General features: G+C 40.7%; 4 protein-coding genes across 8 annotated transcripts; 2 read left to right on the forward strand and 2 right to left on the reverse strand.

Annotated features, from left to right (window-relative positions):
* The first annotated feature begins 283 nt into the window (after positions 1-283).
* Positions 284-5,919, forward strand: LOC309707528 (heme transporter hrg1-B-like). The gene is made up of 3 exons (XM_082534899.1): positions 284-676; positions 4,223-4,390; positions 4,763-5,919. The coding sequence occupies exons 1-3, from the start codon at positions 547-549 to the stop codon at positions 4,897-4,899; spliced, it is 435 nt and encodes a 144-aa protein (XP_082391025.1). The 5' UTR covers positions 284-546; the 3' UTR covers positions 4,900-5,919.
* Positions 5,920-15,168: 9,249 nt separating this feature from the next.
* LOC309707203 (twist-related protein 2-like) lies at positions 15,169-21,850 on the forward strand. The gene is made up of 2 exons (XM_082534377.1): positions 15,169-16,310; positions 20,776-21,850. The coding sequence occupies exon 1, from the start codon at positions 15,430-15,432 to the stop codon at positions 16,000-16,002; it is 573 nt and encodes a 190-aa protein (XP_082390503.1). The 5' UTR covers positions 15,169-15,429; the 3' UTR covers positions 16,003-16,310; positions 20,776-21,850.
* A 697-nt stretch (positions 21,851-22,547) lies between these two features.
* Positions 22,548-64,914, reverse strand: LOC309707190 (histone deacetylase 7-like). 4 transcript variants are annotated; one of them, XM_082534355.1, is made up of 25 exons: positions 64,536-64,914; positions 44,853-45,037; positions 44,182-44,269; positions 43,623-43,737; positions 43,424-43,494; positions 42,438-42,551; positions 42,130-42,227; positions 41,582-41,680; positions 40,962-41,115; positions 39,478-39,704; positions 39,064-39,270; positions 38,350-38,548; positions 38,069-38,202; positions 37,858-37,978; positions 37,709-37,758; positions 35,043-35,150; positions 34,781-34,836; positions 33,579-33,666; positions 32,608-32,727; positions 30,101-30,198; positions 27,155-27,273; positions 25,918-26,051; positions 25,740-25,824; positions 24,174-24,321; positions 22,548-24,078 (listed from the first exon to the last, which is right to left on the reverse strand). In XM_082534355.1, exons 1-25 carry the CDS (start codon positions 64,552-64,554, stop codon positions 24,060-24,062), a joined length of 2,856 nt encoding a protein of 951 aa, XP_082390481.1. In that variant the 5' UTR covers positions 64,555-64,914; the 3' UTR covers positions 22,548-24,059. The 4 variants fall into 4 exon arrangements, with proteins under 4 accessions (XP_082390481.1, XP_082390483.1, XP_082390484.1 ...); XM_082534357.1 differs by lacking the exon at positions 64,536-64,914 and adding an exon at positions 54,704-54,769; XM_082534358.1 differs by lacking the exon at positions 64,536-64,914 and adding an exon at positions 54,362-54,445.
* Positions 64,915-86,759: 21,845 nt separating this feature from the next.
* LOC309707200 (vitamin D3 receptor B) lies at positions 86,760-119,549 on the reverse strand. Of its 2 annotated transcripts, XM_082534374.1 has the most exons (11): positions 118,854-119,549; positions 118,491-118,564; positions 117,371-117,484; positions 102,897-103,044; positions 98,868-98,998; positions 97,198-97,394; positions 96,874-96,973; positions 96,023-96,203; positions 93,437-93,588; positions 92,950-93,066; positions 86,760-92,633 (listed from the first exon to the last, which is right to left on the reverse strand). In XM_082534374.1, the coding sequence occupies exons 4-11, from the start codon at positions 103,040-103,042 to the stop codon at positions 92,380-92,382; spliced, it is 1,278 nt and encodes a 425-aa protein (XP_082390500.1). In that variant the 5' UTR covers positions 103,043-103,044; positions 117,371-117,484; positions 118,491-118,564; positions 118,854-119,549; the 3' UTR covers positions 86,760-92,379. The 2 variants fall into 2 exon arrangements, with proteins under 2 accessions (XP_082390500.1, XP_082390499.1); XM_082534373.1 differs by lacking the exon at positions 117,371-117,484 and having other exon boundaries at positions 118,854-119,547.
* Positions 119,550-124,596: the final 5,047 nt, after the last annotated feature.

Below are 124,596 nucleotides of genomic sequence, written 5' to 3' on the forward strand. Positions count from 1 at the left end.
TCAAAACCTCCATGTAAATCATGCCGGATCATTTTCTTATTTTTTTCACTTATGATCTGCCCAGATAAAATAAAAACACATTTGCCATTCATCACCTATGAATCCAACATGCAAATTAAAAAGGGTTTTAATCCGTCCAGCTGTTATTTTACACACACACACACACACACAGAGCTCTGAGGTAGATAATTTCCTCTGTGGTCCTGTAGGGGTTGCTGTGTCCACCCACCATGATCAGATTTCTTGATGACGTAACGCAAGGCTGTGTGTTTTTGCAGCTGGATAGGACATCCCTCATCAGAAACGCGCTGTCATGTTTCACAGTAACCACATTAACCATTAGCCAGCAGAGCACACGCGTTGTTTTAGTCACACTGTGTCCTCGTGGACCTTTTTTTTGTCAGGTAGATATTTTATTATTACCAGCTCTTACCTCCTGCTGCTGCAGCTCACAGACACTCGGCTCTCCTCCAGCCCAGCCCGCGACTGCTTCTCCCCACACAGCCTTATTTTATTTTTTTTATTATTAACTTTAAATTTGCAATCATGGGTATCAATAAGACGTACATGAGGATCGCCTATGCTTCGTTTGGTACGATCGTGGGCTTTTCAGCCTTTCTGGTGTGGAACTTCGTGTACAATCAGCCTTGGACTGGAGCCATGGGGGGACTGTCAGGTGAAGTAAACACTCTCTGCAGCGATACATGTGATGAGTGTGAGGAGCGGTGAATGAGAGATTTATTGGCATTTATGGGAGCGTAGAGTTAGAGATGTGTCACAGGTATAACTTCTATTTCAAGGCCAGGTCATCTAACTTTATGACACATGCGGCAACCAAATGTGTGCGTAAATATTGCACTTTTAAAAAAAAAATGTTTTTGTTAAATTTACTGTTTGTCTTGAAGACCTTAAAATAATCAGATGTCACTTTATGTTCATAAACTTCTACACAAGTGTCTTTTTTAAATAGAAAGTTTAAATATGTTCAAGACCCAAATCCTATAAATCTAAGTAAAATAAGTCGCTCTGTGTTCATCTGAATTATGAATTAATTCTCAGAACATTTAGACAAATAACACTATCCACAGTAGAAGAGTCTTTTTCAGCATCATTTATTAACAAGTATAATAGCATTCCTGTTGTTTATACTTTAATCTGTTCCCACTGGTGAACACCTACTAGATCAACCATTAGAGTCTCCGTTCTCCAATGTCAGTTTTTAAAGGACATTTTTAAAACCTTTCCAATCCTGAATCACCAGTACTTTGTATGACTTACTGTGGACATTGATGGTGAATAAGGGAGCGTGATGTATAATCCATGTCCGAGTATAATCCGAGTACAGATTTACACCTGGTTAAAGGGCATGTCTGTGCAAACTCACAATAAAAGGAAAATATGTCAACATTGCAAAAGAAAGGCTGTTGTTTTAGAGCAGTAGCATTTCCTTTACGACTGTGCTGCTTTGAGTTCAGATATTATCATGCAGTGTGAACATATGGACAATGGACTTGACAGGATGTCACAAATCGCAATGTTAGATCCTGTTAGGTTTGCCAAAAAGATAAAAATGCTTCCGCCCATGCACAACCGTGCAACGGTGATAAAAGAGTTGCATCTGGAAATTTGACCTTTGAAACTCTATCGAGGTTTACAGATGAGCATCTGAAACCTCTGCGCTCATCTGCTGATAGGGTGTAGTGTACTCAGTGTTAGCGGTTGTTAAATGTGCATTTTTACCAAGGATCAAACTAGTTAAAGTACAACAGTGGTGTCATCTTTTTGTGCAGTTAGTCAGTAACCATTCCTAATTACATTGGTAGTAACACATTAATCGGACTGAAAATGAAGAGCTGCAATTTCTTTGTCCATCAGGCTGGGGCGTAATTGACGTGCCTGATTTATTTCACAGTCAGTCAGCGTTGAAAAGAATTGGGCTATTGATTTTAATCAAAGCTGTTATTTTATTAACACAATATCAGAAATAATCCAGCACATGAAGTAGAGTCATGGTTGTTGTTGTATGCTTGCATACAGACTGTCCATCCCAACTTCTTCTTTTTTTTAAATATATAAAAAACTTAGCACACAGTAAACAGTTAAAGGTTCATTTGCACCATACCATGTTTTCCTCATTCTTTTAAAAATACATATTGATATAATATCAAGATTTTGAATTCTTTTACCCACAAGTAAATCTGAATCTGATCCTGTGAGACCACAAACATGTTTACATGATGATGAGTCATCCCACAGGAAAGAGCAAAAGTGTATCCTGTGCATCTTCACTGATCTTCAACTAATATAAAAGTTGTTGCACTTCCTTCTGTTGCAATGACAAAAAGAGAAGTGTGATTTGTTGACTCAGCATTTGGCAGCATGCTGTGTCATGATCCAGCATTTATTGATTATACAAACAAAAGTTCATGACCAGTCAAATTTATTTCAATGACTGGTATATGCAGTCATGTGAAAAAGACAGTTTTCACTGTGAAAGCTAAGTACACTCTTACTTCTTCCATATGAATTAAGAGGGTAAATAGTGCACCTGATTAAATGATTCAGCAAGTGTGAGCACCTGTATAAAAGCAGATGTTTTGTTAATTTTCTAGGATCGAGCTTTCAAGTCTTTCCGGAAGTGACACCCCAGCAAATTTACAATAAGGTTAGACTCAAACTCAAAGGAGTTTCTGAACAAGTATGGCTCATTTGGAAGGGATACAAAGAGAAAGCCTCTTTTCACTAAAAAGCACATGCAGATGTTTGGCTATAATGCACTGCACAAACACCTCGTACCGACTGTTGAGCATGGCAGTTGGAAGGTTGATGATTAGGGTTTTTTCCGCCATAGGAGCTGAGCTCCTGAAGTAGCATCTTGTAGTCACTATATCAACCATGAACTGCTCTGTATACCCAGGTATTCTAGAGTCAAATATGAAGGCTCGTGTGTTACTTAGCTAAAAGTGGGTTATGCAGTACAACAAAGTTCCCAAGCACTCTAGCAAATCTATAACGCAATGACTAAAAGAGAAAAGAATTAAGGTGTTGCAATGGTCCAGTCAAAGTCCAGACCTCAGCTTGATTAAAATACTGTAGCAGGACCTTAAGAAAGCTGCGCATAAACAAATACCCCAAAACCTCAATGAACTCAGCAAACAAAGAAAAGTGGGCCAGAATTCCTCCCAAATAATGTTAGCAACTAACAACTTCATAATGAAAACCATTACTTTAAATTATCTCTGCTGTGGGTGGTGCTACAAGCGTCTGAATCATGAGGTGTACTTAGTTTTTCACAGGCTCTTTCACATGGCTGTATGTTCAGTTCAGCTGTAAGTGTGTTGTTTACTACACATTTTTAATGTTAGTGTTAATTGTCAGGGACAGTCTGCATTAATGAAGGTTACCATAAATGTGCCAGCGTTAGCCAAATGGCTGAGGCAGAATCTGCCTCCTAGCTACTTTTTGAAAACAGAAAAGTCATTAAAGGATAAAGTGAGCAAAAACTAGGCAAACAGTTGATGTTAGACAGAACATACAGTTAGCTTGTATGAATTACAAATCAATCAAACAAAAAGAAAATGTGAGCATACCGGTATAAGGAAAACAGCTAGGTATGATGGCTTTAAGGTTACATTCAAAGTTAGAATAATGTTCCAGAAGTGAGGAGCTGTTATTGTAAAGGATGTTTTCCTCTTTGGGACACAAATTGGTCCCTCAGAGTATTTTCCAAATTTCCAAGCTGCCATCAACTCAAAGGGGGTTTAAAACGTACTTGACACAAGTTTAATCTTTAATCTTTTCCCCACTGATGAACTCAAGTAAACTGAAATCAAACACTTGAGAATCAGAACTCTTATAGATACCACCAAATACAGATTCTCAGCCAGTCTCACTGTAATATTCAGACTTCCTCCTCCAGTCAGACTTAGTTTTCAGCACCAGTCCTGACGTAAGGCTTAAAGGTTAGTAAAACAAGAGCTTTAGCATTAAATCTGAATCAGAGAGGAGTTGAATATGTGCACAACAACTGCAGCTCTGTTACAGTGCAACAATAAAATTAAAAAAGTGTAATAATGTGGAAATGTGTTGATGCATTTACATATTATTAGAAAATGGCAAGAAGGTGGATCATATCATGTAAAACCTGTAGTACTCTGCCTTTTAAACAGACTCATGAAGCTGAAAGCTAACTTTGCTGTCTGTACCTGGTCTCTTCCTTCAGGTGTGTTGGCACTCTGGACCCTGATCACTCACATCATGTACCTGCAGGACTACTGGCGGACCTGGCTGAAAGGCCTCAGGTTTTTCATGCTCATTGGGATTTTCTTCTCTCTGCTGGCACTCGCAAGCTTCGTTGTTTTCCTGGGCATTGGCGCCCTATACAAAGACAGTGAGTTGTTCGGCATCACTTTCTGGTCTCACTTCATTTTTTTTTTATGTATATTGTTCATTGCCAAACAGCTCTGTGGTGTACATACTCAGACTTGTTGCTATGTGAAATCATTGTTTATCAATTACTTATTTCAAATAGTTTTATTATTTGACCCAGTACTTTGCAGCCAGCATCTTTTACTTTACAGAAGAAAGGGTTCAGTTAAAAGATGGTTGTAGAGTGGGACATTTAATGTGTTTAGGTCCTAATAACCCCAAGTGCTTGCTCACAAGGGGTTATTTGATTGTCAAAGTGCCCTGAGGGAGCTGTTGTGTGGATTGGTTCTATATAAATAAAATTGAATTGAATTGTGTGTCTCTGTTTTCGCAGCCTTCACTGACCCTCAGAGCTTCTACCTGTCCTGTGTGTGGAGCGTCATGACCCTGAAATGGTCCTTCATGCTCACCCACACTGCTAAACAATACCGCACTGAGTTTGAGGACATCGGTATCCTCAGTGACTTCTGAGGGAAAGTCCTGCATCTTACAGAAGATGCACAGACTTGCTCTCACAGTGTGGAGCTGATGGAGGAGTAAAAAAATAAACCAGCAGTGCTTTTTTTCTTTTCTTTATGCAGAGCATCATGACCTTGAACAGGGTCTCCACGTCACCACGTACTGGTTCATTTTTAATTCTGAGCAGGATTTTTCGCTGACTTCTAAACTTTTCTGATAAATCCAGCTCCGTTTTATACTAGCCCAGATAGATTTTATTTTCTTACTTTTTCGTTCACCCCCGAATCTACACAGTGTCCTCTTGGTAAAACATTCCTAGAATATGATCAATTTTTTAACCACATCGCAGTTAAAGAACTTGTTGCAAATTTACCGACTCTTCTGTGAAAACCTTCAGTTCAACGCTGCAGCCACTAGGGGGTATCCCTCTTCCAGATATAAATGTACAGTTCATGGGCGTTTCTTATCGTTCTATCTGTGTGATATTTCTATTTAAGGTGGGTTTTTTTTACTAGCTTACAGGTTGTACATTGAGTAATCAAATGACAAAATCAGATCACAAAGCACCGGTCCCTTGATGTACAGTGATTTAAAGCTGATATACATTCACACACTGCTTTAAAAGTGCGTCGAGGCCTTATTGAAGGCAGGTAAGCCTGAAATCCTTCATCATTTAGGCTTTCCTGTGAAATTCCAAATAAGCACCAATGTATTGGTACTGTATGTTTCTGAACTTTGAACCAGCATTTTTATTGTATGAGTGATTTTTTAAAATTTTATTTTATTTTTTGTCTGTGTGACAAAAAGGCGAAACGGGCATTCATTGGGCTGTGATGACACTGTTATGCACACTTAAGTAATCAAGTTACTTTGTTTTATATCATCCATGTGAAACCCGATTATGGACATTTATATTGTAAGGTGAGTCTGGAAACTTTGTGCATCCGCATGTATCATTTGACTGAATGTAGGTGTGTGTGTGTTTGTGCAGGAGTGTCTCTAAGAGTGCTGTTAATAAAGTCTGAAAATGTGCATGGCTGTGACCAAGAGCTCTTCCTCTTTTCTGACCAGGAATTTCTTTGTTTCTTTTGCACTTTCTGTTCCTCTAAAATTTTTAATGTCTGCTGTTCTTTAAAAAGTACAACACCCCCCCCCCCCCCCCATCAAAAAAATAAATAAAATAAAATAAAAAAATCACAAAGCTTATAATGTGAGTATTAGAAACTATTATGGAATCAGTTTGAAAGTGTCATGCACTCCTCTTCTGACTAAGCCCGGGGCAGAAGGGTCAGTGTTTTTAGGCATTAAAATGTGATTTGCACCCTGACAGGAATGAAGCACTTCTCCCACCAAGCCGAGCCACCCTTCTGAAGAGAAAACATCCCCACTGCATTGCAATCGCAACAGTAAACGCAGGCAATAACCTGCACTTTGAAGTTGGGCAATTATTCCATTTATCCAGATTTTTATTTTGTCCCTCAAAGGAAAGGTGGGGGGTGGGGGAGGCTGGTTCAGGGTGTTTTTTTTTTTTTGCTATATGATTTTGTTAAAGCAGCTGCCTGATAGAAGCACTTTGAAGTTGATGTGAAAAATATGTTAGCGAATTTTTACAGTGCTATCATTTTTTGGTGTTCTTTCGCTCATTAAGTTATTTGTTAGGAGAAAAATATCTGGCGGAAGAAAAAAAAGTGTCCCCTTAATTCCATCCTGCAGTGCTCATTAAGGAAAGAACTCCTGCTATGCTGAGGATTAAAAGAAGTGAATTTTGGCATGGTGCTTGGTTATTTACTATATTTATCAATAACTTTGATCCTGGAAAAGCCACCATGATTATTTCACTTTGTTGCTGTCCTACATCCTTCCTCTGCGTTTTACCAACATTTTTGTGGTGCTTATATCTTAATTGCATTATACTGGTTTGTTTGTAAGCCCGGAGAGTCTCGCAGCATCAAGGTAATTGCGATGTTGTGGTTAAATCACCATGGTAACGTTGTTTTTATCTGGCTGTTATAAACTTCGACATTAAGAAACTGAAAAACAATCCAGCTCACTTTCCATCAAGCGGGCTGGGGGCTTTGGAACCAAATGCACCCTATTAAGTTTATACACCAGCCTGTAAAATGTGCATGTGTGTGTTTGTGTGTGTGTAGTATGTAAAGAGAGGGAGGGGTCTCTTTTTATTCAATTACAGGACTCTACCCAAATCAAGGGAGGAAGTTGTCTTGACTGGCAGTCTGGCAGAGTGTGGAGAGACTGGAAACAATAGTTTAGACATTCAAATAACCCAAATATCCTAAACAATATCCTAATTACACACTGCAGAGCAAACACAAGATGACTGTTTAAATCTATAGCAAGCAACCGGCAAGAAGTAAAGATGTTCCTTTGCATTCAGCATACACTTACAGTCAGAATTTGAGTGTCTGACTTCAGTTATAGAACAGCAAATTTGGACCTGTTCATGTGTTCACACTGGCACATGAAAGTGAACAGTTAGAGCACATTTAGCTTTTGTAGATGTGTCAACAGTCTGTTCACACTTATATTTATTATAACACCATTAGCATCAAAATGCATAGAGAGAAAGAAAAACTTGGTCCTCATTTTAAAATGTTTTATTGCAAAGTGAAAGTATTAGTAGATTATTGGATATTTACTTTTAATTACATTGCTTTTTCATTTCAGTTTGCTCCACTGTTGTTATTTGGCTGCAAAATATAAGGTGACTTCACAAAGTGTGATGTATTCTTTTGTATTTAACTAACCATGTTTAAAAAAAAGTTAAAACTGCTCCCTGAGCAGTGATATTAATCCAGTTTAAGCCATATTATGCATTATGATTCTACAGCTCAAAAAATATTGCGAAACATGTCAGATGTGGCTGATTTAAATATTTGAATTGAAAAATATGCAAACCATTGCATAATTTATTGAGAACAAGATGGCACTGCCAGTTGGTGAAATGCAAAATTGTCAACCCTGGGAGAAAATTGGCATCAAAAATCAAAGTTACCATTTTTCAAGTGGTGCAAGAAATTATGTAGGTGCAGAAATTACTTGTACTAGCCTTTAAATATGTGTACAGCACTGTTTCATCTTATATATCGTCTGCTTCTGAGCATTTATTTAAAGCATTAAACCAGTGGTTTTTGAAAGTTTTGATGACTGAGTACATTTTTGGGGAAACTGAAGGGCTCACAAGAAAATTGCACATATCAAGTGTAGTCAATACTCTTACGCCTGCTCCGAGGATAGCACTTCATATTGATAATCTGTACTGTTTTAGAGGTTTTTTTTTAAAATCATATACCTGATTTAACATAAAATGGTAAGCAAATACAGGTGTTTGTAATGGCATTAAAGTTTCTGTTCCATTTTAGCATGGAGCCCTAATTTATTTTAATGAGAAACACCTTTGTCTAAATACTATCTTCTATCAAACTGTGGCTCCTGTGGCTGCAACATTTCCTTAATACCAGGTGTACTTATCAGTGTTAGGAAAGTTTAGTCTGCTCTAACAGAAAGAGAAGAAACTCTGGTCTCATTCTGCACAGCTGTTTCATAGAATGACTTGACCTGCAGATAAATCAAATGTACAGTAGTGCATTCTTGTCCTGCTGCGCTCATAGACCACATAAAATGTTATCAAGGGCTGCGACTGCCTCCATGGACTGCACCTTGAGAACCCTGGTATTAAAATTGTTAGGGGGCAGAATGAGTGTTTAAATATATTGCTGGAATTTCACATTTTGATACCTCCTGGACCTTTACATACCTTGACATTTGCAATGTATGTAAAATATAAACAGCCAGGTGACTGTAGGAAAGGAAACAAAACAAAACAAAACAGGGTGGGCAAAAATTTTTTTCCCAATGGGCCAAATGAGAAACTGGGACTGTTGTCCACAACAGTCCCACCAATAATCTTTTTTTTTGTGGCCATCCACAATAGTCCTACCAACAAGCTTATTCGCCACACCAATAGGCTTATTGGTGGGACTGTTATGGAGGGTAGCACCAGTAAGCTTATTGACGTGGCCCTTGGGACAACAGTCCCAGTTTCTCATGTGGCTCCTTGGGAAAATTAGTTGCCTAGGCTTGGCCTTTAACATAATAGAAGAAGCAGTACAACTGTAAAAGTGTTGAAGATGTATACTGTACTGGTATTGTAGTGTTCAATTTCTTGAATGAAGTAAAAGTACTTTTACTTTAGAGTGCCAGATAGAAGGTGAACGGGGATTTACGGGTTTGCTGGCTTTTCCACTGCGATTGACGAAAAGCGGAATTAATCATACAAAAATGAAGTATTTGATCTAAAAAAAGAAGCATCAGGAAGAAAAAAAAAAACGAAATGAAAAGAAAACATCTTGAATTGGTCGAGAACCAGATGGCCGCTTTGACATTAAGAAGTCGCTTTGGCATTTTAAGAAGGCAGTCCCAGAATGATTTCCGAGGAACTTCCGCAAAGCATGGTACAAAGCCCACAGATATTTAAGCAATATCCATAGCAATTTACTGTTTTATTTACAAACTGAAACATATGTTTCTAGACCTTTTGCAGCCCCCCCCCCTCCGTCCAATCCCTTCCTTTTAACACACTGATTTACTGATGCAGGATTTCTCCCTGTTTTTCCGCTTTTCTCTTTCTATTTTTGACCTTTTTCCTCCTCATCTGTCTGTCTTCATCTGCACCGACCATCACTCATCAGTCAATTGAATCGGCTGTTGACAGCACGCTAGATGGCTTACCTTTACACTCATCTATTGTTCATTGCTCCTCTGATGTGTTTGTGTGTGCGATGCTCTCTCCGCCTCTGGGACCACTGCGAGCTTGCATCTGAAACATTTTAGAGAGACACATATTTGCTGTTTTAGAGCACAAAGGGATATGCCATGGCAGAGGCTGTTTGAAGTGGCTTCACAGGGGGAACCAAAACCAGAGCGAGGGATTTGAGAAACCATAAAGAAACGTTAACGCAATGTAACTTTGGTAAGGCCATCTAATCTAATGGAAGTGGGGCCTGATTCAATGTGAAGGCAGACCCCTTTGAAGCTGGCTCTGTTGATGTTTCTAATGCAATAGCTCTGCTTCAGAAACGCAACATTTCCCTCCACCTTGCAGACAGTGCTTCACTGGAACGCCCGACAGAGCTGGATGCGTGATAGTGTCTAATCCTGGATTTTCCAGGTTCACACTGCTTCCAGGAACTAGCATTTGAAGAGTGAGTTTTTAGACACTTGACCTGACAGGGATCTTTATCTGAAGAACTATCGCTCAAACTGATTCATGGTATATGTGTATGTTTTGTTTGGGGGGTTTTTTGGTCTAAAAAGGACCATAGAAAGCCAGAAAGGTGTTTGATTGCCTTCTCATCTCATATCAAGATATTCAGACATTGTAGACTTAACGCCACAAGCTTTTGGCTTGGTGTTGAATGTACACTACATTTCACATATGGTAAAAGGTCATTATTGTGTTTCTGTTTCACATTCAGTTGAAAAAGTGCTGTAGAAAGAGTCTCTTCCTCCCAGACAATACTTGCGGCTTGATAAGCTCATTTAAGAAGTTCACACTGAAACAGGATTTTCCAAGTGAAGTGGCCACATGGTCAGCGCTGATCTGCTGACTCACTGTCAGGCTTACTTACAAGAAAAGTGAACCTAACATGGTGAAGTTGTGTGGCTGACTCAGCAGTGAAAATGACTCTCATGTGATGGTTTTCTATATATAGAGCTTGATCACATCAGCGTCTTTCTGCCTAGAGTCAGCACTAAGTTTAAATTAAAAAACATTTGGGGGACGGGGGGTCATGTTGACTACAGAGGCAGCTTTGATAGAAATCCAAAAATCCTTATTTGTGTTTACTGCCAATAAAGTTCAAATCTAAATGTACTTGCAATGTGTTGCCCTTGCAATTCATTTTCTGATTCACAGGGAGATCACAGGACGTGCTGCTCGCACATATGGAGATGATATGATGTAACAGTGAAGCAACACATATGCACACCTACCACTTGTTTATACCTGCATGTTTAACGCATGTCTTTTTGTGTCTGAAATAAATCAACACACTTAATCAAGAAAGAGAAATACCACTTTCACATAACACACCTTTAATTCAGTGGTTCACAAACTTATCTGCCACGTATCAGTCATTACTAAAAAACTAAACAAAACAAGCAGGCCCATTTATTTTCAGCAAGCTCTCATATTTAATCAGTTTAGTTCCCTCCACCTTGCACACATTGCTTCATTGGAACAACCGACGGAGCTGGATGTGTGATAATGTCACTACACATTCCCACCCCTTCTTCTGTCTTGTAGCCATCATGCACTGCTTCTTCTTCTCTGAAAGTGCCAGAATGAGTCCCATGACTCTTTTTTTCCAGTCCCAGCCTGCACCAACCCAGTGTGTGTTATCCCCAGCTCAGCTGTGAGCTCCGCTGGGACTGTTTGTAATGTGCCACGGATGGACCCCAGCACTTAAACACTGTAATCAGAGCCAGAGCAGGATATTGGCTAAATTACACATGAAAGCAGGGACATTTGAAGGAAGCCCGAGTGCTAAATATTATGATAAATTACAATCTAATACGAAGAAGGCACAGCTAAACAAGAATAATAGATGCTTGTGCGCAGCGGGGGTAAACACACACCTAGAAAAAGTGTGTCAATCAAGCTCACCTCGAGGTCTGTTCAGGAGCATATCTGGACCATCGATTGTAAGACTTCAACAGCAAATGAATTTCACCAGTTGTGAGAAGTTTTTATTTTATTTTTTTATTTATTTCTGCATTATGAAGCATGAACAAAAGTTGTATGTGGAAAATCAGTGTTTTTAAGGGCTTGTCAGTGCCGGCGGATGGATTTGGTCATTTCAAATCAGAGATGAAAGCCCGGGAGAAATATTCTCGTTTGGATTTCTGGAAACAGATGAGAAGAGTCTGTATCATAAATATCACATTTGGGTGAACAGACACCAAAGAGGCAGGAAACTATGAGAAACAAAGAGCCTGGTGAAAATTATAATTATAATAAGACTTCTATGGGCTGTTGTTGTTGTTTTTTCCTGCTTCTTCTTCTTCTTCTCCTTTTTAAAAAAAATTTTTGTCTACCTGCCCAGGGGAAATGGTTGCCCATTTTGCAGTGAGCAAGCTCTGATGTAATTACCACTAACTGCGTGTTGTCTCTGTAAAACAAAATAAAATAAAAACGTCATTAAAGCAGTGGAGTGTCTTTTTTTTTTAATGTGCTAGGTCTTGTGCAGGTATTTTTAGTGCTGAATAACCCGTTGTGCTTTTGAGATGTTGGCGGGTGGATTTTATGAGCTGTTTCCAGTCTTTATGCTAAACTATGTGTAACTCTGCAAATAAACAAATAAATAAAATGAATGAATACATTTCGAAGCCTTTCTTTAATCGAAAAGGTCCCGAACCAGGAAAGGCAGGAGGTTTGACTCTGTGTTTAGATCATCCACACCTCTCCTCCTCATTAGTAGTCTTCAGGCTCCCACCACCATCACCACCACCACCATCCCCCACCTACCATGCACCTTCACCCCACCGCACACCCCCCAGCCTACTCCTCCCGAACCCCTCTAAGTGGATACCCCACAGGAAGGGCTTCTCCACGGAGGGGAAATGGGTCCCAGATGTCTGCCTTTGTGTCACTATAAGCTCCTGGGGAGGGATGGAGCTCTTGAAGGATGGGTATGGTTGTAGTGTGCTGTGTGCAAACTTCAGTAACTGCGGGCAGGAGGGTGAGGAAATTCTCAGGGGTGAAGGTGAGGAGGAATTCAATGATTGGCTCCTTTTGTTAGGCCAGTATGGATTTCCAAACACATCACTTACGATCGGTCACGCCGCTGCGCTCCTACCAGCTGAGTTTGTCACCGCGGAGTCACATGATGGTAATTGAATTGACTGCATTACGGACATAAAGATATTTCCCCCTGAACTTCAAAGTGTAAGCGTGGCTACTCTTCAGTGCAGTATTTCAGTCAGGCTAAAACCATCTGGTGGAGAGACAGAAACAGACAACATACTGGCTTTTTGGATATCCAAACCCCCCGGTGTGTGTGTGTGTGTGTGTCTGTGTATGTAAGCCTATATAGTGTATGTTGATATATTGATATGTGTATGATCTATTTTCAGCTCTAAAAAAAGCTTAATTATGACCCCTGTGGAAACAGAACAAAGATGAGAGCAGGTCTGAGTGTTTAGTGAAACATTATGTCAGGACTTTGACAAGGAAATGAAATGTGCAACATCAATCAGCCTATGAGGATCGAGATCAAACGAGCCTCCACACTCCTGCATCTGGTTCTGTTTGGACAGCCTCACTTTTTTCCCCCCTTGTCCCTCTCCTTTCTTCTCCTTTTTCTTTTCCCCCCTTTTCTCATTCTTCTCCCATTCTCTCCTTCTTTTTTCCGCCTCTTCTATGCGCCACGACATTCTTGTAGGCCTACCCGCTTATGTTTGCTCATTTTTTCCATGATGGTGGCACAGAGCCACGGCTTCGCTAAAGGTAAGCAGCAGCTTCCGAGATTAGCCTGAGCAACGATGACTTTCCTGTCCTTCCTTTGGCTCCACCAGAGGTCCCAGCAGGCCTCAGTTTTAATACCAGTTAATCCTTAAGTTGACTTGGCCGCTTATGTAAATGCAACCTCATATAATTCCCTGTTTCTGTCCACAGCCTTTTGCTTTGATGACCAGATGAGGGTTTTTTTTGTTTTTCTCTCTGTTTCTCTCTCTCTCTTCCAAGTTGATTGAACCCAACTGGGATTGAGCTACTTTCCGCTCTCTGTGAATGAAATGTAAACCAGTGCAATCATGGGGCTCATCAAAAATCTTCTGAACCACTCTCTTCGCATTCGATCCTTCAAATACCGCGCCAATCACATCCAAATTGTTGGCTTGAGGCTGTCGGGCAGCATATAGAAACTGATACGAGGTTTTAGTTACGATCCATAAAACCAGTGTTTGTAAATAATACCAGTTTCTGAGTGTCTTTACGCAAAGTTTCTGAAGCTTCAGAAACATCAAAGATGTAACCAGCTTTATGGAGATGGAGGTGTTGAAATGTAAAGGCTGTCGCTGAGCATGCTGTCATCAAAAAGTACAACATTTCTACAGCTCAGAGCGGCAGAAAACTCCCCGCAAGACTTCTCAGCAGTGATCCACAGATGAGTCACTCCAGTCATGACGCATGAAGGTATAAATGGTTTTAGCTGTTGTTGGGAAACTGACAGAGATTCAGAGGTAGATTTGCGCAAGATTTAGTGATGTGTCCAAATTGTAGGTTGCACACAGTGTACAACCTGTTGTCATTTTCTCACGCAGGGCCTACCTGCTGTGTCACGACTGCCAACGTGTGGAAAATGCATTTTAAGTGGCTGCAGACCCAGATGGGTTCGCGCTGTGGAGGAACATGTGTCGATCCCTGCCCCGAAGCCATGGATGGCACAATTAGGTGCTCCCTCACCTCTGCAGACTGAGGTCGCTGGGCCACTCAGGTCAGGGGGTTATTTAGGGTCCTGGCAGTCCTCCCTTCCCAACCTGACAACTGATGTCGGCAGCGATATTAATAAGCTGCGCTTATTTGTTTAGAACTTTTCCATCGATGTGTCACATTTGGAGGGAAAAGGAAGTTTGCAGAGGCTGGTATGCAGATTTTAACTCGCTGGCTGACAAAAAACATCTTTCTGAAAAATACCGCTGTACCTTTTGGCCTGTCATGGCAATGGGCATGATTTATAAACATAAATTCCACATCATAAAGTACATTATTATACCGATAAATTATCTGCGGTTCTCTAATCCATTTGTTTTTTTAGCGAGCGTCTCATTGTCAGGATAATAAAGAACATGACCGACACATGCTTAGGTGAACTCTCTCACGTTTGAGTTTTAAAGGGAAATAAAGAGTTAAGCTTAAAGCGCCACTATAATCATAAAAGTATTAAAACGTTAAAGCTTACACGTGGTGACTGTCAGAGATGCAAGGTTTGTGTAGACACGAGGATGCAGGCGCTCTAACAGTCCAGCCCAAATCTGGAACCCATAAAGCCTCAGACATCTCTGCAACATTAGACACAGCACTTCTTATTGGCTAAGCGAACCACTTACCCCCTTTTCTCTATCACCCGCCCAGCTAATGCACACTTCCTGCTTTCCTGCCTGTTTCATACCCGGCCACACCCTCTGGAAAACATTCGAGCCAATAAGAGCTGCCCGCAGGCTCCGGGTTGGCGTTTGGGTATAAAAGAGGTGGAGGTGGACCTGCCTGTCAGATGGTTTGTTGTTGTTCTGTCTGGCAGGTTGAGAGGGGAATGTGAAAGTGAGAATTTTAACAAGGTAACCAGGAAACAGGACGACAAGGCGTCCAATCCGATGGAGCTTCAGCAGTCGTGACTTACACAAGCTTGTCAAGCTGAGGGTTTTTTTTGTTTTCTTTTTTGAAGCTGTAAGCTCAAGCGATAAAGAACCGCACGAAATCCAGTTTTTGTGTTGGTGGCTGGAAGGTTATTAGTGGACAGGAGAATGAGAGAAGAGGTGTCCTGCACCAACTCCCCTGAAGGAGGACTGGGGGCCAGCGAGGAAGAGCTGGAGAGAGGATCAAAAAAGACCCTTCAACCAGGAAATCGAAAACGCTCCCCTTATCCCAAAAAGGACAGCCTCAGTCAGGCAGAGGAGAGCAGCACAGGCAGCTCCAGCAGCCTGCTACCGTCTGGGCCAAAGAGGATGAAGAAAAGCCCCTCAACGGTCGTGTCATTGGCCCCGACGACTTTGGGCCCCAGGCCCGAGGCGCCCTTCGAGGAGCTCCACTCTCAGCGCGTCATCGCCAACGTGCGGGAGCGTCAGCGCACTCAATCCCTGAACGACGCTTTTGCCTCTCTGCGCAAGATCATTCCCACACTACCTTCGGACAAGCTGAGCAAGATCCAGATCCTGAAGCTGGCCTCACGCTACATCGACTTCCTCTACCAGGTGCTGCAGAGCGATGAGATGGACGCCAAGCTGGCCAGCTGCAACTACCTGGCCCATGAAAGACTCAGCTACGCCTTCTCCGTCTGGAGGATGGAGGGGGCCTGGGCCATGTCTACCAGCCACTAGGACCCCACTGAACTTCTCTTGTACACCCTCTCGTGTCCACATCTTCCCTCCCTCCCCAGCTCTGTCCGTGTCTGCACTCATTTCCTGACCTTTAAGCCTCCTTCTCCCCTCATGGTCTGATCTTAACCTTCTCATAAACCTCTGCAGTCCTTTCTCGTCTCACTCCACCTCCATAGTTGAACACGCTTTAAGTTACTGAAATCTCCAAAACCTAACCCCGTTCCCCTCCACTCTTTCCACCTCTTTCTCCCTTATCTGTCCCACAGTTTTTTCCCAGGGCTATGATTCGCTCCACTGCAGCCCTTCAGGTATGGATGAAATATGCACACACACACACACACACACACACACACACACACACACACACACACACACACACACACACACACATTCGTGCAGAGAATAGTGTCGAACATGTATGTATACACACACATGTGTACAGGCAGTTTGTGGCTCAACATTTAGACTAAGATTTCAGTGTAAGTGTGCTCTCTTCAATCGAAAAACACAAACTCGATGAAAACAAAATGAATAAAAATGGTTTGTTAATTTGATCAAAGAAGGAATAAATGATGTGGACATGATCTAAATTTTGAGAATGCGATGCACGCCACACAAAGGTGACGAAAACTCTTCTTTCGGAGTTTTATTATCGGAGAATTTAACACTTTTGCTTCATATAGTAAATGCAATCAGGAAGACAGGAATTGAATAAACAGCTTTTAATATATGAATCAAAATGTTACAGTGTAAATGTGAAGAGCTAAAATGTGTGTATGTCAAAACACGACAGAAAACGTATTTTCCGTCATGTGAAAAAATACAGTAGGACCAAAAGCGAAGAAAACTTTGCTTTACTTGTTTTAAATCGTAATTTCTATCAAAACATAGAAAAATGAATTCAAGAGCATGCTTTAAAAATGTCTGACAAAATAAGCTGCAGTGTTATTTTTCATGTAACTGTGATATCAGTCTTTGATTTCAGTGTGCATGTGTTTTCTTTAAACCTCAAATCTTAACTTAATTTTTATTAGCTAATCATCAAAACAACTTACCAGTTAGTATTTTTTCTTTGTTTGTTTCATTTTTAATTCATATTTTAAAAAGAGTAATACACTGTCAGTTATGATCTGTTGTTTTGTGTATAAATATTTGTCACACACACAAGAAATTCAAATACAACTCAATCCCACGTTGGTTTTGTGTAAACGGATCAGAAACTTTGGAGTAGGACTCTTAAAAAAAATACATTAATTTAATAATAGACAAAATATAAATTTAAAATAATGTAAAGTACAAACGTATGTAAAGGTAAAGTTATGCAAAAAGGAAAGTAGATAAAAGGAAAAAAAATTCTAAATTTAAAAATAGTTTAATTGGTTAAAAATTTATTTTCTATTTTCTTCTTCTAACACATTCAGTCACAAACAAAAATGTCTGCCCACCTCTTTATAATTTTTTTCTCTTTTCAGTGTAGTTGTCATTAACCACTCTCCATGCGTTTTCAAAATTACCATAAAAACACTTTCCAGCAGATAAGGTGAGGACGATTAGTGCACAGACTTAAATAAAACACAATCAGGGGCAGAGCGTTAATTTCAAAGAAAGAGGTCCTTTGAGCATCCTGGTTGCTTCGCTTTATAAACCAAAAATCAGCTAAAAGCACATTATCATCATCATCAACACTCCAGTGTTTGACATTCCTCTGATGAATGTAAGACAAATGTTTTCCTCTGCAGTCTCCAGGGCTTTTTTAAAAAAGACAAAAAACCCCCCAAAAAACATTTTAAACAGACACCAGATTCCTGCACAGGTACAGCAAGGGGGTGGGGGAGAAAGGGAGAGTGGGTGGGGGGGGGGGGGGGGGTGGGGGGGAGTGGAGGCACATCACTCTCTCTCTCTTTCTCTCTCTCTCTCCCTTGCAGCCTTGCCCTCTCTCCTCAGGATCTTATATCGTGCAATCAGGCCTCGCTGGGGCCCAGACAAGCAGGAACCTTTAGATTGGAAACAGTTGTGAGGTATTAGGAAGGTGTGTCTACCGGGGTTAGGGTCAGCCGCACGGGGCTGTGTATGTCAGCACATGTTTGTGTGTGCTTGCTGTGTCTGTGTGGTTGTAGTGAGTTTTAATTAGCTGTGCAGCAGTGTGTGTGTGTGTGTGTGTTTGTGTGCAAACATGTGCATATAAGTAAACAGGAATACATTTGCAGATGTTGTTTCAGTGATTTTTATCTCTCCCATCTTCTGGTTTCAGTTTGGTCAGACTTAGTTATATTTCTTCCAAAAAAAAAAAAAGGCCATGAAGGTCTTTGACAACATCAAAGGATTTATTTAAAAAAAAAAGATAGGCGGGTGAAGACATTGTGAGGAGCAAAGGCCGAGCAGAGATTAATCTGGGTTTCAGTGCAACATGCTTTTCTAACAGCTAGATCGCAGGTCAAGGTGAACACACACACTGCAAACAGGCACAGACACGGTTCTCTGATCAGGCCTTTAAATGATTACAAACATATGCAGCATTCATCCCGAATCACAAATGATACTACAGGTACTGCTGCACATGGGCTTCATACAACCCGTGCTTATACACATATATATTACACTGTCCAGACACACACATGCAGCTGCTGCTATGTGCACACCGCAGGTGTTCCACTCTGAGCTAACTCACCAGACATCATGGAGTGGAGCGGGGGGTTGGGGAGGGCTCCAATCAGCGGAAAGCCAAGGCCCCTGCTCGTGGACACGACTGTCCTTGAACGCATCGTTGTAGTTATTACCTACCACTTTGACTGCTCTGCCTGTTATCATCAGCTCTGCAGGGGCCGCCACAGAAAGTGCTGCAAACTCAAGGCCTGCGCCTGCATGACCAAAACATGCAATTTTAGGAAAGAGCTGAGGTTAGAAAGGGTCAGGACACTTCAAAGGCGGAGCGTGCACGTATGCGTGCACGGGTCCTAAAACAGTCTCTGTGTGTGTGTTGATGAGGCCATGTGTACTTGTTTTACTTGGTGTTGGACAAAATAACCCAAACAACTGACATCACATGACGTGCTTGTAATGTTCCCTTGTTTAAGGCTGTTTATGGTGTGGTATCAGATATCAGTGAATAATTGTTACATCCTTTATTTAAAGATGTTGAACAACATCAGTGCCTCTTCTTTAAGAATGACCAGTGTACAAAAATGGTTTATAGAGTTGGAGAGCAGACGGACAGTTAATACATAAACAGATAGTACATATGTAATTCATACATTATTCAGAAATTCAAAATTCCATACACGTACATTTAAGGCTTTAAAATATTCTAGAGGACTGCATAGTGTTCCTGCTTTTTTTCCTACCTCAGATTTTTTCAAAGAAATCACATAGTTGTTTATTTATTTATTTGTTCAATTGATGAGTATATTGCAACAAAAGCAAAAAAAAAAAGCAAAGAAATAAAAAAACAAAAAGTTTATAAAATTCACTGCTTTTGGTGTAAAAGAACATTTTATATTTTATTTGGAAGCCCGCAGCATGTACACACGAACACGAATCGGCGCAGACATTTTTGTGCATTTTCATGAGCACGATTTTGAAGATGTGTGGGTGTCTGGCTCAGCGTGAGATGTTCAGAATGAAGCGATTGTTCAGTCTGAGTTGGAACAAACAAGACTCTCCCCTCTGTTTATACTATAATCACAATGCCTGTCACTGCTTTCCTGTGCCGGAACCCCTGGCTCTGCTGCATCTGTGCACATATGTGTGTGTGCGTATGTGTGTGTGGTGTTTTACAATTTGGACTGACCAGCTGTTGGACGCTCTTCTGCACATATTAAATATCTGGCTTTCGCTGTTGGCTGATCTGGGACCAGATGTAAAGTCCTCTGCGGCTCATCTGCGTTTTTAAAAGCCTCATCCAGAAGTCGTGGCTTCTGAGAGTCATCTTTATTTTTAGAGATCCAAACTAAGAGCTGAGTGCAGGTGGGAGGATTGTGTGTGTGTGTGCGTGTGTGTACATTTGACTGCTCCACGCATATGCGCTCGAGCGTGCATTCGAACGTGTGCTGGTCAGACAGCTGCAGGGATAGAGGAAGGTCTTCTGGTTTGACACGTAGGCAGCAAAGAACCACATAACACAAGCCCAGAGTGTATCAGAATCTGCACGCTTACACAATATAACGAAACAGAAATCGTTCAGTCATTTAAAAACATTAATAAGGACCGACCCCCACACGAAAACCTTTACATGTGCTTTCTTTAACAAATAAAGTTGGCTTGAATCCAGTGCAGGTGTACCAATAAAAACTATTTTCCAGAGACGTTACATAAATTAATCAAATACAAAAAAAGTGTGCATTTAAATACTGACCGGGCATGAAAATGTGAGGCAGGGTGTTTAATGGCTTTCCAGCACAAAAGAGGTGGCCCCACGCTCTGTGACTTGAAAAACAAAGCACCTTTTGGATGGGAATATGCACGCGGCATGCTTTCGGGGTACGATCAAAGTCATGTGACCCTAGCCCTAACACACACATACATCCGGCTTCCGCTCGCAAGACTTCTCGTGGTATCGCGGAAGGGCACGCTATAATTAGGGAAAGCTGAAAATGATCCAGATGAAATGTTTGCCTGTTAAAAGGAGAAGCTGAAGAGCTGTGGGGATTTTTCCGTTTTTGCTTGTCTGCGCTCACATGTTGTATCCTCAACACATTCACCCGGTCTTTAATTTGTGTGAAATGCTATAAAATGCCCATAATGCTAACTTGCCTTTTATGTTTCTTCTCCCTGCAGAAAACTGACAAATGGAAACTTCACTACACTCGAAGAAATTGGTTCCTGCCTTGACAAATATCTCCACTTTAAAAAACAAAAAAACAAAACAAAACAAAAAAAGGAAAAGAAAACTTTCTCTTTCTCTGGACAAGTCTGGCCTCCGTGCCGTCGCCCGGCCTTCACCGAGTGTTCCCGAAACTCTGGTGAAGATCCCTCGACGGCCCGACGAAGAGCTGAACACTTTGAACGATGAAACTGAAATGAACTTTTTAAAAAAATTAAAAATAAACAAAGATCAACGAACAGCTGGCCTGCGGTGACAATGAAACAAAATGGCTGCTGGTTCGAGTGCCTTCGGTTACACGGCGATAACCACCACGGCGAGATCCACCCAAGTCTTCACAGTGGATGACTCACTGCCAGACAGACATTAAGATGACTAATGATAATGGCACAGTGATGGTTAGAGGGCGGTCACAGCCAATGAATGTTTACAGCTAAAATGCTAATAAGCTAATCGCTCTGGCTCTGAAGACCCCGTCTTGAGGGAAGAGGAAGAGCACGAGGAATTTGGCGCAGATCTTCGACTTTGTAATAACTGGATCGCTTTCTGTGTATTTTGTGGGTTTTAGAGTGTATGTGAATCGGTATACGCACACTGTATTACTTTAAACTCTGCTTATCCTTTGCTCTCGCCTTTAAGGGAAAAAAAAAGGAAAAAGTCTTGATACCACCACTGATCCCAGTTCAGCCCCCTCTGTTTTTCATTTTACTCTTTTCTAGTAGAAAGCTGCATTTTGTATTGCAAGAAAATCTCATTTAAGTAGTTTTTTTCTTTGTTTGTTTTAATTACAGCAGCTTTAAAATATCTTTGCAAGCTTATTTTCATTGAAAAAAACGCAAAAATAAAACAGCGGAAATTTTCGTATAAAATGTGCCAAAGTGGCGACAAAGTGATTTGAGCCACAGCAGATTCATTTGTAACCATGTGGTTTAAAAGTGTTGCTTTTGTACTGCTTTGAATTTGCTTATGATCATCTCTCTTGTGTGATATCCTGTGGAAATAAATTTTTTTCCTCATGGCTGTACATAAGTACAATATTGTATTTTTGAAGGAGAATGGAGAATGCTGGGAAAAGAAAATGACCAAACAAAGAGAAAAAAAAAGTAAAATAGGAAAAAAGAAACAACTGATCTTTCTTAAAATGTACATAATTTACCTTTATTAGGTTTTTTTGGGTGAAAATAGTAGAAAAAGGCAAAAGTAAGACAACAAAACCAATGTCGCTATGTACACTGTACAGAAAAAAAAATCAAGACAGTCAGTTATAAAGAAAACTGGACTTGACCTAAAGTAAAAATTCCAGTTTGTTAAGGCTACCTTTACACAGGTTGGTCAGAACAATCCTTCGACTGATAATTTGGTCTCCGAGTATGCACAGGGTTCATTATTTGGGCTCAAATAAAAAAATAGATCATTTACACTGATTAAGACACGTGATATATCAGGTCGCTGTCGTGAACGTTCTTAAAAAACAAACAACGACTGAAAGCTACGCTCCTCCATCAGGATGTCCTACAGGATGTCTTTCGTTTTTCACATTTTCGTAACATCAACAAATGTCGGAAAGGCCGTGAGTTACATACAGAGTGCAACGTAAAATACAAACAAACTAAAAATAAAAAACAAACAATCAGACATACTGTATTAGCACCATCACAATCATGTTAGACATGCAAAGAGCACTTCAAAGACACAGAATCTGAATATATAAATAGGAGTCATGTCGAATTGATTTGCGTATATAAATGTCCTGCGTTTTTTTTTTGGTGCTTTTTGACTGTTTGGATTGAGAAAAGAAACATTCGCAAAGTCTTCAAAGTCTTTGAAGTTCTTCAGGCCATGCCAGTCCAGGGACAACACATTGTTCTCATAAGCTTTGGTTGTACTTAACCTGTGTCCAATTGCACTGTGTGGATGTTTAACTATCTCAGTATTGCTTCATCCTAACTAAACCACTATCATGCCATTGTTTGGTCCGGGGAGCGTAACATCTCCGAGGATGACAGTAAATAGACTGGCGCTACGTAGGGGATGAACAGAAGACAGATCAGATTAAAAAAAAAAATAATAATAATAATAACAGAAAAAAAACATGTAACAAATACAGCAGGAATGCTCATCCACAGGTAGAAACATCAAAGTTCAGATTTTGAGACCCGAGTCGCTCTGACCCTCGTTTCCGAGGGCGAGATAAGTGCACTTTGTGTGAGTGAGTGTTTGGATGCGAGTCTCATCCAAAATGTTAAAAACTGATGTGCATTGTCACTTGTACAATCATTACTGAGTGGTTACACTGCATTGAGGCATCATGGGTGATTCTGTCTTATCTGACAGGCTTATTATCCCCCCTTCCCCCGAATATCAATACCACAGCGACTGGAGGTATCAGCTCTTCATTGTGACTAATGCTACCACCACTAACTACAGCATATCTACATATTTAAGATGCACTTCAGAGGAGCGATACAAATAACTGCAGCAATCCGAGGTCTTGCTACACGCGCTCGCCCTGGGTACGCCAAGAAAGAAATGATGAAAACGCTGAAAAAAAATATGTATGTCAGACCTCATTGTAGCTTCACTCATGATTCTTAAAAAACAATGTCATCCCCCCCCAAAAAAAGTGTTCCTCCGGTCAGATGAACTGATGATGAGAACAAACGTGCAGTGCAGGATGATCAGAAAAACCCGCTCGATCGCGGTCGCATGCAGACGAATGACATCGCGGCCGAGGGATACGTCTGCGCTCCATCACTCGCACGTACTTTTGGGGACGACTCCTTCTTCTCAAACTGAGTGGCTTCGATAAGCTGAGGCGACCTTTGACCCTTCCTTCTAACAGTCTTGGGGCTCTTGCTCAGAGTTGTGCTGGAGTCATTTTAATTCAGTCTGCAAATGTGCAGAGATGTGTTTTTCTCTCAAGGTGTATATGCTACATCACGTTGTTGCAAAACCCTTCATTAATCTGCACCTGGGTGTCTCTTTTAGCTTTAGCTCTCATTGCAGCGAGGGATGAGAGTGAGAACGCGGCCCAGATGATTGCCGGTCGTCGATGTGTGTGTGTGTGTGTTTGGATCAGATGGGTCAGAATTCAGCCAGTAGTAATACAGGTGGAGTTTTTGTGAAGTGACATCTGCTTCCAGTGACGATCCAAAGCGCTGCTTTGCGTGTTTGTGTGCGTGTGTGTGGAGTGTGTAGAGGCTTGAGTCTTTCTTCAGGCAGAATCACCTTTTCTCCATCATTTCTCAGACGGTTTCCTTGATGACAAAGAGAAAGATAAGGGTTAAACGTGCATAAAGTACAACATTATGGCAGTGCTAAAGCAGAAGATATGAAACAGAGCTGCCCCTACCTGTCAGATGCAAGAGACCCCATCGACAGAGAGGCGATGGCGCTGACAGCCTCGCTGTCCGAGTCTCGTCTCAGTCTTCGTCTCTGCGCCTGCAAGTAGGACATATCCACTGTGGAGGCCGAATCCTTCAAACTCTGCCAGTACTCACCTGCGGGAAGCGAAGAATGGAAAAAAGATGGAGAGGAGGGAGGAAAACAGGAGAGAGAAAAGATTAATGGCCGCATTCATTGGTATTTCAGAGCTGTTTTCATCCTGAATTGTTCCTTGAGGGAAGGCGTCTCCATTATTAAAGAGCACTGCACGGTGTTTGATCCGCTAGTTGTAGCCGTTTGATCTGAATATAAGCAATGACTGTGACATAAACAGCCCGTGGTCTAAATATCCATGTTGATAATTTCACGAATGTAAACTCAAATTCAATCTGTTCTCTCAGGGCCTCGAGTCCCGTGTCACACAGCGAAAGGAAAAAAAATTAGAGTTTGCAAATGTGCTCATCTCTGAGCGTGTGTGTTCTGGCTGCGAATGCAACTCACATATATTTCACCCCGGGCCTAAATTATGGGCTTAACATTCTTGTGGCTATTCAAATATTTTTAATTAATCTAATTTGGTTGGGATAACATTTGTGTGCAATCAGAAGGGGATGTTGCGAAGGTCGTGTGCCAGAGAAGTGTTTGAAGATAATTGGAGCCAGGGCGGCTGTGTGTGTGCGTATGTGTGTGTGTCTGTCTGTCTGTGTGTGGGACGGCTGGAGGGAAAGATGGGGAGACAGGGGTGTAAAGGAGGAGAGGTGGTCGGACAGTAGGGGCGATGTGAGAAGACTTAGTGATGGAAAAAAATAGACATGTTTTATTTTAGCTTGACGAAAACGTTTTTAATGGAGCCGAAAAATATTTTGATGAAATTCCTTTCAAATAAAAATGCTAAATTGCTCTACAGTCATTAGAATTAGTAGCGTTGATGTAATTTCACTCTTCCTCCTCTGTTGCTCATCTTGAAAGTGTTTCTTTTTATCCGCGGAGAGAGGATGCTGTAGCCGCACGGTGTGATTTTTGGGCCAATATTAAAACAATCTGACTTGACTTGAAATCCTTTCATGTATAAGGAAGTGAACATAGTGGTATAATTATTAATTTTGCAAGCAAGCCCTTTCTTTGATCTCATTTTCAAATAAAAGCACATATTTCAGCCCAAGGACCATTACTAACTTTCCCATTACAGCAACTTTCTTGAGAAACAATTCTGGAAGCGAGCACATCCAGTGACTGCTAGCCATCTCTTCCACTTCCACAAGATAATGATGGACATTTGTTTTTGATTTACTATTTCTTTTGACAGTTTAAAGGTGTTTATGACTCAAATAGCTTATGGCCAACCTTAGAGAGTAAGATACTAAAGACAACTGAGGCAAACAGTGGAGAATGAAGTTAAAAAAAAACAGCAACAAAATCTTTCAAACTAATGAAACGAAGATTATTTTTTTAGATCAATATTTTCCACAAGTTTCACAAGACTGCTCAGTGTCATGTTGGTGATGGTTTTTGATGCTGCATGTTGTATTCTCACCATGAATCTGGATGACTTTCTGCAGAGAAAGCACCGCATTTTCACAGGGCTTCTGGTCCAACACCGACTGGGACAGAGGCTCCACCTGTGGCACATGTGGTCAGAGGTTAGAGAGGGAAACATGCTGTAGGTATCTGTGAAAAGACACATGTTCTGTATGCGCAAAAACACATCCAACCTCCATGCCCAGCAAGGCGCTCACACAGGCTTCGGAGGCATCGCAGATAGCTTTGAGGTCATGCCCACCCTCCAGAGCCATGACCACCTTACCGCCGGCCAGTGACATCAGTTGACGGGTCAGGAAGCCAAAACCTGGTGGAGAACAAAGCATGCACAAAACCGAATACACAAAGGTTAAGCCAGAAATTGATTGTATGGGATTATATCAGTGCTGACAAATTACTGAGAATAATTTCACAACATCATGTTGACTGGTGACATCATTTCTTATTTTGCAAAGGTCTGAAGCCTAAAAAATGAAGCCTATGCTGAAGCACTGAAAACTGCAGTTCCACTAATGTCCACTTGAGGCTGCCTGCAAAACGAGTCAATCTCCATAGACTCTCATATTAAAATAATTGCAGCAGAAATAAATATATATGAGTATACAGCCTGCTACAAAAACGGGTTTGGTCTATACAGCTCATTTCCATCTATATGAAAGTTTTACAGATTGTTTTAGGACTGGTTAAACTACATTTTTTGAAGTGTAAAATTAATATAATTGGAGATGTGGCAGGTACACTGATGCAGCTACTGTAACAGCTGCCTGCTTCACCTCCACTAACTGGACTGCACATGTAGACAGTGGTTACATGTGGAGCATTTTAACTATTTTAACAACTTTTTAACAACTGAAGAAGATCCCAAGAAGTCTGGGTCCAAGTTATAGTTAGTTTACTAATAATTGATTCACATATTAGCACCGGATAGCGGCTATTTACAGGTTTAGCTTGCTAACAGAGCAGATGATCTGGCTTGAGAAACTACTCAAAAAAGAACTGTCCATAATACTAAAATCTTCAAATTGGGGCTTAACAAACCAAAGAATGACATCACAGTGCCTATGTGCATTTTTATATACAGTCTATTATGGTGATGAGTTTTAGTTAAACATAAAGACTGGCTCATATAAAGAAACAGGTTCTACAAACAAACTTTAACTTCTCTACAAAGCTGCACTCTGAAAACTGCGTTACACATCAGTGATAATATCTGACATCAGCACTAAGTCTGCACAGCATAAGAGTGTTTATCTGTTTGACAACAGTCTGTGAAGGATAGCCAACCTTTGTAACTGTAATAATAAGAAATCTAACAAATGCAGGACATGCAAATATTTATTATAACTCATAAGGCTCATAAGAGCACGTTGATCAGGAAGTGTGCTGAATGAGAGGCTGGGTGAACCTTACACTTGGCTGTAACCTTGTATCCTCCGAGCGATGATGGATGTCCTTCGACAGCATCAAAGCCAGCTGACACGAGGACGACATCAGGGGAAAACTCGTGAGCGATGGGCATCACCACAGCTCTGAGGACCACAAAAGGAAACGCAATGGCGTAAAGCAAACACTGCGTGTTATGTTCTATTCATCAAGCAGTGTGGCCAGGCAGAAATTAGACAGCACATTTAAGAAGTAATTTTTTTTTCAACAGGTGTTCATGATTTGAGAGAAAATGAGAACTGAGGGGTGGGGTGAGTAGAACATAATGTGTGATCAAATTAACATCAGAGCAGGCTGTAACAGATTAATTATTGTAATGAAGAGAGTTTGAACAAAAAAAAAGAGTTGAAGTGACTGATTTCACAAAGAGCATTCATATACTTCACAACTTTTATCTGGACTGTTAACTGCAAACACTTACTTAATTGTAAGTGATTGCAAATAGCTCCACTATTTGAAAATCATGAAAAGAGAAATTATCAAAGGCAGTGCTCCAAGTGCTTCATCTCTGTTCTTGATCCACTCTTGGTAAGCAGCCAACCGTGGAAGGTGGGGCACCTCCCAGGTGTGAATGTGTGCAACTGTTTAAATGTGAAGCCGTTAAAAAAGAAGAACGAGTGCTCTGCATACCTTACTTGGCTATCTATCTATCTATATAGATATGGGTCTACAAGTGGGACACAATTAAAAGTTTTTCTCTGCATGTTACAAACAGGTAAAGGGAGACCCTTGACATAAATAGGCTGAGGTGTCCACAGACTGTAAACTCCACTCATGGGAGCCCAGCTTTCTTGCTTCTTTGCTCTCCTTCTTACTTCCTCTTGTCTCTAGCTGCCAGTTTTTTAGCAAGAGCACACGGCCCATGCCGCGTTTGATTCTTTCTCACTCTCCCCCACCACCCCCCAACCCCACCCCCTCTCAGCGGCAGTTCAAAGACGTTTGTGTGCGTCTGGTTCCTATTAGGAGCTCGTCCCTCTTCTCACGTCACTGACAGCCAGCCATCTGGGATCCATTGGGCCTAATTACGCCGCCTTTGGATTCCCTAACAATGTACCCCCCACTTCTTCTCCTCTCTTCTGCTCTATTCTCCTCTCCTCCACAGTTCATCATTGGTCAGTAGCCACTTGGAAATACACAGGAAATGTATTTACATGCACATACACACTATGTACACATTGCAATACCTGCATATGCATGCTCTTCCTTTGAAACTGCAAGTTTGATTCATGGTGTGCTACTGGTGATTCGGCCGAGCTTAAATTCTGACCGTCTTAGTAATCCTCCACACAAATACGAAATGCATCATGAAGCTTAATCTCAAAGCAGCTGAGCTCTCTCTTGATTGTACTAGAGTCCCACCACCACTCCCGACCACAATATGCCTTCGATACACACCCAAAAACAGAGACACACATCATCAGTAACCGCACTCTGGCTAGTTTTCTGTTCCATCCCGAGCAGAAACACAGAGAGTCTGGAACACCCTGTCATCTAAATCAAATTGAATTACAGAGCTGGCACGAGGTTAGGTAGACTTAATTGCATAAACACAAATTCATGATGCATTAAATTTTGTCTGTAAAGCATGCTACGCATTTATTTGCACTGGTTAATTCACAGAATGGTGGCAAAGTTCACAGAAAAATGATTCAAACTTAATATAAGTTGTTCTTTGTTTCTAACCCCAAACCCAACCAATTATAACTGAGGAATTCTGGTCTCTCTGTGGTGACATATGATAAAGGTTGCCCCGGACACGGCTACACGGTATGTGCCTCCAACTGCCACGGACCACCACGACACTGCTGCGCTACAGAGCTATGATTTGATATTAGCTTTTATGTGTAACACACAATACAGTACAGTACTCTACTGCGGTTTACTAAGGAAGTTTTACACATGAAAAAGCTTGCCATTTCCCCAAACTGGATAAAAAATACCAAAACCAGACGGCTGCTCAGGAAAGGACCAGTTGTTTCTTAATTAGTATCCAGGGCTCCAGTAAACACTGGACTTAGTGTTTCTGAGGATGCCTATTGGCTGTATGGATTTTACCAGAATGGGTTAGCTCATTAGCATCTTTCCGTTGACGAGGGGCCCACCCACTGTGTCTGGTGCATGCAGCACCATGTAGAGAGCTTAATCATCTGGTGGCGAGCCAGTGTTGCTGACAGAAACATTCTGAGTTCATTACGTGTGTTTGAGAGTGTGGAGCAGAATCAAAGCATATTCATTCAAGAAAAATAGCTTGAATGAAACGAAAAGTGCTGCAAGACCAAAGGTGTGTCTGGGTAACACGCCTACGTAGGCCTCTGGAATTAGTTCAAAAATGATATCGATAATGTGTAATTACACATGTTATATAAAAAAATCATTATTGTTTAGCCCTTCCCATACAAAGTGTACTGACACTGGGTAGCAGCTGGCTCATAGTCAACATGCGTATTCGTGGTACTGTGATTTGAACAGAATGCGCTTTACCTGGGAGTGATCAGCTTGCGTATTAGAGATGTGTGTGGAGGATGCTAAATGACTAAAGTGCTTTCATAAGCGAGCTGAGCTGCATGCACAGCTGTTGTGTTGACTGCTGAAGGTTGATAGGCGCACTGACATGACGAAGGAGGAGATAAGTGTACCTTGGATTCAAAACTGAATATTCGGCAAGCAATTACGTGCTGCTTGCTGAGCTTTAAGCCAGAATGAGAGCGCAACAAGCGAGAAACACTGCTGGCAACACAATGTGTGACACTAACCGTAAGAGAAGTCAAACGTAAATATAATGTTCTAGGGGGGTGAACACCTATCTCAAGTTTTGAGGTCTATGCTACCTTCATTTTATTTTGGCAAGTATCTCAAACACCAGTATAGACCTTTAAATGCTTCATTACTACAGTATTATAGGAACTTCTTTACCTGAACGCAGCCAGGTATTCAGCATCGCCCATTGGAGGGTTTAGTCCTCCGGTCCATCCTACATTGACATTGAAGCCCTCACCTGGACCTGCACCCACCTGGATGAAGACAAACACAGAGGGGGAGAGAGAGGGGGGTGCGTGTGTCAGAGAGAAAGAGTGTCCGTCAATGTCGAGAAAGTTAATGAGTCCCAGCGAAAGTTGAGAAACTGTGTGACGTTGACAGATTTGTGTCAAACGTTCACAAAATCAGCACCGCTGTTGCAAAACTTTTGCATTGCAGCAACCGAGGCGAAGTGGCTGCATCTCTTTAAGGCAGCACGAGGGAGTGATTATGATTCCTAAATGAAAGACGGATGGCTGTTAATTCAACACCCCTGTCCCTCCATTTTGATTTTGATACAATTTGTCAAATGGCCTTATAAATCACCCGGAGCCACAACAGAGTTACACCCGTTAACGGTTCCCAAGATTTAGGCTTACAGCTATACTGGGAAGTACTTTTCATTTGGCAACTGTTGCATATTATATAAAAAAAGACAAAAAAACAACTACAAATAAGAGTCACATACCGCATGTTGCATACTGTTTTATGTACTGAAAAGCTATGTGATTGAAATGACTGCATAATGTACTTTTTTATATGGATGTTTAGAGAGTTTCATGTGTATGACATGTCAAATGAAAAGACATGACATACTGCGCTATACTGCTCATTTTACATGTTGTAAATATTTGAGTGATTTTTTTCAAGCTGTATTGGACTTGGCGTGTACTTGAAATTGCCAAGCAGAGTACACAAAGTCGAGTGGATCTCCTGTCAGTTTGACCTCAAATATTTTGGGGCAGAAAGTGAAGTGAGTCCCGGGTCTTTGGAAAGAAGGTTTAAGGATTCCTGCCTCTCTCTTTGTAGTCCTGCTAGCAGCCATTTAGCTGCTCTCTAGGCCTTTCACCATCAGTCAATGTGTCAGTTTGAAGAGAGATTGAGGCGGTTGATTGACACGCACTTGGCAAAGATGTGTGGTAATTTTCTTTGTGTGTGCGTACGTGTGTGTGTGTGCATGGGTGTGAGAGGATGCTTGAAAGAGAAAAGAATGCTGATGAGCATCGCAGAGCGTCTGTCTCCATTCTTCTCTCAGTGGACGGGATGTTCACAGGGCAAACGAAAAACACATGAGGCCTCCTGTCCTCTGCCAACTGGTAATGTACCCGCATGCACGCTCGCACGTGCTCGTGGACACACACGCACACACGCAACTCCTTCTATAGCTCCAAGTTTCTTGCACTCCCCTCTGTCCTCTTTCTCTCTTTCATGTTTCAAGAATTGCTGGACTGGATTAGGCCTGTGCTGGTTTCTGTGAGGTACTCGGCACTCTCTGTTATGCCTATGACATCACACCCCCTACCCCATGGTGCGTTATATACCTACACGGGGGACAGCGAGACTCCAGAGGTTTACCGCACTGTTCACCAGAGGTTGAGAGGCCACTTAAGGCAAAGCCACATCCAAGCCAAAAAAGCATTTTATGCCGCGTCCCCTCCTCGTGGGATTTTATGAGAAAACACTGACTATTTTATCCGCATTGTTGTTGGGGGAGATGGGCGAATATATGAGGGAATGCGAGTGACTGAGCGGGCGATGAATGCCAGCGTGGGTTCGGGTCAGTACATCTGCCTGAGGGCTGTCATCACACTTGGTTTCTGGTAAGACCACAGGCAGAATTCATAGGCATCTCAATATCCTGTATGCAAACATAGGCATGCAAAACCGTGCACATCCTGCTGGGAAGCTTCAACATCCAAAGACCTGAAGTTGCTTAAATACATTCGAAATTCGACGTAAACCACTCACAAACACAATGAGATGAGCACATGGTGAATTCAAAAGACATCTGGGCTATCCGTAATAGGTTGTCATGACGATGCCGGACTGACAGTTAACAAAAGTGAACCGTAACCTTCGTTGCTCAAATTATAGCGTCATGAATCCAGTTGTATTAGTAATGTAATGTAATGTAATTGTGATGTAATTGACTCTGACTGGTCATATATTTGACTCTCACATCCATACACTGCTGGAGAACAGATCTATAGTGCAGACTGCAATCGTGAAAAGTCAGTCACAACCAAACTGATTTTGCAGTTGGAAGTTTATATTATGCAGATAATTCCTTGACTGAATGGCCAATAATTCTTCCTGTTTTAGCAAGTAAATGTTAAACATAAGCGTTTGAGATCCCTAATATCCTAAAGGAATCACATAATTACCAAACATTTCTGTGCCAGCATATCTGTCTTCACGATGTCTTTGATTATATTGTTATAAACTGTCTCAGGCAGCCAAGTTAGTAATGAGAAATAGCCACATGAATGTCCACAATCAAAAAGAAGAACCTGTGGTCTTGTTAGGCTAATGTGTTCACTGTCATCAATCAGAAAACTGATACCAGGATTATAAGCAAAAGCAGAAAAGCACAGCATGGCTGTGGAGGAGTGTTTTGTACTTACCTCGCTGGGGTGTCCACTACCAGGAAAAAAGTTGCCATCGTCATAGCGATGTAGAGAGATGTACAGCACACTTGGGTCGCTGTAGAAGGCTTCCTGGGTGCCGTTGCCATGGTGTACATCCTGGAGAGTGATTATATGATTAGTTATGAAGCTGCCAAGGACTCGCGCTGTTATTTCACACAGAATTTTAACCTTGGAAAATTCAAAACAATTTGTATGTTTTATATTGAGCAGTGTATTTTTTTTTAAGTCAAAAGCATGTGTTAAACATATGACCCCTAACGCAGGAAGAAAAATCTGTAAAGCATTCACGCTTTTCCCTGTCAACAGGAGACGCATTTTAATTGTATTTAATAAATCAGGTATTAGTCAGTGCTGATGCAGTAACTAACAATGACAGAGCGCATGCAAGATCTTATACACACATGCTGAACAGAGGTGACCATGTGATAGTGGATCAATATCTGCAGATGTGAACTGTATAATGGGTGGAATAAAAAAATTATTAAATGTAGACTTTCATGTCTTTTTATGGAGTACCGGACAGAAGTAGTGTATAACTTGGAGATGGAGATGTGCGGCGATCAGGTCCACATCCTCCTATGTCTCTTATTAATAAAGGGATTTGTGGACATACATTGTTATGGTATAGCTATATTGTCAAATAACTGGCAGTTATATGACAAGATATATAACTGTTGTGTTATGCAAAAGATTGGTCTTTAAGACAAAGTCTAATATTTTACATTTTTTGAGTGAAGACCTCAACCCTGGTGTGAGAGCGTTCAGCTCACACATGGCTACCAGAGATAACAGTGTCTAATTCAATTAAATGATAAATAGCAGTGCTACTGCATCTGGGACCTTGTTTGTACCTACAACACATTTGTGTGCCTTTGCATCTGTGTTTTTGTGTGTTTATTCCTGTCCATGTGGAGACCAGTGATGCTGGTCATGCGGTGGGTCCTCACCCAGTCCACAATGAGGATCTTGCTGACGCTGAGTTTCTGCTGGAGCTGCTTGGCAGCGATGGCCACAGAGTTGAAGAAACAGAAGCCCCTGTGGACAAACAGACAGGAAGAGTGGCAGCCACATGTCTTTATCACGACATCTTCACTAAATTAATATCACAGAACCACCATATGGACCTTAGGAACCTCTAAGGAAAGGCTCCAGTTATCATATGGTGGCTATTTAGTCCAGGCTGCGACAGTCACAGCGCTGACTCCAGCTTGAAAGTCACAGAGGGATGATCCTGCCACGTTAATGTTTACAGCAAATATTTGAGAAATGAGGACATTTCAGTTCGAGCTGTTTCGTCTGCTGACAAACAAAAAACGTTATGCTGAGTAGAAAATCTCACACTCTTGAGAAATGCAGAACCCACAAATTCTCTGACAAATAGACAACCAAGGTTATCAAAAATAAAAAAAAAAAACAACCCACTCCTCATTCCAAATGATAGTGCAGCGAGAGCAGCGGGCAGGACGTGTGAGATCATTTTAGAGAAATGAACTCACAACTCGGTGCAGCCGATCCCTAAACACTCACTATCCGCTATAAAGGTATGCAAAAAAAAAGTGTTGATGTAGGAAAAACAATGGAGGAATGTTGGAAGTGGCAGTGTCAGCATGGGTCGTAAAGTGTGACTGTCTCTGTGAACGGTATATATTATAAGCTGTCTAAACTTTGCTCATCAAGAAAAGTCATTATCATCCCATAAATAACCAGTGACAAGCAATGCTGAGCACACACACAGATACAGACACACACGCATAGAGTCCCAGCTGAATGTGGTTACTTGGCTAATGCCTCTAATCAAAGACTGACACAAATTCATGCACGCAAGTATGCACATCCACACAAAGACCCACATTTACTGTGCACGCACATGTACACTGCTCTTCTGAGGTGCTTTGCTTTGTGCCTTGAAAGCTTAAAAGAAACTGAGTGGAGGAGGAAGTTTGCCTCGGGCGTCGAGCAGGTAACACACAGCACAGACTCAGACACACATACATTAAGGTAGAGAGAGCCGGGCACTCTGTCTCTCTCTCTTGCTCAGAAGTATAGCTGGTTTGCAATAAATCCTTTGAAACACTTTGCAGGCCTGCTGGCTCCTGGTATGTGTCCGTGTGTGTGTGTGTGGTGTGTGCGTGTACACTGCTGTACTTACAGAGGGGAGGAATGGGTTGCATGGTGTCCAGGGGGCCTCACAACTGCAAAGCCATTCTGTAAAAAAAGGCAGAAAAACCTTCAACACTTTGCTGCTTTTATAACGCCAGATCTCCACACGTGAAAAAGGTTCACGTCTTTATGTCGTTATAACCAATAGTGGGTGCTTTGCCAAGGTTTGCAGCACATTATGGTGATAGACTGCAGTTTTGAAATTCTTGACAAAGCCCATGGCATCGAGGTATTTGGTTATAAAAACACACCTTCAGCTCTCTTTGTGCCACCTTCAGTGCCAGGTCTGTGACACATCCTGCAGCAATGCGGGAGGCTGCTGATGTGTGATGTTCATTCCAGACTGTATCAATATCCACCTGACAGAAAAACGAGGAGAGATGCTTGCAGTCAGTTTAAAAGTCAGCTACAGATTTTAATCTGTTATTAGATTTTGCTCATCTGCTAAAAATAAGCTTAAACTTCTGTGTGCATTATGCCAACCATTGTTTAGAGACTTTTCTTTGTACATCGACTCTTTCTTTGTTGTTTCTGCTCTAAGTTAAAAAAAAATTTCTATGGTACTTGTTTGTCAGAAGTCATTTATTGGTGGCATGATGCTAGGAATGATGTCAGGAATGCCTCCTGTGAGATTCCTGACACCCCTCCCCCACCCATCACCTTCACTCAATACCAGGTTGAGATGCAAATGAGGAGACTTCACTCAGGCAAGTCTGCTGGACCAGACGGAGTGAGTCCCCTTGTCCTCAAGACCTGTGCCCCCCAGCTGTGTGGAGTCTTTCATAAACTGTTTATGCTGAGTCTGAGTCTGCAGAGGGTCCCGGTGATGTGGAAGACATCATGCCTCGTCCCTGTACCAAAGACGCCACGTCCCAGTGGCCCCCAGGATTACAGGCCCGTGGCACTGACCTCCCACATCATGAAGACCCTGGAAAGGCTCATCCTGGACCAGCTGCGACCCATAGTAAGACCACACCTGGATCCCCTTCAGTTCGCTTATCAGCCTCGTCTCGGAACTGAGGACGCCATCATCTACCTGCTCAATCGTGTCTACACCCATCTGGACCAGCCGGCGAGCACTGTGAGGGTCATGTTTTTTGACTTTTCCAGTGCTTTCAACACCATCAGGCCGACCCTCCTGGGTGATAAGTTAGCAGCGATGCAGGTGGATGCTTCTCTGGTGTCCTGGATTGTTGATTACCTGACAGGAAGACCACAATATGTACGTCTCCCACAGTGTGTGTCTGACAAGGTGATCAGCAACACAGGGGCACCACAGGGGACTGTCCTCTCCCCCTTCCTCTTCACCCTCTACACCACAGACTTCAGCCACTGCACAGAGACCTGCCATCTTCAGAAGTTTTCTGATGACTCTGCGGTGGTTGGATGCATCAGCAGGGATGATGAGACAGAGTACCGGGCTGTGGTCGACTCCTTTGTCACGTGGTGTGAGCAGAATCATCTGCAGCTCAACGTGGCAAAGACCAAGGAACTGATCGTGGACTTCAGGAAGACCAGGAAACACTTGACCCCTGTTTCAATCCAGGGGGTCAGTGTTGACATTGTGGAGGACTATAAATACCTTGGAGTACACATTGACAATAAACTGGACTGGGCTAAAAACACCACAGCACTTTACAGGAAGGGCCAGAGTCGTCTCTATTTTTTGAGGCGACTGAGGTCCTTCAACATCTGCCAGAAAATGCTGAGGATTTTCTATGAGTCTGTTGTGGCCAGTGCGATCCTCTATGCTGTTGCATGCTGGGGGAGCAGGCTGAGGGTCGCAGATGCCAACAGACTTAATAAACTGATCCGTAAGGCCAGCAATGTTGTGGGGATGGAGCTGGACTCCCTCAAGGTGGTGTCGGAGAGGCGGATGCTGTCCAAGATAAAGACAATGTTGGATAACACCTCCCACCCACTCCATGACATGTTGGTCAGTCACAGGAGCTCGTTCAGTGAGAGACTGAGATTACCGAAAAGCACCACTGAACGACACAGGAAATCATTCCTGCCTGTGGCCATCTCCCTGTACAACGCATCCACTTAACACACTGTTTGCTGCTACAGCTACACATGTTTCTTTTCCAACTATTTATTTATGAGTGACTTATGTATGTATGTATGTATATATATGTATATATTGTACTATTCTTAGTTAGCGTATTGTCTGTCTTGTCTTAATGTTGGTTTAAAATGGAGCACTGTAACAAAAAATAATTTCCCCCAGGGATCAATAAAGTATTCTGATTCTGATTCTGATTCTGATACTGCTGGGGAACAATGAAATCAGAGGAATTTCTTTTATCACAGACTTTGCCATCTTGTTCCAATCACCCCTCTTTACCAGAGTAGCCAAGGGCCGGAAATCCAGGCAGATCAGTTCTCTTATCAACTGACACCCAGCCCCCTTCAGCTTTTCGTCTTCTCCTCTCCTAACAACAGTTCTTATAGCATTATAATCAATGTTCCCATGTCATTCTCCGCTTTGTTCCTTTTCCCATAGTGCATTGTTCCATTTAATCTGATCTGCTCTCCTACCATTGTTTTTCTCTTAAATTTGACTTTTCTCTATCCTGATACTCTGTTTCCCCCACATCCAGCCACTTGGAAGTCTTTTTATGCAGTCTTTATGTTATCTTTTTCCTTCTCCTTTTCCTTTTTCTCACATCTCTATTGTAGATGAATATGCCATGAGCAATAAGGATGTATGCAATGTCCTACATTTATATAATTTAGATTTTAAAGTAACCAAAAACAATAGCAATTGCAATTTGTAGTCTTCTTAGCTTAACTGTGTACTGAGGCATAACCTCCCATGCAGCTTTTGTTGCTCAGCATTGCAATTAGATAAGTGAAAAGATTCCAAAATGACTTGTTTAATTTGTGTGCTTAGGTGTGTGTGTGTAACACCTACCCCAACCCCTCCACATGGTAACATCAAAAAAACATGTTGAGACAGGATTCCTGCAGAGGATAATGTATAACACGAACATATTGTTATCATTATTACTATTACAATTGCGCTATAGTCATTGTGTTCTTCACGTTTGTTATTGATCTTACCAGCGAGTTTGCGGCTGTCCAGCTTGAGGCGGTTGAGCGGGTTGGTGCCAAATAAAAGTACGTGTTTTTCTGAATGGACTGACTGCAGCTCTTCTAGGGTTGCTTTTCTACTGCGGATGCGCTAGAAATAGAAGTATACAGATATATACATTTAGACTGCATGCTATGGTCATGGGGTATGCATCTGTAGGATAATGTGTGTGCACCATACCTCACACTGACTCCTTAGGCCCCTTTCATGCAGTCTAGACCAGATGCTCTGGATCCTTCCTGCATGCTCAGCGTGACGGCTGTTGTCCCCACAAATACACTGGTGCTTCTGCATCTGACCATCATATGCTAAACCTTAATGCACACACATGGAAACACATCATTTGACCATATTGTCCCTCTTCAATAATGTTGTAATACCATCGTCATATCTTGTAATCAAATTACATCATCAGGTAGTTGGAATGCTTCTTTTAATGTTGCTGATCAACTGTCACTCACCTGTGGTGAAGCGCAGCTGGGTGTCTGTAGCAGGGTTGGATAATGACATGGAAGGTATGGTGGTGGGTTGATGTGAAGCAGGAGGCAGGGAGGTGGAGGCGGGGGAGGACCGGGACCGACTGACAGGCTGGTGAGGCCAAATTAAGGATGGCACACCCAGCGGATCTATCTGCAGACTTGGTCTAAGGATCACCTGCCTCTGCAAGAACAGTGGGTGAAAAAAAGAACAGACAATAGACAAGAATATGTAAGGATTTATCAGCAGCTGCACATAGTAAAGACTCCCTGCAGGAAACCTGTCACATACACAATATGCTAAACTCAAATAAGAGACTTATTATTTGGTGTGTTTATTTCTCCTTCTCTAAAACAGACTGTTGATAAAGAAAAGTGAGCTCTTCCAAGAATGCTGAAGTGATACTGTAAATCAAAGTCTTCTGCTTGTATTAGCAAGGCAACAGTGCCTCCTGATGGCAAAAAGACGCTCCATTCGAAAGAATTCATTTATGTTACGGATGCAAGATAATGGTAATCATAATACTGTCTGCTAACCTGCTAACTAATACTCAATCATTAGTGGACCAGAAAGGGGCACTCATGATAAGATATGTTACTGATTAAGGTCATTAGAAGAGATTCACTGATTCATGCGCCAGTAGGCAATAAAAAAATAAGAATAATTTCTATGTGTGCACATGTAAGAGTGACTTTTACCTGATTGTAAGAGTAGGAGGGCTCGATCAAGCTCTCCCGGGAGGAGGTAGTAGACTCTGTGTCGTACACAGAGTCTGTGCTGGCGTTGCTCTGTCTCCGCCGATAGTCATCCTCACAAATTGATCCGGGCTCTGAGCCGCACACAGAACCTGTCCCTGAACCTGATCCCGATCCAGTCTCCTCTAGGTCCATGTCCTCTGATGGGATCTGTGTCAGAGGAAGCCTATTATCTATCTTTTTTTCCCAGCTCACGTAAGCTAGAACTTTTACAGTTTTCAATTCTTAAAATAAGGACTCTCTTTAAGACATATTTCAGTAAGACTGATCATGAAAAAGGAAATCCAAGCAGGTGCAGGTCATTAGTCAATCTGTTAGTACTAGATTATACTTCTTAAGAAATGAGCCTCCTTTCACCTTGCTCAGGTGTGAATTCTGCTTGAATCTCTCCACCCCGCTCCTGTGGTACTGCTGGTTCAGCGAGTGCTGGATGTGCGGGTGATGGCTGGTTTGCAGAGATAACTGTGAGTGGCTGTAGGGTGGCGGTTCTGAACGTGTTCGTTCCAAAGGTTTGTGACCTTCTCTTCTGGACAGAGTAGACAGGTGAGGGTGCTGCTGCAGAGAGATGGTGCTCAAACCAGGAACTGTGGAGAAGAGAAGAAACGTAATGTTTTAGAAAAGGTGAAAAACAAGAATGCAGGAAAAAAAAAATCCAAACTAAATCGATTATTGTTATTGGACTCAACTGTAGACGGATGAAATATTCCACAGCTGTATTTCATATTAAAAACACTCAAAAAGAAAAATATTGAGAGCCATGCATTGCTTGCATGTAGAGCAGCACTTACAGCAGAGAGCGCCCTCGTGCCATTTTGAAAAATGATGCAACAAAAACACAGCACAACACAGACAAGGTATCGATCTTCTCTCGATAGAGTCTTAGAGACCTCTCACAAACACGCCTTTTTAAATGCAGTCATTTGAACTTGTTTTAGCATCAGTAGAGCGAGTCAGGATGGATCTGATGCAAGTCAGCGTCCATTCATAACTAAAGCTATGTGTACTTAGAATGGCAGACATTTATTTATATTCTTTTACTCAGATTTTTAGAGCTGTGCGCCTACACTACCCTACTTTATATATCTCATTCTTTGAGCCCGACTTCCTCTTCCATTATCAGTCATGAATGAACGGAGTCGGTGCCTTATTTCAGCATTAGCATATGCAATAGCTCTTTTTAAAAACAAAACAAATCTTGGGTTAAGATAACAGTAAAGAAGAAGCACAATTTCTCACAGGGTGAAACTGAGAGATTCACTACAGGAATAGAAGAAAAGGAAATGCTTATTTGTTGGGCTCAGTTCAGAAATCATGGATAAAAGAAAAACTATGGAAAGAGGTAATTAAATCTCTGTGCTTAGAGCAAAAGATCCTGTCAGAGGTTGAAATTAATTAATTAATAAAGAGTTTGACTATAAACAATGTGAAAAAGTGTGAAGTGCAGACTGTTATGTAGTTCTTTATAGAGCCCCCACTTTCCAGTTTTAATAACACAATCAATCAATATATATATATATTTAGCAAATGTCATACTGTGGTTGTTTTGTTAAATTCCACTCATCTCTGTTTCCAAGTTCACCATATTCAGGCTTAACTGGACTCATTCATGTGTTACGTCGTCATTATTTCATATTTTTACTGACTGCTATTTTTCAAAAAAGTAAAATGCACTGCTGTTGTATTGTATCTAGAATTCATATGTACATACATTTACTTACATTATATAAATAAAACAAACATAAACTCTGTGAACAACCATCCCACTGACTTGCCATTGAGTAAGCAATGCAAAGGAAGTGTGTTCAATATGCACATTGAGGAATAACAGGATTACAACTCACGAGAGACAAGCTGGGGGCGCAGAAGCCTGGTGTGTGGATCCAGTATGAACACAGGCTGTAGCCGCTGAGAAAGAGCTGGACTGCTTTCTTCCAGAGGCAAGTAAACCTGATGGAGAGCAGATACTGCCAATGGCCTTGCTTCTCGCAAGTCAGCCTAGGGAAAGAGAAGAGAATGAAAGACGAGAGGAGATGACAGGAAATTCTAAAGCAATCACTAGTAATTTAATTTAATTTAATTTCCCTCTTATGGTAGTCTAAAAATGAGAAAAGCTAAGTATTAATGGATAGTTTAGGGGTTTGACAGCCTGTCACAGTGCATAGATGGACTGCTGAACTGTGTTATTGTAGTCAAAAAGGTGGTAAATTACCAAGAGAGACTCACAAAATATAGAAGTCGCACACAGTTCAAGAAGGAAGTGAAACCACAAGTTTCTATAAGTGTTCATGTGTGCAGGCACTATTTCAGAAACGATATCGCACTTGAATACAAATAGATCAACAGTATGAATGTTTATCTATGCAAGCTGTGTCCTTTAAAGTGGTGCTAGTTTCAGGAACAGGAGCAGCACAACCTCAATATTGTATGCAATGATTCTGGAGGAAATCCTAGCACTGCTCACCTGTGCAGGAAGTCCAGCAGTGATGTTGGGGATCCCAGGGGGATTGGAAGGCACGGTGAATCGAGCTAAATTACCATCCTTCAGCAACAGCCTCTGTGACTGAATGAGGAAGGTTATTTTCGTTACATTTTTAACATATTATTGATCTCTAAATATATCTACTTATCTAAACCTGAACCTGATTGTAGTAAAAGTGTTAAATACAGTACTATATATACAGTACTATCAAAACTATCAAGTCAAGGATAAATATGTTCAACATAGTGAAAAGAAAACTGCACAAATTTATTTTGACATCGGCTATTCGGCTATAGATGGAGGACCGAAAAGATCAGAATTAAGCATTTCAGTACTTCAAGTGTATATTTTTCTACTTCTCAGAACAGAGAGAAGTTGGATGTACTGTTTAAATTAATGCATAATGAAAAGTTTAAGAGAACCTTGTGTATGGTTAAATAGTTCACTGAGGATTCACTGTGCATTCATTATATGCTAAGGAGGACAAGAAAACCTGCTATATGTACTTATATATATACAAAAGGGCTTACCTCATGAGCCAGTGGTAAGGACCCATTATCTGAATGGAGGCTGTCATTTGGAGAGCTGCACCCTGATGCTGGATTGCTGCTGCCACTCTGGGAAGACTCTGCACGACAGAATGGAAAGAAACCTATGAGGCCCATCAGTATCAGTTGCTTACGCCATAATGGAAAATTGATCAAGCTGTGCTGAAATCTGATGGTGAGCGCTTCTGGAAGGTTAGAAAGGCGAGATCAAAGAAACTTTAACAAGAAACGGCTAACAGAGCCGAAGAATAAAACTCTGACAGAGATCCAAGTGAATGTAAATAGTTTACCCAGAGTTTCGGTCCTGTGCTTGACTGCAGGAGGGGCACTGATCTTTCGCTGCAGCGGGTTTGGCCTTGTGGTGATGAGTTTCTTTAACTTCCACTTCAGTGTGGGCTCAGACACTGCACACACACACACACACACACACACACACATACACGTGAAGAAATGGGCACATAAGCTCTCATCAAGAGTAAAGAAAGGTATTTGTAGTTCTCAAACTCACATTACTATATCATTGCTTTATACATCGGCTACACTGGCAGGAAAGCACCGACTCAACAACGCACACACTATAATGACGTGCTCAATTTCTGTACCATAACCCCACAAAACAAATACCTCAGCCCTGGACAAGAGAATCAAAACGTCCATTGTATACATTGGTCAGTCTCCAATAAACCTGAATAAAGTAATCAATCAGTGGCTGACTCAAAGTGGATAAAAGAAAAATTTGTGTTGTCACAGAGCCAACAAGAGCACTGGAGGGTGTGTGTGTGTGTGCGCGCTGATGGTTCTAGGGTAACGCAAATAAATAATGGTACGTGTACTCAGAGAAATGTAGAGGAAGGCGTGACCACGCTCGCTCTCATTCACACAGTGATGGAGAACTGCTCTGGACTCTCACGCAGTTCATTTTACACATACCTTACCAAGTTATATAACCGCTCAGGTCTTTGTGTCTCACTGTATCTATTGTTTTTTTTTTGTTTGTTTTATTTATGGCTGTTCAACCTCTCTTTGACGCTGCAGGGCTGATGTAAAAATGAGTTTCTCTCATCTCAATGCAAAGGACACGCCTTTTCTCCCTCACTTTTTCCATTATTTGGACAGGTCAGTGACAATGAAGACAGGTTGTTTAAACATTAAGTGTTAGAATTGCAGGTGATTTCAGTCTAGCAGACTTAAAATTTAAAATCACATGACCTCTACAAATTTAACCTCAGGGTGAGAACCACAATCTCGGACACGGCTACAGCCGCAGGAGTCTCACCTGTTCTTCTCAAGGCGCGCTGGTCACAGGGTGTAGGCTGAGGCTTCGGGGACATATCAGGAACCCGGATCCTTGTGACCAAAACAAAACAACAGACTGTGTCAATTTTAAGTAACCACAATAAAGTTTTTGCTGAGCGTGTGCTGTGTTTGCATTTGTTTTGTGTTTGTATCAATGAAAAATCATTGATGTCTCTCACCCGAATCCTGGGGCAGGACTGCTGTGGTTGGGAGTCACTCTATCATGGGTTGGCTGGCTCTTCATAATTATGTGTTCCCGAAGTTTCTGCTTTACCAGGGGACTGGCTATAGCACCTGTCAAGAAAGAAAAAGATCATACACAGACAAAGGGCAGGTAGATATATGTCCAAGAGTGTGGATGACAATAAGAAATAATAGTGATTTAGTATTTAAATAGTCTAATTACAACCGTTTTCTATTACAACTTCCCATGAAGCAGTCAAGAAAATTCAGAAGTAAGAGCCAAGATCCTCTTTGCACTCTTCATTTCCTCTACATTGTAAAAATAAAAACGCTTTCCTAAAACAAGCTTGTTTGTTTGACTTTGGTTTGATATGAGTGCAAATTTCCCTGGAATCTGAGAATACCTCACAGTACTGCTGGAAATCCCCCTCTTTTTCAGTAAAACATACAGTGTGCTATGACTCAGAAGAAGAGCACGTAAACCACCTTATGGTCGCTTAAAGAACTGATGAAAACACATGACAGTGTGGAGAAAACAGAAAACACAGGACTCACTCTGCTCGTTTTTACTCTTTTGAATCAGCTGATGTAGCTCTTCTCTTTTCTCCTCACTCATCTCTCTTTGCCTTTGTTCGATGTTATACTGACGGAAAAAACACAGAGAAATGCATTTTTAAAATCTACACAAGCAAAGGACAAAAGCTGCAACTGTCAGTCTCTGACAAGCACATAAATACACACATCTCGAATAAGATAGCTTACAAAAATAGAAGAAAAAAAACAGGATACTGAAGTGTTGCATCAGTCAGTTAATCTGTGACAAGTGTCAATAACAAATTAAATGCCGAGAAAATGGTTTGTTTATAGTAACCTAAATCTGCTTCTTACTCATTTCTGAGGAGTCCTGCACAGTACCTGGTTAAAGGTCTGCGGTGAAAGCAGCTGCTTTTTTCTGTGGCTGATGTGGCAGGCGGTCATTATCTTATAGTCAGATAAATAAATGCCAGATGTAGCAATTTTGGAACAGGGGCAAAATGTCATGAGGGTATTTGGTCTCTGTTTCCATGCACTGAATTTTGAAGAAACAGAAACTTTCAATGTAACGTTTTAAACTGGCTGATTTCAGCCAGTGCACTGATCCATGCTATGTCCAATTCATGCTGAAGCTTCATTATGTCACTGTCCAGCTCAACTAGGTGAGAACTGACATCTGAGTTTGACCTCACCTGCAAGTGCTGCTGGGAGAATTGGGCACAATGTTGAGCGGTGAGGGATCCCATGAAGAAAGGAGGGCGGGGGGCCAGCATGGCCGAATCTGGGCCTGGATGTAACAACCTGCGGGTCACACTTAGGTCCATGGGTGGATTCCCATTAACGGGCAAAGAAACCTGCTTACTGATGATCACATCCACTAAAGATGGAGAAAGAGAGGCAGAGAGAGAGAGAAACATATTATGTTGCTGACTGTGCAAATAGATACTGTTATGTAGGTAGCAGATGAAAAATCAGAAGGCTTCTCTTTAACATTTCTTGCTTCATCTGCATCACTTGTTCTGAGTTTTGCCTGTCATAGAGAGATCATCACCACATTCAAGTTTTCCCGCTTCAAGTAAACTGCTCATTATCCAAAACTAAAGCTTCTTCTGTCTGCTCCCTTAAGCACAAGGGGTTTGCAACAGCGGATGGCTCCAAATTTGTGTCTCCTCCCGGTTTATACCGAGGACATTACATTCAGAAAGCACAAAAATGAAAGATTCTTGTATATGCTGGCGTTGGAGATGCATAAAAGAAGTGAAAGAAACAGGGTGGGAAGTTGTATTTTAACGTTGTGCGGTTAAGTCGTTTGGATCAGGCACATGAATCTGTCGTCACCCTTTCAGGTTTTGCTAAAAGCGAAAGAAATAAAAGCCTAAATTAGCACGAGCGAGACATCTGAATCGGGTCTCGGTGTCCTAATGAAAAACAGATGTCTTTTTAAAGGTGTGTGTGTGCGGTGGGGGGCGGCGCAAAAATGTTTTGATCAATTTATGCACTCTTAAGGCCACCGAAAACATAAATATCATGTCTTATTTTACTTTCGCCACAAATCATTTAACCATAGCATGCATGGCCCAATGTGGGCCTGATGGTATGACCTGGAAAAGATAAAACACACATGGAGGCTAATTATAGCTACAAGTGAGAAAGCACCAAGCTGAAGTTTGTCTCACATTTTGCGATTACAAACAAAAGCGTTCACAATGCATGGCCTCAGGTAACTTCATACTGTTCTTACGTTTCAATACAACTGACACATGAAACCAATGAACGTGATGAGGAATGTTTCGGTACTGATACAAAAGCATAGAGAGATACAGTATGGAAGGAGACACCTTGCTCCCTCCAGGGTAAAGAGCAATGGGAGGGATGTAAGAATGAGGAAATTTACTGAACCCGTATGTCTGAATGACTGTAACCTAAAATATTACACAATATTACTCACATAAGTCCTGTAAGTGGACATTTTTTTCCCTTCTTTCTTTACTGGTATATTGTGTTAAATTAGAGTAACTTTTGTGGAAAGCACAGTAGAGGGAGTAGCAAATTTCTCTCATGTCACAAAATGTGAGAAGATCTTCTTTCACTGCAGCTATTCAGTTGTTATAGGAGTTGTCAATTTAACAAATAGGATCACACAATGAAATCTACTACACTGATAACGCACCCTAAAAGATTCAGAAACACTGATTTCTCTGTCTTAACCTCCAGCGTGTGTTGAAATTAGGCTATTAGAATCCACAGCAGCTGCAGTTATTAGCTCCAACCAGCCCAAAACAAAACTACAGGCTACACAGTTCTTCTCAACTGGCCTCCATTCTCAGCCACAGCCCTACATCTGCAGACAGCCCAGACAATGTGGTTTGGCTGTCATTCCTCACAGCAATCCTGACTCAGAAGAAAATAATCATGTGTGTGAAAAGTATTTTGAGTTGACAGAATTCCTCTGAAGAAAGAAACACTCCCACACTCTTATGACTGCAGGCTATGTGGCTCATTAACACGTAAAGGAAAAAACAAACAAACAAATACAGGGTGGGAATTAATATTCAGTAAGTTCAATATAGTACTTTACAGTTTAAACCAAATGGTTTCAGTTCTGTTACCCTGCTTGATAGCAGAACTCTGAGCTCACTATAACACTTTCTGTTCACAGGGACAGCCTTGGGTTTTAATATTTGCTGTATTGTAACGCACAGATGAGCTTTTGTGTCACGGCTAAAACCCACGACAGCAGTAGAGATAAAGATGGGACAAAAAGGTCTCTAGGAAAAAAAAATGAAGCCTGCATTTTTACAGGCTTCTCGTCCGTGCCTTACTGGAATCCTACCTTGCAAGTTAACTCAAGTAATCTGTGACACATCAGACAAAACTTCATCTCTGACAATCAGAAATATCTGGGCCTCCCTCCACTGTCATCTGGTTCATACCTTTTGCAATAGAACATTATGCAACACTGTTAAAATTCAAGGGGCTTATTTTCTTAAGCTTCTACTTTAATAATAAAGCAAAAGGTGCAACAGGAAGTACCAGTAGCTGCAGCACAGTATGTATTACAAGAAGAATGGCTGTGTGTTTTCAAAGGAAATCAGACAATCACTGGAGGAGCGGGCCGGCGGTGGTGGTGGAGACTCAGACAAACTTGCACACACGTACACACACCCACGCTCACATGCGCGCGCGCACACACACACACACACATGCTCATCAAACGAGTGAGCTCCCCTGAGAAAGAGGAAATGATCAGGAAGCCAATCTCTCTTCTAAACAGAAAACAAACACCTGTGGCACATTTTTCATTTCGCAACAGCCATACATCTCTGGCTTCAACTCACTTTCAACATCGCCCCAATGTTATTTATATTATATTTACAACATTTACAACTTAAAAAAGCCAAATTTCCAAACAAATGTGGGGTTTTTTTTGTACTCACACTGAAGCTGTTCCTTTAGGCAGCGTTACAGCGTGACTCATTATCTGACTCGACGAAAAAAAAAAACACCCCAGTAACCGCAATGTACATTTAAAGAGTTACCTAAACAGTTAAGGTTTCTTCTATGCTGACCCTGAAGGGTTCCAGCAACTCGTGGTTGCTTTCTATCATATTACCAACAGAGCCTAAAAGAGGAGACATACACAGCACACACTTGTTTTGGCATGACAAAAGCAAGAATAAAGGTGTTTTTAGCCATCGTCATTTGTCGCAATGTTTTATTTCTCATCCTAAAACAATGCAAGAGCTGCATAATTACAAGACAAAAATCTGGAGCACTTTATAATAAAGAGAAGTGCATGCCGATAAGATCTGTGTGCGTGCTTCGCTGTCTCTCTTTTCAGCGTTGTGCTGCTAAAAATAGACAGGGGACAAACTTCTGGTTTCTGTAATAGCATATTCGTTTCACAACCACCATCCTCTTTCTGTGGGCCCTACTGCAGCAACATGCTGATGCACTGACACACACACACGCACACCTGCACACACGCATACAATTTACTGGAGCACACGCTCGCGCACACACACAGGCACACACTCACAAAGAAACAGTGACTTCCTGTTTCTAAAGTTAGTCTTCACCATAACATCCTCTTGGTTCATTTAGGCAAGCAGAAACTGCTATTTTGGTTGAATGGCTTCTTTGCAGCTCAAGAGAGCTACAGATATCGCTCAGTAGTATTTATATTCACGCTGTGGCTAAAATGTGCTTTGTTTATTGCTGGTTTAGCCTGAACTCCACAGTGGTATTGGATGGAGTTAAGCCTGGATGTCACACATCATGTTAAGTGCTAGTTACTGTTACTATATACATAAACACTAGCAGCAGGCGTGAGGTTTATGCTTCGTTAGAAGAGCAACAAAGCAGAAAGAGCAGAAGTTCAGAGGAAAAATACATCGAAAGGAATAAAATAAACAAAAATATATATATGAATACACCGAAGCCTCAAATATGCCAGCCTGTGCACTCATAATGGAAAGAAAATTATATCTTCTCCACCAAGCGGGACACCTTTAGCAGCCCCCACTCCTGCCACCTATCCCTCCACCCTCCACTGCCTCCCTTCCTCTTCCTTACGTTCATAGGAATCCACAGCTGCTGCACACATTCTGTCCCCCACTTCTGAGCAGCTGGAGTATCAATCTCCTTATGTGTTCATTGTGTGTGTGTGTGTGTGTGTGTGTGTGTGTGTGTGTGTGTGTTTGTCCATCCTATGCACCCTAAGATATTAATAGCTTGCAGTTGTTTCTTTTGAGTGTACACAGCAGGTCTTTGTGTTTGCATAAGAAGAGTCTGCTTGTGTGACAGTTGAGGGTGCATACACGGCTAATAGTGCTTGTGTTGGTGTATTAAGTGTATTAATAATGCCCATTTGTTTCTGCTGAAGGAACACTGTGGCTCTCTGAGCAAGTTTCAGCATATGTAACCGTGCCAGTTTATTTTTAGTGTCACCTGTCATTTAACACTTGTGTTATTGTGTGTAATCAAGCAAGTGCATGTGATTGAGGACAGTGCCGGTTTCTCCACATATTAATAGCATCGCACCACTTGCTTTAATGAGTGTGTGTCGTGTGTGTGTGAGAGAGGCTGTGTGTGCTTATGTGTGTATTAATAGCATTCTCATCTGCCCACAAATGTTTCTGTGTATCTGTGGCGTTCGTGCGTCTGGATCTCAGTTAGGCCGAAAGATGATTTGTCACATGAGCATATGTCTTGGGCAATATCAAGAATTTTCCCTTTAGAGATAGGCGAAACTGTGATCACAGTATTAGCTGTGGACGTTGTCGCATGTAACATCGACTCAATGCTAAAGGCAGAACCCACAAATCTCTGTGGTTAGTTTTATCTTTGATTTTATTGTGAATGTTCGGACTAGATTTTATTAGTCCTTTATTTATCCAGGTAAAAAAAAATCTCATTGAAATTAAAAATCTCATTTCCATGAGAGACCTGGCATCATGGCAACAAAAGTCAAAATACACAGGTGATGATTTCTAAGCACAATGTTGATGCTTCTTTCTGGCTACTGCTATTTTTCATCAGCTATCAATTATACCCACCACGTGCAGTTTTCCCACTTGAACTCTGTGATAACTGATAAAACTTTAAGTTCATGTAGGGGGAGAAAAGTTTGGACGGCACAAATTTATAAAGTCCAGAATACGCATCCCTGCTGTCAGTAGCTTCAACCTAATTTGAATTATATCAGTCCTATTGATAGATTTAATGTGATTTCTGAGTAAATGTCCAAACATTATCAGCAGATTGAAAATATTGGTTCATTGTATGAACAGTTGGCAGCTTTTGCAAGACAAACGCCAAAATATGAAATAAATAGATGTCTTATAGGACAGAAATAAGTTCAGGTATCTCTTATTGTGATTTAAGTTCAATAATTGGTATTTATTAGTGAATGAAGTTTGCTTGCAGTAAATAAATTTGCTGTTGTGTGTATTTCTAGATTAGTTGATCAGTTGTTTGGTTTTTGTTAGCTGTCATGTCAACATTGAGATTTCCAAGAAGCTACAGCAGTTAATTTAAATTAAATCCCAAAGATGAGGGTATTCAGTCCTACTATGACAGAAAATGATGAAAAATGTAGGAAACTGGAACCATACAACTATACATTCAATAACTCAATCCAAGGAAAACATGTTGAAATATCTGCAATGTATGTCTGTATGTCTTTGGCATATGTTTCATAATGAGATGTGTGTAATTATTCAAACATGCCCACAAAACTGAGTTGGTGGAAACATCTGGAATCAGTAGTACAGCAGAAGGAGTGACGATTAGCCATTTGGCATCATGGGTGGGATTAATGCCATTGTTGTGTGGTTGTCAAGCGTTGTCATGCTGTGCGGCTCGACACAGATATTTAAAACAGCCCGTGCTCACTTTTTAAGCACCCCTAAGGCATAGCTACTGATTGAGAAACTGAACAGGCTTAACTCCTCTTACTGTGATTTGGTTTGCTCTTTAAACCCTGGCAAACTTAACTTAACTTCAACAGGACACAAAGCAGATGCAAATATGTGAGCGCGTCTTTCTGTCATGGCCATCAGTGCTGCTTTGGCGACTGTTCCTTCAACACTCCACCATAACATAAGACTTTTCTTAGTGATGATGTGTTGCTGAACTGGGGTGGAAAAGGTGAGGGGTCAGCAGTTCGCTGCAAATGGGAGGATATAACTCCCATAGTGTGATTCTCCAACTCGACGTCTCACAGACAGACAATTGTTGAAATGGTTTCATTATTTCTCTTCCAAGACCTCCAAGAGGTCATTGTTTTTTGGAAGAGGGGGAAAAAAGAGATAACTTTTGGCTGGGATGAGTCCGAAATTTGCCTGAGGACACACACGGGACACACACAAATGCGCACATGCACGATGTACCTCTCACTCAGTCCTAATGAGGCTTTAAAGCTCTGAAAGGTGTTGGCACACACATGTCTACACACATGTTTACATAACTCTGCCCTTAATCATGCAAATGAAGGCATGAACCACTGTTTGACCTGATGGGAGCACCGACTGACTTGCTTTACGTACTTCAAAAGAAAGTACTTCAGTGACTGATCATCTGAGCATAGTCTGATTCAGATCAATAGTCTGCACAACCCATCTCCACCCACAGACATTCATCCTACTCTGTAATCCAGATATTACCAGATGTTATGTGACGGATCGTGGCCTTTACACGCCCACACATGCAGAAATATAGGCAAACATCTTTTTTTTCCTGTAAAAGCCAGCACCTGGCATAAGGCTGATTTGACTGAGAAAACAGGTTCTCATATTGACTTCCTACTCTAATTCGCTCGTGTGTCTGTGGTATACTATGTATCGCTGACTGTTATTGCACACTAATAAGAAGACTATGTACACTGAAGGGCTTCTTTGTTTCAAATACACCCTGCAGTTAGTAAGAATAAGCTTACTGTCTTCTGGTACAATCTAGCTTTTTGCTGCTGCTCTTTGATTGAACTTTGATTTCCCTATTACGCTTCATTTTATGCCCGTTCTCTCTCACAAACAAAAACACGAGTTCACATGATAAACAACAGGGTGATGGTCCTGTTACTGGTTTTTTTTGAGGAGCAGAGTGTATCAGTAGTCAGCTGAGCTGATTTTAAATCAGGAACAGGAAATGTGATCTGGGGCTCTGGCCAGCCCAGAACACTGTCCCTATTGTCAGAGCTCACACAGGGAAAACACTCGGGACTTTTAAAGGTTATCTGTCCTGGGAAAAGGTTAATATTCTCCTCCATAACTACCCTACAAAGGACAAAGAGACACCCAAAATGGATACTGGATGATGACCCTATCACTAAATATGTCTTTGTTGTGCCTCTTACTATAAATGTATGAGTTTATTTCCAATCAAGAGGGGTCAGAAAAAGGTTCTCTATCAGTGTTTGCTCAACTGTTTTTAAACCACTGACGAAATATACTGGAAAGACGTGAATAATGCTGGTGGTGGAAGATCCCTAACTGGTCAACTTAGTCATCAATGCAGCATGCAAAGCGAAAATAAAACATTTACATGGTCAGTTTATGATCTCTGCTCGATAAAATCAATACTACAGCTCCCATTTAGACCATAAATTATTTGCTGGTTGACAATGAAAATAAACTGGCGACTACCATGATAATCTATCCAGTGCGTATAATTCACGAAAAGAAAAGAAACAACTGGAAAACAACAGTTCCTTTGTTCTGTGTGATAGATCTCTATCGCATCATCTCAACATGAATGAACCAATTAGGAATTCAAGAGAAAATGTATCCACATCTACTTTGATAATCAAACACATGATCTTGGGCTCTTCAAACCAGGCTTTCATTAAGACCAATGGTTCCTGTTATACTGTATGTCCCACTGGGTTTGTGGGAATCAAGTCTATGACGACTAGCGTCCCCTATAAGATGAGCCAAACCAACTGGTTAATCGCTAGGTTAAATAAATAAATACAGTGATTTAGTATGTTTTAAACCACCATTTATTTCTATGACCCCCAATGCAAAGTGAAACTGGGCTTCATGCTGCAAAACCAAACAAAACAACACTGACTGATTTCAGCCCCCACCACAGATAGGCTACTTAGACCAAAGTGTCACTGTCAGTTCATGTTTGCTGTGTGAGAAAAAGCTAAAGTTAAGTTGACTGCGAAAGGCCTCGGTTTACCATAGGCAGACAGTAACACAATTTCTACATCAGCATTGTAAGCGTGAATCATCTTTTCTTTTTGTTCTCTCTGCCATAGAAGGCCTAGTCATAGTGACTAACCCATGTGCTGCCACAGCCTGTGGGCCAAAGGGAATAGTTTAGGTAAGGTGATAAGCTAACAGCAAGGCCTGGTAAATACAATATGATCAAAGTCTTTATTCAGGGATACACTTTTGTAAACACAAAGGGACATAGATGCGAGCAGAGAAATCTAAAAGGCAACAGAAAGGGGCCGCGGGGTGTAGGTGGTGTCGATTCCTCTGGCACGGCCCACATTAAACTAATGTAACTGTATCTCTGTAACAGCACTAAAGGCTATGACCTCATCCCGTGGTGAGAGAGGGAGCAAACCTGGACACATGACACCATTACACCAGCATGGCTGCTGTGGGTGTGTATATGTGGGTGTGCTTTTATTTTCCCTGGATTGAAGGGGCTTGGGTGGGATTGAACTGTTTTCTTATTCCACGACTTCTCTCATATTAAAGCACATCAGCCCACAGTCCATCATACAACCAAACATTTGTTTCCTAGTAGTGAATGAGCAGTGGAGTTTGTCAGCTATGGGCAGATATAGATCCAACAGGAAATTCTACACTCACAATGAGGCCTTAACGCCATAATTGCACACTTATTTGCCCCATTTAATGCCCTAAAATAGTCATGTTGTCTGCCAGATTAGATTACCGGGCCACCTTTTGTTACACATTCAGTTCTTTGTTAAATACTTCCATAGCAGGGTCATGATCTCGAGACATGGAAACTCACTTTATTTAAAATAATAATGATAGTAATTTAAGCAGTTTTTAAACAGTTGTACACCAGCGATTTTTGAAGTGTATAACCATCACGGTCATGTTAGGATTTACACCTGCAGATTTTGGACTGAAGTCAAAAAAATTTTGTTGCAGTGTTTTTTGTTTTGTTTTTTTTAAACAGAGGAGCTGAAATTGAATTCACATTTTCACAATACAACAGTGTGGACACAGTAAGTAGTTCGGCACAAGAAAGTAATAAAGTGACAGTGGTTTTTTTTTTTTTTTTTAAAGTAATTAGAACATTTACCACGTTTTCTAGCTACTTTTGCAGAACACTTTAAGAAAGTAAACACCGCCTACCTTTTGGAGGTGAAGTTCAAAAGCGACGTATTTGAAACTTTCAAAGGCAGGTGGGAGTAAAAATCCCGTTACGAGGCAGCTACACCAAGTCGGGCGAACGTAAGCACAGTCCAACAGCCTATCCTCGTCATCTTCGCCGGGGTTTTTCCTCCGTTATTGTGACAGTTATCTGACTGCGCGAGGTAAAAATATCAAAAGCGACAGCTCCAGCCGTGAGCGCGCGCCGCTGTCTAAGCCGTACGTCCGTACGTACAGTATAACATCACCTCCGCGCTCCGAAATGTCTCGGTAATCAACTTATGTAAGAGAAAGCGAGTGTGCACGCACTGCTTTCTATTTATCTGTCTCCTCCTCACCGAGTTCGTCTGTCGGTGTTGAAACTGCTGATAAAACCAGCTTGAAGTCTCACTTTCATCCGCGTGTGTGCTGCTGGTGTGCGGGCTCCATCTGCTGAACTCCGCGGGGTAAGGGAGATGCGGATATGTGTGTGTGTCTGTGTGTGTGTCTTCTGCTCTACGTCTGGCATAAATGTGAAAAAACGTACCAATATATCCACAGACCGTTTCATCATAGATTTATAATCAGTTTGAATCACTTTGTTGTTCCTGTACTTTATGCTATATTGCAAACTGTTGTGCTACAAGTAAGAAACACTCACTGTGTACACGTTGCTAGTACTGAGTTGGACCCTGTTTTACCTTCAGGACTTCCTTAATTCTTCTTGGTACACATTCAGCAAGGTTTTGGAAACTTTCCCTGGTCCGTACTGACGTGACAGCGTCACTGATTACGCATCATAACTCATCATCATTATTCATCTATGTATTACTTTTATGTATTAGTCATCAATTTGTTGTAATCATCTATCCTTGCAGTTGTTTATTACACAAAATAAATTATATTATCACACTTCTGGCCACATAGCGCTGATATTCACTGCACATGCCCATATTAACTTTTTCCAGCCAGGTGTTTTCCTTTTCCCATTCTTCCCTTTCTCTGAGGGGAACAAACATTGCTGCTCTAATGCTGGGCTCACACTGTGCGATTTTTGGCCCATTTTGAGCCGATTTTTGAGTGATCGGACCGATTTTGGCCTTCATTGTGCGTCGTGTAGTATACGTGGGGTAACGAGAAGTGATTAACACCTCACGACCAGCTCCCGATCATCAATCGCTCGTGAGGGTGTCACCACAGGCGCTCACACTGCTCACGCGCAAACACGTAAACGTTGGTGAAAAAGACGGCGCAGCACGGCTGTGCAGCGTGTGATCTGGACACAAGCGATGGAGGCACAACTTGTAGAACTTTGGAAAGCTCATCCGAGCCTTTTCGATGTGGCATCACAAAATTATCACGACCACAACAACCGTGAAAATAGTTGGATTTACACTGCTGCTCAATCACAGCTGCCTGATCATGTTTTTCATTAGCAATTTAGCAAAATTGATGGTAGTGGTGTGTCTGTGTGAGTGAAAGACAGAGAGAGAGAGCGACAGATTTTCTGTTATAACCTTCATTTTATGGAGGCACAGTGTGAGCACTCAGGTCGCATCAGAGCATCGGGCCGTATAGTGTGAGACCCTGCATCGTGACCTATGAACGTCTAACCCCTGTGAGTCAATCGTGCAGTTTGAGCAGGAGCTGAATAACGTGACTGAAAAAATCGCACAGTGTCTGCCCAGCTTTAGGTGTACTGTCATCCGAGACTTGCACCGCAGTGTCGGCGTTTGTTTCCCTGTTGGCCATGCTTCTTGTTGTGGTCATCTGTTGTCTTCCGGTATTTTCTCCGCAAGCGACCTTTCCTCGACCAATGAGATGAGCGGTAATCTGAATTGTCATACTCGAATTGTCATAAGTGTGCTGTCAGCTCATTGGTCACAAAGCAGGAGAGGGGCTGGGAATTATGTTTTCAAACAAAGTGTTAATTCCATAAACATTTATAGACTACTTTTGATTCTCACTGTATTACGGGACAAAGTGCGTCCCTTATTAGCTCAATACGGGACGTGTACTTTTGTTTCTAAATACGGGACGATTCCGTATTTTAAGGGACGGTTGGCAACCCTAACCGTGACGCAATCTCCACATCCCAAAGGTGCTCTGTTGGATTGAGGTCTGCTGAGTGTGGAGGCCAGTGAACTCATTGCCATATCCAAGAAACCAGTTTGAGATGATTTGAAGTTTGTGACACGGGGCAGGAGGCAGCCATCAGAAGATGGCTACACTGCAGTCATAAAGGGACTGACCTGGTCAGCAGCAATACTCTGATAGGCTGTTGCCAGTTGCCAAGATAATATCCTCTACACATCGTTATGCCACCAACAGCAGCCGCAACCATTAACACATGGCACGATGGATCCATGCATTCATGCTGTTTGCAACAAATTCTGACCCTACCATCAGATTAACACAACAGAAATCGAAAGTCACGATATTTTTCTAATGTTCTATTTTTGTTCACTTTTAGTGAGCCCATTTGAAGTGTAAACACAGTTTCCTGTTCTTAGCTTTCAGGCGTGGCACCCTGTGTGGTCTTCTGCTTCTGGTTATTTCAGTTACATTGTGGTACTTTTCCTTTGACTTCTGACATCATCGAGGCATTTTCAGTCAAAGACTAACTGGATGGTTTTTCTCTATTTTTATTTTTGTTGATTGTTCCCTGTAAACCCTAGAGATGGTGTGGAATAGATCAGCAGTTTCTGAAATACTCAGAAAAGCCTGTCTGGCACCAGCAACCACTTCACATTCAAATGGCTGATTAGACATTTGTGTTAATGAGCATTTAAACATGTGTACCTAATAAACCGGTCAACGAGTGTATCTACTGTACACTGAGTGAAAGCTAGTTAAGCCAAAGTAGACAATCTTGTTCTGAAACTGTGGAAATGGTAGAATTGGTCTCTATTCTATTGTAGGCTAAGCAGACTTCAGTATTCTCTAAATGTCAGAGTGAACTTTGTTTTTCATAGCTCCCCCCTCCAACCACCAAAAAATATATAACTTGTATTTAAGATATAAGATGTCATGGCAGGAAAAGCAAAGGAATTACTTACATTTTTGTGTGCGAGACATGAGAGTCTGACAGCGTGAACACTGCAGTGACTGATTTTAATAATGACACCCGTGCTTTTCTTACCGTGACATGTCATCAGTCAAAAAGACTTGTAGCTACAGTCATCAGGCTAAAAATGAAAAAAAAAAAAAAAAATACACGCATGCATTGTTACTAAGTTCCACTTCCAAAAACAGAAGAATGCAGGTATCGCAGTAGGTAACAGTTGACTGAAATACAATAGGATGAGTCACCACTGGTGACATAACAAAAGCCACGCTACACATCCCCACAGCAACAGCATAATTTAACAATGAGTAAAGTGAAACTACCGTAACGTTGATTAACACGATCCTTAACGACTTTCACAATACATCTATAAAGATGAATTACTCTCTGTGTTTGATGTGCAGTTATGTAGACACAGCAGTTGCTGATTTGCTGCAGGACGACAATGCAGGTGAAATGTTGTTTTTGCCTTATTAATGATCATATTGTGCAAATAGTTAAACAGTTATTTTGAATGTGTCAGTTTTATAGCAAATACATCGTGCACATCTGGAGCAGTTTTATGTTATCTCACATGTAAATCTGACCACACAAATGACCTGGAAGCCATGAAAGTCTGTGTTTAGCTAACTGCTAACTGCTAATTTTACTTTTTAATTTGTCATCTGACCACCATGTGAACCTCACTGGACAGTAGATATATCACATTGTATAATATAAAAGTAATAGACTGTGATATCGTTGCTACAGCAACACCATGCATTTGTGCTCCACGGTCCTCACAACAATGGGACAAGCCCAGGTATCTCTGACAGCAAGAGCCAAGCCTCCGATGATGATTTAGTACCTAAAAAAGGAGCTAGTTGAACAATGCACTGGACTCTGAAAAATATGCAAGAAAATTACTCCTGCTAAACACACACCAAGCTGTGAAGCCATGAAAAAGTCAATACCATATGTCACCCCTCAAATGTTTTTCTTTTGTTTCCAAGGAGCCAAAGTTTTATTTAATTTTTTAAAGTGAGTCTTGAGCAATAGTTCTCCAGGCTTTCAAAGGTCTTTCAGAATTTTTCTTTGGACATTGGCGGATTTTTCCACTCATTTTCAATCCAGTCCTGATCATTTTCAGGTGAATGTTTTTTTGTTTTTTTTTCTTAAGCCGCTTAACACTGAGCCATTCAGGCATAAAAAGGCACCTTTCACAAGAGATGAACCAGTGTTGTTTCTACGCATTGCAGACAACTTATCAAAGAACCAGTTTTAAATTGTGTTTTTAGGCATTTGTTACTAGCAGCCTGTTGGAAAAATATACAATCTGTACCAATTTCTTTAGCTGAATCGATGAAAAATGCCAAAGACAACAGTTTAACAGGCATAAAATAATAATTTTGCACCAACAAAGTGATTCCCAAAGAACTATTAGCTGAAAACTCATCTCAGCATGTTGTGCAGTGTGTCCTTAAAGTGAAGGTAAAACAAAAAGAGTTAAAAATAAAAATCCAGCAAAGACTTGAGATATGCACCTGGCCCTTCACTTGATGCATTTGCTGTTCATTGAAGTCTTACCAGAAGCTTTCAGTAAGCCATTCTTACAGATAAGAAACAGGGAGTAAAGGCTGAGGTATGCTAAATTACAAGAGAACAGAACTGAAAATCAGTGGCAACAAGTCTAACGGAACGAAAGGCAGCAATCATCCAAATAAGAGCTTTGAATGTCCTTGAAGGAGCCTGGAGAACTATTCCTGAAGAGTACTTAAAGAAATTATAAGAAGTCTTGTCCACTAGAGTGGAGACAGTGTGGAAGACCAAAGGTGGCTTATTGAAAAACCGACTTTCAAGCGCATTACAATTGTACAAACTCTGTGTTTGCCTTTTTGCTGTATTTCCATGTATGATTGCTCATGTTTCAATGAATCACTGCACTTATCTCCAATGTTCCTTTCAGAATATAAAGAAATGAGGGATGACTAAAGACGTTTGCCTAGTACTGTACTAGCAGCTGGTGATGTGTGACCCAAAAAGTACACAAATGAGTCAGCCGAGCATCGCTAGCTGCACTCGATAGTTGCACTCCATACAGGACGAGCAAATGGTGGATGGAAATTACTGCCGTGTTTAAGCAACTGGTTAAAAGAGCTCGACCCGGGACACAACATCCCAGGTAGAAAATATTCTTCAGTTTTGTCATGCGACAGTATTGTGTAGGCTAAGCTTTATAAAGTTAAGTATCTTTAGTGATTAAACTAAAAAGCCATGTTCTTACTCTCCTTAAAATTTCCAGGGAAATTCTCAGTAGATTCCCATTTTGATAGTTTATTTATTTACATTCACCCATAAATGCTGCTGTCCCTGAGCTGTAAGCATCAATAAAACATTGTTCAGCAAGTTTTTTCTCTATATCATAAAAAATACTATCGAGAATTTTCTTGAAATATCTGCCGTTATGTCTCTTTCTCTCCTCTCCTGGACAGCAATATGCGAGTTTATCGCTAAAAATACTCACACGTTCTTTTGCATCCATGCTCATCCAGATTAAGTCAGCATAACTGGAAAACCTAACATAAACTAATCACAGAGACAACAACTGATAACTGTCAGCGAACTAGGTCAGTTCTATTTTTTTTCCATTTCATGTGACTCAGACTGGTCCTATGATGGAGTCAGTAGATTTGAGGTTGTTAAATTATGTACCTAAAGGGAAAATTGTGGCCTGAGAATTAAAAAAAACCCCTCCTATCAACAGCACTTTGTGCTTTTCCTTGTACTCTTGGCAGGTTTTACCAGTCCATCCCAGAGTCACGGGGCTGACTGTGGCCTGAATCATTTGAGATGCGTTCGAGCAAATTGAATTTGATTCGAGTTTGAACAGCACATGCTTCAGACAGAGCTTCTCCTATTTACAGATATAGAGGTCATTTGGAAACGGTTGCTACTAAAATTACATTTGCCAATAAATTAGCTTATTTTGGATTTATTAAATCATTCCATGAGCTGTTATTAAAACATCATTATTCATATTAAGGAGGGCAAAAACAGGCTTCTTTCAGCTGGCAGTGATCACTGTCAGCTGGAATTTGCAGCCTAATACGGTTGGTAATGATTTTATTTTTTAATATTTATGTTAATACATTGTCTACAGATGTCAGTAGAGCTCTCTCTTCTTACTTTCCACCCTCACAGCATCACTTTATTGCCTTTGCAGTCAACGAGCACTCTGGCTGCTGGTAGCACTGAGTATTTAGATTTCACCATGCAAACCTTTTGGATTCTGGACAGTGGGGTCTGACTAGACCCTCCAGTAAAAATATCCTAATGTCAGCGAGGTATCGGGGCTCAATTTTCCCCCAAATTTCCAAAAGGATATTAAAACGGAAAACACTGGTAGGGAGCGATAGAGTGAAATGGCACACGGGATACATGGGAAGGACTTCAAGGTGGAGGTTTGTGGCCGGTGGGGCTCGCTCCTCATTCAGTCACAGGAAGCCGGTAGGAATGAGAGGAATGCAGTCAGGCAATACGGTGATGGAGGGAGCAGCAGTTGCAGGGCAGATTGCCAGAAAGAACGGAAAAAGGAAAAGATAGGAAGAGTGAAAAGTGATTAAAGGGTGAAAAAAATGGCAGGTCTCATTTACCAAAAACAGACGCCCAGTGGCAATTTGTTGTTGCTCACCGTGCAAGTGTAACTTCTTTGTCTGATACTGACCACAGGATGCGGATAATGTGCATGATATTGGAGGGGTCAGGCACGGAAATACCTCAGTACATTATTGGGATTGGGATTGGAATGTGTGGAGTTATCAGTCGGACAGATTTCCTGAAAATGGATGGAAGCAGAGGATCCATAAACAACAATAAATGATTGTTTTTTTGTCATCCTACCTTAGAGACACATCTGTGCAGACAGAAACGTGCTTCGACATGAAGGGAAACATGCACGCAGGTGGCGCTATGTGCAGTCTGTTTTACTTATCCAGTTTTCTCTTTCATTCTGATATGTTTATTTTTTATGTTTGCTCCTTTTTTTTCCTCACTACTGTGCCAGTTATTCCAGTTTTCCCACAAAAAGACTTTAGCAGACGCAGTAAACTGACAGAAAGCGTGCATGAGGGGATGGTAAACAGGATGCGCTCAAGCAGCACAGGATTGGATATTTGCTGTGTGCCACCTCAAATGAGGTGCTCACTTCCAACCTCTGCAGTCTTTAGGCTCATTGTTTTGGTTTTGCACCACTTTCCTGTTTAGATTAACGTTAACTCTCATTAGCCTCTTTTTCATGTGCAGCTGTATGTTATCATAAAAGCTAACATGATCTACTGTTAAGTACAAATGCAGGAGCATCAGATAGATAAAAGTTAGCCAATGAAGATGCTTCAACACTTTACAGGGCGGTGCCAAACACAAGGCCCGGGGGCTAGAATCGGTCTGGCAAAGACTCCAGGCTGGCCCACTGGAAAATAGATAGATAAACAATTAAATGACAGAAAACCTCCTATTTTTTCACTATCTGCTACAGAAATGTGATGTTAATTTTACACATTTATGTCTCACAATTTAAGCCCCAAAATTTGACATACTGTCCAAATTGTACTTATTTTTCTTGTATTAAGAAATCTGATAGACTAAATTTTAGTTTAGACAGAAGGAGTTTCACTGGTCTGGCCCACTTAAAATCAAAGTGGACTGTTTATGGCCCACAGTGTAAAGTGTGATATATTAGTGTTGTGTTTATAGCTTGCTTTGTTTCCTCAAAGTGGCTAAAAAGATCAATTTAGCATAATTAATGGTGCTTTAAGCTGTTAATGTGGTTTGCAAAACCGAGTTAAATGAAAGCCAGTAAAAATGAAAAAGACAAAAATCGTGTATTCAATGTAAAATTGTGGTTTTCAAACTTGTGTCATAAACCATAGCACGTGTTCAGGTGGGCCTCGCTAAGCTTGAGCTAGCAGCTGTGTGGTAACTTTGAACCAAGGGAGGCTGCTGGAGGCCGCTCGCAGCGGCGGGTGCAGCCTCTAAAGCCTTTCCATTCCTGACAGCAAAGCGTAGGAAAGCCACAGAGGGGAGCGATGGCGCTCATCGCTCGCCTGGTTTCTTGGGAAACTGTCTGTGACACTGGAAAGTGTCGCTTTGTGACGCCTTCACACTCCTCTGCGAGCGCGTGTGAAAAACATTTCAAAGTTTGGAGCAGTGTATAAACCTCTGACAATGTGTTCAATGTGGCTTTTAACGCATTTTGCATATCAGGCTGCACAAACCCACGAGGTGGTGATTTTACTGAAGGTTCTGTAAACTTTGCTGCTCTTGAAAGAAAGGTCTTAAGATGTGGAACTGTGCTCGCAGTGGCCACAGTGCATTTCTGAAAATCCTCCTGCTTATAACCCATGCTGTTGCCTACATAAAAATTTAAACAGAGAGGAAAGCAAAACCCTTAAGATATATAATCTTTCCTGCTATGAGGGCTTTTTGGATCTAGTCTTGAAATTTTTGAAGCTCTTAAATGAAACTACTTCCTCCAGTTCAGCTCAACACCGCCACAGATCAGGCTCTTACATTAAAAGTACACTTCCACAAGATAGTAGTATAAATATTAATGACTGGGTCATTTGTTTTTATTAATCAAAACAAACAACAGCCTGAGAAGACGACCTGAGCTTACAAAAGGACACTCACTAGAGGCTCTCTACACGTCCTTCCTCATTGCTTTATAGTGCTCACTTCACTCCAGTTTGCAGCCTCTCCTGTCATGAAGAACCCTCTTTAGACCAGAGCCGGCCTGATGAAAGCCGCTCTGATTTGCTGCACTTCTGGCCTGCCGTAAAGCCAAGTTATGGTACTCTCAATCATCAGCTCGGAAAATGTAATGGGCTGGTGCAAATCCACAAAAACAAATGATGTGTTGTGGGTTTGATCAGAAAACAAAAATTATTGGTGGAGATTTCCAAAAATAAACAATGACCTCAGGTGAAACCTTTAGAGAAAGCCACAGCAGACCGCAAGACTAATATCGCAGATGTCAAAATGAAACATTTTTAGCAGTCCTTCCTTTGGCCTCAGACACAAAGTCTGAAACCGAGAGGGAGAGTGACGTCCCAGAAGGCCACTTTTAGAAGACCGTGGCCTCTTAACTTGTTGCCCCCCGACCTTTACAAACCAAACAAACCAGAACTCTGATGATTTATCACAGCACCAGAAACACAAACTACCAAGTTCATCTACTTGTTTGTCTTCTCAAATTTGATTTCACATTTTGCACTTTGTTCTTCTCCAATCAAATCAAATAGGTTGTCACGTTCCAATACACTTTAAAAATGGCCACAAATATCCATTATTATTAATTAATCATTTTGTCCATGAACTTCCACATGTTGCTATAAATCCTCAATTTAGAAGTTTTAAATTTCTCTTTTAATTCAGCCAAACAAAACTATGTAAAGAGCCGTCATGTCCCCCATTACTTTAAAGACAGCAGAGCAATTAAAGTCTGATTTATAGTCCTAAAAAAACACGTAGCGGAGTCTCTAAATGTGTAGCAGCACATGGGAGTAAAAATAGAGCCAAAGTTTAGTGCTTTGAGCGAGAGAGGAGCCAAAGGCCGAAGCCAGCGTTTCATCTTATGCAGGAAGATTTACTGTATGTAGAGTCACAGTGCACGAAAACAAGGAAGAGGTGGTGAAAAGCTAAACCTGCTGTACAGTGCGCCCCCCTATCTTTACCTGCGTTCTACAAATGAGCCCCCCCCCCCAAAAAAGCATGCCATGTTAAAGCAAGATTTGTCATGTCAACACATTTTCAATGTTCCTTTACTCGTGATATCCTTGGTTGCTGTGCCACCAGTCAACTCTCACTGTCAAACAAATCTCTTTCCACCTTTTCGCCGTCTCTTCTCTATCGCTCTGTCTCCTCCAGCAGTTCATCGCAGTGAGGGACTGTTGTTTTCTGTCTACTTGTTTCAGGCGCTCTTATACTTTTCGTGGACACACTAAGTCTCCAGGGTGCCTGCTCTGTTTCCAATTTTCTCCCCTTCCCAATCCTGAGAAACAGCACGTCCAAAACCAAACAAATAAAGCCAGAAAAAAACAAATCAAATGGAGTAAGAAATCATTTATCCTTGTTACCCAACCGCAGTGTCCTTCCCGGGCATTTGATACACATGTATGATCTTAAAGTGTTTGCATACATTACAGTGTGTGTAATAAATTAAGAACAAACTCAGTCTTCTCAAAACTCACAGCCAAACCAAAACTCTTAGCACTTAAAACCACTCTCCAACAACTGGACCAAAAAAACCACGTCCACATCTGCAAGTTTAACTAAAAATCCACTCCTAAGTTCATGAAAGGCTGACATACTTTCCTGGTGATACATTTACGTTCAGTCCCTGAAGAAGACTCTTTTTTTTTTTTTTTAAACACAGCTGTTAATTATTCCTTCACAGATAGATAGAAAATAGAAAATGTGCAAAAGCTCACCGGCTTTCTGCGCTGACATTCAGCGAGTGGTCCTTCTGTGCTCCCACAGCGAGTCCAGTCAGTCACAGGAGGCAGTGGTGGGACGGAGTGGAAAGCTCAGGGAGAAGATAGCTCCTGCTCTGACAGGGGAGTGGTGGTGCTGCAGCGCCGGAGCCCAACCGTGCGCTCACAACGCGAGTCACAGTCAACTGCTTGACACAAGCAGCTCCCTCTGACTTTTCTGTGTCTTGCACTTCCTCTCATGTGAGCTGAACTATCTCGCTGTAGTTTTTTTTCTTTTTCTCTCTCACTCTTTCGAAGTCGCTACCCTTAATTCTCTGTTTCAGAGAAGACACAGTTGCTCTGCCCTATCACACACACACGCACACACACACAAACTAACTTATTTGGCAGGGCTCCCCTTGCACCAGAAGCTCCAGAGAGGAGGGAGGGGATGGGGTTTGTGGACATTGTGTGTGTGTGTGCACGCGTGCAGACAAAAAGAAAGAGAGAGCGACAGATTGTGTAGTCACTTGCGTCTGACAGACAATAGCAGGAAGTGTTGCTTTTGGATGCACAAAGTACACAAGAATGAAATAAGAAAACTGCGACAAGCGTGAAACTTTAATGATTTTTACTTTTAAACATTACAGTGGTGCTTATCTCTCAAAGTGAAGCAAACACCGAAGGAATAACAGCACGATTATCACTCGGAGAGTCTCAGACTTTTTTGTATTCGATGGCATAGTACAATTTACACTAGTTTGGATGTTTTTTAGGTTTTTTTTTTAAGATTGCAAATGATTTTAGGTCATCCACAGAACTTTGATGCTTCAGAGCGGATCTTGTTAGAAATTTGCAAAACAACACGTTTTTACCAGTTCCTCAAAGGGATCAGTTGACTTGGGATGCTTATCAAAGGCACATGACTTTTGTATTTGAGATTTTTTTTTTTCTACTGCAGTGACCCAGTCAAGCTCCTACTTCGGCGTTTAAACACAAGTGGAGCATTCAGTGTGATTACTTACGTAAGGCAACACATTTCAAACCGGCAATTGCATTTCAGTCTGAGTAAAATTATCAAGGGGGGAAAAAAAGCATCCACGAGGTCTGTGTATGTGGAGAGCAGTTTCAGTGTTGCCACAAATATACTCACGAGCTCGCTTAAAACATTTAATGCTTTCACATTCATTTAAGTAACTGAATCCGTGTAATACAGGCTGGAAGTACATATGATATAAATTTATATGGGCGCTGTAATTTGAGTAAATATGCATTTCCCCAGAAATACAAGTGGAAAAGACACGTTAGTGAATGTGGTTTTGTCTGATTTGTCATCGCTGAGATCACTTGATTCATTCATATAGCACTGCAACGTCAGAGAGCGTAAAAAAGCCAAACCTATGTTTCATAGCTACACTTGCAACAAAGGCTACGGGATGAGTGCATGCATTTAGCATATTCATAGCTTGAGCCTATAATTCCCATGTAGTCTTGGTTTAAATAATGTGGATACACAGGATTCTCCAACACATATAACCACAAAAATCTTGTGAAACATAAAACTGCTCCCCTGTGAAATGTAAAGTGTTTCCAAAGATTCTAGTTTTATTTTGGATACTTACATTATTTTACTTTGCACACAGAAATTAAATTATTTCACAAAAACCGAAAACTAGTCAAAATTATTAGCCCCCAGTGCTAATAGTCAACTATGTAGCCTTTTTGTTGGATGACAGCCTGCAGTCGTTTATCGTAGTTTCGCTCATGACTCCTGACCAAGCCAGGTCCATCCTTCTTTGGCGACTCTCTCCAGCTCCTCCAGCTTTGTTGGTCTTCAGGCCTGGAGCTTGGTCTTCAGTTCACCCTATAGATTTTCAATGGGATTAAAGACAGGGCTTTGTGCAGGTCAGCCAGTAATGTTCTTCACCAGGAACGACGATAATTTTGGGTTGTTGTCGTGACAGAAGGCAAAACGGTGACCCAGACCCAGTTTTGGTGGTGACTGCTTGAGGTTTCCTTTAAAAATCTTCACATAACCTTCTGTCTTCATAATTTCTTCCATCTTGACAAGATTCCCAGTTCGAGACACACTGAAGCGTAACACTCCCACCACTGCGTTTCACTGTGGGGACAGTGTTCTTTGGGTTGTACGCTGCTCCCTTCTTTCTTCAAACATAAGGATCAGAATCAGAGAAACTTTATGAATCCCAGAAGGATATAGCAGTCGTATAAATAAGTGCACATGTGTACAAGTATACAGTGTGGCGTATATTAAAATTGATAGAGTGCAGTGAGGTATGTTTAGTGAAGAAGCGTCTCTCTGGCCAAAGAGCTCTAGTTCCAACTCTTCTGACCAAAGGATGCACTTCCAGTATGGATAATCTTTCTCTGGGTTGTCCTTGGCAGACTTGAGTCTGGTTTTAAGGTGGGTCCTCTGCAGTTGTTCTGGGGTCTGTAGACACATCTCTCACATCTCTCACTATTTTATTTTTTCCAAAGTCTTTTAAATGTTTTGCTTCTTACTTCTACCAGTCTTGTTCTGTACTGTGTGGCTCTGTTCATTTCTTGATGATAGTTTTCAATACAGATCTTGACACTTGGAAACATTGTTATAACTTTATACGTCCATCTCTTGCTTTGTGAACATCAACAACCTTTTTTATCAAGTCTAAATGGATTTTATGTTTTGGCACGATGCTTTCTGTGCGACTGCCAAACTCTTGCTGAAGTTTTTATACAGTGTGTAAACGGCAAGATAACCCTCAGGTTTAACTTGATTTCACAAGCTTTGAGCATTACAAAGTTAAAGCATGTCATTTCACCGCGGTGGTTTGTGCTGTGGCTCAATAAAAAGGTCTGCTTGCTAATTATAATGACTCTGGAAATTTGGGGTGTTTTTTAGTGAAAAAAATTCTGCAATTGCGTGCAAATAGAAATAATTTATGTTTTCTAAAGAAAACGAACGTTTAGAAATGCTGTGTTGAAAATTTCTTGCTCTGTTAAAAACAGAAGGGAAAATGTACACAAAACATTTCAATTACATAGGAGGCCTAATAATTTTCTCTTAATTTTAAACTGTCGCCAGTTTCATGATCCCATTACATTTTTATAGAAATGTAAAAGTGAGTCTGCTACAAATGTATAGTTTCACTTACTATCTAGCCTTCCACAAACCTTAACTATGCCACAGACAGTAGCAGACAGTGCACTGCAACTAAGCCAACTCACATTAACCTGTGTTGATTTTAGGCGGTGCACTCTCTGTGATTTCTTCTGTCTGAGGGAGAGAAATGCAGTTAAAAGGTCAACAAGTCTTCTGACCTGAACTGTTGTGTGGTCTGGCTCGCTCCGGTTTGCCGCTAGCAGCTATGGATTAGCTTACTGGTTCAAATGTAACTTTATCCTTTGGGAAAACACAGTGACCAAAGGAAACTCATGTTTGGGGGTTATGACCTTCTGTCCTCATGTCAAGCGAGAGACATTCTGAGGCTGGCTTTCCCTCTGGTTTCAGTTTCTCCTCAAACAAACGTTATGATGTGCAAACTTTAAATCTATGCAAAAAAGCAAACAGAAAAGAAAAAGGCAACACATTTCAGGTTGTGCATGCTTTTTTTGTAAGAAAAACTACAGTGGATGAATACTTGTGTCTATTCCAACATTTTAAGACCTTTTAAGTTTACCAGAACTTTCATTCCCATTAGAGCGGTGCACTGTTTATGTGTTCATATGTGCACTGCAGAAACACAACCCTCTCAGATGGAAGTTGGGCACTTGTGGTTGAGTTGATACAAATAGCCGACCTGTTCCTTTTGGATTACAGAAAAGGAAAAGAAGAAAAAATAGACGTCAAGGCTGATAAGAAGCAGGTTGGGAGTCCTTGAGTAATACAATGGGATCTGCAATATCTGGAAACATGAGGTCCACGCTGGCTGTTAAAAGTCCCTGAAGATCAGTGTGTGGAGGAGCAGAAGGAAAGGGAGGGGGGCGACTTTATCTGCCAGTGCAGTTGAGGCAGATCACATAAGAGGAAAATACTGGATTCGTCTTATCACCCTGTGACTTGCCTGCGCTTTTCCACGTTATCCGTTTTAACTCTGTCTACATTATGACTGCACCGCATGGCATTTGCAGCAGGGTTTCAAAACGTCTTCACTCACCTCAGAAAGTTTATCCTTTATCAAAGAAAACATAAACATTGTTGACACAACTATTTTCCCCCATTAATGTTAACTAGTGTTTGCCTAAAAGCTGAAAATATTTAATAATTTAACGGTCTGACTAAACATCGGAGACTATATTCATCTTTGGATTAAGACACATTGGATAATCTGAGTAGTTATGGCAGCAAAGATATTTTATGTAGTGTTTGTATAACTTTAATGTTTAGTTTTCGCCAAATCACAACAACAGTCAACTCAGGGCACTTCATATTTTATGGTTAGGACGCTACTGTAATAGAGAGAACGAGACGATCCCCTGTAAACAAGCATTTGGTGACAGTGGGAAGAAAAAACGCCCTTTTCACAGGAAGGAGCATCCGGCAGAACCAGGCTCAGGGAGGGAAATTCACTTTCTGTTTGCTTTTCAGTCGACTGAGGAAGGCTGTTTAGGACCTGCAACCAAAAAAAGCATGATAACCTCAGATTTCACAATAAGAGTGTGAAAAAGTTAAGAGACCCTGATCAGATGATCTGGCCCTGAGGATTTATAACGTCTCAGCAAGTCTGCTGTATACACAGGAGGCTGGGTATGTAGGGCTTTATATATTATTAAAATTAATTCTGAATTTCACTGGAAGCCAGTGAAGCTCAGCAAGAACATGGATCTAAGGAGCTTGGAAAGAATAGGGATGATAGAGATGATGTGGTAGCTTTAGCTAGTTTTTGTTCTGAACCAACTGAAAACGAGCTAGCGAGGACGGAGAGACGTGCGTGAGTGTTACAGTATGAGTGAATATATTACCCATCATTCAGAGGATACAGTGTAAGCATGTAGTTTAACAAGTTTCAATTCAGTTCAGCTAAATTCCATCTGATTTGCTGTATGTAGTGCAACAACAAAAGTAATCTCTGGGATTCTTCTATGATTTTGTCAAGACAGATTTTACAGAAACATAACTATTCAACCAAGTACTTGGTGACACTGTTCCTGGATTAGATTTGTTTAGTAACAACTTAAGTACCAACTAAATGGGGAGTCGGGAGGATTATATTAAGATTTGACACTGATGTTGCTGTCTAAACTGTAAAGGTCGGTGTAAAGGTTGTGATGAACGTCTAAAGAAATAGCTTCTCCAACTTTGTCAGGTGTTTTCTCGAACTACAGAAGGCCCCAACTGAATTGTGGCACTGAATGTTCATAACATTTTTTGAAGTTTAAGCACTGGAGACAATACTCACGATTAGTGTTGGCTCTTCCTGCAGTGGAAGAGAGCCAGTGTGCATCTTAAATATGCACACTGGACTAGAGAGAGCAATCACAATGTAGCAGCAGCTGGAACTGGTGCAACACATTACAAAGGAAAAGCTGTCAGACTAAATATGTCTTTTTTATGGGAAAATCACTGAACTTTTTATTTACAGACAGCGATCTGATCTGCATCAACATTTGTGATATTTTCTGGCTGATTGGCTGGAAAATGACTGAATACAGACTCATCCTCTAAGCAAACAAGATTAGAAATCTCACAGCGTTCAGATTTTTTCTGATGCTTGGTTGGTTTGAGAAAAGTATCGAGGCTCATTACCAAAAACAACAAGTAAATTAAACAATGCCATTCCTGCCTAGACCACAAAGGTTAGCATGTAGGTTGTGCCGACTACTTGAGAGAGAAAAAAAAGGCATCAACCAACTGTGTCAAACATGCTCACGTATTTCCAAGAATGCTGGCTGTTGTGCTTCTCAGCTTTCAAACAGCCTGAGCGGCGAGTCGACCCGTCTCTAACAGGAAGGGGGAGTTTCCTGAAAGGTCACGGTTGTTCCAGCCAGACCAAACACCAGCTAATTGCTTTGTTGTTTGTCGGTTCGGTGCCTGTTTTTGTGTTGCGCTTTTCCTTTGTTTAGCATTCCCAAGTATATTACCTGAACCTGTGCCCAAAAGATGAAGAGGACAGCGAGGGTAAGTTCTGAGCATGGGAAGCAAAGGAGGGGGAGGTAAAGCACGGCAGTTGCGTGATGGATGCTGTAATTAGGCCGTGAAGGGGCCCCAGTCTCGCTTCGTCTCTAAAGCTAAAAATAGCAAGAGTGGGAAGGTGCTCATGGGACTGGGGGAAGCACTTGAGGGGACAGGACAAGCAGGGACCACAGTAATTGGTGAGAGACAAACAGCTGGAGGTGTGTGTGCGTGTTTGTGTACTGCTTGCAGCTGTACTGTCTTTCAGCCTCTAGATTCCTCTCAAATTGTTACATCGCCTTTTTCTCTTTCACACACAAACACCCAGCAGGAAGGGCTGTAATGGGTCCCTGACAGCCTGAGCCCCGAAGAATGAAAGAATGTGCAACATGAGGCAAAGGAACAGCTGTATAGAGCAGGAGGGTGTGTGTGTGTGGGGGGGGGGGTTGATTCATAGAAGGCTGGTGGAGGTACGGCCGCAGAAGAGATGATGAAAAAAACGGGGCGGGAGGTGGGGGGGCTTTCTGAGAGTAATAGTATGTGGAGAGGGTGGACTTTTTCTGGAAGTGGAATGAACAGATTTATCGGTTTACGTCAAACGTCGGTCTAAATCAACTCCAGTGCGTCCTGGCTGGAATCCCAGCAGATGTTTTACTCAGCTGTTGCAGAACTGATTCACAGTTGTGTGGATGTGCCTCCTATTAAGTGGGCTCTCTGTAATGAAACAGCCTTGGGAACTTGAATGGCTGAAAGGGGCTGAATGAACAAGGACAACAAACTGCAGATTCCCTTGTGTGGGAGGAGGTGGGAGGCAGTGGAAAAAAACATGAAGTCACCATGACTAAGAGGGTACTGGCCATTTAATTTTGTCTCTGGGCTCCAGTTTTGGCACTGTTCTGTTCATTTGCTATGCGCCCATTCACATAAATTGGTATTTTTATGCACCATCGCCATTTATTTTGGAGGCAGATGTGGCCAAGATATACATCTGTACGTTATGTTTTGTCTTTTTTAATGCTAGAAAGCATCTGCATGTGGTTTACTGTGGCACTCCCATTTTTCAGACGACAAGCTACATTTTACTCAGTGTGCACACGGTGAGTGGAGGGGGGAGAAAATAGCAAGAAAAAAACCACAAACATAATGAGATATAGCCAGAAGACCGCAGCAGCAGCGCATGTGTCGCAGATACAAGCATTCATGCATGCAGAGGAACGTGCGAGTATTTCAGTCAGTTTGGGAGATCAATCAGCCTCCGTTTTCATTTCTTTTCTTTGTGCCGTTCCAGAAAAATTGACACCTACTGACGACGCACACCTGGATCACATGTGCACACTTCGTTTAGAGAGCTTTTTTACCTCTGAGGCTTCTCTTCTTGTGAAATCCCCTCCTCCCCGTATCTCTACTGAAAATACCACCATCGCAGTGGTTGGAGATGACACCTATCGCACCATCTGAAAGTGTGTGTGTGAGATCAAGGTTGTGCCGGGGCTATATGTCACAATGCACCTGCGCACCGGCGGAAATGCAGCTCCCACTGTCACCACAATATACACACATACACGCAAACAAACACAAAATGCACACTGGCCACCTGTACTTGTTCTGCATGTCTCGTAACCTTAATACTTGTCTGCAACTGTGTCGCTTGCCACCACAGCACAGTGGCTGTCATGCGCAAAGTCAGTCAAGTCTTTTTATTCAACTGTGTGTTCATTTTGAAGTAAAAAAAAAAAATACACAAATGCTCTTTTTCATTATATGACAAATCATAACCAATTCACAAATGTTTAAGTTTCTTTTTCTTAAAAGACTGAACTTCTTTTTTAATTCTAGTTGTGATCAAGTAGAAATAGCTGTTAAATAATCTGCTCTGATAAGTTTTTTTATATGTTTCTGCACCTAAAATGTTGTTCTTTTAACATCTGTGCAATTAGTGAACAATTTCCCTTGGCAGAAGTTACATACAGTTGTTCGCATTACTAATAATGGCGTGGCGATCTGAGGCATGCATTCACCGTCTGAGTATGAACTCCAACACTTGCTGATTTCCGGTCCTCTGCAGAGATCTCACATTCCAGATCTTTGTTCCATTAATTAAGCTTATCGTGTGAACGTTCTAGGTGATAAGACTCGGACATAATCCCAGTTCTTCATCGCCGTAATTGCGATAAGTGGTTGTAGGACTTTGGAACGTTAAATTAGCTTTATTTTTTATGTTCATGAACTTTATTGTGCATCTTAAACAAAAAGTGGCTTCAAGAATGGGGTCTACCCTCTGCTGTAAATAGATTTAAACGGGCCGATGAAAACTAATTTGGCTTCTTCTTCGATTCACAAAGGGCCATAAAAGTGTTTTCATGGCCAGTGTCTTTCTTGAAAGGACCCCAAAGGGATTAGTGAATCTTCTTGTGATCAACCTGGGAATCTTTTCCTTGTTAGGTGACTGTGTAACTCACTAAGCTAAATGATCAGTTTACCTACATGCAACCAAAGCCACCTCAAAGACGACTTGTGAATTGGATTTAAACTACAATCAGACAAAGAGATACCAAAAATCCCGTCCTTTTTGGTACAGATTCTGCGTATTCACATGCAGATTAATTGATTTGAGAGTATTCAGATGGGATCTGATAGAGTCAGAATTACTCGTAGATGGTTTTATTCCATCTTATTCCATTCCACTTACCAATCTCGTTCACACCTTTTTCAGACATGAGTAAAAGCTTTAAGATGAACTGGTCTTAATTATAGCACTTTTCCACTCTGCCACATGCACCCACTGACACACAGGTCCACACCAGCGGACACATCTGAGGGAATTTGGGGTTACGTGCACTTCAACATGTGGACAGCAGGAGCCAGGGGACTCAAACCACCTGCACCACAGCTGCCCGAAAACCCACCCCTATAAGTCGAAACAAGCCCAGCCCGCTACACCATATGGGACACACGTGAAACACCACACACACTGCAAATTAAGTTAGCCATTAGCGTCTGGCCATTTCAGACAAGTGATCTTGACCTCAGCAGTAAATGGACACTAAAGCAAACAAAATAGGTGAGTAAACTTATTGGGTTCTTCATATGGATGTTCATGCTAATGTTCATACTCTGTCCACCCAATCAAAACTTGAAATAAAAATATCACTGTGCGCTTGTGCTTGAGACACTTCAGATGATAGTGAAGAGGAGAGGCCTGCAGAGGCTCTAGATCTAATAGTTTTGACTTTGTTTTTGTGTTCACGTGCAAAAAAACAACAAAAAAAAAACAAGTACAAAATCTTTATGTGCTGCAAACATTTGAATACATGAAGCCTGTGGCGTCAGTATTTGCTGCACCTGCAGTGCAGCTCATATCCCTGATGTGAACCTTTCTAATCAGATCTTATCTGTATTATAGTTTTGTCTGCTGTGTTAGACATGTTTTTTGTCTGCCTCTTGCTGTATGTAGGGCAGGGTGACCACAGGGCTGATGAGGGGACGACAGGTGTCCCCCTGCCTCCAGCTGTGATCAGAAAGTCTGTGGTTTTTACTGAGAAAATGCCCCGCTGCAGAGGCGTGAAGGCACATCTTCGAGCTAAAGAGCTGCTCGCTTCACACACACACACACACACACAAACTTTGTCTGACTGAAGATGAGCACCTATTACACAATATAACCATCGTGATATTCCTACACTCTAATGACGCAGCCAACTCATAAATGCGTAAAACACATGTGTACACAAGCGTCATGCTTTTGCTGTACGACTGCAGAAAGTCCTGCGTGCACGCACACTATTGCACAATTAGTCGCAAAGTTTAATATGAAACTTGCATTTTGGTTTATCCGCAAACCTGCTCATCTAACATGCCTCATCTAATTGGCAGTGTTTCATGTGCTGCCTATGTGTGTGATCTCAGCAAAGCCTGAGATGTTAAATGTTCAGGAAACCACAAAGACATTGAACTGGAGCACCACACAATGACATTTAAAACCACGTTCGTATACACACACATTCGTGTATTGAGCAGTAGTCAGGTGGCTAACTTTCTCTACAAGTGTTTAAACTTTTATATGTTGCGCCCGCGCAAGTGGAGAATGTTTTCACACCTTTTTAAGTTTTCCTATGCTCCCTGTTGACCTTAAAATGTATTTGACTCGTTTTTCTAAATCATCAAGTCATACGTTTAATCAGAAATGACAAAAATAGGTTTTCAAACTGTTTGGAAAAATTATTTTAAAAACTAAAATAATGAAATATCCCAATAAGATAATTCTGTCATGACAACAAAGCTCTTAGACGTCCTATTCCTACAAAGGCTTCTTGAGATGATACTATAGCCTGACTGGGGCCTGTGCCCTCATAACATTTACTACACATGTGAAAGAAATGCATACCTGTGTCATAGGTGATGGTTTTGAAAGTGAGAACCAAGCTGTGAAACAGGGTTTTCTGAAGGTACTGATGTGGTGGAGCATACAAGAAAATATCTGCCTAGGAGCAAAGTAGCTGATATTGGTCTTAAATGTAAAAGTTCTTAAATATTTTCTGAGCTTTCCCAAAACAAAATACTCACTGACAAGCGGCTTTGGTCAGACAGGTAGCCAAGAACCAAATGGTCCTCTGATGGAGATTGGCGCACACAGAAGAACCATGTCTGCCTCCACCCATCAAGCAAGCTGGGATGACAGAGTGGCCAGATATTCCTCACTAAAGAGCTCAGAGCATCGGAGGCAAATTCCTCATCTGTCTGATGAAACTAAGATTGAACTATCCAAGACCAATTTCTAACAACCAGAATATGTCCTTCAATGCGTATATTAATCAAATACATTTAGGACTGCTTTCCTTCACTTGTGCAGTATCTCTAAGATCAGAAACATCCTGTCTCAGAGTGATGTTTAAAAAATAATTCACACATCTATTACTTGAACTTGAATTCATTATCATCAGGTTGTCCTAAAATGCTCCAGCAAGAGTACTGACAGGGACTAGAAAGAGAGACGGTATTTCTCCAGCTACCAGTTTGGATTTGGGAGACAGACACCCTGCCTACGTTTAAGAGGCTTAAAACTTTCCTTTTTGATAAAGCATGCAGGTAGATCTGCATCAGGTGACCCTGATTCCTCCCTTGGCTCTCCATGGTTATGCTACGATAGGGCTACACTGCCTGCAATAGGCTTAGGCTGAGTGTTTCTCCTTTACTCACCTTTTTCACTCTCTATGTATAATACGCCACCCTTCATTTAATCATCAGTTATTAATCATCTGTGGCTCTCTTCTACAGCGTGTCTTTAGTCCTGTCTCCCTCCTCGGGTCTGGTTTCTTCTTGTAAAAGGGAGTTTTTCCTTCCCATTTCTGCCAAAACCTGACTCGTAGGTGATCATCTGAAGCAACTGATTTGGTGCTATATAAAAAAAATTGAATCGAACAGAAAAGTGTGTGTGGTGAAAGCCTGGCAGAGGCTACAGCATGTGGTGGAGTTGTTTTTGTCAGGAAAAAAAAACAGGAAATTGATCTATGGGTTGTTTTTCCAGGGAAACCCAATCTGAAACCTCGATCTTGTAACATTTTGGCTGTTGCCACCTTGTTTGCTTTTTTCACCTTAGTAATTTGGTAACCCTAGACAGCTTGGTTAGCAGGTGCTTCCAATAGGAAATAGGAAATATTAATAAAGTACTCAAAATTTGCAGCACAGACTTTGTGGATGGTTTATTAGTATAATTAAAGTATAATTAAACCCATAGCAAATCCATATTGTAGCACAAACGCAATCAAGAGGTCAAGTTCAGTGATTTGGTCAGCAGAGGTAAGGCTACAGCCAAATGCTTTGGCATTCATCCTAGGCTGATTTTGGGCAGGCCAGAATAATTTTGGCTGGACTTTGTAAGCACAGAAGTTAATGTTTTTACTCCTACCTCTTCTATTCATTACAAGTGTGTACATGCACCTGTACAAATTTTAAAAAACGGTACCCGATCTGTCATTGTTATTTTAGGGGCAGGTTGAGATCGAGAGTGTGATTAAATAAATAAATAAATACAGTCTTATCCGAATGATTGCTGTCATATAGATCAGGGAAGGAAAGAAACTGCCGAGCGAGCTTCTTGTCTGAAGTTAACAGAGAGAGAGAGAGAGCGGCGCACTGTGGTGCAAAGATTCATTCCTTCCTCTCAGTGGAAGCCGCTCGTGCTTTCAAGGAGAAAGCCAAAATGGGCAGAAATTTTCAACTCCCGTCGTCTTCTTTATTGAAATTCATTTTCTAAATAAACTGTAGTTAAGCGACTTTATCCTCACTCTAACCTGTTACACCACAGTCTGCGCATCATGCAACTGATGCAGTGTTACAAATACAAACTGTGAAAGCATAAAGTAAAATGAGAGATATCCGACATCAATTTGTTACTGATGATATATGTCTTATAACAAATGAGGTTTTCTATCAGATATACTGCTTGACAGGTATTAGCTGTAGTGAAATGGGCAGTTTGCCTAGGATGATAAAAGTTGACTTTTGCCCTTTTTTTTAGAAAGGAAAACACAGTTGTCAAATTTATTTTTATTTTATTTATTTTGATAATTGAAAACAAAACTTAAGAAAATGCTTCTCACGGGCAGTCAGCGCCAGCCTGTTCAAGAAGTCAGTGAGTACAGACCCCCTTAGGTCTACCCAAAATGCAGCGCTAGATTCATCTGTTAGTCATAACCATACATAGTTAGGCTGCCCCTCTTCATGTGGGTCTGTAAGGCATTTTTATTCCTTGTTCCACATCTTGAGACAATGTCCCAGACTTAGGACTGCAGGATAGGCACACACGACTCCATCGTTGTACCCACTGTCTATAAAGGGGAGACTTTTGTTATTATAATCAAAAGAAGAGGGTTACATTGTCTAATGCAATACTCATTAGGGAAAGTTACAAGTCACCAAAAAGTCGCAAACATTTCAGATTTTGTTGAATATGATGGAAACTACCACAAAGAATATGAAGCTGGAGCACATTGTGAGAAATCATAGTTTTTGGCTTTTTTTGCTAATTAGTTTGTTGGTTTCGCACAGGAAGGAAATACGATGTGAAGTGACACCGAATATGTGTCATAACTGGATAAAAATATCAAATATGGTCCAAAAAATGGCATGAATCAAACTGAACTGAAACCTGAAAGACTATCGCATAAGACCACAGAAACAAACTTTAGCTTTCTTTTACTTGGCAAGAGAGTTGTAAACATGATGTGTTTGGCCTGTTAATCCCAAATTTTTAAGTTAGATATGAAATCTTCAGACTCTCAGCGTTGTTGACGTGTCCCACTTTGTCCCAAACAAACAGTTAGTTGGTTGTGATCTGGTTACCCTGCACACAGCTGATCTGAGCTGGGAAATTAGCTACAGAGATCAAAACACTGCTTAAATACGCTCATTTCTGCTGTAAAGTGAAGTGTTTTTGGAATCGGCCTCAAGCGGCCACTTCACTTTCTTGCATTTCTATGTTGGACTGATTGATCCTCTTGTGTCAAAAGAGAAAAAGCTCAAAGTTCAATGTAAGGTCTGTACAGAAATGGAGCCAGTACTGGCACTCGCCAACACGTCAAGGGCTTTACAACACGTATGGCATACCTATTGGTTTTCCATGCATCACACATAAAAAACTAAAGTGAACAAAGTGATTAATCCTTGTCGACATACTCGGGGTGATGCCTGAACAGTTGAGATGTAAGGCTTTTCCAGTAAGCCAATTTAAAGCTCACAACACTTACTCTATGCATCTGACCAAGAAGCCGTGTGAATCGGAGAATTTGCTGCAATCTGAATCAGTTCTTGGGAACTTAAACATGAAGTCTGTTCTCAGTTTCACAACTCGGCACTGAAAACTTTCACTCTTTTTTTTCTGAACATCAGGTTGATGCTAGACCTGTTCTTGTTTTCAGACCAGGCAACCACTCATCCTGTTACTACTGGGATTATTTTCAGCCACGAGCTTACCTGAAGTGACAGCAAACAACAAACAGCAGAAGGCTCTGCTGAGAAAATAATCAAAAATCATGTGGTTTTATTCATATATTTTCGCAATTGTGAGAAAAGTCAGTTGAAACCTCTCAGTGTCACCATAAGCTCAGAGTTTATTTTTCACTCATGCAGGACTAATTTGGGTAGATCTGTTTTCAAACTGTTATTTCTTCTGATGTTTCTTTACAGTAAAAGCTCGTACTTTAGCACGGATCTTGAATGCATCAGTCTGACTCCGCAGCAGTTGAAGTTTTACTTTTTTTTTTTTCTCAAAGTCTCACTAAGAGTGGCATGCTCACTTTCACTGACGATTTTCCCCAGTTCTTCTGGAAAATGAAACCGGTGACCTTTCATTCGTAAAGCAGCATGCAGTTTTAGGATATGAGCTAAAAAAACCCCACACATGACTTGGAATTTCAACGAAAAATGACTTTTCACCTTAAAAGAGCAGCGTATCAGAGTCGTTAGATCACATCTTTAAAAACAGCTCGTTGGGATCCAACAAGCTGTCTGCACCAAATGTGTAAATACACACTCACTGGCTAATACTTTTAGGTTCACCCACCTTGCTAGTACATATACTTTGGACCCCCTTTCACATACAGAATTGCATTCACTTATAGGCTGTCATGTCAGCCATACTGACATGACAGCATCACCCAGTAGCTACAGATCTTTCAGCCCCACGTTCATGATGCCAGTCTTCTGTTCCACCACATCCTGTGAGTGTTGCATTGTTCGTACAGTGAACTCACTGCCATGTTCAAGAAACCAGTTTGAGATGGTTTGAGCTGTGGGACACAGTGTTTTGTCCTGCTGGAAGAAGCCATCAGATGATGGACACACTGTGGTCATAAAGGGATGGGCATGGTCAGTAACATGACTCAGATAGGCTGTGGAGTTTAAAGAAGGCCAAGTATCGGCCACACCGTTAACTACCACTGCAGGCTGGAACGTTAATACAAGGCATGATGGAACCATGTTGTTTATGCCAAATTCTGACCCTGCCATCCAAATGTTGCAACAGAAGTAGAGGCTCATCAGACCAGGAAACATTTTTTGAATCTTCTATTCGATTTTAACTAGCCCATGTGAACTGTAGCTTCAGCTCTGTGTTCTTAGTGCCTGGTGCGGTCTTCTGCTGCTGTAGCTCATCTGCACTTCAGAAATCCTCTTCTGTACGACCCACTGAAGGACCAAATAAAAGACCCACTGAGCGACCTACTGAACGGCCCACTGAATGACCACTGAACTGAATTTGGTGGTGAAAAAAGTTTGTTATGCTAATTTAAGAGCTGTTAAAACAGACCACTCAATTTTGACCGGGAGCACTAAAGTAAGGGGTGGGGTGAACGCGACAGGAGGGTTAAGTAATTATTTGAGTTCCTGTTGAACTCAAATAACCACAGTTATCAGTCTGAAGCAGTCTGGCTATTCTACTTGGACCTCTGACATCATCTGACTCACTATATTTTTTCCTCTTTTCCCTAGAAGTGAATTTATTGAAAATGATCCCATTAGATCAACTGTTTCCTAAATAATCAGACCAGCCTGTCTGGCACCAACAATGATGGCATCTTCAGAGTCACTTAAATCACTTTTCTTCTAAATTCTGATGCTCGATTTGAACTTCAGCAGGTCATCTTGACTGTGTCTACATGCCTAAATCCACAGAGTTGCTGCTATGTGATTGGCTGATTAGATATTTGCATTAAAGAGGAGCCAAACAGGTATACCCAGTAAACTGTTTGGTGAGTCTATATTATACCCTATTAGACAGTTTATATCATACCTAGTGTTTGAATTCTTGAGTAAAGGTTGGGCCAAAAAGAAGCTCATACTGTAGTTCACCCTGAAACACAACCAGCAAAATCTAATAAGCGGATCACAGCTCCCAAGTAAAAGGTTGTGCAATATTAAGAAATTCACTCAACAGAATGACCTAAATGCTCAGGGATGTATGTACAGATGTACGGACAACATGAAAACAGAATTCCTCTGGACACGCCCGTCTCCAGCACAGGAACGTAATAAATCAGCACTTCTTCCAACTTTCCACCAAGACTCCATACATAATAAAATCAAGGCTGTTATGGAGACCACATGACTGAAGTGGCTAAAAAGTGAATAAACACAGTGGTATGCAAACTGTGTGTGTGCCATTATTTTCCAAGGAGAACACTTCCTTACACACACACACACACACACACACACACACACACACACACACACACATACAGCATCTTTCAGCTCTGCCCTCTTCCTTTTTACTTGGAAAGTGAGGAGGGCAAAAAAACTGCAAAAAAAAAGGAAAAAAGAAGAAAAAGAAAGCCAAGATGTTTTTCTTTCCTCTTTGGAACAATGCCAAACTCAGAGGAGGTAGAGGATGAAAAATAAATGCGTCGGGAAGAAGAACATATTCTTCGTGCCACAGATTTCTTTTAAAAAAACCTCTCAGTATCAGTAACATGTTTTTTCCTTGCCTCAGTCTTTACACAATTGCGATCGCCAACCTTAGCAATGATAACCAACAGCATTTAGACTAAATGACTGCATGCTGAAGTGTGGGGGGAAAGACCCACTTCAGTCTGGTGAGTGCTACATCCCAAAGGTTTATTGATGTTCTGCACGTACTGTATTTTCTCTGCGTCTCCACCTTCGGTTCTGTGAGAACACAGACAGTTATGCCGCCCCATGTTGGGCCTGAGAGCAGAGGGACATCCATGCGTTCCTCACATTCTGAACCAAACCACATGGTGGGTTTAGCCCTAATGATATTTGGATGACTTGCATAAAGGGCAATAACATCCAGTCTGGGATAAGTGGGCACAGAATTTGTAGAAGAGAGGAATAAAAGGCCTTCTCTTTTGACCCGCAGGGTCACACAGAGGCAGAGTCAATGCATTGCATGAGCTTCACATTACTGATTCGACTGCATGATTTTTTTCCTTTGCTTTGCCCTCTTATCACGACTGTCTGTTTAGTTAGCAATAAAACTCTCTGTTGCTCTCTCTCGCTCCTTCACTCACACACACACAGATACACACACACACACACAGAAAACAACACGCCCTTGTTATTACTGGAAAGTCACAACTGACATCCCCCTGCAGGCGGCTGTGTGGCAACCGAACAGTCATACCCCAAGCTGGGCGCACAAAAATGCACTATCAGTGTGCACATGTGCTGCTTCGAGTTGTAGTATCAGGCGCTGATCAGGGCACCACCCGTCAAGTATTAATATACCCCAACAAACAAAAATAAATAGTCTTTGAGGACTACCTTAAAGTACGTGTACACTGACGCCACTCAGCTCTGTATGTGCGTGTGTATAGCTGTTATCTGGTACTCACGAGTAGCATCTGCCTCACCCGAAGAACCTAACGAAGTCACCGACCGCCGTTCCAAGAAACTGTCCTAGTGTGACCCCGGACACTGAGACAGCTAAAAGTGGAGAATTTTGAACTTTGATATTATTATTTTTCCTTGTATCTTCGTCACATTGAGTATAAAGTCCTTTTTATTGGGCTTTATGGTGTTTGATTAAGGTCATTCCATCTAAAATCAACCAAGCCTTCTGTTCGACCATCTCTGATTTGCATAGAAATGCATTTGAAATTTTAGCTTGATATAGCAAAAATATTTCAAGATATATATACATATATTTTGAAAATGGTCCATCCGCCCACTTTTAGGGCGAGTCTGAGGCAGTGTTTGAACATGAATATTTTAAAAACAATTAAAGATAAAAGCTTTGAAATTTTTTGGCAAATCGGAGATGGTTTACCAGAAAATATTTTACAAAACTTTATGATTTGAGATGGCGTGATCCAGGTCTTGAAAATAAAAAAAATACACACATATTTAACAAAATTATTTGGCGAGTTATCTGGAAACTGCACTCTTTTGTCTTATTTCAGTACAACTTGTCATTTTTGCTCAATCCTGCATGAAAGTTGAATGAAAATAGGATTTTCTTTATTTCAGAAGTTTTATGTTAAAAACTGTTCTTGGTGTATCTACCATTCTTCACTAGTTGTGTTTTACAAGTTTTTTTTAAATTAGTGTCAGTTCAAATAGGAGACTTTGCAGGAGTGCTGGACTTTATTTTTCACATTTTAACTAACCAGTACATAACATTTTACCGTGTATCTGTTCTAAATTGCAGATTCTGCTTAATTTTGATGGTAAGAAAGGAAATTTGAGGCTTTTATCTTTAATCGTTTTTGAGATATTCCTATTCAAACACTGCTGTGAAAAAAATGGCTTGAAAGTGGGTCAATGGACCACTTTTCAACACACCATATCTTGAAAAGTATTTGATATATGAAGCTAAAATTTCACAAAGATCATTATAAATGCTCAAATTTTCTACCATAAAAGTTTTATGTAAAGTGGCAAGCAGCAAATGTTCTAAAAATTGGCAGATTTCAGATGGGATGATGGGAGAAAAAAACAAAACAAAACACAAACAAACTGTAATCAGAGGGCTGATGTATTATCACCCCATTGGTGCTGAAACCGTGTTAGCAAACAGCTGATTAACGACACATCTGGCACCATTACTGCTCACTTAGAGCTGAATTTATACCCTCTTTGTGAACAGAAGTCAAATTTTCACTCTCGTTTTAGCTCTGTTTTGTGTTTCGGCAGATACCTTCTTCAGCTCCATATTATCAGTCTCTAACAGCTCCTGTCTGTTGGGCTAAGAGGGTACAGTGCTGTCTCTCGAAACCATGCTGATGAGAGCAGTGAGGCCCGAAGCAGCAGGTGGAGCAGGTGATCTACAAATTGGGATGTTGGTGGTTTGATTCCTGGCTGCCTTAGTCTGCATGTGAAAATATCAGTGGGCAAGATACTGAAGCCTGAGTTGCTCCACATGTGGACTTTGAGTATGTGCATGTCAGATAGAAACAGAAAGAGTGCTTGTATTAATGGGTAATTGAGACATGCTGTGTAAAGCAATGAGCGCTCAAGTTGGATAGAACAGCGGTGTACAAGAATCAGTCCATTAACCATTCACCTTAACATCAGTTAAATGTTGTTTAAGTTTTGTTTAGCCCTGATGAGCACCAACCCTACCCTATGGTATCAATGTGGTGATCTATTATAAAAGTCCTCTCATTTCTTCCTTAAATGCAGAGTTAGGGTTGCCAAAGATCATTGGTGTGGACTTTGACCTCAGATGGTTTGTTCACTTGTGATTTTTGGTGTCTGATTCCATTTTTACCATTAACATACAAAGAAACAAAGAAATAAAAGCTACTGATTAGCGCAGCCTTAAAGAATAGAAATGAAGTGATTTCCTCAGCAGTGATCCAGAATCTAAAGGAAGTGATGCGTATGAGATGCAAATCAGCGCTGACTGAATGGAGGTTTTAAGTATCATGAATTGAGTTTGACCTGCACCTCATAACCATTTAGTGTGCCCAAACTGTTGCAATAAACTGCTGCTCATTAGTAAGGCCTACATGTGGAAAAGTGCAGGATGTAGATTCTTCTGGTTCCTTCATTGTATAACGCAGCCAGAAAGGCCTCACCTAAGGGCCGTCGCTGCAACCAGAGCCTCGCTTTCCTTCATCTAACCTCGTGCACAGACACAACGGCTCAACAGACCGCACGAGCGCGAACCTTATCAGCAGGCAAAAGAAGTGCCCCTGCTTCGTACCAGAGCTGACAATTAACTGTCGCGCAATGACTGGATTTCTCTGATAACCTTTTATTTGTTCCGCCTGCACCTCGCCACTCCTGCAATCTCTCTCCATACATGTCCAGCCGGGGAGATATGAGCTGAGGTGAGCTCAAATCTCTTCCGACATATTGTACATATGTCACATCTATGTTGATAAAGGCCCACTGTGTGTGTTAATCTAGGCTGCTGCGTTTCCCCAAACACACCACAGTTTTGCTGTGAGGCAGTCCAGCGTGACCCAAATGATCTTAGTTGTCTCAGGCTGACCTCAGCAGTAAATCAGAGAGGTCATTAGGCCATTGACTGCATGCAGGTAAATGTGATGAGAGACACTGCCCTCTGGTGGCTAAGTGAGATACCAACGTCGAAATCTTTATCTGCAAGGACATGAAGAGAAAAATGGCTGGCTCCAATAAACCGGACACATTCAAAATCACTTAAATCAAGTTTCGTCTCCGTTTAGATGCTCGGTTTGAACTTCAGCAATCATGTCCATGTTCCTAAACACGTGTGGCCGATTAGATATTTCAGTTAACGAGCAGTTGAACAGGTGTGCCTAATAAAGTGACCAGTGAGTGTATGTTACTATATTGAATATTAATATAATGTATCTTTGTTCACACTTAATTCACTAGCTGTGATTTGGAACAATGTGCAGGAAAATCTACATATAAATACTTTGGTTCTCCTGTTAGTTCATTCTTGTGATTAATCTTACTGTGAAGCGTTCTGTATGCAACAGTGTAACATTATTAAAGTGGTAACAATAGTATTGAAAGGGAACTGTGGTCCATTTGTGCAGGTGCCAGAAGATTTCTGTGTGTGACTCATCAAAGACCCCATTTTCCAGCAGGAAGGTTAATAAGGGGGGGAAACAGTTCACTTCCTTTTGTATAGCCAACCATAACTAAACAGCAATGCTGACAGTTCAACACTGTTAGAAAAAGAGAGAATTATTAAAAACAACAACAACAACAAAACAACTTTTGTTTGGAAAGCTGCTAATTTTCTTACTTCAGCAGGACACGGGGAGTCAATAGCCTGCGAATGGCAATACATACTCAGATGAACAGTACATGATATATTACACTGTGCTGTTAATTACTGAACAAAAACAAAGAAGCAGAAGCTGTGTGAGAAACTAAGTTGATATAATGGGTTGTAGAACCACTATAACTGTATGACTTTTTCAGTCTCTCACATACTTGTGGAGCAATTTTAGTCCACTCTTCTTCACACTTTTTCTTCAGTTCATTGAGTTCACTGTTCAGGTCTGGACTTTGACTGGGACACTGCAGCACATCTACAGCCATTCTGCTGTAGTCATTTTGGGAAAAGCTTTAGCTGTTGGACAGATGGCCTCACAATGGACTCTAGAATACTTTGTTATACAGAAGAGTCCGCGGTCGGTTTCATGACTGCATGGTCCCAGGGTCGCATGGCTGCAAAACAAGCCCAAGTCATCATCCCTCGTCCACCGTGCTTTACGGTTGGTATGAGGTGTTTGCAGCAAACCAAACACATCATATATTTACTTTGGTCTCATCTGTCCAAGAACATTGTCCCATAAGTGTGACCTCTGATCTTGGGGTGAATTAACTGGGATGTCCAGTCCTGGGAAAAACTGGCGACTGTCTTGAGTGTTTTGGGCTTGTGAATAATCTTTCTTACTGCAGAATGATGGACTTTGTTTCGAAATGGCCTTAAAACTCTTCCCAGATCAATGTGCAGCATCAGGATCATGTTTTTCCTTCTTGACTTTAACACAATCAGATGGATTGCTCCAGACCAGCAAACTGTCAAAACTTTGGTCAGTCAAAGCTATGTGTTCATACTTGCTGATCATCAATCAAGTTTGATTGATCAGCACTTGGCTGCTACTTACCCCTTTCATTTTCAAGGAACCAGCAAGTCTATACTTACATTTTCACTCACTGCTTCTACATTTTGGATGATTTTTTTGTTAATAAAATAATGAAGCTGGGTATTAAGTCATGTTGTAGTTCATCTAAGGCTGTATTTCCCGGGTTTTAAGACTTTTATTATATCCTGATAGATAAAACCTCATACCGCAAGGAGGGTTTACTTTTATATGAAATGCATTTATACATTACAGATAACAAATAACATAATTTTAGTTTGAATAAGTAGTAATAGCTGCACATATGCAGGTCTAGTGAGAGCTGAACCCTTTCTCTTACTTCGTTACGACAAAATAAAACAAGTTTAAAGTGCATCACCACGGGTCTACATGGACAAAGCATCATTTCATAATGAATTTCCTCAATTAGCTCTGAGCGCCGTTTAAATTATAGAAATTAATTTCCTATAACATTATTTTTTTTTAATGGCACCTGAAAGAAAAGAAAAAGGAAACTTTAATCAAAAGCTACCAAATAAATAAACTGTTAAGACATTAAAAACTAATCACACAGAGACCTACTGCTATGTACTACCTTTTATTTTTGATTTGCAAAACATCAGACAAAAATAACATTACATAAACACCAATTTATAATAGAAAAAGAAGATCTGAGACAAAAGATAAATTGCAATTACATTAGAATTTAGGTGACTTTGATAATTGGAGCCATATGATGCTGACCTACAGAGGCAGTTTATGGCTAGTAGCTTGATCAGTATACATGTGTTACAAACATTATATTAAGTGCTTTCGTTGGTTCAGGCATTGAAATTCAACGTGGTATGGATTTGGGTTCACAATGCAGGGAAAGGATTCAATACCAAATTCAAACTGATTCCTTATTTTTTAAAAAATAAAAATAAATTAATCATCAATACACGTGGCTGCCAGAGTACCAATTAAGAAGCCAATCGCACACTTGGACAACCTTCCTGCTCAAATTAAGCCGGGGAACATCTGAAGCCAGCTTTGTTAACACCCTCTCCTGCATGAAAAGGGTCATGTTATGGCACACAGCTCAAAGTTGATGTGACCACAGCGTTCCTCAGTATTGACTGATCAATAAAAACTCTCTAATTTTATTCAGTGTACACCTGAAGCAGTTTGACATGAAAGCAAATAAAAAGAAGGAATAAAGAGAGACAGCGAGAATTAGAGAGAAAAGAAAAGTTGGTTTGAAATCACCAAAAGTGAGCAGTTGCTCCTTAAATATGATACTCGGGTCTGAATGGAATGGAATGCAGCCTCATCCTAGCCAGATCCCCGATGGTAAGAGTGCAGGCACTATTTTTAAAAAACACTCCCGGTATTTTTGTGCGTAAAAAAACAAAAATGCCTTTGCCAAGTCTGAGAAGAAAGACCAAACAGAAAAAAAAAGAATGAATTCTTTAGCTGGACTCTCCCAAATCTGTGAGATATCTCTGAGGTAATCATTGAAGTATGACTCATTAGACAGCAATAAATACCAACATGAATACAAATATTATAAAAGTAAAAACAGAGGCAAATGCTAAAGCAAAATCTGAGCTAAAAGAGGTAGGTTTTCTTTCTAGGTAGATTATGGTGTACTTCATAAGATTGACTCAGTTTATCATGCCTCCTTACGGTTTATTACAAACTGTAGGGCCTTGACCCATTGTTGTGATCTGTACGCTCGAGTGGGATGGCCTTCGTTGTCCTCCAGGAGGTTTGCTCACTGGTGGATCTTTATTTATAAGGCCCTGCTTGGACAAATGCCCACCTACATTTGCGATCTGCTCACACGGAGAAGTACTGTTTCTTACAGCCTGCGTTCAAGCGATCTTTTATTGCTCAATGTTCCATTTGCCAGAACTGAACTGGGAAAGAGGGCTTTTGCTTATGCTGCCCCTTTCACATGGAACATGATGCAAAAAGACTGGAAGATAGCAGATCTTATTTCATTAAATGCTTTTAAGTCCAGATTGAGAGAGCCAGAGAAAAATGTTTTTAAAATGTAATTGTTATTTATAATATGTATGTAACTTTGGAATTTCAACGTGTTGTCGCCTCTTGGCCAGGACTCCCTTGCAAAAGAGGTTTTTAATCTCAATGGGACTTTTCCTGGTTAAATAAAGGTTAATAATAATAATAATACATCCATTGTGGACACTCCTCTTTTTTGTAAGAACTACATTATGTTGATTCCATTACAATCCCTGTCCTAAAGGGAGGCGCAGAAAGAATACAAAATAAAGACTTAAAATCATTTGCACGGGAGATGGCCAACAGTCCTCTGTGAAGGCTTTCATACATGTTTTCAGACAGGATTTGTAATGGCAACAGTTACACACGCATGCACGCCCACACGCACGCACACACACACACGCACGCACACACACACACGCACGCACACACACGCACGCACGCACACACAAAACACCTCCTACAACATCTACGAATATGATAACTGTAAAGCTTGCTGGTGATAGTGTACCATGAGCTGTATATTGCAGGCATTGTTACTGTGTTACGTCGCAGTTCTTACGGATATCTCAACAAAGATGGCTCCATCTATTTTGAGGTCGGATTTCCACTGATGTATAGATTACAAGTTCCAGTATTAGAACAACTACAATGTAGAGTTAAAAAACCCAAAACTGATTCTGAGCAGCCTATCACGATGAAACCAAACAGGAATCTCTGGGAATGAACCACAATCAAATTTAACTTTATTTATGAGCTGTATACCGTGTTGGGAAAGAGAAAAGAAAAAAAAAAAATCAGCAATAAGACATTCGGTTCGTTTAAAAAAAAAAAAAAAAAAGGGGGGGGGGGGATTCTTTTTATGACAGAAACTCTATCACTACACAAATACTAACTGCTCGTTTTATACATCCACAAGAGTTTTCCTGTTCGGTTTTCAAACCCCCAAACTCAACTCCTCTTTTTACCCTGTTCGTGTGTGGAGGGAACTCTCCCTGTGGCACTTACATATTCATCAAACCTCCTACTGTATTTAAACATACACAAGTCAACACTGCAACCTCTATCTCAAAAAAAAAGGAAACAGAACAATTTCAAAGCCATATCTACATACAGGAGTATGTATTTCGAAATAAAATCAACATGGAGACTTTTCCAAAAAATAAAAGAAGTCAAAAGTCAGTATTCAGTAACCAAGCACATCACACCCCTCATCAAACTGACATACTATACATACAAATGGTACTGCCTAACGACACTCGAGCTTCAACTCCTTAAAGATCAATCACAGCAGGGTAATTTGTGGGGCGTGCAGATTTTTCTGTTAGTATATTATATTATATATATCTCGATGATTTCTAGGAAGAGGGCAAAATTAAATGATAATACAAAATAAATCAAGCCTATTATGTGACTACAGGAACACTGAAAAAAGCGATCAAACGGTTTGTGATATGCGGATTATCTAAGCGTCGAGCCCCAGCTGTCAGCTTGTGGCGTTTCACAGTGACTGCAGAGAGTTGGAATAAAGCCACAGTGATGTTGAATGGACTTTAAACTGTTTAAAAACAGTTTAAAAACAGATCAAAGCGACACCTGTCACAACTTCTCACAAAGCAGTTGTGAGAAAAACTCGCCATCTTCCTCACAGAGTAACCCTGGTCTACTGAGATGAAGGAAAATCTGTGTGTGACAAATGTGGACCGGACGGTCAATCGCAGGAACTCTTTAAAAGATTTCTTTTGTCACACAGCAAATACAGGACAAAGAAAAAGAAAATATAAACTTTTATATTTAATTCTTCAAATGACTTCCTTTAAGCAACACTGCCTCTAGTGAAATCATGAGCACTTGGCAGGAAATCGACTTTACTTTAGGGAATTGTCTTGATGTAAAAGATATGTTGTCTTGTATAATTTTACCATAATCCCACATGCAGCAAGCCATATATTACTGGCCTGTAAACTGAAGCATTTAAAGTCTCTTGGCAGTTTGGTTTATAAGCCATTAAATGCTGTCTGATGAAGCATAAGCCAAAGATGACGGACAGCAGAGAGAAGGCATACAAGTTCTTATCATATACAAGTTCATTTTCCAAAAGCCACAGATAAATAGCATATGAATTCAGCAGATGGCACAATGAGAATGTCCAAGGTTCTGGAGTCATCATTTTGATGTACTGTAATGTACCAGGTGTATAGCTAGCTTAGTAATCTACATGGCTTATATTTGAGAGCAGCACGGTTTGTTTAGGTTGTCCTTTTTTTTCTGAGAATGAACCTTGGATATTCACATCAGTCAACCACTAAACAAAGAATCGTTTGAGTGTGTCAAATATACAAGCAGTTCCCTGTTTAAGCCATTCCTAAATACCCCCCCAAAAAGGAACAAAGACAAGAAAAACAAAGATCAAAGACAAAACAAAGAGCATAGTGTTGGAGAACATGGTGCTTATGGATCAGAAACAAAAAGTCAGTTGTGTTTGCATATATATTTTTGAGGAAAAACAAAACAAAAGAATCTATGTAGCCCTATGTACAGCGGCAGACATTATTTATATATACCTGGTATTTACACAATGCAGCCACTAGAGGGCCACGCAGCATACATCATCAAACAGGAGGGCCCGGGTGGAGGACGTGCGCAGCAACACCACCACAACCAGGCCCCTGGACATTCTAGAAAATCCGCTTCCCAGTCAGAAACGAAAGGGGTGTGATATCTGTGGAGGTCTGAAACAGCTTCCCAAGCTCTCCATCCACTGAGCTCACTGTATACTGAGGAGGAACAATTCATGGAATTGTTTTTAAGGTGAAGTGACATATAAAAAACAACAACAAAAATATCTATTGCAATTATATCCGTAGCTATGCCAATTCTGAGTATGCTATGCAGCTATATATTAACAAGGCAGGCCCTTTGCTTTGCCATCAATTTACTATTCCAGTTAGATTTGGCATTTTAGCCCTTTAAAATCTGTGATAACATAGATACTGTATATCAATACATAGGCTTGAGTAAAAGGTGGTATAACAGTGCTTAGGATACATTTGATAGCAATTCTCTATTTACATGGGAAAAAATAACAACAATTAAACAAGAGAGGAGAATAATGAAAACAATTTCAAAAGAGAGCAACAAGCCATAAGGTTGGCTTGGTTTGATTGACAGTTAGCAGTGTAAAAGTAGCTAATACATTTAGTGGCTAATTCTCACCTCAAAACCAGGCACCCTAAGGTCCTATCAGAACCTCACTAAATTACAGTCTAAGCTCTGTACTCTGCTGTATAAACCTATAATAATATAACATTTTCCTTCATAGGCTGTGAGGCTAGTCAGACAACTTGCCGAGCGGCTGCATGAGTGAAGCAAGCCAAGGAGCAGCAAGGTTATTTTTAGGTACTGGAAGCTTTTTGAGAAAGTAGTTGACCATACCTTTGGTGAAAGGTGAAAGGCATGTGTTTGATTTGTACACAAAGTCATATACATATGCTGCCTTGGAGAGAAGCAGATTAAAAAACAAAAAACCCCAAAACAAACAAACACATAAAAATACATGATTTCTGAAAATCATCAAAAAATTCAAAGTAATGTGCAGGCACTGCGTTTGCACTGGTAAACTGAAATGTAATGCGTACTGTATCTAAATTGTTCTGAGTAAAAGTTTCACATTGGTGATGTAAATATAAAAACAACCCCAGTAAAACCAAGAGGTAGCTCAACTGAATGGCTAAATGAATAACTGAGTATGCTTGTTGTGTTGGTGTGTGCACCACAGGTACACACAGGTAATGTCCAGGCATTTGAAGCAGCTGTTTGTTGATTTAAATACAGACAAAAACACTGTATATAGCCAGAAGTCATATGTATAGTTTAATTTGTACTATCTGAAATTCCCTTGTTTACTCTATCTCTTCATATCTGCTTGCTCTCCTGCACAATCTTGGCCTCTACACCAAGACAGACTTCTTTATATGGGAATCCACACACACATGCAGTCGCACTCGCACTCACGTGCGCAGACACGCAGACACGCACACACACAATTTACTTTCTCTTTTTCATTTGCTTCATACACCACACCTGCATCTAGTCCAACCAGGACATTCTCAGCTCCCCTCTCTCTGTTTTTCTCTACCTACTGGGGTCTTGCCGCCAGCTTCCTCCCCGACCAACTGAGGTTCGGAGATTGCTTCTAGGAGACTTCACTGCCAAACACCTCCAGCACCAGTGGAGTGAGCTGCATGTTGTGCTCCGGCTGAAAGGACAGTGAGCGGTACTGTTTGGAGTGCTCCTCGTTAAGACTTCGCAGGTCGGCCAGCTTTTGGATCATCTTGGCGTAGAGCAGCCTCCCTCCCGGGTGGTGAAGCCTGATGTAGGCTTGCAGAGTCTCCGACAGTCGGTCTTGCAGGGCTTCGATCCGTGCATGATCCTGCACACCTGGGCGGTCTGCAATGAGGGAGGGGGGAAGAGACTCAGTGGTTTGATGTTAGGGAACAGAAAATAGCTTTTGAAATCTAACTGTCAGAAAGGATTATATCATTTGTGTTTATTGTGAACTAGCATACTGAAGAACAAGCAGAGGATCCAGTCATAATTCGTTTAAAAGCTTTGTGCTGCTTGTCACTTTTATATAATCAAGTGGACATATGCACAAATAATAGCAAAGTTGGCAACAATGTTTCAAATATTTTCTGTTGCAAGAAGGATACACCTCTATACTCAAATCATTCCTTCTACAGTCCTTTCTCCACACCTACACTACCTGGAGAAAGCAGACAGATGGCCATCAGCAGCACGTGCTCCTCCTCTTGCAGGTTGAGCTTCTTCAGTCCCACCTGGAACTTTACCAGCGGCTCCAACAGCTCCAGAGTGTGTCCCGCTGCAGAAGAGAACCATGCCATTAAAATGTGTAACCTACAACTCATTTCAGTGAAAATAGGCGATCAAAGAAATATAACCAATTCTTGTTAAGACTTCATTTTCATTCTCAGCTTTGTTTACACTAAAACCCGGCAATTTCTGGCTCGCACAATTGCCTAATTACCAAAGTTGAATTAGGCTCGTTGTACAGACTAATAAGAAACAGCAAAGCTAAATTTTGCATGCAAATGAGAAGACACACAATTATATATAACAAAGAAAACCCCAACTAAAATTCATAAAACACCAGTAGGCAGATCTCAACACTGTCTTTCTTTTGTCCTTACAGCAGTAAACATGGCAGCATTTAGACTGATGTTTGGACTGACCTTTGGTGACGTCACTGATCTGATATTTAAAGTCAGGTCCACCACAGCTCCAGGACATGTCTTCCAGGTTGAAGCTTTGATTTGAACGCAGCATGATCACCTCAATGGCACTGGACTTGAGCAGAGCAATCTGGTCCTCTGCAGTCAGCTCTCTACAGAAGGAAACAGAGGAATGACAACTTCCAGGAAATACGGGCCCTGACTCGTTTCAGCCTTGACCCCACGAAACACTGTGGATTTGTCAACGTAAACACAAGGAGAGAGTTTCAAGTGTGGAAGGTGGGACCCTGGTCAGCCATTCTAAATTTGTTTTTGTAGACATGTAATTTATTCTATGTGTTTAGAAAGAAAAAAATAAAATAAGATAAATCAGTTTTTCCTGGAGGTGCCCAACATAACCTGGTATGAAAGGAGATCCAGGAATTAATACTAAGGATGGTATAATCAATAAGTTATTTATCTATTCTGCACTAGGGACTGAAGAAATCATGAAAATACATTTGCTATTTACAGGACTGCAGAAGGGGGCAGCATCCATAGGTAACATATATAGTATATAGGTAGATAAGTTGGCAAATTTAGCAGTTTTATTAGCTCAGGCTTTTACTAATTTAAAAAAAGTGAAGTGAAATTTGCCTTTTCAATTTTGGTTTCCTTTTTGTTGCACAGTCTAGCACATTCTTGAAAATGTTTGGCACCCATGTGTGAATTTCAGTAATCAGTAAAGCACCTTTCAAGGTTCAAATGGCTGCCCCATTAAAGACAGATTGCCATTTTGCTGTTCTATCCCTCTCCAAATATTTTTCTGTATAGTTTTGAAGTAGTACCCTTGTAGAAGGCAACTAGTTCAATCTGTGTCAATGGAGTAAGACATGACTTAGTGATATGTGTCTTTATTAAAAGGTCCCTCTGATCCTGTACAGATTACTGTAGAAACCACCAAAAAAAACAACAACCCCAAACTATCACAATCTGTTAACTTTGTGTGCATCTCACAAATCATCTGTTTTGGTTTTGTTAATTATTTTATAAATAAATAACTATTCATTAACTCTATGCTGATATCATGACTGAAAATCCGTAGTTATGGAAACATGAAAATAATTGTTTTAAAATGTACATGAAAATGAAGATTGCTCATAGATCTGACTCTATAATGACTCCCTTACTGATTCCTGATCATAATAGCACACCTACACAGGTTTTCAGGTTCAACAACCGTTTTACTATCTTAGTCCAAACAAGTAGAAAAGAGTAGAAAAGAAAATATGCCTGCCTGCCTGCATGTGACTCAGCTGTGTAAAAGCTCCTCTGCTATGTGTTTGACATTACTGTTTTGCAATGAGAACTGCCAGAAAAAAAAACATGCCAGCATAGATAAAAGAAACTGATAAGCTTAGATATAGGCTTGTCCTCGATACTGTGCTTGCTACTCCTCAAAGAGGTTTCACTCATAGTCATAAGAAAATCATTTCCACTGTAATAAAATTCTTTTAAAATTGTTTTTGTGAAACTGGATTTCGTTTACTCAAGTAAGCAGACAGAGTACAGTACGCAATCTGTGTAATCTATGGCCTTTGGCCCAAAGCCATCACTATGCCACAACAACAAATCAGGCAGAAAAAAAACAAGTACAAAGTCCTCAACACCAATTTAGGTAAAGTGTCACTGAGACAAGCAAATAAAGAATACGTAAAGAGAGATCGCAAAAGCACATTTAAGCAATCAGAATCAGAATATATATTAATCCCTAAGGAAATTATGTGGGTTACAGTTCCTCGAAGACAGTAACAGACTAAACTATTTAAATAATACAATACGTTACTGAGTTTACAAATTTAAGAAATAGCATTAATACATACAAATGGCTCAAATAAAGGATTAGATTTTTCTAGAGCTGCATATGCTTTACTATTCTAATGAGAGCCACACACACGGACGCACACCTAAGATAAGATAGATAAGATAACTCTTTATTGTCATTGCACAGTCATGCATAGTACAGTAGTACAATGAAATTGGAAAACTGTCCTACGTCGGCACTACATATAACACAACACGACACAATATGACACATCACAACGCAACAAACAACACAACACAGTATATTAACTTAGTATAAAAAAGAAGAATAAGTGTATGTGTATTGCACACTGTTATTATTGCACATTAATTATTATTGCACCTCGTTATAAATATAAATATTATTATTGTTATTGTTTGGTATGTGACGAAACTGCTTCACATACAGTTTGGAATGTGAAGGATACCAAACTGCTAAAAAAAAAATCAAGAACATTTTAAAATCTCTTTTCTTCCTGTCAGTGACTTTACTGTCTGCCATGAGACACACAGATGAATAAATGAAAAAAAAAATCAGCAACCTAAAAACAAAATTGGTCAGATGTCAATTATTGTAATGTTATTTAGTAATTATTCTAATTTAATTAGCCTTTCTTGACATTTTAACATCGTTTTATAATTACTAAGAACATTTTTTGGCTGCACTAAAGGCCTTGGAGTCAGGTTAATCAGAAAACACTCGTGATTCTTTTGACTGACATCAGTCAGAGTGCACGCATGTACCTGAAACCGGGAATCATCTTGGCAAAGCCGATGACCTTCTGAATACTATAGGAGACCAGGTCAGCCAGATGGGGCAGCATAGAAAAGCTGGAGCCTTCTTCTTCACTGGAGTCAGGACTGCTGCCCTGATCCTGGTACATCATCAGCAGGTTGTTGAAAGTCATTTTGGTGTCAACTGACTCTGCAGTGATCATAACACAGAGAGCAGAGAGAGGGGGGGGAAAAGAAAGAGATCAAACATGAAGCAAGAAGAGTAAAGTGGTCACATGACGGCATGCAACAATTTCACACCATTTCAGTGTGAATATGCACTCAGAGATAAAGCAGTTGTGAAAACAGAGAGGGCTTGTTGGTGAAGCTTTACGACTTTAAGCTAACAGGAAGTGCGCTGAATATCCTCTGAGTGCAACTCCGAGAACATAGGAAGCTTCAGAGCTTGCTGTGGTTGTTTTGAGCTATCCGTCTCTGCTGTGTGCCGGTGCTAAGGCACATGACCCTTGCTGTGCTCACACCATTACTGACATATGCAGTAATGAACTGAGAAGCCAGGTGTCTGAGGAGTGCAGGTAATTCACACGATTTCCACTGAATTCCCAGTAAAGCAGATTAAATAAGTTAACGTGAAAATAACTGAACTGGAAAATGAAATCCTTTTCCAAGTCAGGTGTTCACTCTTAGTAATTTTCCCAAAACATGTCTACCAGAAAGAGGGGAAAAAAGGGTGTTTTCTGACTGCAAGCCATTAGTAATTTCTGCTTTAATATCTTATAATTGTAGCCTTTTTCTCGTTTTTGGAAAGACACTGCTTTCACTTGATTGCCAGCGAAGTCTTCACAGAATGTGAATTTTACCTGGAGAGTGACTGAAAGAATCAGAGGAGGCATCAGACAGGGAGTGGAGAGAGGCAGCTCTGCTAGCGCTTCGTGTCACTGGGCCCTCACGCACAGGGGGCTAGACAGGAGAAAAGGGCACATGTAAAGGTTTCACGCAGCAAAAATTAAAAAATAGACAAGCATTTGATCTAAAAGTACGCTATTTTTCTGCTGTAAAATAATCCAAACTTTTATGTAAACTGGGTTAGGGTTTCATTAATCAATAATCAATTTAAAACCATTATGGTAAAATAAGGTGAACTATGTTTGACTGGATGATGTTAATTTGATGAAGACACAAACCCTAAATCGGCCGAAGTCAGAATAGGAGTCGTCATATGTTTTATGGTGAGCCTCCACCAGCGTGGCAATGATCTGACTCTGTTCTTCGGTGAGTCTGGGTCGCCGTGCCTCTTTCTCCGCTTCGCGCTGTGCCTCCTCATCCTTCCTCCGCTGAATCAGGTCCTTCTTCCTCTGCACTTCCTCATCTGTCAGAATGACTGGATAGGGAAGATCGAGAGAAAGTGTGAGAATTGTCAGCAAAAGAGAAGAAAAGTGCACAAATAAATTCTTTGCATGACAGTTAAGCTCATACACATATACAAAGACAACATTAATGCAAAGAAAGAACAGGAAATATCTGGGGTTAAACTGGGAAAAATGAAGAAATGTATAAAAAGTTATAGTAACAGAAGTTCTAAGGTACACCACTTTTAAAGCTTTTCAGTCTGGATTTGTGTGCTACATTGTGTTGACAGCTATGTCAATGTTGTGCTGGGTAAAGGGTGTCTGTTGTTCTCTGGAGGAAGAGAAAGGCTGGGGATGGGTCCATATGGAGACCCCTGCTGCACTGAACAACTGAATGCATTGTCTTTGTTCTGTCCGCTCCTTGTTGTTCAAGCCACTGAATTAGCTCACAGAAACAGAGAGAGAGGCAGAGAGAGAACTGGCTCTCAACAACATGCTGCTGGTTTTGTTTTGTTTTTTCACTTTTAACAGCAACAGCAACGACACTGGCTCCTGTTCACATGCAATAAAGTGAAGTGTTGTTGCCGCTACAAGAAACTTTTTTTTTTATTGGAGGAGGGAGTGGGACATTTGGTTGGCAGGGAGAGACTTGGACAATATCCGGATATTAGCAGAAGAGAAGAAAACACATATCTGCTATTTACAGACTATAAAAACAAACAGCAGTGTGTGGAAAGAAGAACCCTGGCTAGACGGTACATTAGGTGTTTAAACTTCACATGGAGTATACTTACTGTACACAATGTGAGGAGGAACTGTTAGTTCAAATGAAATATGTAAACACTAAAGGAGCAAAGACCCAGAGATACTTGACCTCAGACCAAACATTACATAATGGTTACAAGCAGGACAGCAAGCCCCCATGGTAGCAAACACCACATGTGTACATTTTACTGTGAATTCAATAAAAAGAAACAAGAATGCTTTAATGTATCTAACACACAAATCTGTACACAATGTGTACATTTTTCAAAGTAGGAAGTCGGTCTTGGGCGGTCCGGGATTCCAACATTATATCCTGGATTGGTGTGAGGTCCGGCATCCAGGGAACAAAGGCTTGTGGCTTCATTTTCAAGCCCATGTGCTATGCAGTTATTTCAAGAAAGAAGAAAAAAACTGATTGTTTTTTAATAAGAGAAGTTTTATTTATTTATTTATTTATATAATTATTGTAATTTATGCTTTTAATCTTAATTATTTTGTTTCTTTTTGTGGCTTTTATGCTTTCTATGTATCTTTTTAAAATGTTAATAGCTCAATTGGAAAGCATTTTAGGTCAACTTTTGTTGTTTTTTTGTTTTATGTGCCATTTAAATAGAAATGATTTGACTTCAATAATTAATAACCTGGTTTATTAGAACTGCAATCTGAACCCAAATTGAATCCACCTACATATGCGGGTTGGGCCAGTAACTGAAGACAAATGGGTGACCTGTCATACTTACACTCTTTCATCATGCCAATGTCCACACACCGTTTGAGGCGGCATGCCTGGCAGTGGCGCCTGTTGTCCTTGGTGATGGTGCAACTGCCGTTAAAGGGACATGTGAAGGTGGCCTTGCGCTTCATACTGCGCCTAAATATATTGTACACATTACACAGTATATTAAAATACAAACATAATGAAGTCTGTTAGCGCACAAAAATAAAAATCAAAGAATTAAATTAATACAACATTTATTTATTTATTTTTAAAGAGAAAGAGAAGAAGAACCTTAAAAGTGTTTGGCTGAATTCAACTGCTAAGGCAATGTGGAAACCTTTTGACAAATTATTTTGAGAGAATTACAAGACATCAAGAAATTCTGTACTTTTCCCCGGTCTTTTACATAAATAAATAAAAGATACCGAATAATAAAAATGCTGACTAAACAGGTTACCGTCTTTGTGCAATTTAAAAACAGCTGTATTTAAGAAGGTGGAAGGGCAGATTGATTAAATGTAATGACCTGAATAATAACACTAGAAGACAGCAGAATCATCTCCAACAAAAACAAAATGGAGAAGCTTCATAAATAAATTACAGCAGCACAGGTTGTGGTAACTGGATGTTGGGAAAAAACTGACATCTGTCATTTTGCCAGGTTAGAACACTGATGCTGGGGCTACTGAAACAATAAATGATTTACAACACTGTTAAGAACAGCATCGGTGGTCTGTTTCTTTCACAACATAATATTAAACATACATGGCGGAATATACCCATGACCACTACGGGGGTCACAGGTGCTGCTACTCTTTAGTGCAGAGGGGGCACGTGCAATACGATTTCCTGTCAGTCAAGTGAGAATCTGCAAATTCAAAGATCTTTGTTGACTTCTTATCATTTCCCTGAGAGAAAGGTTCCTCGGATTATAATCAAAGGGTGCTGGGAATATCAGTTTTCAACTTGATAACAGAAGAAGTATTAAGCTTTTAGAATAACATAACAATTAATTAACAACAAACAAACAAACAAAAAAAACATCAAATGGGGAAAAAATGAATGCCTGCCTCGATACATTGATTATTCTTGAGCAATCACCTCAGTCCACATACTTCATATCTGCCTATTAAGACATATTGACTGTGGTGTTTAAGCGTCTCTGCTTTAACTGCAGATAGATAAATAAATAAATAGCTTTTTGGGACATTAACATAGAAAGTAACTGCAGTTAGTATTTCTGTTCATCTTTTTTCTCCAAGGCTTCACAAATCCATACTCTTTCTCGTTATTAGTTATTATCAGCTGTAATGCTACTGTACAGGTCATTTAAGAAAAAAAATCCTTACAATTTTTATGACCCTGTCGAGAAAATCTAATATAACCTCTGGATGGCAGAGTTGTTGCACTTGACTGCATTAGATTTTATAGGCATGCCTAATAAAATGGCCATTTAGTGTATAAATGAGTGCAAGAAATTTTAGATTTTATATTAAACATTTTATATTTTATTTCTGAATTAAAAGTAAAAGTAAAAGTTCTGTATATACTGTGTCTAGTTACACACCGTCAACGACCTCCTCCACCTGGTAGCCTCACGTGCTTTTTATTACTGACTTCTTAGAAAATCAACAACATAAACTGACTATTGCTTGCTCAACATACTTTATCTAGGCCATCAGACCCACATAAATATTTTTGACCTTCAAGTCTGAGACTGACTAAAAGTAAGTCAAAGGCAATCTACGGGACAAAAATTTGTCCTGACAAACGGTGATGCAAGGCACAATGATTTACTCGGTAATGGACATTTATGTATGAAAATGTATACACAGATGTGAGCAAAAACACGTGCTTCGTGAAAGTTCAAACAAGGGCCATCAGCGAGCCGAGGAAGGAGATTATTAAACATCCGTCTTTTTTTCCCCCTCCCCTCCCGTTATATATATCAACACTGCTGAGAGAAACAGGCGGAACTGCACGGACACATCAAACACACACACACACACACACACACACACACACACACACACACACACACACACACACACACACAAGCCTGGCACAAAATCATGACTTGCTCCAGTTTCGTCTTTGGAGAAATTGGAAACTCATGTCTGTATCAATGAGCAAGGAGTAGCCAAGACATTAAATACAGGAATGGGCTCGTTTGTATTCTCGGCCTGCTGCCGAGCATTAGTGTGGACACGAATGCTGTCAGCTGGTGTGTGTGTGTGTGAGAAGCTGTGGGCAGCGACTATACTTTATATCATAATACATACAGTGGGGCAAAAAAGTATTTAGTCAGCCACCGATTGTGCAAGTTCCCCCACTTAAAATGATGACAGAGGTCAGTAATTTGCACCAGAGGTACACTTCAACTGTGAGAGACAGGATGTGAAAAAAAAATCCATGAATTCACATGGTAGGATTTGTAAAGAATTTATTCGTAAATCAGGGTGGAAAATAAGTATTTGGTCACCTCAAACAAGGAAAATCTCTGGCTCTCACAGACCTGTAACGTCTTCTGTAAGAAGCTTTTCTGTCCCCCACTCGTTACCTGTATGAATGGCACCTGTTTGAACTCATCATCTGTATAAAAGACACCTGTCCACAGCCTCAAACAGTCAGACTCCAAACTCCGCCATGGCCAAGACCAAAGAGCTTTCGAAGGACACCAGGAAAAGTATTGTAGACCTGCACCAGACTGGGAAGAGTGAATCTACAATAGGCAAGCAGCTTGGTGTGAAAAAATCAACAGTGGGAGCAATCATCAGAAAATGGAAGACATACAAGACCACTGATAATCTCCCTCGATCTGGGGCTCCACGCAAGATCTCATCCCGTGGGGTCAAAATGATCATGAGAACGGTGAGCAAAGATCCCAGAACCACACGGGGGGACCTGGTGAATGACCTGCAGAGAGCTGGGACCAAAGTAACAAAGGTCACCATCAGTAACACACCACAACGGCAGGGAATCAAATCCCACATTGCCAGACGTGTTCCGCTGCTGAAGCCGGTGCATGTCCAGGCCCGTCTGAAGTTTGCCAGAGAGCACATGGATGATACAGCAGAGGATTGGGAGAATGTCATGTGGTCAGATGAAACCAAAGTAGAACTTTTTGGTATAAACTCAACTCATCGTGTTTGGAGGAAGAAGAATACTGAGTTGCATCCCAAGAACACCATACCTACTGTGAAGCATGGGGGTGGAAACATCATGCTATGGGGCTGTTTTTCTGCCAAGGGGACAGGACGACTGATCCGTGTTAAGGACAGAATGAATGGGGCCATGTATCGTGAGATTTTGAGCCAAAACCTCCTTCCATCAGTGAGAACTTTGAAGATGAAACGAGGCTGGGTCTTCCAACATGACAATGATCCAAAACACACCGCCCGGGCAACAAAGGAGTGGCTCCGTAAGAAGCATTTGAAAGTCCTGGAGTGGCCTAGCCAGTCTCCAGACCTCAACCCCATAGAAAATCTGTGGCGGGAGTTGAAAGTCCGTGTTGCTCGGCGACAGCCCCAAATCATCACTGCTCTCGAGAAGATCTGCATGGAGGAATGGGCCAAAATACCAGCTACTGTGTGTGCAAACCTGGTAAAGACCTATAGTAAACGTTTGACCTCTGTTATTGCCAACAAAGGTTATGTTACAAAGTATTGAGTTGTATTTTTGTTATTGACCAAATACTTATTTTCCACCCTGATTTACGAATAAATTCTTTACAAATCCTATCATGTGGATTCATGGATTTTTTTTCACATTCTGTCTCTCACAGTTGAAGTGTACCTCTGGTGCAAATTACTGACCTCTGTCATCATTTTAGGTGGGGGAACTTGCACAATCGGTGGCTGACTAAATACTTTTTTGCCCCACTGTATATATCATAATATAAGCATCTGAGTAGCCATTATATATGCAACTTGTGTGTACATGTGTCAGTAACTTATGCAATATTTTCCAATCATTTTGAGCTTTTTTTTTCTGCTGGCCACACAAACGTTATATCTGCACAGGCGAAAATTAAAACCATCAATTTTTGTACCTGAAAAAGCCCTTGCAGCCCTCACAGGTCATGGCGTTGAAGTGGAAGCCAGTGGCTTTGTCGCCACAAACACCACAGATTCGTGGCACATTCCTATCGAACTCATCAGCGGCCACAGTGGACGTACTCACAACCGTGGGCTCCATCACTAAAAAGAGAGATGAAATCAAAGGAGGAAAAGGGGAAACAAAAAGACACAGTAAACAACACTGTAGAAACTGTATGCAACAATTAACACACACACACACAAGAAAAAAAAGAAAAGAAAGAAAAGAAAAATCGACACGCTTGCCCAACAACCAGCTAAGGACCCGGGGTGGTGCAGCTATTCAGGCTGAGGCACCTGATCTGTTGAATTCTCTACCTGGATCTGTAAGATCTGCCCAATGAGTGAATTTCTTCAAAAGTCAGCTAAAGATGTAGCAGTTTAAAGGGACTGTTGAATTTCAGATACAGAATCTGCTTTTACATTTTGTGCACTTTTATTCTTTAATTCTTGCATTGCTTTCAACTTGTAATTTCTGCATGGCTTTAAATTCCATCATTTATGTGCATAGATAAACTTTGATTATATTTGATTTGATATTTGATTATGTTTATATTACTTAATAATTTAATTTAATTTTTTACACTGACGCACAACACTACATATTTGAGAACACAGATAATAAAAATAAAGTTCCACTGTCAGATTTTTAATTGTCTCTCAATTATTTGATTGTAAAAAGTGAAACACTTTGTTTTTTTAAATTTAATCTTTGGCCCTTTTTTTTTTTAGGACTGCAACACCTCATCCTACTCTCTGCAGGGAAAATTAATTCTATGTTTTTGTCCAAGGAGAAAAAATGAAGACATATGAATTGAATATAAAAAAACCAACAAAAAAAACTTGTTAAACTTCAAAATGCTGAATCTCTGTAATTTGACTCTGAGGAGAAGAAAAAACTACATGTCACCACAAGGCTAGAATCCTCATGAACAACCGATGACTGTCTTTTTCACAAAGCTTCTTTCTTCTTTCTTTTTTTGCGTGCACTCTACAGTTAAAGTGAGATAAAATGATTAAAGTGTGTGAAGGAAAGGGAGGGTAAGTAAACCAGTAACCCTCTTCCTTAAAAAAACAAACAAACAAAAAAAAAACCCTAAAGAAAAGAAAAGAAAAACAGCCACTGACATACCTGAATAATAAAAAAGTTTGACGGAGTCCTTCATCATTCACAGGTAATTAAGAAACAATATTCAGCCCAAAAGTCTCAGCGACTTTTGTTGCTTTTCTGTTAGTTCAACTGTGAATATTAATGGTGTTTTGTTAAATGAAGGTCTAACTCCTGGTCCAATTTCATTAAGGACGTTTAGTCTTCATTACAACAAAAGGTCAAAAGCAGAATAAAACAGAGGGTCTAGTCATTGCCCTTGTTCTTTGCATGCATCAAGTGTCTACAGTAGCTTCAACAGAGACCACATGCCTTAACCAGGAATATGTGCTATGGTACAGTAAGACTTGTCAACAAATATTTGTTTAGCCAATTCAGCAGATGGTCACACAAACGTCTGATAAACAACAGACCACAGGCAGACAACAGACAACTTTTCAGACTTTTCAGCCTCGCTTCTGAAACAGTGAGCCCCAGCGAGGTGATATAAAGAAAACTGAGCAATGTTTCGCATCCTACATAAGAAAATAGTTATACCTAGACTAAAATGGAGTAGTTTTGTGTGAAAGCTGGAGAGTATTTACCATCACACAATACTGGCTGTGAAAAAGCTTCTACGAATACTGTGGCGACCCTGTTTTGTTATTCCAACTAGTCTATAGTGACAGACTAGGCAGGGTGTGCCTAAACTCTTGTTGTTCTCTGTCGTCTCAGTGCATAGCTTGTGTTTCTTTTCCCACCTCCCCTTTCTCACATCCCTTTCTTTCTGAGTGCAAAGTACACAAGTTGTCTCAAAGGTCCTTCAGAGACTGTTGGCCTATAAAGCTGCGCTAATCATCAATCATATGACCAAACATTAACAAAATTCATGTCTATGTGACAGTGCCCCCAGGTTATTTATTACATGGCTATGCTTGATATCCAGATGATGAAAATATAAATGAACATAGGTTTTACATTTCAAGCACTGGGGCTCCATGTATCCAAAATAATGAGCATTACCCTTGCTGGCCAGGATTCCGGATTTTGTTTGCAAACACCAGAATGACCCAAAACACATTTGAAGAGGCTGTTTCCAAAGCAAACCAAACAAATCCACAGATGCATATACCACCTGGGTTAACCTTATGTTGTTGCAATCTTTGCCCCTAAAATTCTCATAGGTATGTGTTATAAAAGTTATATCCTCTGGTAGTTTTGCAGTGCCAGTAGATGGAAGGACTAACTCCTAAACAAAGAAATCACATCCAGGCAATGCAATGTCCCTGGGGGGGTCTCGTGGTGCTGATCTTTCTCACATACAGTCATAAAAAAAAAAAAGCCTTTAGAAGTCCTGCTGGTATTTGGAAACGTGATACATTATCAAAAACCAAGAATACTCCATAATTCAGCAGAAAAAAGCAATGCTATGGCTGATTAAAATTTATAATAATCCTTTTCACGGGTCTAGTATAAGAACCACAAAGCTGTGAGTGCTGTCATGTAATATTACACAATTATGACCAGTATAAATGAGAAAAGACCTTTACAGAAAAAACAAAAACACACACACAAAACATAAAACAAGTTCTACTGAACACAGGAAAACTACTCCCAGTACACATTCACACTCATTACTCACTGTGAACCAAAATGCCCATTTGCTTCACTATATCATCAAATGATCACTGAAGTCAGCCTTCTGTGATTGCATTCAGGCTTGACAGGCCATTACACTAAATGCACAGTAGAATTGAGAGAGCTCTAAATAATGCATCAGGTTATTAGACCAGATCTGTAGTCATTCCAGTATTGGGCATGCAAAGCCAGGCGGCAAGTTTTGTAGCTTCGGGCTTCTACTGAACGTCTCACTCTTGAATGATATACATATTGTGTGTATGCCGCTTGCCATCAATCAAATCTGTCACTGTGGTAATCATGCAAAATAGTATACTACACTGTGTGTTACAGTGGTATAAAGTATAACACTGATTTGCTTACAGAGTTGAGGCAAAGGGTAAAAGAAGACATTATGGACATTGCAAGATATAACTCTGTACAATGACATTAACCATTTTTTTGTGAAAGGCTGTAAAGTTAACCTTTTGGTTTCCTCAATATTCTTGAGAGCCAGAAATTACAATATTTAAACATCAGAACGAAGTGCTAACTCGTTTAGCAAGTTGTACCCACAAACTGAACAGGTGAAATGCACAGGCATACTTCATTCTTCTAGTCCCAAGTAGAAGAATAATATAAAGGCTAGAATGTGCTTGTCCTACATTATATGTATACACAGCAAGACATAAAATGTGGTACCTAAGTCCATTATTAATGCTCCAAAAGGTAGCAACAGCACAAACATGGTTGTGAGGTACAGTTCAGCAACTTTATCTAGAGAAGGGAAGAACGTTGCATGTGTCAGGACTAGGGCTGGGCTATATCATACCGTTCACGGTAATACCAGTGTAATTTTGGGCAACGATAGGAAAATGACATATTGCGACAGAATATGGGTAAAACGCGCATGCGCAGTGCCTTTGTTTACATACGCACATGTCGGCGACGCAGAATGAGAAGAGCGATAGTGGATCGTTAAATGAAACAGATGAACCATAATTGGTTTGTAAAAATGCTGCAACTTCAGTGGTGTGGAACTGGTTTAGCTTTCATCCGTCAGATACACAACAAAGCACTATTTTTGGTAGCGCATGCTAGCAGGCCGTCGTTATTACCGTGTTGTTTGGAAAATATGGCACACTTAAAATCAATCCTTTAATTTTTCTGAAAATTGACAGTGCCCCTCATAATCCCATGTGCCTTATGTATGAATTCTGGTTGTGTTTACTGACCTCGAAACGATTTTATGTGGTACATGGTGCTCGAATATCTGTCAAGTGTTTTAGTGCGACTTTGCTAAGCTACGAACCCGCACCGCTTGATGGATTGTTGGAGCATTACGGCTATATTAGGCAGGCGCCTCGTGGAGTGATACGTACTGTGCTTCAACATAATATTACCGTGTTGTGTGTGTAATACCTCTTTTTAAGTTTTGTGGATATTATACATGGTTATGCTGAGGATATGTCGGCCAGTTTCCACTGGAAATGCCTTTTGGTTAAACTGTCAGCAAGGAATTTGCATTTGCACTGTTAAATTTTTATATGACTTTAATGCACATAAAAAAAACAGCTGCTTGTTTAAGTGAAAATACATTGATGGGGTTTTTTGCACTAATAAAGTTGTGGAGTTGTAAAGTATTTTGTCTAGTGTCAGTTATATCGTCAGTTATATCGTTATCGCAAATTTTCAAATGTATATCATGATAAATATTTTTGGTCATATCACACTGCTCTAGTCGGGACACTTATTAGTCAAAACGACCACACTACCGTTGTTATGACGGTGGAAATCAGCCATCTAAAACAGATTCCCTAGCAGCCTGTTATCACACTGTTTTTGTCTTTTTTCATTTTATGATGGTAGTCTACAGAGACTGACTTGATTTTGGAGCAACTCCCAAATGACTACTGGAGAACCTGTGATAGATTTCAAGCCAATAAAATATAACAAAAGAGAAAGTGATTTCAGTTTTCTTAAGTGATTTTTTTTTTTTCTTGGAGTTATAAACTGCTGATACCGATTTTTGCTGACTCAGATTTTCTTCTTTGCCTCAACGCAAAATATTATTTTCATAATAAAACGAATGATTGAACTTTAAATTGAACTGTAATTTCCCCCACACGGCAGTAAGTAATGGGATCTTCTCGCTGAAACAACTGAAAATTAAATTGTCTGCTAGGTATTGATAAACGAAAAATGGGTTGATGTGCACCCATCTTTGTTTCCTGACACATTATATCTTACCAAACAGTGAGTGTAACAGATTTATACAAAACAAAACAATCTATGGTAATTTAACTCAAAGGTAGGGTTAAACCAGGCAGCAGCTCAGTGGAGCTGAGAGCTGTGCAGGAGCTCAGCTCCTCCTACTCTATCCCATTATTGCTAAATCGCACACAACTCTTAAAATGCACTTTCAGACACTGCAGATTTCTTTCTTCTTCATTAAGCAGGTCATCCCACAGCTGCAGGATCGATGTGTGGTTTTCTAGATTAGACCGTGTAAATTTCTGAATTACTTAAATCTCCTGATATGATCTTATTGTAGCATTATTAGAATAAATGCTTTTCTGAACAGCAAATAAGTGAGCATCTGCACTAGCTGATTCAAGTTTATGAAGGAAAAATCTTTTGAACCACTGCAAGATGGTTTCAAGTTATTTTCAGCAACAGTCCAAATATCACATTTTCCTCATAATTGAAGAATATAAAGACACTGCATTAGTTCAAACTGTCATTGGGCTGCAGTAACCCAAAGAAAATCTTGGTGTTAAAGTTGTGTGTAGTTGACAACAACAACAAAAAATCTCCAGGTTACTTTTTGATGACTTTAATGGGCCCTGGTGCAGAGTATCATGTATGTACTAGCCTTATTAACCTCAATTAAATTATATTAAAGTATATTAAATCATTTTCCCATAACATATGAGAAAAACTATTAATGCTATCAGACCTCATACCCTAAACAACAAATTCAAAATTACATACCGTATTTTCTGGACTACAAAGCGCACCCGAATATTAGCCGCACAAGCTAAAATCAGGGGAAAATCCTGTTTTGTACATACATTAGCCGCACCTGACTAAAAGCCGCAGGTGTTTCAATGTTGACTTATCATATGTAAGAGAATATGCACAAAGCGAATTGTCAGGAAAGAGATGGCTGTTTGGAGACACAAACGACACACTTTTATTAATATTTTGAAAAACAAGTTATGGGTAAATATTTGCATAACTTTTTAGGTATATGTACAAGTACCGGTAATTACAAGTGCGAAACATGTACTGTGCTTCATAAATGAGTAACAAATGTAGTACATAACAATAACCTACAGCACACCAGAAAAATAGATTCGGCCTACCTTTTAGGCTCAGGTGCAGTGACACAGCTTTAACAAGAAGAAAAGTCAGTCATTCACCACCATCTTTCTCTTCTTCCTGCGCACTAAAACCACCAAAGTCCTCTTCTCCAGTGTCGGAAACGAACAGGGTCAGGGTGGCTTCGTCATCCACTCTCCGCTTCTCTCCTTCGTTGTCACTTTCAAAACCAAAGAAATCCTCGTTGTCAGTGTCAGAGTTGAACACCCTCAGAAGGGCCGTGGCGGTGTCCTCCTCTCCATCATGCAACAGTCCAGCCCTTCGAAATCCGTTGGTGATCGTGGATGTTTTCACACTTTTCCACGCTGTCAGAATCCACTGGTGGAGTTGGGCATAACTTGCTTTTCGTAAGTTTATCGCCGCTCATCATCCACGCCTCCCACTGAACGCGTAGCGCTACTTTGAAGTTTGTTTTTCGCGCTACTTCGTACGGCACTACGTTGCCTGGCGGACGGACATGTGACCAACATACCACTCTTGAACCCCGATACTGTGTGTCTGATCACATGCCCTTCCGCCAGGCAACGTAGTGCCATACAACAGCGGAACAAACAAAACAAATCCTCTTACGATATCACAAAAATCATGGACAATCCATAGGAAAGCCGCACCTGACTAAAAGCCGCAGGGTTCAAAGCTTGTGCAAAAAGTAGCAGCTTATAGCCCAACAATTACGGTATGTAATATACTGACTTTTTTGTGTAGCTGCTGCTACTGACAAATGCCTGAGTAATCGAATCTGTTCCTACCAAACAGTCATTACACCAAGCATTTCTGATATATTTACACTAAAACTCTCAAGTGTTAAACAGTAAAGTTTAAAAGTTTTTTATCTGACCATTCACCTTGCAGTGTAGGTGATGTAGGTTTTCACAATTACGTGCTGCAACAGCGTAGATGGTATTGTTTTCCCCTTCAGAATAAGTCTGTTTGTCATCATGGCAAAATTATCACGTCAAAGTCCATCTTCTGGAGGACAATTTTTTTTCAAAGCAATACTATCACAGCCTTGAAAGGTGCAGATACACAACTTTACAGGTGTGCAGTTGACAATGGATTCAAGGCCCAGTTTGCACTGCAAAAGAACCAAGTCAGATTTTTCAAATCCTTATATTTTAACTTCGTGTTTTCTAGCATACTTGTTTTTGTTACTAGGTGGGAATATCTTGCAATAGACGAAGGGTTCATAAGAACTAGAATAAACTGAAAGTCAATGTGTTACTTGTTTCACTGTTATTATGCACAGAGCAGAGTGTTGTGCTTTTGGAGACGGGGGCGGTCTAGCAATGCTTTTACCTTTTTTCCATACAAGGTGCATCTAATCAACCATGACATGGCTGCACGAGTTATTCAAAAACATCACCGTGTTGCCTCTGCTGTTATCTTAGCAGGAAGAAGGAAAAAAACTATCCTACTGTATATAAACGATGGACACAGCCAATGAAGCCAATGAAGCCATTTCAAAAGTGCCAACTGAATAGAGATCTGAGAAAAATTACCCAAATGCTCATTTGATTTATGATACTAATGAGTGTATAGTTATAATCATTTGTTTCAAATTTTACTGAACACAAGCTGTTTTTCATTTTATAAATTATGGTCCTATTTAGCCTGAAAAAAGACAAAAAAAAAATGTAACAAACAACAACAAAAAACCCCAACATCATCCCCTTGCTTGTGATGTCTGGTTTCAAAACACAAGGCAAGAGCCACAGTGCTCAGCCTTAGGCTTCAACATTAGAGTCCACAAACCAGTGGGTGATGTCATGCTGGCTACATCCTCCATCACAGTTTACCATCTTATAGAAGCCATTTTTATTCTTTTTTGATCTGGTGCAGTTGATGTTCATCCTTTTCTTTTAATTTCCAGGGCAGAAAAGAAGGAGAAATGTTAAGGGGGAAAAAAATAGATTAATTTTATCTTAATTTTAAGGCTGCTTTTATCCTCCTACAAGTTTACTTACAATTCGCTCCCTTTTAAAGAACAGGCTAAGCAATTGTGCATAGAATAAGCACAAGACAACATAATTTCATGTTATGATTTGCATCAGGACTGCCATCTTGGCAAATCAAATGAAGCAGGGCTTGAGAAAGAGGGAGTTACTATGAATTTGAAATGTATTGTATATTTGTGGCAAAAGCTCTAAATATAAAAAGAACACGAGGAGGTAAAACAAGGACAGTCAGTAAATGACACAGAAGGCTGTACATATTCTGTGCGAAATTATGTGGTACTGATGGCAATTAAGGTCACCCATCTCAGCCGTATGACTAGTACAAACAGGGATAAGTTTACCTCAGCTAAAAGAAAAAGAAAACTATAGTCTGACATGCTCATCTAGACACCTCCACTGGTTTATTTAAAATACTTTGAATCTCTTATGCTGCCTGGGTTGTTTATTGAATGTGGTCTGTCTCCAAAGCAATAGTTGCAGTGTACATGCACAAATTCATAGCTTTGCCCTTTGCTAAACCACTACTTAGTCATAAGTACAAAAATATGGGTTTAACAGTGTAACATCAAACGGTTTTGTTGTTGCACAATTTCCGCTGGATTCCATAATCTTCATTTAATCTTGGTGTTGGGAACATCACAGGATACAAATCTTTTCCCTTTCTTTATGTTTCAGTTACACCTAACTACAAGGATCATTTAGATGAGTTCCCATCTATTTCCCTGTGAATGGCTGTTTGTGACTCATAAAGAGGAAATGCCATCCCACAGAAGCGAGCAGTGAGTTTCGTAGGACAAGAAGGATGCAGACGAGAAGCAGGCCAGAGAGTGAAAGGAGATGTGGGGGTATTGGAGCAATAAGAGATAAAGACATATACAGCAAGTAGAGGAGGGGTGACCTCTTTGTCAATGTGACTCTGTGTCTCACAATGGCCCACTGTACCCTGCTTGCTGTTTTGGAAATGAGGAAGAAATAAATACTATGAGGAGCGGGCACACAGCACTGTCCCAAAGACGGCGATCAACGCAAACAGCCTGTTTTTGTCATTTAAAAGGCTGACTAAAAATACACACAGTCATACGCCACTTCAACTACTGGCTAAATATAAATACATGTCTCATCTTTGACAGGCCCTCATCTTGAGAAGGATCAGGGGGGAAAAAGCAATTTGCTATTCGTGTTGGAATCACATTTAGAGTATGATTTATTTCTGCTGGTCCTGCTTCACTCTCATTTTAAAATCAAGGAGCTCATTTGGCTAGTATCTGTTGTTGTATGCATACACACACCGATGACTAAGTTTCTCTACTGATCGGTTAGGATAACTAGGGCAGCTATTAACTGATATATCTGACTATATGTTGCTTCATCATTAAACGTCCTAGAAATTCATAAAAATATATATCCCAAGGGCCTCACGTCTTTGCTAACAATCCAACAGCCAATAATATTCAAAATATGAAAAACAAAAACTTTTAATCAATTCCTTAATACAGAGATAGAAACCGAGAAACAAATTGATTATAAAGCTTATAAGCAGCTTCTTTTGCACCATTGGCACTGTTCTCTCCACAACTGAATAACTCTCATTTTAGAAATAATTGCTTGAAATGAAATGAAATTACAAAAAAAGGCAAAAGCAAAATGTACTGAAAGACTGGAGCTCGGAGGTCAGACATGCAGTGGCAGTGGAGGATGAGCAAGAGAAGAGGGCCGCAGTAATTATGCGCAGTACCACAAACTGACTCTAGCATGTCATTTTAACTGGGTGGTGAAAGCTGCAAAATAAAGACATTACCCCAATTTTGGATGAGAGGCTAGGGAGGTTCCCTGTCTTTTAACCCAAAAGACCAGCTGAGGGAGAACAAGTGCTACTTAACATGCAGTGGAGCAATGACTCATCTTTTCCTCCTTTGATTTATTCACGTTATGGCTGAAATGACACACATGTTTCTCATAATCCAGAGTAGGGCTGTGCGATATGACCAAAATCCCATATCCCGATATAAAACATCTATCGTCCGATAACGATATAAATCACAAAAAATTGAATCTTTTCTGTAAATTCTGTGAATCTCGGGTAGGTGAAGTGTTTCCAGCTGGGCGTCTTGTACCTGGAGTCGAGTGTTTTAACCGATGCATGAAACTACACATTTTTAGACATAGGTTGTAACGGCTGCCGTTTTCTTTGTGAGTATTTATTACACAGCGTGCTGCGGGGAAAAGCCTGTTCTAACGTTTGAGTCTAAGGTTTATTTTTTAGCACCTGACGGCTCTTTTTTTGCTTCTCATCCGTCAATACTCTGCATACTTTTTCAAGGGATTCCTTTTTTTTTGAAAATTCTCAACAGGATCTTGAGCTTTATTGTGAAAGGTTTATGTGGAAAATAAACAAGCGGACATGCGATGGTTTTACCATCGTTGTTGCTAACGACAACCCATAAAAACAGGCGCTTGTCCGTCTGTAGTGTGGTTATATTAAATATAAGAGAAAGCGAGAACTTTAAGAAATTAATATAGCCACTACAGTGACCATCAAAACGATGAAAAAATATTGCCGTAAACAGTTTATTTTGCGACACCACGAAACAAACGATAGCGTAAAATGAAACGATAGATGTTTTTATATCGTCATCCGATATATATCGTTATATTGAACAGCCCTAATCCAGAGACTGATGCTATAACTGGTCCCAGGTTAGACCAGCATTGTCTGCGAAATGCTTAATGCTTCGCAGTTGAGCAGCTCATCAATTCTTAAGATAAATGGTCTAGAACTGTGAGTGGTCTGGTCTGAATTAGCATTAATGTGCCCGAAAAAAAAAAATAAATTTATTTTAAAAAATTTATCACATCTTGCAATAAAACAGAGTATCCTTATTTGCCTTAACACATGAAAATCATTTAATTAAATGTTAATTAATGAACACCTGGCAGGATTTTAACTCTGAGGACTTGGAGGAATATCCCACCAAAGTCTGCATAATTTCTTCAGAAAATGGCAACAACCACATCACATTTATTAGTGCAAAGTGTTTGCACCACACACATCCTTGTGTCCCAAATGACCACCTCTATAACTACACCTTCTAACAGGTTGACATTTGATGTCAATCAATGCAAATATGATGTCTTGAATACAGATCGTGTTAATCTGAGGAACACAGAGAGCAGACATCTTAAGAGCTAGTATATGACATGCAGTAACACAATAAACATGAAGGATTATTAATATAGTAATGCACCACTTTGTGTACCCCTGTGTGATTCTAGGTATCTGTAACTGTGTGTTTCTGCTACACTTACTGGATCTACAGGGAGTGTGAGCTGCTGTGAAATATTCATACAGGGATAAGTGCCAATGTGGACCATGGCAAGAGTCCAAAATCACTCATAAGATAACTTTTTTCCCTCTGTTCTTCTTGCCATTGAATTTCCAGCTGCATCACAAGTATGTGATTACCAAACAGGAGAGTGGTCATTGGTTTTCATTGTCAGGTGCCCTTGTTACTTACAGAAGAAAAATAAATAACACTTCAGCTGCGAAAAAGATTTGGAACACAGCCCAGATGTTAGATTAACTTTCATCTCAGTCAATATCAAGTGATTATAAAACACACCCTCAACCCATGCCCACCATCTAACAAACCTAATTAAGTGATGCCATTAGAGCCTGGACGCTGAAATGAACCGTGATTGAGGACAGGGCAGGATATAACAAAGCAAGTAACAGGGAGGACCCAGACAGCGTTTTCAAGAAGGGATCATTTTAAGTGCACCCAGATATACAGAAGAGAGAGGGGAAAGCGGGAAATAAAAATCTCTGGCATCACGTCCCAAGAATGTCAGCAATGAACTTACAGACCACATCCCAACACATAAGAGTCAGAGTCAGAATCACATCCAGACCTATAACAGTACTGGAAGAAAGAGAGAGATTGCTATGGAGCGTGTGAGGGTGTAAACTAGAGGAGGACCTGCACCACAGTCCAATGTGCATGCTCCATCTACATCACATGACGCAATCCCACAAATGAATCTGAAATTGTTCTCTTCTGCCAAAAGTTTTTCTTAAAGGGAAAAAAAACATACAGTTAAAGAGAAACCAACAAAGGGGGGTGGGGGGGGGGGGGGGGGGGGGGGGGTTGGGGGACAAAGATGAGTTTTTGAGGGAGTTAGAGAGAAAAGGGAGAAAATATAGGCGATGAGTTTTACTGCATACTTCAGGCTGGGTCACTACGAGTACTTAACACATCAAACAAACTGGATCTGGAATGACCCTGGCTACAGAGGACTGTTCTACAATGGAAATACACAGCCTTGTGACTCATGCTTAGAAAGGTATATAGAGTAAAGCCAACAATACCATTTTGGGGGGGGGGGGGGGGGGGGGGAGACGACACACAATGAAAAAAGGAAACTGAAGGAACAAGGAAGGTGGGTCTGAAAATAACACAATCTGAGATTAGTGATATATAATCTCAGATTGTGATTATATATATGTTAAAAACTCTTAAGTTAGGAAAAATAATGAATAAATAAATGCAGGAAACTGTGTAGAGAAAACAATAGAACCCCCCCCCCCCCCCCCCCCAAAAAAAAGAAAAAAAAGAAAAAGAAAACGGACAACGTAGACCTAACAACAACAACAAAGCAGACAACCAGAGTCTGTAATGCAGCTAAACAACCGGCTGAGCAGACTGGTCCAGTCCTGTCTATTCACTTTGCCTCTCTCTCATTCTTCCTCCTGCAGCCTCCATGGGACTATCTCATGCTCTTTTCCTACAATCGCAGGGAGCATGTTACAGCTGCAGTAATAGCACATGACAAGGTGACCTGTGCCCCACACAGGATGGGCTAAACTGGGGTTGGAAAGGGTGGGGGGTCCCATGTCCCGTGTCCAGCCCTATGGTCTCTGTAACCCCCTCCCCACCTCACGCTCCCCCAACACCCAGGCCCCTCTGCTGGCCAGTAACGAGAGAGAGAGAGAGAGAGAGAGAGAGAGAGAGAGAGAGAGAGAGCTGCAGTGACGGCAGGCTGCCCCCCTTATGCTGGGCCCCTTGCTGGACTCTGGAGGGGAAAGAGACGAGGCAAGGAGAGGCCCACTCAAACACACACCAAAAGTCTTGTTTATGTCTATGTTGAATTTGACAGAAAAATGCACATTCTCTAGCACACGGAGTCACACACGCAGAAAATCCAACTGGACAGAACCGGACACACTACAGACATGTGGGTGAGGTGGATGCAAAAACACTTAGCCGACATGTCAGGTTATATAACCACCATAAACTGCTCTCTCTCATTCAGGAAATAGTCCTATTAAAAGACATAAACTTAAAGAATTCACTGTTTGTATTTCTATAAAGAAGTCAGATTTTGAATGTGATGCTTCTGGCCTAGAAAGCATCAACCACAAGATGTAAAAGAGGACCCAAAGACATTAGTGAGAACTTAACACTTCATTAGTCTTACAGGCAACAGAACATAAGTGTCAAAAAGCGTGCATGCGCAGAGGTACGTATAAGTGGGTCTTCACAGCAAAGCACAGCAGCTTCTCTCTTTCTATAGGGTCACATGTAAGAGGAAGCAACCAATTACCCTAGTCATGAAAAAGAGGAGGGGGCTGGGGTATTTCAGTGTGTAGGAGACCTAATGGGTTGTGCTATCACCACAGCATACCCCTCCATAAACAACCTGCTACCTGTTACTGTAAATAATGACACAAACCAGGCCCTTTTCGTAGCTTCCCGCGAACCGTCTGTGCTCAGTCCTACAACAAAAAGGATTTACGTCACCGAGCCTAGTTTGTCTTGATTTAGGTTGAGTTCAGGCCCTGACCCAAATAATATCGGTTCTTGAGTAAATTTCCAAGTTGTTTGAATTCAGAACATCATTAATAATATGTTAGTTAAGACACTGGAAAGAGACAGACCATTTATTTCACAATGCGAGTTGTGTACGCTGATACATTAACAGGCTGCTTTATTAGAGACTCAATAGAAATCCAGTCTAATCCAAAAACACTAATTTTACAACCTTCTGAGTTTCTGTTGACATCAAAAGGCGGACAGTTTCTATTTTAGGTTTACTATTGAAGTCATACATTTTGTGGAAATAAAATCCACTCTGATTTCTATAATTACTTTATTAGTCCTTTATTTATCCAGGTTAAATTTTCACTGAGATTAAAAACTCATTTAATAATAATAATAATAATAATAATAATAATAATAATAATAATAATAATAATAATAATAATGGATACTTTATTGATCCCCATGGGGAAATTACTTGTTTTTCTCTGCATTTGACCCATTCACTCAGTGAAGCAGTGGGCAGCCCACTAAGCAGGCGCCCGGGGAGCAGTGTGTAGGGACGGTACCTTGCTCAGGGGTACCTCAGGGTAGCCGTTAAGTGGATTCGAACCGCCGACCTTCCGATCATGGGGCGACCACTTTACCTACTGAGCTATCCCTGCCCCATTTCCAAGAGAGACCTGGCATCATAATAAACATAATAAAGTAGAATCATCACCTTAGACAAAATTTACAAAAACTGAGATTTTGTAAATGTCTAAGAGCTGGTGTATTGGCCTGGAATAGAATTTACAGCTATATGTATGTAATAAAGTGAACAAGTGTGTATCTCCCATTTTTTCATCAAAAATGGATAAATGTGAGCCCACTGGGAAAATAAGCAGTATATATACCCCTTGCTATTAGTTTTACCTGGACCCATAAGTTAGTTAAATGAAGAACAGTGGTAGGCAACCTGTGAGCAGAAGGTTGTTAAAATTTCAGACTTGAAAGAGACAGGAGGCTTGTGTTAATTAATGGTGTCATTATTCTTAAATGGCTCCATTCCCCATTACTATTAATGTGAGTGCTTAAGGTGTAGTAGTATAAATAATTCCAGCCAAGCAGAAAGCAGTATGTGTTGTGTTACAGTGAAAGGGATTCTGCTCCCATGCTCACATAACAGTAGTAGCACAGGAACACTATAGCTGTAAGCTATGTGACAGGAAAGCTGAATTGTACACCAAGTACATCAAGTCACTGCAGCTTCTCAGTATCTTATCATGTTCTTATTGAGCCAATAAAATGTCAGCTGATATCAGTTTGTTATTAAAGGTGAATAAGAAAGCAGCAATTTAATATTAATATTTTCACTCTGTAAAAGTTTTTATGGGGACATATAACAATAAATTTTAAGTAACCCTGATATTCACTTTTGCATATAAACACACCTTAGTTTTGGGACTGTGACTGATTTAGGTAACTTTCCAAAATTTAAAAACTACTGACGCTTTCACTGAAAATTTATTTAACTTGTCATGGGGTAATTAACTTATAATCACTCGGGTCCATGTTAAAAAAAAAACCATCTAGACACTATGGGAAATTTTGCGTATGAACAAAGTTGCATAATTTCTTAGTGTACCAATATACTATTGCACATTGCAAAGTATGATTTAAAAAACAAAAGAGAAAGAAAGGTCTCACCTGACGCTTTAGCATGTCCTTGCACAATAGGTAAGACGTGAAACCCTTCTTCAATTTATCCCAAGTTCTTAATCCTGTTTAACAGAAAAGCAAAAAAAAGTGCAAGACGCAAGTCACTGAGTGGGCCTTTTCCAACAGTACCTGACCTGCAGTTACTCTTGTTTATGTAACGCTGAACTATTTTCAACAGCAACGTACATACTCAGGGGTAATCATATAGCGTTGAGTGCGGGAACAAACACCGTGATAGAGCCACAGAGTGAAACTGCGCTAAATCAGTTTCTTCTAAAGTCTCGAGCGACTGAAATCACAACAACTCAACTCTCGACCTTAACATTCCTCCTGTGTGTGCGAGTTTCATACCTCAGCTCAACTTTTCCCCATCAAGACCGAGTTGTTTTTAATCCTCTTTAGTCGTCGTTCGTCGTCTTCATGCTCTTGCAAAGTATGTCCCCTCCATGTTGACGAGAGGCAGGTTAGCTTAGAAAGAGAAGACGAGCGCGCGGCACTAAACTCAGAAACGTGTGGAGACTTCGGGGAGAAAACGTTAAACTCGTACGCCCTTCCAGACGTTGGCTCTCACAGCAGCCGCGGTAGTAGCTAACGTTAGCGTGGCTAGCTTGGCTGCTTTAACCCTAAAACGCGGCACCAAGTTCAGCCAGCCCATTAACCGTTCTGCAGCCGAGCACAACGAACGAGCTGCGGGGGAAACGGTTAACACGCAACTGGGTATCACTCAACAGACAAATGCACGTGCCAAAATGATAATAACGCAATAACAGCGACGATACTCCGACGAGATTTAGGCTATCCCTCCTTCTTCAGGACCCAAATAGATGGCCATTACTTTTTTTCTTTTTTTGTTATGCACCGCCCCCTCCCTAGGACCTCTACTGGAAAGAGGGATTTCCCCCCCCAGCCCCTACGGCAACCAATCACGCTTGGGCTTGATTTGTCTCCTCCGTTGTGGTTGGCCACGCGTCTCTCAAGCTCTAATCTGTTCGGTGGGCTCCGGTGCCAATAACTCGGAGTTCCGTCCCCCTCAAACAGGGGTGTGTCGTGACGTCAAAGGTAACGAAGAGGTAAACAACTTTGACCGCGTGAGGTTTAAAGCGACACCGTTTGTCTGTGATCTCTGATTCAACGGAGACCCGGTGTGGGGATTACCGTGCTTAACATTAGACACGGTATGTCGTCCCAATAGGTGGAAATTGCCTCTCCCGGGCCGTGTTTTTTTCACCTACACAGGAATGTCTTTGTTTGCAGCTACGTGCAATATGAACAATATTGATTAAAAACGTAAATATTGCCACAACAGCATCGCAAACAATAACACACATCTGAAACAATAACAAGAGTTCAATCTGGCTCTAAATCTTTTATTTTATGAATTTAACCCCGCGAATTTTTTGACACTTCGCAGATGTGTGCAATGAGGCGTGCGTATCGGAGGGGTGTGTCTACTCTGCAGTACACTGGTAGGCTGGAGACGCAACGTCGCTGCATGGCGATGTTGCCATACATTTACAATACACCAGCGGTGGCCGAGTGTGCTAAAAAAAAAACCAACCCAAAAAACCCCTAGACGATTACACACCTCCACTACACGCTTTCACAAGCAAAATACGGTCAGTATCTTGTGCTCTAGTGCATTTATTTATTTTGTATTCATTTGTTTATTTTGTCGTAATTTGAGTGACGTTTCTTCGGAAACCGGCTTTGTGCGTAAATAATCTCTGGGATGTAGTTAAAATGGTGGTGGTGTGTGTGGTATTAGGGCCAGCAGTGGGGGGCCTGAGTGAAGGTCAGAGGTGTGTCTGTAATGTAAACACCATAAAGGTCTTAGATGTGGAGGGGAGAGGGAAAAACAGAGGCGGCCTATCCGGTCCCAAGTATCCTTTTCCAACTAATTGTAAAAACAAGCGGTAGATCTGTGCCAATTACAAAAAGAATGTCGATGTCAGTGCAGCTTTGAATATGATACTTTGTAAGCTCCTGTTCAAGTCGTAAAGTGTAATTTTTGCCGCTTTACAAGGCCTGTGTTTTACTGTAAAAAATAATACCGCTTTAGAATATATTGTGCATGATCTTTACCATTTTATATATTACTTGTTTGTGCTACCTTGAAATGATAATACAGGCACACACACACACACACACACACACACACACACACACACACACACACACACACACACACACACACACATATAGGCCTATCTTACAAAGTACATGGACATGTTGCATAGCCACCTCTGTTCATCAGATTGTATCACGTACTTTGCTGCCTCACAAGCCTTCCAATTATCTCTGCATTGATCTAACAGTGCTCGAGCCACAGTATATTGTGCACTGCTGTTCTGTTTTCTAAATCCCCTGCGAGTATAGCTTTGGCTCTAAAACAGCAAGATTTTTTTTGCAACAAACATTCCCTAAATATTCTGGTCCATTCCTTGTCTGAGGGTTTTTACATTTGGTACCCCCTGTTTGGCAAGGATTAGCCACAGACCACTAAATAATTTGACTTGAACCATAAAACCCAAAGGTATGTGCAGAGTTCATTGTCGACTACAGATGTTTTTATGCCAGGTTTTCTATCTGCACCGCAGAACTAGCATATCCAGAGCCCGCCAGCACCTTAGATATGTGTCATAAGCTTATTAGGTGTTGATTCATGTGCAGTAACTGGTAGTAAAGTGTGTGGGTGTTAGGTTAATGCTCATGGAGAGTTGATCCTTGTCCTGTGGCTTGGGCTATTTCCAAGTCTGGCACCAGCACTAGATCAAGCCATTCTGCTGCAAGGGGTTTATTTGGCTCCACAGCACCCATGTCAGACATGTATCCTGGCCCAGCCATTTTGTGTCCTCAAATGCTCCGGCCCTTCTCCGTGAGCTGGCTTGCTGTTTGGAAACCAGGAGAGTGGAAATAATAAATCAGAAACACTGACCCACTAAAACTATGGGAATAGTTTTCGTGGCACTAGTGCAGACACATAAATAACTTTCATAGTAACAGAGCTTAAACTGAAATATGCTCTAAGGACAGCTCGATTTCACTTTTGGCTATTATGCCAGGACACCAGCTGATCACACAGCCAAACTGCAATGGGGCTTTATGTGCACTTTGTATATTATAATGCATTATGATATTTTTATTATAGCCACAAGTAAAATAATTTGCTGAAGTGACAAACTTTACAAGCAACTGCAAATCTATTGTGCAAAATAGTGCTGATGCACTGAAAGTGGAAAATTAATAAATTACAGAGGACGTCTGAGGGACAGGCTCAGAGGTCTGACAGCAATTGCAGAGCCTCCAAGGAAAGCCCAGCAATGCCAAATGTGTCTGCCCAAACAAACACATTCTACATGTCTTTTGAGAAGAAGAAGAAATAGTATATCTAACAGTACTCAATTATCCAGAGTGATCAAGAGTGGCCTTGGGTCCACCAGATCATGTAAAGTACCTGAGAGCTTTTGGAGCTAGATTGTGAAATCATGTGTTGATCAGCTAGTAGATGTCCTGCTGTGCAATGCAGCATGCATCCATGTTATGCCTATGAAACTCAGGATATCCTGCTTGAGGCACTGCCACCCTGTTCCACTTACATCTGTCATCATCGCATGCCTCGGGCTGCTGGTCAGAGCCCTCATGGGCTCACTTCCCCCAGGCAGTGTAGACGGTCGGCACTTTAGACAAGCAGCAGCTCAGCTAAGGGTGCCAGCACTTTAACCCCACAATGCACTGTCTCTCAGAGAGAAAAGCAACAAACTGTAAGTGAGAAGATAGTTGATTACAACAAAGCATTCATAATATTCCCCTCATCCACAGGGGACCGTGTCTGAGCACCATTATGTGCAAGTGAATCCTATACTTGGTGACAGGCAGGCTACTGGTGGTGAAAATGGGCACTTCCTCCACTGTTGTTCTCAGCAGTGCATGCTAACACCTACGGCAGTTCTCAGTGATCACACATATCTGTGGCAGAGCCTCATGTTTATCGGTCTGAGAATGACACAACAGCCGCCACAGTTCTCACTGACGAAGAAAAAAGTCTAAATATTTCTGCACCTAAGCAACAGTCCAGTTTTTGAGAAAAAGAAAACCACAAAACACATATCTGGATGCAGAAATCAAAAACATAAATCTGACAGTTTTGGATAAAAATATAGTCATGTTATGAAAAAAATACATTTTTATGTAGAGATGTAAATCCATCCACATATTTCTTGTGATATGGTTTCAAGTGATGAGAGTGGAAGTAAATGCGGCCATTGCCAGGAAAGAAGAGCCCCGGTGACAGGGGAAGATGAAAGGCATGATGCTGGGATTCAGGAAGCAGCAAGGACAAGGAGGAAACAACATGATCAATATGTGTGACGTGGAGTCAGCACTTTTCGATTCCTTTGGCTCAGTATTACTGGGTAATGTAAACATCAAATTCAACATGGCTCTGAACATCTTTAGAACCTTTGAATCTGCTTGAATGAGAGTAACTGCAGCAGCTGCATCACTGCATGGTGTCCGGGCTGCGCCATGCTGAACTGTAAAACTATACAGCAGGTGATGTAAACAGCACTGTTTTTCAGCAGCAATAAATGGCCATCCCTCTAGGACATTTACCACAGGAGGTGCGTGAAGGAGAGCAATAAAGTCAGGCAGGACCAAAAGCAACCCAGTTCTCAACTTTGCTTTCTTCTTCTTCTTCTGTTTTTTTTTTTTTTATAATTTAAAATCGCTGCTAGAATTTAATTTGCTGAGCTAGCAGGTTCAGAACAGTATAACCATCAGTCTGGTAAATTAATAACTGAATATCGCCTTTGCCCATTCCACCTTCAGTACCTGTACTACTATATACTAATTTTAATGTACCTTTGTTTGTATGGTCTGTTGAAGTCAACAAAACAAATGCAGTTCTTATTATATGTGACTTAGACTTTAGTGATCTTTAGTCTGCATTCACTCTCTGACTTTATAAATTCCTTTTTCAGCTTCATTTTTTAAAATGTATTTTATAAATGTATTTTTTTAAATAATTACTCGGGGTTGGGCGTTAGGACATGGAAGCTGTTCCTGGACTTTATAAGCCACGCACACGCAAACACACATTGAAGACAGTTACGTGAGTTGTTACATGATCCGCTTCTTGACTAGGGTGCGGCGAGACCAAGCATGTTTTTATTCACAAAAAATCTTAAAGAGAAATCCTGGACTTGTACTGTTTTCCCTTCAGAACCTCGCCAGGAGCAGCAATGTGGAGATCCAGTTGCTTATTAAAGTTCCTCTAGTTCCCTCTTCTGGAAGAATCAGGAAGGACATGTCTACTCGTCACACGTGGGTCCTTGTGATATAACAAAGCAACAGTACTAAAGCCCACAGGGTTACATTGCTTCAGAGCAGCATAGAGCTATTCAGCCATAAATCCCTGCGTGCCTGCCAGAAAAATGCATTTTTATGCAGTAGTTGAGCTTATTCCAGCAATCGTGACAAAGAAGCCTTTTGTTGTTTCAAAGAAACGAACGGGGGAAAAATACACAAGCATAAGCAACTTATGGCTCTCAACCCTTTCAGGTGATTTAAAATTTGAATATTGGACAGAGAACCTGCTAAACAACTGGGCTTGAAAAATACATAGGTGTGCGGTTATTAAGTACCCTGGAACACCTGATGTAGTTACTGTGTCGTTATGTTCATTACACAAACCCTTACCTCAGTACACTATGTCCATGGCGCTTCTAGTGTCGATTTGAGTTAATGGCTTGCGACTTATTTTCTTGGATTAATAATTTCAAATGTATGTAATATTTCTCACCTATAATGCTATTGGTTAGAAATAAAGCCTCGCTTTTCACATTCATAAAGCTTCACGGTATATTAGTTTATAAATTTAACTGAATCCACACTTAGCGCTAATGAAATTGGGGAAACTTTATTTTGAAAACGACGCTTTTATTTTGTCAAGTCGTATCGGATAACGAGTAGCTAGCTAGATTCTAAAGTGATTATCCCGTACGATACAGGATTGTATTGATTTTATCAAACATGTCGGTTAGGCAGACGTGGTGGACAGTTTGCATCTTTACATTGATGCTTCGAATATAACGAA

The sequence above is a fragment of the Aulonocara stuartgranti genome (genome assembly GCF_965226115.1).
Source record: "Aulonocara stuartgranti genome assembly, chromosome: 5".
Classification (NCBI taxonomy): Eukaryota; Metazoa; Chordata; class Actinopteri; order Cichliformes; family Cichlidae; genus Aulonocara; species Aulonocara stuartgranti.

What these genes read in the sequence shown, in the direction of transcription:
- LOC309707528 (XM_082534899.1), top strand. Translation starts at nt 547, where the DNA reads ATGGGTATCAATAAGACGTACATGAGGATCGCCTATGCTTCGTTTGGT. An exon ending in AGCCATGGGGGGACTGTCAG is followed by an intron (nt 677 to 4,222) that starts GTGAAGTAAACA and finishes CTCTTCCTTCAG; the next exon opens with GTGTGTTGGCACTCTGGACC. An exon ending in TGGCGCCCTATACAAAGACA is followed by an intron (nt 4,391 to 4,762) that starts GTGAGTTGTTCG and finishes CTGTTTTCGCAG; the next exon opens with CCTTCACTGACCCTCAGAGC.
- LOC309707203 (XM_082534377.1), top strand. Translation starts at nt 15,430, where the DNA reads ATGAGAGAAGAGGTGTCCTGCACCAACTCCCCTGAAGGAGGACTGGGG.
- LOC309707190 (XM_082534355.1), bottom strand. An exon ending in GCGCGCCTTGAGAAGAACAG is followed by an intron (nt 42,552 to 43,423) that starts GTGAGACTCCTG and finishes GTGTGTGTGCAG; the next exon opens with TGTCTGAGCCCACACTGAAG. An exon ending in GCACAGGACCGAAACTCTGG is followed by an intron (nt 42,228 to 42,437) that starts GTAAACTATTTA and finishes TCTGTCGTGCAG; the next exon opens with AGTCTTCCCAGAGTGGCAGC.
- LOC309707200 (XM_082534374.1), bottom strand. Translation starts at nt 103,042, where the DNA reads ATGGAGCCCACGGTTGTGAGTACGTCCACTGTGGCCGCTGATGAGTTC. An exon ending in CTGACTTCGGCCGATTTAGG is followed by an intron (nt 96,974 to 97,197) that starts GTTTGTGTCTTC and finishes TCTCCTGTCTAG; the next exon opens with CCCCCTGTGCGTGAGGGCCC. An exon ending in CATCTGTCTGCTTTCTCCAG is followed by an intron (nt 92,634 to 92,949) that starts GTAGTGTAGGTG and finishes CCCTCATTGCAG; the next exon opens with ACCGCCCAGGTGTGCAGGAT.